The sequence below is a fragment of the Labrus mixtus genome, chromosome 16, assembly GCF_963584025.1.
Source record: "Labrus mixtus chromosome 16, fLabMix1.1, whole genome shotgun sequence".
NCBI classification, from domain to species: domain Eukaryota; kingdom Metazoa; phylum Chordata; class Actinopteri; order Labriformes; family Labridae; genus Labrus; species Labrus mixtus.
In genome coordinates this window covers 21,566,233-21,693,704 of record NC_083627.1, presented here as the reverse complement: position 1 = coordinate 21,693,704, position 127,472 = coordinate 21,566,233, and the positions used below count along the sequence as shown (strand labels likewise).

At 39.7% G+C, this 127,472-nt stretch overlaps 10 protein-coding genes and 1 non-coding gene across 25 annotated transcripts in view; 6 read left to right on the top strand and 5 right to left on the bottom strand.

Moving 5' to 3' along the window:
• Positions 1-10,372: 10,372 nt before the first annotated feature.
• ecm1a (extracellular matrix protein 1a) lies at positions 10,373-12,774 on the top strand. Its single transcript, XM_061059309.1, has 3 exons — positions 10,373-10,526; positions 10,628-10,872; positions 11,724-12,774. Exons 1-3 carry the CDS (start codon positions 10,454-10,456, stop codon positions 11,925-11,927), a joined length of 522 nt encoding a protein of 173 aa, XP_060915292.1. The 5' UTR covers positions 10,373-10,453; the 3' UTR covers positions 11,928-12,774.
• Positions 12,775-14,077: 1,303 nt separating this feature from the next.
• Positions 14,078-27,002, top strand: LOC132990825 (phosphatidylinositol 4-phosphate 5-kinase type-1 alpha-like). Of its 2 annotated transcripts, XM_061059302.1 has the most exons (16): positions 14,078-14,216; positions 14,603-14,744; positions 16,617-16,651; positions 16,875-16,961; positions 17,920-18,050; positions 18,208-18,325; positions 18,538-18,690; positions 19,344-19,643; positions 19,739-19,947; positions 20,034-20,117; positions 20,610-20,658; positions 20,751-20,835; positions 21,423-21,590; positions 21,751-21,973; positions 23,139-23,226; positions 23,311-27,002. In XM_061059302.1, the coding sequence occupies exons 2-16, from the start codon at positions 14,696-14,698 to the stop codon at positions 23,314-23,316; spliced, it is 1,785 nt and encodes a 594-aa protein (XP_060915285.1). In that variant the 5' UTR covers positions 14,078-14,216; positions 14,603-14,695; the 3' UTR covers positions 23,317-27,002. The 2 variants fall into 2 exon arrangements, with proteins under 2 accessions (XP_060915285.1, XP_060915284.1); XM_061059301.1 differs by having other exon boundaries at positions 23,139-27,002.
• A 1,259-nt stretch (positions 27,003-28,261) lies between these two features.
• Positions 28,262-32,622, top strand: LOC132990828 (26S proteasome non-ATPase regulatory subunit 4). Its single transcript, XM_061059305.1, has 10 exons — positions 28,262-28,366; positions 28,921-29,061; positions 29,178-29,292; positions 29,441-29,527; positions 30,111-30,179; positions 30,317-30,532; positions 31,305-31,413; positions 31,530-31,661; positions 31,779-31,831; positions 32,105-32,622. The coding sequence occupies exons 1-10, from the start codon at positions 28,341-28,343 to the stop codon at positions 32,273-32,275; spliced, it is 1,119 nt and encodes a 372-aa protein (XP_060915288.1). The 5' UTR covers positions 28,262-28,340; the 3' UTR covers positions 32,276-32,622.
• Positions 32,623-32,793: 171 nt separating this feature from the next.
• On the top strand, positions 32,794-43,332 carry znf687b (zinc finger protein 687b). 4 transcript variants are annotated; one of them, XM_061059299.1, is made up of 10 exons: positions 32,794-32,932; positions 33,682-36,027; positions 36,951-37,249; positions 37,347-37,531; positions 38,275-38,451; positions 38,553-38,715; positions 39,029-39,358; positions 39,632-39,732; positions 39,884-39,971; positions 41,381-43,332. In XM_061059299.1, the coding sequence occupies exons 2-10, from the start codon at positions 33,696-33,698 to the stop codon at positions 42,005-42,007; spliced, it is 4,302 nt and encodes a 1,433-aa protein (XP_060915282.1). In that variant the 5' UTR covers positions 32,794-32,932; positions 33,682-33,695; the 3' UTR covers positions 42,008-43,332. The 4 variants fall into 4 exon arrangements, with proteins under 4 accessions (XP_060915282.1, XP_060915283.1, XP_060915281.1 ...); XM_061059300.1 differs by lacking the exon at positions 32,794-32,932 and adding an exon at positions 33,184-33,455; XM_061059298.1 differs by lacking the exon at positions 32,794-32,932 and adding an exon at positions 33,184-33,540.
• On the top strand, positions 38,787-38,922 carry LOC132991728 (small nucleolar RNA SNORA13). The gene has a single exon (XR_009676241.1). It is a non-coding gene; the product is annotated as a small nucleolar RNA SNORA13 (small nucleolar RNA).
• Positions 43,333-44,937: 1,605 nt separating the features above from the next.
• aqp10b (aquaporin 10b) lies at positions 44,938-48,964 on the bottom strand. The gene is made up of 6 exons (XM_061059859.1): positions 48,624-48,964; positions 47,305-47,431; positions 46,611-46,748; positions 45,978-46,096; positions 45,401-45,618; positions 44,938-45,310 (listed from the first exon to the last, which is right to left on the bottom strand). The coding sequence occupies exons 1-6, from the start codon at positions 48,936-48,938 to the stop codon at positions 45,091-45,093; spliced, it is 1,137 nt and encodes a 378-aa protein (XP_060915842.1). The 5' UTR covers positions 48,939-48,964; the 3' UTR covers positions 44,938-45,090.
• Positions 48,965-50,838: 1,874 nt separating this feature from the next.
• On the bottom strand, positions 50,839-53,381 carry hax1 (HCLS1 associated protein X-1). The gene is made up of 7 exons (XM_061059935.1): positions 53,200-53,381; positions 52,661-52,911; positions 52,062-52,264; positions 51,891-51,951; positions 51,672-51,805; positions 51,405-51,525; positions 50,839-51,304 (listed from the first exon to the last, which is right to left on the bottom strand). The coding sequence occupies exons 1-7, from the start codon at positions 53,262-53,264 to the stop codon at positions 51,231-51,233; spliced, it is 909 nt and encodes a 302-aa protein (XP_060915918.1). The 5' UTR covers positions 53,265-53,381; the 3' UTR covers positions 50,839-51,230.
• A 1,461-nt stretch (positions 53,382-54,842) lies between these two features.
• ubap2l (ubiquitin associated protein 2-like) lies at positions 54,843-80,533 on the bottom strand. 7 transcript variants are annotated; one of them, XM_061060358.1, is made up of 30 exons: positions 80,463-80,533; positions 79,001-79,138; positions 78,373-78,450; positions 77,498-77,608; positions 76,501-76,675; positions 75,524-75,625; positions 75,321-75,366; positions 69,973-70,017; positions 68,672-68,778; positions 68,319-68,378; positions 68,133-68,185; positions 67,867-67,952; positions 67,096-67,276; positions 66,702-66,900; positions 66,037-66,362; positions 65,527-65,699; positions 64,916-65,036; positions 64,344-64,383; positions 63,989-64,181; positions 63,819-63,885; positions 63,221-63,539; positions 62,638-62,726; positions 62,461-62,514; positions 62,277-62,358; positions 61,093-61,310; positions 60,298-60,403; positions 59,001-59,126; positions 57,010-57,077; positions 56,620-56,814; positions 54,843-56,112 (listed from the first exon to the last, which is right to left on the bottom strand). In XM_061060358.1, the coding sequence occupies exons 2-30, from the start codon at positions 79,094-79,096 to the stop codon at positions 56,017-56,019; spliced, it is 3,612 nt and encodes a 1,203-aa protein (XP_060916341.1). In that variant the 5' UTR covers positions 79,097-79,138; positions 80,463-80,533; the 3' UTR covers positions 54,843-56,016. The 7 variants fall into 7 exon arrangements, with proteins under 7 accessions (XP_060916341.1, XP_060916343.1, XP_060916340.1 ...); XM_061060360.1 differs by lacking the exon at positions 80,463-80,533 and adding an exon at positions 80,285-80,451 and having other exon boundaries at positions 64,916-65,006; XM_061060357.1 differs by lacking the exon at positions 80,463-80,533 and adding an exon at positions 80,285-80,450.
• A 3,354-nt stretch (positions 80,534-83,887) lies between these two features.
• On the top strand, positions 83,888-86,767 carry LOC132990625 (protein C1orf43 homolog). Its single transcript, XM_061058971.1, has 7 exons — positions 83,888-84,241; positions 84,338-84,439; positions 84,528-84,636; positions 84,720-84,773; positions 85,102-85,268; positions 85,362-85,420; positions 86,060-86,767. Exons 1-7 carry the CDS (start codon positions 84,179-84,181, stop codon positions 86,265-86,267), a joined length of 762 nt encoding a protein of 253 aa, XP_060914954.1. The 5' UTR covers positions 83,888-84,178; the 3' UTR covers positions 86,268-86,767.
• Position 86,768: 1 nt separating this feature from the next.
• On the bottom strand, positions 86,769-108,155 carry tuft1b (tuftelin 1b). 2 transcript variants are annotated; one of them, XM_061058969.1, is made up of 12 exons: positions 107,922-108,155; positions 94,214-94,291; positions 94,015-94,119; positions 93,658-93,732; positions 93,476-93,541; positions 92,244-92,327; positions 91,025-91,135; positions 89,162-89,385; positions 88,734-88,839; positions 88,413-88,496; positions 88,124-88,218; positions 86,769-87,952 (listed from the first exon to the last, which is right to left on the bottom strand). In XM_061058969.1, exons 1-12 carry the CDS (start codon positions 107,970-107,972, stop codon positions 87,880-87,882), a joined length of 1,152 nt encoding a protein of 383 aa, XP_060914952.1. In that variant the 5' UTR covers positions 107,973-108,155; the 3' UTR covers positions 86,769-87,879. The 2 variants fall into 2 exon arrangements, with proteins under 2 accessions (XP_060914952.1, XP_060914953.1); XM_061058970.1 differs by lacking the exon at positions 107,922-108,155 and adding an exon at positions 102,182-102,344.
• Positions 108,156-113,534: 5,379 nt separating this feature from the next.
• Positions 113,535-127,472, bottom strand: part of cgnb (cingulin b) — a 20,749-nt gene continuing 6,811 nt past the window's right edge. For 2 of the 4 annotated variants that reach the window (XM_061059817.1, XM_061059818.1), the window contains exons 5-21: positions 124,269-124,366; positions 123,752-123,884; positions 123,432-123,644; positions 121,568-121,695; positions 120,738-120,764; positions 120,090-120,210; positions 119,644-119,856; positions 119,181-119,276; positions 118,445-118,702; positions 118,183-118,353; positions 117,797-117,958; positions 117,493-117,582; positions 117,285-117,368; positions 117,054-117,175; positions 116,796-116,904; positions 115,704-115,867; positions 113,535-114,802 (exon numbers count right to left, since the gene is read on the bottom strand). In XM_061059817.1, coding sequence (XP_060915800.1) covers positions 114,667-114,802; positions 115,704-115,867; positions 116,796-116,904; positions 117,054-117,175; positions 117,285-117,368; positions 117,493-117,582; positions 117,797-117,958; positions 118,183-118,353; positions 118,445-118,702; positions 119,181-119,276; positions 119,644-119,856; positions 120,090-120,210; positions 120,738-120,764; positions 121,568-121,695; positions 123,432-123,644; positions 123,752-123,884; positions 124,269-124,366 — 2,325 coding nt within the window. In that variant the 3' untranslated portion in view covers positions 113,535-114,666. The remainder of the gene's footprint in view (positions 114,803-115,703; positions 115,868-116,795; positions 116,905-117,053; positions 117,176-117,284; positions 117,369-117,492; positions 117,583-117,796; positions 117,959-118,182; positions 118,354-118,444; positions 118,703-119,180; positions 119,277-119,643; positions 119,857-120,089; positions 120,211-120,737; positions 120,765-121,567; positions 121,696-123,431; positions 123,645-123,751; positions 123,885-124,268; positions 124,367-127,472) is intronic. The other 2 variants (XM_061059819.1, XM_061059821.1) reach the window with 2 other exon arrangements.

Sequence of the window (127,472 nt, the reverse complement as noted above, 5' to 3'; positions counted from 1 at the left end):
CAGATGGATAACCTTCTGGAGTTTAATGAACACTATGAAGAAAATGTCTCTGTGGAGAGATGGATACAACAAACGCTGTTTTTTTTAACACCTAAAGTATGCTGTGTGCTGTTTATCCCTTTACATCTGGAGTTGTAGATATTCAATCCTTCATACAGCTTGTAATCCTGTTCCGTGCTGCCCACAACATGTGTTCTCTCCTGATACCTTCCTGTCAGCGACCAGGTCAGTCTTCATGATATAGACCCCTGAAGTGGATCACATTTCCCCTTGTCCGCCACGTACTTAGAAGTGGCAGGAGTCATGTTCGCATTCACACCAGTGACTCAGGGCAATCTGAACAGGCACATTTGAGAAGACACAGTCACAGTCATCGGGGTCACTCTTTAAGTGTGCAATTAGGTTTAGAGTTTCACATATCAAGTTTATCAGAAAACTAAACATTTAAAGGTAGGAGCTCTTAAGAACTTCATGAAGTTTTATCCCCTGACATGTGGAGCAAATGAGGAGAAACGACATTAAGAATGAGTGAAATCATCATTCAATAAGTATCAATAAGTTTTATTAGCAAATGTTGTACGTTCCTATTAAACTTACTTTACATTACATTGACTAACTAATGTATGAGGTATCGCTTCCTTATTTTCAACCAATAGACTTTACAATCAAGCAGAGACATGCTCACACTGAACTGATTAGTGTAACACAACAAACTATGTGCAAACTATTCGCCTGATGTAGAACAAACATGTCAGCCGTAGATAACACAGAATGTGAAATGAAGGCATTCTGATTTGACACAAATCCTACAGTGTGCCTTGAGTTCCTTTTTTTTAAAGGAGACTTTCCAGTACACATTCGAGTGTGTTGACATTTTTTGCATTGCAAAGTCATGACATGACAGCATTTGCATTTTTTACGCCAAGAAACCAGATAAGGCAAGGGAACTTATTAGCTTAAAGGGATCCAAGTATGTCCTGTTTCAAGTTTGACAGGGTGCTTTTCTGTGCTTTCTTTGCCTTCCATTTGTGTCTTTTCTCTGTCTTACAAAAGCAGGAAAAGAAAGTATCGAACGACGGTCCCCACTTGCCTGAAATGATAAATGATCTGCAGTAAAAAAAAAAAAAAACAGCATGAACATGAACACATCACCACCAACTGGCAATTATTTTGGGTACAAATTCATTCTTACTTATATTGTAGCTCAGAAACAAAGCAAGAACATTTCAAACACCACTCAGTCCTGAAAAATGACACAAACATAAAAAATCAATCCGGCTCTTAGAATAAATATTAACTTCAGGGAGTTTTGTTTTGGATCATGGAGATTGTTTTTCCGCTGGGTTTAGGGCCGCACAGCTTCCTAGAAAACACAATCGTGCAATTATTATTCCACTTTGTACTTTATAATTTGATTTTTTTGTTTGTGATTAAAAGCATCTGTTTGACTTACAAAGCCAGTGAGCTGTTCTTCACATGATCACATATCGAGTTGTATCCCGTCAGCTGTTCTTTCAACATATTTATCTCCTGATTCCAGGCATTAGACGTTGCATTTAAGGAAGCTTAGAAAAAAAGGAGAAAGGACTCAGACCTAAACATTCATTCTTGTTTTACACCACATGATGGCAGCAGCAGACATGTATGACTTATGTGTTCAAGTTTACCTGAAATCTCGTTTTGTTCCTTCTTAATGCCGGTCAAATCATCCGTTCTCTTGTTCTGTGATAATGGGGGAGAATTGTCAGTCATCTGGTTCTCATGTGACAAAAGCACTGAATACCTGTTTCTTTAACCCTATGACATCCAACCTGTAAAACTAAACTGCAGGGTCTGACAGGAGGGGATTTTTACCCTCTCAGGGCTGTTAAAATACTGTTAAATAAACTTCAATCTTAATCAACACAACTGACTTTTAACACCAGATGTAGAAGTAATCTCTCTGAAGAAAAATACTCCCTGTGCCAATATGCATTCTCACATCAATGGATTGTAGGAACTGATGTGTAAATGAGTTAACAAGCTGTAGTTCAGTGGTTGCAAACCTATGGGTCTGACCCCTCTGCTGGGTCACAAAGATACATTTCAAGGGTCATGCTGTATTTTTTCTTCTTTTTCTTCAGACCATGAACAGCCCACAGGCATCTGTAATGTGAGTAGAAACCAGACAGGCACTACTTTTCTTTTAAAAAGGAGCCTCTTTTTTTTAAAGGGTATAGGACATATTGGTGTAATCTTCACACTGGGTTTTGTAGACTCTTTAGGATTTTTAAAATCTAGAATCTTATTCATAAAGTAACTTCTAACTTTAGGTTTAAGAGAGGTACAGGGGTTAAACTGTAATATTTTGTGGTAATATTTGGAGGAGTAGAAGAGGTCAAAATGCTCCAGCAACACTTGTAGTAAGAAGATCGACTTTATTAACAATTTAGACCGACGCGTTTCGGCTCGTGGCCTTCATCAGGGTCATCAAGAAACAGATTAACAAACATCATTTAAATAGGGTGGGTACACAATTAAAGGAAAGGTAAAAAAAAATAATTCAAAAAGGTAGGGACAACCAATCAGATGCCTCCACATATGTGTGTATCAGCCAATAGGGCACATGCAAGGTGGGCTGCTTTGTTGGCCAGGTAACATGGTGGTGAAGGGCGTGTCTAACAAAAACAAGGCTGACATCACAACTGGTCAACAGGTAGGGGTATAGGGGATGGTGAAAGGGGGGGGGGGGGGGGGTAAAAGCCTGCACAAGAGTCATTTAGAATCCTTCTAACAAAAAGAGTAAGAAGAGGTGAAGAACACTAAGCAAATACAACAAGGGATTTAAAAAAATAAATTCAAAGAATCTTACAATATGTTTAAAAATGTATATACCAAACAATGCAAAATATTAGATGATGAAGGCCACGAGTTGAAACGCGTCGGTCTAACTTGTTAATAAAGTTGATCTTCTTACTACAAGTGTTGCTGGAGCTGTTTGACCTCTTCTAAGCCTTTCAATCTTGTTTGTTTGAAGTTTGTGCCAGAAAATCCTCTTTTTCTCCAATATTTGGAGGAGTAGAAATAAAGTTGTAGAAAATAAAGTTGGTACAGTTAGGCAAAACTTAACTGAGGTTGAAAAGGTACGTCACACATCTATTTCATAAGACAGGTGCCAAGGAGAGAAATGAGTGCATGCAGGAGTTACCTTGCAAAAATTAATAAATTCCACTGGAGAGTTAAGTTAATATACTTATTTCATTTCCATCACTGACAAAAGCTTCATGAACATTATGTGCTCAGAAAACCCTTTCTAAGCTTTAATATTCACAATATTACGTTATTTAAAAAAAATTTTTTTAAAGGGTTCACAGCATCATAACTCTGCCCAAATCAGAGCCAGCGGGATCAAATCTGACCTCTTCAGTTTGCTGCATGTCATCCCCAAACTCTCTCCTCCTACTATTCACTCTCTTCAGCTGCCTAATCACCAGTATCATTCAAATGCATAAAGTGAAGAAATAGATAATATAACAGGAGAGCCACACTCTCTGGTCACATTGGATTGCAATTGCTTCTTTGTGTGTGTGTTAAAAAAAAAAGAAGAAAAAAGGCACCTTCTCTTTTTCACAGGTGGCAATCTCTGTTTTCTTCTTCTCCAACTCCGGGCCGAGTTTGGCCACCACAGCCTCCAGGTCCCCCAGCTCTTTGCTCCTCTGAGTCAGCCGCTTCTCCATTGTCATTTTAATTAAGTCTAAATTTATGTATTGATTATCAACTCTCTGTTTGTACATTTTCAGATTTTCCTGCTCCTTGTCCATGATTTTCATCACTTGTTGTTGTCCAAAAACAATCACCAGGATACTCATGGCTACCAGGGAGAACAAAATGACAACAATCCACGGACACCGCATGGATGCTGATTGGAGGCTGTAATGCAGAAAGACTGAAAGAATGAGAGGATGCTGACAAATGTGCAGTCAACATGATGTGCACAGTCAAAGCTCTTATATTAACAAAAACATCTTCTTACCTTTTTCGTAATAACTTCAGCTTTAGTGTCTGCTTTCTTCTGTTCACTTGTTTTTTCTCTCTCTAGCTGCAGGATTTTCAGCTTGGCTCTTCCTCTTCACACTTTTCAAACTGTTGCCCCTTCCCCTTTCTTTACAGGATGTTGGTGTGAGTTTCACAATGCAAACAGGTTGAGCAGCTCATTTTACAATTACAATACAACTAGACTCTGGCCAAAATATAAGCGGGTGAACGGGTTATCTATGAAAGGAAGTTTACAAAATGAACTCATGAGAACACACAAAAAAAACTTTTAGTATGAATGAGCAGTGTGCACCAGTTTACAACCACAACATCGGAAATAGGATCAAAATGCTGATTTTGCATGTTCTGATTTATCTTGATTAAAAAAAAATTTGAAATCTTTTATATATATTGCTAGCAACAGAGTTTGATTGGTTCGTCGTCGTCGTCCCCCCCCCCCAGCATTCAAGTGTAACCTCTCCATCAGGAAATATTGACTGCTTCCATCGTAATTATTTTTTAAAAACATGCAAAAAGCAGATTGATGCACCTGTTGTGTAAAAGGTGTGTCGCGTCGAGAAGATTTTGGGAGTCATGTTCTGAACATATGAACATCATGGAGCATTTAGCAGCTTCAGATAGCATTTTAATTAACATATTTGGCTGGATCTAAAGTAAAACATTGAAGAATAAAATAAAAGGTTAGTGAGAAAAAATCTGTACCATTTCAAATATTTTGTTGCAATTGGGAAATATCATGTGACGTCCTGAGTCTAAATCAGAAACCCCTTTAAATGATCACTGTGTAGAATAACTTTTCACTCACATTACTGTGCTGCTAGACCTCTTATCTCTTACAGATAATGCACACATCCCTGCCCCGCATGCATCAGGATCTTGTTTTGGCTTTTCTGGTCTGACCGGCCTCACTTGACTTTGCAAGACAATGTGGCTGTGTTACAAGGCAAAGGCCCTTTCAACTCTGTTAAGTCAAGATGACTGCAGTGAAAAAGTATTTTCTAAGTTTTATACATTTATTTTTAAAAGTGGGTTCCTATAGGGAGAGCTCAGTGTGTTGATCTGTGTGTTTGGCTAAGCCTGGACTGAGGAACTAGAGTCTTAAGTACTGTAAAGGACAGATGTGATATTTTCCTGGGATGCTTACAAACTGAGTTGCAGCCAAGCAGTTACAAGCCAATGTGGTCAATGATCAAAGTTACAATGTTACAATTCACTTAGCAGATGCTTTTATCCAAAGCGACGTACATCAGAGAGTAAGCACAGTACTAATCCATTCATACACCACTACCGAGGCAGCGGGAGCAATGCAGGGTTAAGTGTCTTGCCCAAGGACACATCGAACATGTTGCTCAGCTGGGGATCAAACCCTCGACCTTCCGGATGAACGCCCGGGACTTGACTTACCTGTAGATAGACTTTTATTTTATTTTTTTTGGGGGGGGGGGGGGTTAGTTTGAACACCTGTCTGTTTGTGCCTTTTTTGATAATCTTGATATCCACGATTTTGATGTGCAGCTTTTGTTTAGTCGGGAATCCGTTGCAATCACAGTACACGCTCTTTGAAAATGAACACAATCAAGTCGGCGGGTATATCCTTATCTTTCAGTTATTGTACATTTTAAAGAGATTTGTTGCCACAGCTGTGTGATTTGTGATTGTACTGAAAAGATGAAAAGCAAACATTTATATTTTTTGCAGTTATCCTTTTTTCCTTGAGCGGCTGTGCAGCTGTGGTCCCAACTGAGCCACAGAAAGGTTTCAAGAAATCAATTTCTGAAAGTTACAGATTAAATTAAGTGGATTTGTATTTATTTATTTAACCGTTATTTAACCAGGAAAGAAACTCGTTGAGATTTTTTTTTTTTTTTTTTTACTTCTCTTTATTGGGTTTTTTTCTTTTTTCAAATACAGATAAAAAAACTAAAAAAACAATCTGACACATGTTTATTCATACCTCAAACCAACACAAAAAAACTCAATGATAATAAATAAATAAAAAGATAAGATATAAAAAACATAAGTAAAAAACAAGTATAATACCAAAATAATAAGATAAAAAGATTTAAATAGTAATAATAATACAACTTGGAGGATGTCTAGTGCTCTGGATTTTACTAAATTATCATTTTTTCATGGTGTTGTTTTTGTTATAGTAGTCTATAAATGGCTGCCATATTGAGTAAAACATATTTATCTTTCCTCTCAGGGTAAATTTTATTTTTTCTAACTGCAAATGCTTCATTACATCATTCATTAAAGCTTGATAAACTAGAGGATTTTTTTGTTTCCAGTTCAGCAGAATTCTTCTTGCTAACAGCGTCACAAAGCATATCACATTCTTCTGGTTGTTTGATAAAGAGAGCTCCATAGCAGCTGACCCAACCCCAAACATTGCAAGAACTGGGTCTGGACTGATGTAAGATGTTTCTGGAAAATCTCAGACAAACTCTGGAATATCTTGATCCAGTAGTTGGCGATGCTTGGACAAGTCCAGAACATATGTGCCAGTGAGGCCGGTACCTGTCCACAACGATCACAGAGCAGGGAACATTTTCAAAAGTTTCAACTTTGATAGATGAAGCCTGTGTAAAATTTTGAATTGTATCAGTCCATGTCTGGTACATACAGATGAAGAGTGCACACCATCCTGAGGCTTTGTCCATTGGTTTCCTGAGATTTCCACTTCAAGGTCCTCCTGCCAAGCCTCTTTTAGATGTTCAAGTGTGGCTGTACAGTCCATTTGTGACAGAATGTTATAAATCTTAGATATAGACCCTTTTTTTAATGGATCAGGTAGGAGCACTGAGTTCATGATACATTCGGGGGGCTGATCCGGGAAGGACGGGAACCTTTCCTTAACAAAACTTCGGATTTGCAAATATTTGAAGAAGTCTCTATTATGTATGCTGAATTTTACCTGTAACTGACGAAATTATGAAAAGATCTTATCAGTAAACAGATCTTGTATGGATTGTATTCCTTTCAGGTGCCATTTGTTAAATGTAGACTCTAAAAGTGAAGGAGTGAATGTATGATTGTAAGTCAGTGGCGTGTGCACTGAACATTCTTTCCAATGAAAGTGTTTCCTTATCTGGGTCCAGATTTTCACTGAATGGGAAACAACTGGATTTTTAAGCTTAATTTTAAGAGTAGGTAATGCCGAATATATCAGAGTCTTCAGTGAAGTGGGGGAACAACTTTGATTTTCCATCCATGCCCAGCCATTATGGACATTATGATTGGTAATGATATTGCAGGTTTGGAGATATATAGTAATAAATCGTCCGCGTATAGCAACACTTTGTATTCAGTCCCTTCTCTTTTTATTCCTATATATTCCTTTGCTGTGCGTAGTGAAACAGCAAGAGGTTCGATGGCTAAGGCAAATAATAATGGTGATAAGGGACATCCCTGTCTTGTAGAGCGGCTCAGTGGAAAGTAACTGGACCTAATATTGTTTGTCTGTACGGAGGCCTAGGGTTTTGCATATAACAATCTAATTAGGGAAATAAATCTGGTGCCGAATCTGAACCTTGACAAGGCCGAGAAGAGGTAGTCCCACTCGACCCTGTCGAAGGCCTTCTCCGCATCCAAAGATATTAGTATCTCGGGAAGCTGGTTGTTTTCTTTCCTGGGTGTAAATTATATTAAATAACCTTCTGATATTGAAAAACAGCTGTCTATCTTTTATGAATCCAGTTTGATCATGAGAAATTATTGTTGGAAGGATATCTTCCAAACGTGTAGCTCAAATTTTAGCAAGAATCTTATTATGAACGTCCAGTAAGCTCACTGGTCTGTATGAACCTGGTTCTAGCAGATCTTTATCTTTCTTATAAATTAAGGAGATGCTGGCATGATAGAAAGTAGGTGGTAGACAGCCTTTGATCAGTGCTTCATTAAATACTTCTAACAGTATCGGTGATAATTGTTTTTTAAATGCTTTATAAAATTCTGTAGTGTAGACGTCTGGAGCTTTGGAGCTTTGCATGTTTTGTATTGCTTTTTCTATTTCATCTTTTGTTATGGGTTTTTCTAACTGTTGTTCGTTTTCTGATCTTATTGTTGGGATGTTAAATTTATCAAAGAAGTTATCAATTAATGTTGAGTCTTCTTTAGATTCTGAAGAGTATAATTTTATATAACATTCTTTAAAGGTATTATTAATCTCTACAGGATCTATTGTAGTTTGTCCTGACTCTGTTCTTATTTCCGTAATGAATCTTGTTGCCGCTTGTTCTCTTATTTGATGTGCTAATATCTTTCCAGCATTTTCTCCCTATTCATAATGTTTATGTCTTATTTGGGTAAGGAGTTTCGTTGTTTCTGTTGTATACAGTAAGTTGAGTTCTGTTTGAAGATATAATTTTCGTTTATGCAAGTCTGGTGAAGGGGAGATTGAATATTTTTTATCTATTTCTGCTATTTCCTTTGTAAGTTTGTTTTCCTTGTCTCTACGTTGTTTATTAATTAAGCTGCTCCATGAAATTATCTGTCCTCTCATGTATGCTTTTAGAGCCTCCCACAGTGTAGATCTTGATATTTCTGGTGTATCATTAGTAAATAAATACAGATCCATTTGTTTTTTTATTTCCTCTACAGATTTTTTATACGACAACAAGCAATTATCAAACCGCCATACTCTAGATGTATGTTTGTGTCCAAGAGCTCAATGGAGAGCTACAGGACTATGATCAGAGAGTACTATTGTTTCATATTCACAGCTTTTAACTGATGATAACAGTTTGGAGTCTATCAAGAAAAAATCTATTCTGGAGTAGGAATGGTGGACTGGAGAGCTCTCCATGGATCTGTAAACTCGTTGAGATTTTAAAACTATTTTCTCAAGAGTGTCCTGTAGCCAAGACAGAGAGCAGCACAGTTGACATAGTTTCACACAAACAACGAGCAGCCACACTTACAAATGATGACACGCTCTGTACCAGCACATTGCAGACAGCAGGACTAACTGGTTGAGTTAAGTGCATCCTTCATTCCTCTCCTTCATTCCTTTTGTAGATAACAACTTAATACAAAATGTTCAGCAGTTTTGGTGGTGACTTCAAACCATGCTTTGATAACAGACGGCTCACTCAGACAGTTTCTGAAAAACAGAGGGGATGTAAGACTGAGTTTGGGAAAAGATTGTTTTGTGCCTTGATCCTCCCACACTTTATCCAGTGCCATGATCCTCCCACACTTTATCCAGTCAGCAAAACAAACGTCACAGTTTTGTTTTGCTTTATTTCATTTTTTTTATTTAACCTTTATTTAACCAGGAAAAAGTCTCATTGAGATTAAAAATCCCTTTTACAAGAGCGTCCTGACCAAGACAGGCAGCAGCACAATTACAGGGTTTCAGACATAAAACACTGAACAACAATGAACATAAATACAGGAATCACAAAAAGAACCATTCATCAGAATCTGTCAATAAGTGGTGGTTAGTGCGCGCGCCCCATGTATGGAGGCTGATCACACCTGTGTTTTTCTTCTGATTGTCGAGGAAATTATGAAGACTTGACTTCACACAATAAGACTCAGTTGACTCAGATGGCTTACGTTGATGAAAGTTGAAACATAGAATACTCATGAGGAGACATGATTCAACATCACACTTCTGTACTCGTGTCTTGCTCAATCACATCTGCAGAACTTCTCGAAAGGCATCGCATGTATCCAAAAAGACATTATTATTATCAGGGTGACATTGACCCACCTAGACTAATCTGTGACGTCTATAACACTGGAGCAGACAATAAGTCTACCAAACATCCTTACAGATATCAGGAAGAACAGTTGACACTCTCTAAGCTGTACTTGGTGTTTTAATAACAACTGAACTCTGTCAGGTCTGACTGACATTAGAGAACAGTGAATAATCCTAATGACATCTGTACATTATAATCTAAATAACTACAGAAATTCCACCACAATGTGGTTTAGCATTAAAAAAAAAGGGAAATACAAGAAAGTAACAAGCACCTGAACAATCTTATTTTTAGTAGTGGAGAAAATTCACAAATGTACTCATTTACATTTCAACACAACACATCTGCAATTATTAAAAAATAAGAAAAGTATTTAGTATTTCTATGTAGTCTTGCTATTGTTCATCCAACATCACTGTCATGGCTTACAGGGACATTTTAAAACAATGGCTCCATCATCAATGTGTCTGATCACACCTGTGTTTTTCTTCTGATGACAACTCATAAAAAGGCCTGTCAGAACCTGTATCATCACTTCTCCCACGATGTGCTATCCACCCACTCCCCCCTTTTCCATCTTCATGTGCCCTCATCCTTTCCTCCCCAACTTCCAGGCATGTCACGCCCACAGTCTCCATCCCCTCGTACATAATAAAAGCCGGTCGCTCTCACTGAGAAAACACCAGTTTGTTGGAGAGAATGCAGCGATGATTTCAATGGGACGCCTCACAGGATTTTGGATAATTGCACTGCTGACTCTTTATGGATCAGATGTGGGAGGTAATTTCTTACAGATTCTGATAACACTTACACTTCATTTTCGATAAATAATATTGCATTGTTGTTAACTATGTTGCTGCTTGATTTTTCTATCTCCATAGAGTCCAAAGGAAACTCTCTCAATGAGCCTGACATCCCCTTCCCGCCTGCTCGTCCTACCCCTCAGAACCTCGCTGCCATCTGCCATCAGGGTCAGGGTCGTCCCAGGTACCCGGCCAGCTTCTTCTCACGCTCCGGTGGCAGCCGTTACCGTCGCCTTGGAAACGCCATCAACCGTCTGGAGTCCTGGTACAGTTCATGCTGCAGCGGAGAGGAGAGCCAGATCCTCTGCTGCACCACACAGGCGGTGAGTCTCTGCATGAGATTCTGAGTGTTTGAGGAGAAAAAGAAAACACAGATTCAGACAAAAGGATCATTTTATTATTATTATTATTATTTATAAATATCACAGTTAGCATTAAAGATGAGAAAACTGTACTGTGCCGGATTGATGCAGCAGTTTTTGGATCAAGTATAAACATATATATAGGCTACTATTAAATTTTCCCATTATGTACAAGAATACTGTTATTTCTTACGACAATCTCACTCAATAGTTCAACAACTGCTGGGACCATTCATAAAAAAACACACTTTGTTTTATATTTTAAAGTGCTACATAAAGCACAAACACAAAAAGAGCTGGCAGGCCGATATATTTCATGTTGTTTTGGTTCTCCTCTGCTTTTTTTGTTTTTGTTTTTCAGTTTGCTCCTCTACACAAAAATAATTGTTTAAATGTGTTTTTGTTCTCATGAACTTACTTTTCCTTTTTCATCTTTTCTTTTAAATATGTATTGAACCTGTCATTTTGTTGGGGAAATATAAGATTAACAAAAAATAAATAAAAACAAGATGAAATACTACAAAAATGTTGTAATATATATTATAGTTAGAAAAAAAAAAGTTTATTTGTGGCCTTTTTCTTGTTGGAATATAAAAATAGTGAAAATAAAAGTGACTCTCCCTGCAGCAATTTAACTTACCGCTACACATAAAGTAACTGACCCTGAAAATAACTCATAAATAAAGATAAAGATAATAAATAAATAAGTAAATAAATAAATAAAGATGCTGTATCCTTTTCTCTGACACTTTATCTCACGTTAAAAAGAAGTGAAATGTTTGAATATAAGCAGCCTTTCTCTTCTCTTACAGTGGAAACAGACCCTGTCTCAGTTCTGTGTGGAGGAATACTCGACGAAGACTCTTGCGTATGAGTGCTGTGAGGACAGAGGAGACGCACGCTGGATCTGCTTCAACAGCGAGCTCCCAAACCCAGACTACAACCCAACACCAGGGTACACTGCACCTGCAGTCCCCCCACAGCCAGAATTCACTTTCAATGCAAGTGCTTGCTAAAGGTTCAAAGAGGGTGCAGTTTGATAGAGACATCATAAGAGTAAAAGTATATGGTGGTACAACAAAGATTTTTGGAGACCATTTTGGAATGAGATTAGTTTAATATACTCAGATGTAGACACAAAGAAAGAACAATAAATGCTGATTTTTTTTTTTTTTTTTTAATACTCTAGCTGATAACTGAATGTCCTGCAGATTACAGATGTTAAGAGGAGGACAGGACATGCTTGTTGTGTTAATAAAGCATTAAGAGCACAAGAGCTGAAGTTGATTATTTTGACCCGTTCTAGGCTATGGGAAAAAACCTTATTAAGTTGCATGTGTTACCTGTTATAACCCAAAAACATTTTGGCCTGAGTGGCTTTCATGGTTTCTGATGTAGAATTCTTAGTTAGAAAAATAAAGATGGAATAAAGACATGAAAGTTTCCATGTTTTTTTTCTGTACAATGATAGGCCATTTTCCAAGTTGATAACAAATTTTGTTTCAAATAGTAAAAAAAAAAAAAGTGTGAGTTTATGGTTTTAGTCTTGAAGTGATGTGATTAAAAACATTCAGACAGCTAATAACACAAGTGTCCACCAGGGGTCACTGTTGGGTACCATGGTTGGAGGTGGGACATTCACACATTAGCGATGATTGAGAAAACTTTAAGAGGGAACGTGTAGTGTTTATTAATTCAAATATTTGATCAATAACTGGTAAATGTCTTATATCGTTCAGACTGGTACGTTTATAGACTTTAAATAGTGGGTACGCACCTGTGAGTGAACTGGGATGGTCACGTGATCCAGATCCACAGCAACCAAAAAATGACAAACAGTTCCTGCCTGCAGGGCTTCAAAATAAAAGTACAACAATCTCAATTAGAAATATAATATACATATCTTGAAAGGTGGCATTTGTACTGATGGACAAATGTTCTGGCCCTGTAACACTTTGACCAGCCTGATAAGTTTGTTAACATGTTTCTTTATTATAAGCGATAACACAATATTAAAAGGCTATCATATTATACGATACAGCGAATCAAAGAAGGGAGACACGCTTTTATCAAATGGACTCATAACAGTGTATACTTTAATTGTTATTATTTCAGTATTTCGACTGACTTGAATATTTACCTTACCATTTAAGGCTGTACTTTAGTATTAAAAAGCAACATTTTTTTTAATTTTTTTTCCGTTTATTTTAAGGTCTTCAATCTAAAGTTGTGGGTTACTATTACTTTTCAGTTTAGATAACAATCTGTTGACATATTTTGCACTGTGTAAGATTGGACCATTATCACTGCTGTGGCTTTTCAATGGACAATTCAGGGGGAAATCCTGGAATCTATTTAGATACAGCTATTCGATGTAGTAGTAAATATTTATTTCGGTCCATGACCACAAAGCATAGAACATACACGAACAATAATAATAATAAAGAAATTAAAAACAATGGCCGAAAAGGTGTAGGATGAAGCCGAGGCTTATTATGCCTACCCTTTGACATTTCATTTATACAGTATATCAAAACAAGAATAGCTGCAAAAAAACAAACAAACAAAGTAACCTGATTTCACAAAACAGAAAACTGTTGTCAGTTAACCAAATCAAAACAATAAAAGGAAAAAAATAAAATAAATGAAAAGCTTTCATAAATGATTAATTATAGTCTAATTAATTATTATTATACATTATGAATTATTATTATACATTATCAATTATTATTATTATTATACATTATCAATTATTATTCTAAATTCTTATTATTATACATTATCAATTATTATTATAAATTATAAATTATTATTATTATTATTATACATTATCAATTATTATTATACATTATCAATTATTATTATAAATTATAAATTATTATTATTATTATACATTATCAATTATTATTATAAATTATAAATTATTATTATTATTATTATTATTATTATTATTATTATACATTATCAATTATTATAATACATTATCAATGTTATCTTCTATATCAATCATAAGGACGCATTTTTGTTTTCAGTCTGGACTTATGCACTTATCTGTTGTATATGTTCTTATCAGTGTATATTTTAAGGCACTGATGGTTTGAAGAACATTTTTGTTTTATTCTGAAAAACATTTCTCCGGATGCTCTGTTCTTGCCATAGAGTTCTATGGTCTGAACACAAAACTGCTGCTTCCGCACTGCTTCCTTGTTCATAAGTTTTAGGGAAAACAAGTGCCTTAAGAAGAGGAAACAAAGTCTGTTTTCTTTTTTTTCCAAACGATTGAAGCTAATCCGAAACGCTTTGAAGTGAGTTCACAGTTTGTTTGTGTTATTGTTTGTTTGTTTGTTATCGGGCATAGCACCGAGACAAGTTAGAAAAGTTTAACCAGAGTTAGCAGCTAGTTAGCATTCTGTTTCCTTAACTGTCGCAATTCAAGCATGTCGGTAACGTATCATGTTAGCCTCTTCCAACATGAACTTCTATTAACTTTATTTTACTCTGCTTACTTAATACAACAGATAATAAAAAGCTAGTTTCTGTTGAAGTCCACCGTCAGTCTCTTTCTCTCTCTGTGTGTTTCAGCAGAGCCAGTCGACGTGGCTGCTGTCAATATTTGTAGCATGAAGTCATCTGTGCTGCTTTGCTGAAACCTTTGAAGATACTGATTTTTAGATACCGTTTGTGTTCACAGACCCTCCATGACGGCATTTGAGCTCCAGCACTGAATCCAGGATCTAACATTTGTTTACACTACAAGAAAGTCTGAGTTCGGGTTCAGTTCTGAATGGCCACAGCTGCAGAGGAACCTCCAGGGCTGCAGGGCACCTCTGGATGTAAGTAGTCATTGTATTATTATTATATTTTCACACCGGATTTCCCTGGGAGTAATACACCAGATGTGTTTTAACAACGTTGTTAGCCACAGAGTTGACAGCGATCCTGACATTTTGGTCCTTAGGTCACACATGTCTTGGCATGTCAGCAGCTAACGAGACACTGTCAGTTGTTTTCTTTACTTAAATGGTAAATACAAACATCTATCTTTACGGTTTGATAATAATTCAACACGTGTGACCCTTATAAATGTCATCCTCTAATGGTCTTCAGTAAACACTGAATGTTCTTGCACATCAGTTCATTCCCTCCAAAGGTTTCTCTTTGTATTCTTTTCCTGTCAGTTTGTTGGATTTTCACACAATATAAAACAGTAACAATGACATGAAGCACAACATAACTGAATGGAAAAGATAGGCACAATGGAAAACGAAAAAGGAAGGAAACACCTCATTTCTGTTTCATAGTTCATCAGTGTGCCTCCCATGTTTACATTATTATTTCCAACTGGGAGTGACCCGTGCTTGTATTCAGTCCTAAAGGGTTTCCAGGCCAAGTATGGAAAATCTTTTTGACAGCATATTTTAATTTTTATTATGGAGATTGGTGGTTTTCAGATGTTCATGAATACTTATTCAATACTTTTCAGAACAGCGCTGATCCTGTCACAGAGAAGTACAGTACATATATTTTTGTAAAAACAGAGAGAGGGTTATCTTGAATCCTTTTCACAGAACACATTTTTCTTGCAGTTTATCCAACAGTTAAAATGTAAGAGAGGGAGAGATGACACATTGTTAGAAGTGTAGAATCAAGGTTTCACAGTTTTTATTAAAAGTTTGAGAGAAGTGTTGACTTACCTTGATAGTCTTATTTTTAAGTGGTGCTGTTGACCTTTGTGGAGTTATACTATGAGATGTTTCAACATTGATTCTCCCCTCAATAGTATTGATAATGAGTAGCAGAGAGGTCAGGCACATCAGCTTATAGAAATGTGGCCGTGTAACTTCAACGTTTTAAAAGCTAAATACTGCAAGTTTATATTGTTAGCAAAAAGGTCCAAATTTTGGTGCAACTTGTGAGCAGATATCCCGGCTTTTTAGTCCTGAATTTAGGTCAAGTTTTGGAAATTCTGAATCCTACATTTCCCAAATCGCAAACCCATATTTGTCAGCGTCGTATTCTCCTTTGTCTTTGTTTTGAAGACTGGGTGACATCACAATGACATCATCAGAGTTACTACCTCAGACTTAACCAAGCTTTTCACTGTTGTATAACTGATACTTTGAAATGTGATTTAGGTAAAGGTCACCAAATGTTCTTCTGTTTTCTGATATCAAATTCATTTTGAATCTCTGGTCTGGTGGTACTTGTGTTTTATTGATTTCCATTCAGCTCTTGTTAATTTAACATGAACGTAAACAGATTCCTGGATGGTCATCAAACATTAATCTGCTGTTTCTTGATGAAGATTGTCTGTTTAAGAATCTATGAGGTCCATTGTAGACTTAAGGCTTCATGAAATCCAGTTTTCTTTTACATATATGGAGGCATTCATTGGCCCTGTCTGAACTCTCTTTAATAGTAATAGCATACTTATCTAATTCCTCCCACTGCCCACAAAGACCTGCAGAGTCAGTTGTGGAGGCGACTCTCTTCTCTCAGAGGTAATGATCGAGGTGCGTCTGCATGTTTGTTTTAAAGCTGAGCTGCACTCTTTGTTTTAGGGAGTGGTAGAGGCTGCTTCAGGCTGTGCTGTCTGAAAATTCATGCACCCAGTGTTCAAATTTAATTTCTTGAATTAACTCACATCTGTTCCTCTTGTTGTCTTCCAACACAAACCTCTTTGTTTTCTTATTCTCTCACTCCAGATTCGAGTGGGGTGAGGAAAAATGCTTCCCCCGAGGTAAGAAAGAAGTGATTTTATTTCTAAGGAAATGCCAGTAATTTAAGATGCACATCATTACATTTTTCTCACACGGTGAAGAATTCACCAGTATTTAGCTGACACAAACTCTACTCCTTCCTCTTTTAAGACATTAGCAAATACATGTTGCTGCACACTTGCAATTCCGTTCCTTTTCCTGCACTGTGTGTAATTCTCCGTCTCACCTCGTTTACACCGACAGGGACCGAGCACAACAATGTCTCCCAACATGAAGAAAACCATCGGCCATCGGGGAATTGATCCAACTGGTGAGACTACTTACAAGAAGGTAGGAGAAAAGCTCTCATTGTAGATTGCATGTAGATTTACACACTTCAAAATGCAAATAATACTATAAAATATTCAACCACATATAAAAGATTTTTGATCCTCTTCTTAAAAGTCTTTTTTATAGGGATTGCCTAACATTTTTGGATTTGGATTTGGAAAATCTTTATTGTCCCAGAGGGGCAATTTGGTTTGCAATAGAGGTCCATACAGTCAATACATCCATAAAAAACAGCACAATGACATAAATACATACATATAAAACATAACTACCATGGATATCACCATGATGGGTGTGAGTGAGTTAAGGGACAAAGGACCAACAGTCCATAGTAAAAGTGTCCAGGCAACAATACCTACAGCTTATTTAAAAACCCAACAGCTGATGGAACAAACAACCTCAGGTATCTATTTGATTTCGACCTCCTTACACAAGTGAACCGCCGGGCGGAGGTCCCTGTCTAAACTCTGCATGCAGGGGATGCTGAGGGTCTTCCATTCTTTGTTAATGAATATAAATGGATCTGATGTACCAGTGTGTCAGAAATCACGTTTAAAGCTCATCTACATAAGGCAGCAAACTTACACTTGTAAAACCTGTTTTTTCACATTGTAAATCAGAATCAGTATCAGTATCAGGGTGTAAGTACATTTACACATACAAGGAATTTGATCTGTATTGGTGCTAAACAATTAACAAGGAAATAAAGCAGAACTAGCAACAACTTAAATAATACAGTATAAGAAGATATTACAATATATAAAATTGAATTTAAAAATATAAAATATTAAAAACACAAAATGAACAAAAGGTGCAATGTAGGAGCTGTGCAGTGGACTATGAGAACAAATTAAATGTGAGATTGTGATGATCTGCAGACATTAACAGGCAGTCCAGCACGTGACAATAAATAAGTGATCTACCAAACACAGACTGCATTTGATACTCTCTCTTCCAGACGACCTCGTCGGCCCTGAAAGGAGCCATCCAGCTAGGCATCACGCACACTGTTGGCAGCCTGAGCCAGAAACCTGAACGAGACGTGCTGCTGCAGGACTTTGAAGTAGTGGAAAGCTTCTTCTTCCCCAGGTGAGTCTTTTGAATAATGAAGTAAGGATTGTGTTGTTAAGATGATGAAAATGAGTGCATGATTTTCTGAATCAGGATGTTGTTGTCTGCATGATGTTAACCTCCTTGTTGTAGTGCTGTAAGTAATCCTCTTGCCATGTCCGTCTTTTATCGTCAGCGAGGGCAGTAACTTGACGCCCGCCCACCACTATGGAGACTTCCGGTTCAAGACGTACGCCCCAATCGCCTTTCGCTACTTCAGGGAGATGTTCGGCATCCGGCCTGACGATTACATGGTATTCTCGCTCGCTCAGCATCTTTAATTCTGCAGAACATGGAAGTGGTGTGAACTGTGAAAGAGAAACTTGGGGGAACTGCAAAGAATGAAAGTGCTGACTCACTTGAGGTGGAGCAGGAGAAGCTGACTGCTTTGAAACTCTCTTGTGTGAGTTGATTATTTTGTTTTCTTATCACATGTCTTGACCTCTGTGCTCTGTTCTGGTTTCAGTACTCTCTGTGTAACGAGCCCTTGATTGAGCTGTCCAACTCTGGAGCCAGTGGATCTCTCTTCTACCTCTCCATTGACGATGAGTACATCATTAAGACGGTGCAGCACAAAGAGGCTGAATTTCTGCAGAAACTACTTCCGGGATACTTTATGGTACGATTTGATGTGAGGGCTTTAGGTGTAAGAGAATGCATCATGTTAACAATCAATTGCACTTACCACTTTCATTACCCATGTAAGAAAAGTCTCTCTTTTCTAAGATCAGATAGATAGATACTTTATTGATCCCAAGGGAAATTCAAAGCATCCAGTAGCAGGTTACAAAGACGTACATGACATGAAACATTTGTTACAAATTAACCACAAAACCGACCCCCCCCTCCCTCCCATACATATATAATAACCAGAAAAAAAGATTTAAAGAATACCCCTAGATGAATCTAATTTTTTAGCACTGTTTAAAAAGAATAAAAATATAAAAAAACAGACATTAAATAACAGTCAGTGCAAACATGGTGCGATTTAAATTTAAATAATTGAGGTCAGACACACATTTAAAAAATGTGATTGTTTGGGGATCTTACCTCTGCATAATTACACTTTACAAAACTAATTTGATGTCTTTGCAATTAAATACCGCTATAAGGTGTACTCTGTGTCATTCAAGGCATCATTAGTGAGGGCTAATATTCATACTCTTTCTTCATCATTTTATTTTAATTTTTCAGTTACATCAGTCACTTTTTGGCCGCTACATTTCCGTTCAATATTTAACTTTCCTTCCGCCCTCTCCTCTGCTCCTTCAGAACCTGAACCAGAACAAGCGGACCTTATTGCCGAAGTTTTACGGACTCTACTGTGTCCAAGCTGCGGGAAAGAACATTCGCATCGTAGTCATGAACAATCTGCTCCCGAGCACTGTACGGATGCACCTCAAGTACGATCTAAAGGGCTCCACCTACAAGCGACGGGCCTCGGCTAAAGAGCGAGAGAAGGCCGTGCCCACGTACAAAGACCTGGATTTCATGCAGTACATGCAAGAAGGGCTGATAATGGAAGTGGACAAGTACAGTGCGGTTTGCAAGACCATCCAGAGAGACTGCCTGGTAAAAAAAAAACAGTGCAAAACATGTCAGCATTTGATCTTCTTCCTTTGTTATCTCTGGTCTCACTTCTCTTGTTTTCTTTGATTTCCATTCAGCTGTTGCAAAGTTTTAAGATCATGGATTACAGCCTTTTGGTTGGAATCCACAATTTAGAACAGGCTTGTCGAGAGCAGGCCAGTGAAGAGGCGGGGGCCGCAGCCGCAGACCAAAGGAGACCCCAAGGCCAGAAGTCCCTCTACAGCACCGCCATCGAGGCCATCCAGGCTGAGGCAGGAGGAATGGGATCAACGGGTTCAGAGGACCAGTGAGTGACAATGTTTATGTCTCTCATAAAGTTTCTGCTTTGAAGAATGGAGCAATAAATGAATTTCTTCACGTTTTGTTGCACAGAACTGGAGGAATCCCAGCACGAAATGCAAAAGGCGAGAGGCTGCTGGTGTATATTGGTATTATTGACATTCTGCAGTCCTACAGGTAAACGGATAAGTTTGTGTGCATTTGCTGCTCATTCAGTCAGTGACTCTTAAATGTCTACACAGTCAGTGTCTAGAACTCGTCAATGAAACTCTCATTCATAGAAAATGCTTGGGATGTAGTATTTATAGAAAAAGTTGTACTTTTTAAGGATTGTTCCAAGAATCCTGGGAGTGATATCTTCCAAGATTTGACTAAAGAGCTGAATCTGTCCAGTTAACATGCACCAATATGTGTTTTTTTTAAATAAGCCGTGCCTAATAGAAAGCAGACTCTAAGGAGGCTATGGTGGCAGCTGGTGTAGTTTTAAAGGCTGCGTCATACACCTGCATGACGCTGATAGAATTAAGTGCTTAGCATGATCCAAAAGCTAAGCGCCATCATGATGAACTTTAAAGACGATCATTAAAGTGAAATGTTCCTGCTGTGAACATGTCATGTTGGTTCTGTAACTCCCTTAAACAGTCCACTTTTTAATGTGTGTTTCTACAGATTGGTAAAGAAGCTTGAACACTCGTGGAAAGCTCTGGTTCATGATGGGGTAAGGTACTCTTTGTGTCCTCGGTACATTGTGTTTTAAACTATAAAAAAGAGATTGTAATTGTAACCTGTGTGCCTCTTCCCTTTGTTTAGGACACTGTGTCAGTACACAGACCAAGTTTCTATGCAGATCGCTTCCAGAAGTTCATGTGCAACACAGTCTTCAGGAAGCTCTCATGTGAGTTTTTAAAAAATAGTTTTTGTATGTGTGAATAAGCTTTAAACATCCGGCAAAGCAGCGCAGATCACAGTGAAGTGAAGTTCTCTCAGTGTATCAGGGCGTTTCTAACACTCTTGGTATTTTCCTGGCTAGGCCTGCCTGCCTGAGGCACTTGGATAAAGGCCATGGCCAAAACCATTAGCTACTTTCACTCCCTGTCATGACACTTCAACAGTTTTGGGAACTGATGGCATGTTTTCCTCAATGAAAAAGTATCATTGTCTTTAACGTTCTGAAATTTAAATATGAGTACAGCAACTTAAATGTTTCCAAGTGCTCTTAGCCTATTATCATTTTAATATAATGTGTGAATTTCACTGTGGACTAGTGTAATGCCATTGTTCAGTGGTTGTGTACTGTCTTACTGTTGTGATGATGTTGTTAGTGTATGTTTTGTTTCTTCACAGAGACATTGTCTTTGTCTCCTGCCCAGGGACTACAGATGTAAATTAGCTTATACCTAACTCTGGTACAGCTAATTGGCGGTACACTGTCCCTGTCAAAATAAACAAATAAAAAAATAACACTCTTTCTCTTGTATGTAGTAAAGTCCTCCCCATCTAAGAAGCGTCGTGCGCTGACACAGGGTCCTCTGAGGAAGTCAGCCGGCTCTGGGCCTTCTCTGTCGACACAAACAAGCACCAACAGCCAGCATGCTTTCCTCCAACATCAACTCAGCTCAGACACCAAAGAAGATGCTGAAGTAGACAACGGTAAGCCCTGGAAAAAGGATTTCAGCTTTCAGCTGGAGTGCTGAAAACAACTTTTGTTTACTGAAGCTGGCAGAGATTCAGACCTCATGCATGTACCAGCGTGCAGTGTTTCTTTCCCAACACAGTATTAAACGTTTTTCCTCCCTCCCTTCCTCCACAGGCATGCAGCCAGGTCGTCCTGACCTCCTCCCTAACACCTCACTGCCAAGCGAAGGTGTTGGCAACGCTTCTGAAACCACAAACTCCTTCTCCTCCTCTTTGGAAAACTCTGAATTTGCTCCCTCTAGTCAGCCTTCGCCTCGCTCTCAGAACAGCAGCCGGTCGGCGGGAGTGGATTTAAACAACATGTTGAGCAAAGCCCAGGAGCACAGCACCCCCAAGAGGTAAGAGAGAAAAATACACGTAGATCAGTTTTTTTTTATATTAGAGATATTTCTTCAAGGGTATTTTTCTTACATTATGCCAGAATTATCACACCACAAGGGATTCTATCGTTTCTAATGTGAGATCTACAACAAATCAATAAACCCGAACACTTAACATAATGTGCTGCTAGACAGGCAATACAGGTTGGCGAAAAAATCGATAGAGAATAGTATCGCAATATTTTGCGAGGCGATATATCGATTCATGGCCTCCAAGTATCAATATTTTTATTATATTATTAGCATATCATTGCGATATTCAATTTCAACAAGTTGCATTGTTAAAAATTCCTGCAATTGTACAGTCGTCCATACATGTTTGTGTTCAGTTTGATTAGACTGAAATACTAACAGATTGTGAGATACATGCTGCCTTTTACAGGGTTTCACTTTGATCACAGTCAGTCTGTGGGCTTGACTCCCATTGTGTAGAAATATATCATATCGTATCGCTATTATATCGTATCGTGATGATATCACATCGTGATGATATCGTATCGTGATGATATCACATCATGATGTTATCGTATCGTGATGATATCACATCATGATGTTATCGTATCGTGATGATATCGTATCGTGATGATATAGTATTGTGATGATATCGTATCGTGATGATATCGTATCGTGATGATATCGTATCGTGGGGCTTCTGGGGATTCCCACCCTTATTATCATATTTAGCTCTGGAAAATGATAAGGGGAAATTTGCATCTTTTTAAATACATCTTAGAAATTAAATAATGATTGTATTTAGATAAGGATCTACAAATGAGTTCTTAACAACTGATAGTTTCTGCCAAAATAAATGTAAAAATATAGTTTTTCACGTTTCTAAGAGATTTTTGGTTTGGTTCTCAGCCTGTTTGCCTTCTATTAGCTGGATCCAAAACAACCCATTTACAACATGAGAGTCTGAACTAACTGTGGGAACTAAGGCAGAAATATCACTTAACCAGAACTTCAAGAAAGTCAGCATGTTTTAAAGCAGCAAAATACCACAAATAGGTCAAACTAATCTGAAGTAAATCTGAGTTCCTCTTACAGGAAAACAACACAAAGCCAGTGTTTAATGTTGTATGAGGGTTCAGATGTCTTACTCTGCCCCTGGTTTTATCTGCAGCTCTCAGGTTGGGCCCCTTGAAGACAGCATTGGTTCTGTGGATGTGATCTCTCTCAGTGACATTGTTCCTAACGCAGGCAAATGCTCAGTAAGTAGACAAAAAATTATCTCTCCGGTTTACACTTTTTTTTACTTTTGTTGGGTAACCAGTTTTATTTCTTTTGCTTTACAGGTATAGATGTGGTAAAGAATTATGGAACCAAACTAATGGAATAAAACTTTGAGGGCGTTATGAGCATGGATCTAATGTTACAGCCACCCACTCCCATCCCCCACCCATTTGTAGAGGTACCACGAATGAAAATCTGTGTAGCAGAATGACCAAGTGGGATGTTGTTTTCTTTTTTGTTCTTGTCATTGTTTTTGCACTTTGATTCCAAATATGAACTTGTTTGTGTGTGGTTATGTTCTGACACTAGTAATTGTGGGTACATTAATGCTGCGTGGTTATCGAACACTATTACTCATCTCAGAGGAACACTAGGATGCACAACCAAAGATTGTTCTTGGCACTGATGTGCACAATGTGAGGACGTATTCCTGAACAAAAGTTCTTTACAGAAGCCTAGTTGTTCAAAATATATTGTCTGAATTTTTTTTGGTATAAATTTCTGTTTTATGAGTACGAAATTGCTGTAGCACGTCTTAACATGTTCTGCTCGACTCTGTTAATGTCTCTTTCACCACCCAAAAACCCAAATGTTTAGAGTATCTGCCAAATCTTGCACTCACATGCTTTAACACAAAACCATTTGACTTGTATTGGATATACAGGTTAAAATAAAAGGATATATTTTAAAAGATATTACCGTATTCATAAAGGGTAAATGGACAAATTTCAAACTTACTCTGAATGCAAATTATGCTGGAAAAAGCGTTGATTCTCTTTAACCAGGTGTTGTAACCTGTTGTTGGGCCTGAAAGACTGGCAGGCTGTCATCTTCCATGTTTAGGTCAAAGGGTTATTTAAGAAGGAGGTAGTGTATTTCAAAACGTACACACTGTAGAATTTAGCATCAGTCTATTATTGATCTAATACTAAGATGTTTGTGGACAGGGCAGTGAAAAGACAGGGACCCAGAGGTCTGTCTCATGAAGCAGGACGAGTGTGTTGGAGTGTAAAGTCTTAAGTGCACCTTGTTGTTCTTGGTGTCAGAAATCCTGCTGAGCTATGTTAACCAACAGAGCAGAGCAAACCCTCACCGACATAGTGTGCGGAGTCATGTGTGCTTACAGGGTCTCTATTAACAATTACACAACATTACATAAAAGTGTCATGTAGCAAAGAGCTCAAAATGACAATATTACAAACTTGGTACAATCACTGTTTTTCATTAAGATGTTAGTAGTTGGAGTTAGCTTATGGTTAATATTTGTATTATTAAGCAGATGTCCCACAAAGACTGTAAACCTGTCTCCAAAAGAGCACAGTGTAGATAATTGTTAGGTACTTCCTGTTGTAAATAAAATGTGCTTTTTCCTAGAATTTGTATGTGCGTACACTAAACACTGCAGCCTTGTTCAGTTTGGACCTGAGGATAGAGAGATTCAAAGTATCAGCCTCACCTTTATCAACCCATTGGTTATTTTTACAGCCGGTGAGTGTTGGCACTGTGAATGTTATAACTGTGAGGTTTTTGTGTGTGTGTGTGTTAACAAAGCCTTAGTAGTATTACATCTTTGTAATTTCAAACATCTCATAAATGTTGTGGAAAGAGATGCACCGATCCAATTTTTTTCTGTTCCGATCCGATACATATGAACTGATACAGATTCAGATATTTTTATTATCATAACTAAAAGTGTTATTGTAAGGGTTGTTGTTGGTATTATGAGTAAGGCTACACAAAGCTGTAGTAAAACCAGCATTGCATTGTGCTAGCTTCAGTGTAAGAACTGTACTTTTGATCACATAGAAGGAGCTGTTCGGTCGTCATGGAGACGATTTGTGGACACTTCCTACAGTTCAGTCTGAACGGCTTCAAAGTGAGACTGTGCAAGTTGAGAATGTTTTAAGTGTCCAACTTCTTAATCAGTGACATGGATTGGCGACTTAAGTCTGACATCCGATCTGTAAATAACGTCTATATCGGACCCAATACCGATATTAGATCTGATCGGTCCCATCTCTAGTGGAAAGGCATAGAAAGACCAGGCTGCTTTTACAGAAATTAGGGTTGTAACCCCAAGCATTTGTTTCTTCTTGTGTAAAGAAGCAAATTTTTTTTTGAAAAAGAAAAATTAACAATTTAGATTAGAGGGATATTTGACTTTGCTGCTTAATATTTGGACATAACAAAACTGGCAGGTACTGCATTTTCTTAATTTTTTTTTTTTTTACTCTTTAACTTTTCGCAGTAGTTTGCTGCTCATAATATGGACTGCTCAAACTTTAGTTTTCTATTACCTTAACTTTCATTATGTCAATCACATATTAGAGCCTACTAATGATGAATCAGATTCATCATGTATTGGTTGTTCATCGTTAAGATTCTTGTTTCTACTTTTTACATGTCAGTGATTATTCATATTATTTGTTATTTTCTCATAATATATACATTTTTTGAGTCACTAGCTAAAAGAAGTGATGGCTGCCTGATAAAAGCATAAAAGACCAAATGTTTTTTTTTTAGAATCAAACTGGTAGATATAGTAGTAGGAGTTGTTCAAATGCAGTTGTTTTTGACACTCAAAATGAGTGTGCACTGTTCAAACTTGGATATTTTGATTGGGTCAAGATTTATCAAATTGTTCAACTTTGGAGAATGCAAAAAAGATAAGCTAGAAGTGATATTTTGTTTAACAGTGCAAAACAAATGATCTGAAAATGTTTCAGCTATGCAACACAATTATTTGTGTACTCCATTTTTGACGAAAGTGCAATAAGTAAGATGAATTGACTTATTCTTATAAAGATGAAATTAACGAGGCTCATTTAAGAATTTTTTTAAAGATTTATTTTTGAGCTTTTATGCCTTTATTTTGAGAGGACAAGTGGATAGAGTAGAAAATTAGGGGGAGAGATTGGGGAACGATATGCCGGAAAGGAGCCACGAGTTGGACTGGACTTGAACCCATGGCCGCATGCTTGGAGGACCATTTCTTTTGTACATGGGGGGGCGACCTTACCTCTAGGCCAGTGCTGCCCCATCATTTTAGCATTTTGATTAATATTTTCATTGGTAGGTGGAAATAATTTTATTATGTTGGCTGTTAAATCAAACTGTTCCAATATTGAAAGTGAAAGTCCTCCTATTTACACACACACACACACACACACACACACAGCCTATGAACCAAACATGTAAATAGTTGTATGTATTATAGTATTTATAACTGTAAGTAAAACTCTGGTTTCCAAAATGTTTATAAATGTTGATGATTTGAAATGTGCCTTTCTTTGGCACAACAAACCTGCGTCTATGGGTTGTAAAAGTATTTTGTTCTTTGCAATGATTTTTTGTATCACCTTGTGTACTTTAATCTACCTTCTCTTGCCTTTAAATGATATACAGTTAATATGTGCACCTCTGTATACAAGAATCATAACAATGCCTTTTCACTGAAGATGTATTTTACCTGTGTTCTCTTTGTTGCTCTGTTTGGAAAATGTTGTTTTCTTTACACTTGTGCCTACAGTCTTAGATACAAAAGACTAATTGATTTTGTTTATATTGCATTATTCCGATTGTTGAGTATCTCATAGAGTTATGCAATGTAAATGCAAAGCACAGTGTCGGACAAATCTTAAGTTATCAACTGTTGGATAATTGTACTGTTGATAATAAGGTATCCCTTTGTATTTATTGGTGTTTTTCTCCCTTGCATTGTTGCAAACCAATAAACATGACTGGGTTATGAAAATGTTGTATTCTTTTATAATTTTTGCATTAATAAGAGACTGCACTGGATAAAGTACAGGCTCCATCATATCTTAAAAAGCTCATAGTGCCGTATTACCCTTAAAGAAAATTACGCTCCTAGAATGCAGGCCTGTTCATGGTACCTACAGTCTCTAAAAGTAGTATGGGAGGTAGAGCTGTTATCAGGCCCCTCTCCTTTGTAATCCTCTACTAGTTAGGGACCGGGAAGCAGAACCCTCTTGACTTTTAAGAGTAGGGTTAAAATCTTTTTTGATAAAGTTTATGGCTGGCTCAAATTTGGACCAGCTCCTAGTTATAATGCTATAGCTAGACTAGACCTGTGTTTTTTTCTTAGATAACACTTGTTATGTATTGGCACTATACAAATAAACATAAGTACAAGTTAGAAAAAAAGAATAAAAACCAAAAACTGTCAATTTTAAATTTTTGAATTGTCAAATTCATTGTCAGCTTTTCTTGTCAAAGGACTGTCATATGCTGTGTTTTATTACATGACAAATAAGCAGATGTAGAAAAAACTGTTGAAAGTTCATAAAGCGGAAAAAAGACTTGGAAGTAGAAGTCATTAGACATTTTATTCTAGGTCTGTCATAAAAATGCAGACCTGCTTGTAGTACCTACAGTCTGCATCTGTAGATATGTCATATGCTGTGTTTTATTACATGACAACTAAGCAGATGTTAAATTATAAAAAAAAATCATAGTATATCAAGTTGTATATATGTATGGAAAATCATTGGATTGTAAATATCAAATATAGTATCATAAATATAGTATAGCAAATTGTATATAGATAGATTGTATATATAGAGAGATTATAAGGAACACAGGAAGTTAATTTAATTTAATAAATATTAATTATTGAGCTGTGGAAAAGGATTAAATAAGTTTTATACTTCCTACTCCTTTTCAGGCATATCAGTTGAATATATGTAATTTGCTTTTTTTTTTTGTGAAATAATTTGAACATTGTTTTTTGTTTATTGTATTTTCGTGCTTTTCATTTTGTTTTGTATTTTTGATATGTTTGATTTTATTTGATATGTCTGAAATAAATTTAATCAATCAATCAAAAAAAAAAAGTTTAAAAAACAGTTAAAAGTTCATAAAGGGGAAAAAAGACTCGGAAGTCATTAGAGATTTTATTATATTTGTCATGATTTATTTTGGTATTAAAACTATTCTACTCTTTTCTACCACATTCGTTTTTTTGTCCTTTACGGTTCCCTTGGCCAATCAGATTTCTCTTAGTTTAGTCGTTGTCCAATCACCGCTGAGCTTGTTAGATTGTTACAGAGAGCAACAAGAAGTTTTCAAAATGGGGCTTGAAAGTACTATGGTTTGGTAAGTACTCAATTAAATGCATTTTATAGTTTTTATTTCTTGAGTAGCCATTCATACGAAGAGGTGAAATATTAATTCCTTTAGGTGGACTTGAGAATAGAATTTATAAATGTGATCTGGGATCATAAATTACCTTTTTACGGTTAGCGTGCTAACGTAGTGTCAACCAGGCTGAGTCATTGTAGCCACTGTTAGCTCACATTTACGGTCTAAATAAAGTCATTATTTCGCTTTTGCGTATTCGTCCGTATTCATTAATGTTGTTATTGGTGACGTGATGCCTTGAAATAAAATAAACAACTGACATCACTGTTAATTGGATTGTTTCGTCTTGCGACCAAACGCTTGCTAATGTTAGCAACCATGCTAATGTTGTTTTAATGTTGTAACCCTCAACATCTGTTGACGACACAGACTGTTCCAGGTGTTGTTGGTTGTGAATGTGAACTGAGACGTCGTACTAACATGAACTATTTGCTATATTGTTATTGTGTTTTGTTTGATATGTGAATGACATGTCAGCTGGATAGATAAGTGTAATATTTCCCCCTCAGTGTGGACAATAGTGAATACATGAGAAATGGAGATTTTCTACCAACGAGGCTACAGGCTCAACAAGATGCTGTCAACATCGTTTGCCACTCCAAAACAAGAAGCAACCCTGAAAACAATGTGGGCCTCATCACAATGGCAAAGTAATATCAACACCTCTCTTAGTTGTAGTTATCCTCTTCACACATAATAACACCAACAAGTAGATTTGTTTTTCATAGTTGGAAATGATGGATGATTCTGGATGTTTGTCTTGCAGTAATTGCGAGGTCCTGACCACACTGACTCCAGATTCTGGGCGCATACTGTCCAAACTCCATGCTGTCCAGCCCAAAGGAAAGATTTGCTTCTGCACAGGCATCAGAGTGGCTCATGTAAGCATACAGGAGGTTTCTTGCTGTAATTATTAATTCCAAACTTTACAGAAGGGCTCTACCTGACAAGAACTTGATTTGTACACCTGGCTCTCCTAGGCTGCCGTCTTTAAATTCATATATTTGTGTTGTGTTTTGTTCTGGTTAGCTGGCCCTAAAACACAGACAAGGAAAGAACCACAAGATGAGGATCATCGCTTTTGTTGGGAGTCCTGTGGAAGATAATGAAAAAGATGTAAGTTTAAAGTTTTTTTTGCCAATCCTAAAAATAGATAAGCGTACATTACAACCAATTTATAGGATAATACTTTATTGATCCCCAGAGGGGAAATTCGGGCGTTGCAGCAGCACAGACAAGAAAGCTCAAAATACACATTAAACAGAATAGATAAGATAAATAAAAATAAAAACAGGTGGTATATACAGTACAAAATGAATGATGAATTTAACTATGCAGGGAATTGAGAATTGAGACAGTATTTGCAGAGAATGACAAGATAAAGTGACAAGTGATGATTAAAGTGACTTTATGATGATAAATAGCAGCAAGTAATGTAAACAGCAGAGAAGAGTTGCAGTGTTGTACCACAGTAATGCAGAGTGCAGTTATATAATATAATGTAATATAATATAATATAGTGCAATATGAACAATATAGTGTAATATAATGAAATATTATATAATATAGACTAATATAATACAAATATATAGAATGTACAGTATATATGTATATATATATTGATGCTAATGTTTAAAACAACTTTTTAAAAATCACTTTATTTGTGTGCATGTCCTTTCCTTCATCTTTTTTCATGCAGCTTGTTAAGTTGGCAAAGCGTTTGAAAAAAGAGAAAGTGAATGTGGATATTATCAACTTTGGAGAGGAGGTAAGAAGTTCTCGGATTTTCTTTCAAAAAAATTGTCTTAAGGCAGAATCATTTGGAGTATTATTATTGTGTTCTCTTGATTTCCATGTATCCATTCATAGATTGAGTTTTGAACAACTTTTGTCACAATTTTTCAGGAGGTGAACACAGAGAAGCTGACTGCATTTATAAACACTCTAAATGGGAAAGAGGGGACTGGCTCCCACCTGGTCACAGTCCCTCCGGGGCCCAGTCTGGCTGATGCACTGCTCTCCTCTCCCATCCTGGCTGGTGAAGGAGGCTCTATGATGGGTCTTGGTGCTAGTGACTTTGAGTTTGGTGTAGATCCCAGTGCTGATCCAGAGCTTGCCCTGGTAAGAATTATATAGACGAGCTTCCCATCAGAAATATTGTCTATGATAACACATACTTATAGTGAAGCATCTTATATTAAAAAAAGCTACTTTATAATTATCAGCTGATTTAAAAAAATAGCCAATGTTTACACTAATACACGTATATGTGTTGCTGTTTGCACAACGTATTTAACTGGATAGTTTCCTTGGAACCAGTCTGAGGTTAGAAACCACGAATCCTTATGCAGAAAGCCTATGTGATGCTGGATTGTGGAATATAAAAAAAAAACAGCAGTAAAGTATTTGTATTGTAAAGAAAACATTAATAGGCAATGGGCTTCCTTAAAACAGGCCAGTATGTATAACGGTTTTTTAAGGATTATGTTATGGAGTACATTTTCAGAAATATATCTTATGTTTGCATCTTATCCTAGGATTAGGATTCTACAGAATTTCCCTCCCGTCATGCTCCCACATTTTGGTAAACAGCAAAAAGTGTTAATAGTCAAGGATTTAAAAACTGAGATTTCAGGGTTTTTATTGGTACTTTATTTTTATGATTTATTTAGAGGCTTTTTCCTTTATTTGATAGGACACTGGGTAAGTAAGAAATTGGGAGAGAGTGGGGAATGACTTTCAGGAAAGGTCGGACTTGAACCCAGGCAGTCTGCTTGGTGGCTCCTTACATGGGGCGGGACCTAACTGCTAGGCCACCTGCGCCCACTCATTTTCCCTATTTGCTTTTTTATTCTCGCTCTCTCTCTCTAAAGTCTCTGTTTGTGTTTTTTAGGCCCTGCGTGTATCAATGGAGGAGCAGCGACAGAGGCAGGAAGAGGAAGCTCGCAGAGCTGCTGCTGCTTCTGCAGCTGAAGCAGGCGTGCCCACACCCAGCGCTGATGGTAAATGAAGTAGCTGCTTGCACTTAAGAGAATGCACTTATTATCAAATAAATATTAGGATTATATGGGATTATACATTTTAGTCCTTCTCAAAGTTTGGCTTGATTTCTGCACAGAATCAGAGGAGGCCTTGTTGAAGATGTCGGTATCCCAGCCTGAGAGCGGTGCAGCAGTGCTTCCTGACTTCAGCAGCATGACAGAGGAGGAGCAGATAGCTTATGCCATGCAGATGTCTCTTGCTGGAGGAGGTGAGTTCCATTTGATTGTTTTATCATTTTTAGCTATTGTTATTTCTAATAGTCACACTCGTATTTGTTGGAATTACTGACATAATGCCTTAATTTCTCCCTTTGCTTTGTAAACAGAGTATGGAGAAATGGACACAGGAGCTCCCATGGATACAGCAGATTCAGCAAAGGTGAGTCAACATACAATGTTTAAAACTGTATAACAGTCTTTAAACGGAGCTCAGCTGGCACTAGTGTATTCTCAGTAGAAAAGGAGGGGATGGAAGTAAAAGACGGGTTCACTTTTTGCATTGGCAGTGTTTGGTTAGGGATGAGGTAATGAGCTTTTATTGTGTATACAAGCTCAACATTATTTACAGTATAAAATCAAAACTATTTGTACTGCTTTGTAGAACAAAGACTAATCAATCCTTATCAATTGTCTCCCTCTTGTGATCTGTCAGGAGGAAGATGATTATGATGTGATGCAAGACCCAGAGTTTCTTCAGAGCGTCTTGGAGAACCTGCCCGGTGTCGACCCAAACAACGAGGCCATCCGCAACGCCATGGGCTCCCTGGCCTCCCAGACAGGAAACAAGCCAGATGGTAAAAAGGATGAAGAGAAGAAGAAATGAGGAGCAAGTCGGCTTCAAATATCCACTGAACAATTGCTGACTAACGCAGGATTTAAATATACAAAGAAGATGGTCCAAGCACGAGACATCACACTGACATTTAATATTGTTTTCTGTCAGATAAAAGCACCAACTTAAGGATTATTTAGTGTAAAAATCTGAATGCCAAGTAACATTTATTGATATCCTCTTTAAAATATAGCCCCCCCCCATTTTCTCTACCTGGTGTAATTTGCTGATGAATGAACAAAGGAGAAACGATTTGTGATGACAGGCTCCTAAACAGTTAGCCACACACCTGTCATGTCTTTGTGTGTTTTTGCAATAAAAGCTATGTATAAATACGATGTCTTTGGTTTAGTCCTTTTCTCCAGATTCTAGTGTTGACATTGGTGTGAGCATGAAGAAAACATGCAAACAACTTGTGTAGTGACCTTTGACTGACCTGGAAATGGCTTTGCATGATAATTCAAAATAGTCTAAAATGAAAGCTGTGTGTTTTTTAAACCGTGCAGAGTTGAAAGAAATAACCGTGTTTGCAGCATCCTCCATGCATTTTTTTTTTCCAGAGCTTCATAGGATGTACCTGGTCATGTGACGGGAAGACATCATTTTCAGCTGCAAACGAGCTAGGATAGTCGGGAATCGCATATCCAGGTAAACAACCAAAGATACATGAAATATTAAAACGTATATCCCCATCCAAACCATCCTCTTCTGTGACATCGTCGACCCCTACGACCACCGAGGTGTTACCGCTGTCAAACCATACCTCAGAAAACAGATCCAGTTGCTTTTTAATGGCGAACGCTGCTAGCCTGTTAGCTAAATGACCCCTCTCTCTCTCTCTCTCTCGCTCTCTCTCTGTCTGTCTCTCTCTCTCTCTCTCTCTCTCTCTATCCCTCCCTCTCTCTCTCTCTGTGGCTGGAGCTCAGCGGCCACAGCTAGCCAGCCTCAGCCGGGGAGGAACAGAGGTTTCTAACCCTGCCTGAACGGTTTCTTAAACAACTATAACGCCGAGCATGCAACAAAAACAAAGCACTAATGAAATATTTTTTCCCATTCATTGAAAACGAGTGCTTTATCCTGTTTCCAGAGGAGGGGTTTGGATGCAGAATCGCCGTTAGCTAGCGGGCTAGCAGGCTAGCAGAAATGCTACAGTAGGATCCTTGTTGTTTAGGTAGCTTTCCTGAAAACAACAGAGATGCAGCTTTCTGTCAAATAACGGTGCAGGATATTCTCTGTGAGGAATTTACTTATAAAAGGTCAACATATAAACGCCTGTTAACGAATGATATATATTTTCATGATCATGGTTTTAGTAGGCAGAGTCAGAGATGATGGATTCATGCTTTGTGTGTTGTGTTTGCCTCCTGATACTATATCTTTGACTTTATGTTTTACAGGAGTTAATCCCGGTATGGGGGACATGAAGACCCCAGATTTCGATGACCTGTTGGCAGCATTTGACATACCTGACATAGATGCCAAAGAGGCCATCCAGTCTGCCCCGGATGAGGCAGAGGGACCCCATGGAGCGGCAGGGCCACCTCTGGGAAAGACAGACAGCGTGGTGGGATCATCCTTGAGACCACCGAGCCCGTCAGACCCCCAGTCTGACACCTCCATTGTTAGTGTGATTGTGAAAAATAAAGTCCGCCTCGAGCCTTCAGATGGAGGAGAGGGAGACGCGGACCAGGACCCTATTGATGTAATCACAGGGGTCGACGTGGGTCCTAGACTGGGTGCATGTGCCCCTGGGATTGCTGAATCTGAGGCTCTCAACCACAACGGTTTTGGGGCATCTGGTGCCTCCACACCCCTTCCCCTCAGCCAGACCCAGTCTAACGGGGCACCCTGGTCAATGAACACCCCTAAAGTTTCTTCAGAGGCAGCAGGTTCTGGTGCAGCAAAGTCTCACAAACAGGGTGGAAACATTTTCAACAGACTTAAACCGCTTGTAGCACAGGGGTCAGGAGATCCAGTGGGCCGGGCCAGGAAGATGCAGCTTCTCCAGCAGCAACACCAGCAACAGCAGGATTCAGGCCAGGAGAGGGCCGACGGGGTCAATGCATCGTTACCTTCATCGTCTTCTCTCTCAGCTGGCTCGTCTCCTCTGGCTGCAGGTGGACCCGTTGGACTAGCCTCGCCTTTCTTTCCACCTTCCAAGCCTCTGCTTCCAACTCCACCGTCTGCACCTGCAGCACACCCGCTGCACTCGTCTCAGCCGTTTAACGGAGCCTCTAAAAGCGGCCCTGGCGGGTTCCAGCATCAGCAGATGGAGGAGGAGGATTCTGACCCTGACTTGGGGAGTCCACTGGTGATCCAAGAGAACCCAGACTCCCCGACTTGCACTCAGCTGAGCCGACGTTACAAGTCCGACTCCGTCTCAGCCCAGCCCACGTCCTCGACTGCATCTCACCCCAAACTTGGGGACACTCCTTCAGGGGCGTCTCAGACGTCATCAACACCCCAGTCGAGCTCAATAGAGAATCCCCAGCTGGAGGACCGGCATCCAGAACATGTCATCGAGGAGAGAGACTCACCAGAGAGTCCTGAACCAGAGATGCCAAAATCAACTGCTCAAGTTGCTTCTAAGAGGTCCTCCAGCCCTGCAGTGGCCTCCACTCCACCTCCGGCTGAACTTCGGGAGCCCAAAGAGGAGGAGGAGGAGATGGAGGTTGGGAATGGGATTGAGAAGGTGGCTGATGGCAAATCTGACAAGGGAGAAAATGCAAAAACAAGTGAGGAGAAGATGGAAGTAGATAATGGAAAGCAAAAAGCACCGGTGACTGATGGAGGAGAAACAGGTGGTGCTGCGCCTGCTGCTGCCGGAGCTCCATCCCGACCCCTAAAAGTCAGAATCAAAACAATAAAAACCTCCACAGGCGGAATCACCAGAACTGTCACAAGAGTAGCACCTAAAGGTGGTGCAGCAGGGAAAGGTTTGGACTCTAAATCTCAAACTGGGGAGCGTAAGGTTTTAGGAAACAAGGCCCAAAAAGCCGACTCTTCCTCTGGTTTGACAACAACTTCCCAGAAAGTAAGTGCTCTCAACGCTCTGCCCGTGTCTACACTCGCAGCCAGCAGCGTCATGCTAGCTGCCGCCACAAAGGTCCAGAACAAGATGGCTGCATCAGACAAGACCAAGGTTTCTGCCACTGCCGTCAGCATCACTAAGTCTGCCGCCCTGCCTGCAACTCCCACTGTGTCATCCTCTCCCAAGTTCTCTGTCGCTGCCGGTGGGATCAGTGTACGTACAGCCACTAATAAGACGGCTAACGGAGGAAGCAGCACCATCATAGGCGGCGCCCTCCAGCAAAACAAACCGGCCTCCATCGTCAACAGCACAGGCGCCGTCATCTCCCGCAGTCAGTCCAGCCTTGTCGAGGCTTTTAACAAAATCCTGAACAGTAAAAACCTTCTACCGAGCTACAAGCCGGACCTCTCGGCTCCTCCGCCTCCTGAGTGGGGCCTCCCGCTCCCATCCACAGGGTACCGCTGCCTGGAGTGCGGAGATGCCTTCGCTCTCGAGCGCAGCCTGGCTCGACACTACGACAGACGATCACTCCGCATCGAAGTCACCTGCAACCACTGTGCTAAGAGGCTGGCCTTCTTTAACAAGTGTAGCCTGCTGCTGCACGCCCGGGAACACAAGGAGCGCGGGCTGGTCATGCAGTGCTCACACCTGGTCATGAGGCCTGTGACAGTGGAGCAGATGATTGGACAGCAGGACATTACACCCATCGGTGGTGAGTGAACTGTGGCTATTAGTTTAAACAGCTGTATATTTTTAAGATAATTCAACCAGTCTTTCCAAAAAGAAAATGGCATTTATCATAAAACAACTCACCTCAATCGCCTGAGGTCCAATGGGATGTCCTTGAAAAACCTTGTTCTGTGTGACCTAAAGATATTCAAGTAAAAGTATATAAAGGAAGTGAAAGAAATAGGGTGTGAGTTGTAGTTTCATCATGATAAGATGCATGAGATCTATGAATTTCTTATTACAACAATACGATGTTTGCTGATTCTGTTCCATTCAGAGCTTCAGTATATTTCCATGTTTCACATTCACTTACATTTATAATACCACTCAAAATAATAAAAAAGTACAGTAATGATAAAAGTAGTCACATGATGGAATTCGAAAACAGTTAACTCTTCAAGAAAGTTTAATGGAAAAAAACTATGAGGATCATTTCACTTTGTATCTTAACTTTGTAGTTAAGTTCTGCAGAATCTGTTTGAGGCCTTGGAGTCAACATCGAGTGAACGTTCATACAAGTGCTGCCATCCGTCAACTATTTCATCAATTCACTTTTTCGTTGTGAAAGGTGGTCAGAGAACAGTGAGAATACTTCCAACGCAGTTACTCATGAAGGGGCCTCTCAATGGCAACATCCTGAAATTTTACATAAATACACAACCCCCCAGAAATAATTGAAAAGTGATGACTCAGATCTTTTTCTCTTTAAAACATATTACTCAAAATAGTTGAGTGTATTATGTGTTGATGATTTGTTCTATATCTAAAATTCACACATTTATTATTAGCATAGAAAGCAGTGAGAGCCCCCCCCCCCCCCCCAAAGAAATGTACTCTGATCATGTTTCATCATCTTCATTGACCACGTCCCATTTGTCTCTTCTGTTCCCACCTATGGCTGACCAGGCTTGCTCTCCTCTTCGTCCTCCTCTCCTCCAGTCTCCTCTCCCTCCACCACGACCGGAGGCTCTGCAGCCTCCGCTAACTCCAGCCCCATGAAGGACGCTTCAGCTCCCGCTGCCTCAGCTCAGCCTCGACAGGTCCGCCGCGCGCCTCAGGGCCCCCAAGCCCTCATGCCTCTTCCCTGCAAGAAGGCAGAAGGGCTGCAGTACAACAACTTCAAATGTCCAGAGTGCCAAACACAATTCAACAGCAAGGCTGAACTGGTCACTCACTTCCAGCAGATCAGAGCTGCTCCTAACTCTGTGAGTCTTTGTTTCTCTCATGCAACAGTTTCCTGATCTTTCAAAATGCTGGCGATTAATGAGCGCTTTGTTTTATTTTATTTCCCTCTTTTTTCAGACATGTACGCAGTGCTCGCCTCCTATGATGCTGCCCAACTCGTGTGCCGTATCCGCCCACCAGAGGATCCATAAACACAGAGCGCCTCATGTCTGTCCGGAGTGTGGTGGGACTGCCAGACAGGCCAGCTTCCAGACTCACCTGGAGGAGGCCTGCCTGCACTTTGCCAGGCGCATCGGGTACAGGTGTGGAGACACTTTCCTTAAGAAGACCTATTATTATGTCAATGATAATTACAATGGGGGCGCTGGTAACACAGTGGTTATAGTGCGCACCCCATGTGTGGAGGCTGTAGTCCTCCAGGCGGGCGGCCCAGGTTCCGGTCCGGCCTGTGGCTCCTTTCCCGCATGTCATTCTCCACTCTCTCTCTCTCCCTGATTTCAGACTCTATCCACTGTCCTATCTCTGCAATAAAGGCACAAAAAGCCCCAAAATAAATCTTAAAAAATAATAATAATTATAATTTCCGTTTATAGAGCTTCCACTAATATATGTATATATATTTTAAGATTTATTTTTGGGCTTTTTGTGCCTTAATGTAGAGATAAGACAGTGGATAGAGTCGGAAATCAGAGAGAGAGAGAGAGAGTGGAGAATGACATGCAGGAAAGGAGCCACACACTGGATTTGAACCTGGGCCGCCCGCTTCCCACTAACCACTGAGCCACCAGCATCCCCACTAATATACATATATATATATATATATATATATATATATAAATCTGATTGGTTGAAAAAAATCAGACATTTGGGTTGCAGTGTTGTTTTATGCTCAAAAAAGCACCTTTAAAGCATCATTCATGTGTGTGAAATGAACTGCTCTACATGTAATATTTAGACTGCCAAGGCAGTTTTAAATATGTTGAAATGTGTTATCTTGATTTTTTGAGCCATAACACATTAAACTATGTTTGACAACTTCTTGAAGGTGCTCAAGCTGCCAGGTCGTTTTTGGAGGTTTGAACTCCATCAAGTCCCACATTCAGACTGCTCACTGCGAGGTCTTCCATAAGTGCCCAAGCTGCCCCATGGCCTTCAAATCCTCCCCCAGCGCCCAGAGCCACATCAGCACCCTGCACCCGTCACTTGTCGGAGGACAGGCCAAGTACGAGTTACTTCTATCCAAAATACACATTGGACATTTGTACCGTATGATTGGTGATACATCCCTAATTTTGTGTGTGTGTTTTTTTCTATTTCTGGCAGAATGATCTACAAGTGTGTGATGTGTGACACGGTTTTTACCCAGAAGCCCTTGCTGTACATGCACTTTGACACTCATTTAGCCAAGCAGAAAGTGCATGTGTTTAAGTGTCCTGACTGCACGAAGCTCTACGCTCAGAAAGGATCTATGATGGAGCATATAAAGGTTTGTTCTGTGATTATTAAATACCAATCAAGTATTTTCAAAATAAAAGCTTATCATGAACCTGCCCCCCTTGCCTTTATGTGTTGCCCGTTCATTGCTTTCCACGGCGAATGTGGCGTCAACAAAGGCATACAGCAAATTCTTGTATCGGCCTTAGCAAGGTTCCTCCCTAGTGACCTTGTCCTAAGTTCTATACCAAGTACAGATATAATTTTGGTCACATGAATGTGTGTTTTTAGGTTGTCTTTCTGTGTCCCAGTTGGAGTGATTGGTTTTGCTAATAGCTGCCTGTTCTGTAACGCCCCTCTCTCAGACCGCTCACAGAGGACCTGCAGCCAAACAAACAGACTCTCAGACCGATTCCTCAAACGCCACCTCGGCCCCCACGACGACGTCCGGCCCCTCAGGCCTCAAATCCAAATCCTCCGGAAAACCTGACAACTCGGACGGAGAGGACTGGGGCCGGGATCAGGAGGAGGAAGAGGAGGAGGAGGAGGAGGAGGAGGACGATGACGAGGACTATGAGGCCCCGGGGAGCAGCAGTCAACCCCCGTCCCAGACAGAGTGGACCTGCCCGCAGTGTCAGACCACCTTCACTGACAACGATGACTACCTGAGTCACGTGAAGATGGAGCACGGCAAGGTGAGGCGCACGTTCTCTTTTTTGATTTGATCTGATTAGTACTGAAACTAATGTAGTACAGAAGGGCGCTTCATTTTCTCAGCACCAAATATGAATCAAAGCACCTTGGTTTTTTTTTTGTAGGTGGAAACTATTTCTGACAATGTGGTCGGTAAAGAACAAAACAAAAAACGGAGCCTGTAGTTAATTTCCTGCCTGTCGTGTCCATCAGACTGAAACATATCTTTTTTTTAATCTTATCTCTATCTGCCTGTCTTATGTGTTTGTCCAAAGTTCCCCTGTCGTATTTGTGGAGGCACATTCAGCACGTCTTCCAGCCTGAGACGTCACGAGCGAGTCATTCACGAGGGCAACAAGAGAGTGTTCCACTGCCAGTGAGTCACCTGAGATTTCAAGCTAATGTGTATTTTAAATCTTTCATTTTCAGTGTTTTGCTAAAACTGTACTATCGAGCGATGGTCAGTCTGTGTTTATAAGGCCTGGAGCTGACACAATCTTGCATTCTGTTGTGCATCATTTTTTCAGATATTGCACAGAAGGGAAGCGCACCTTTGGCAGTCGGTTCTTACTGGACAAACATGTCCGGCTCCATCACAGAACCACAGACGGACAGGTGAGTTCAGACACTTCTCTCTGTGTATTTACAGACGTTTGTCTAAAGCTGTCTCCTGACTCCAGTTGTTCTGAGCAGATTTGTATTTTTATTTTGTTTAGGGTAAGTTTAACAAATTGACCAATTTATGTTTCTCTAAAAAGCCAGGGAGTTTGAGTTGACTTATTTAGTTAGTATTATTTGAGATGTGTTCTGAAACAAGGACCAGGTCTCCCCTTCTAATGGATAAACGTAGAGGAAACACTGTTTCCCATACTATGGGAATTTTACGTTTCCACTGAATGAAGCCGTAGCTTGACGCTCCCAAAACTCCTCTCTTACGTAATTTTCATCCAAAAAATCCACAGGACCAAATGATCAAAGTTTAAATGTTTACTTAAACAAAAATAAACAAAAAACAGATACACGTTAATCCAAAACTATACAAAAAGAGAGGTCAAAAGACTGTGTGGCTCCACGCTCTACTAGTCTGAACTAAGCCCAATTAAGTCCACAAGCCCCTCCCCCTCCCAGATCCAAAGAACAAAATTATTTGTCACAGTTCTGATGGCAGAGTACTTCAAACTGCAACGAATGCATTATTTTCTATAGTCAATTGAATGTTGTGTCATAAATGTATATTATACAGTAATAAGCACTGTACAGAGGATGAGGAGGGATGTACGAGCCTCTGTTGCTTTCTTACGCTTGTTTCTTTGTTTTTTTAAGCAGTGTGTTTTGTATGTGGGGTCAGTGTTAGGTATTTAGGTTGTATATTGACCTTCATAATATGTATCTTGTTTTATTTATTTATTTGTTTATTTAACAGGGACACATGCAGTAAACATTGCTTCATATATTATTAAAGTAGATGCCATGCAGAAAAGTTTCTAGCCTTGGCTAATTTGCAACCCCTGTCCCTGGCTAGGACTTTAGGATTAAAACTGAATTATAAGACTAAAAGAAATTCAATTCAATTCAATTCAAATTCAGAAAACTTAATTTGTCCCCGGGGGGGCAATTCAAAGGCACACAGAGCAGTACATTAACAACAGAGCAAGTAGAAGAAACATTTTAAACTAAAATATAAAGTGTCAATTTAAATACAACTTAAAGCTTAGACTTAAAATACAAAATATAAAAAGAGTAGATATAAGTGGACAGATGTAAACAGAACTATGTGCAGTAAACGAGAAATAAATATATAAATAAAGAAACAGTTATGCTATACAAATACAGAACTTATAAACTCACTACAAACAAGAGACTCAATAAGACCAAACAGTAAAATGATTATTCTAAGAGGAGATATTCAATGCTCACAAACCTGCTTCAGTTTCAGCCACTGCCTTAATAAGTGTGGAAGTTGGACACATTGTTTTTAAACTATTCTGAAAATATTCAGTCTCTCTCCCTTTCTGTGTCCTCAGGGTCCCCCAATGACCCGGAAGCGCGCGGCCACAGGTGGAGAAGGACCAGGCAGCTCCTCAGAACAAGATGGGGAGGTGGGACCTCCTGGAGGCCGGGGAGGAGGAGGAGGAGGAGGAGAAGAAGATGAGAACGCCACAGAGGACGGGGAGGAGGGTACAGGTCCCGCTAAGAGAACCAGGGCGTCTGTAGCTTCGACATCATTGGCCCCGAATGAGCTGGAGGAGGAAGACAACATTTTCCGCTGCATCCCCTGCGGCTTCTCCACAGAGGACGGGGCGGAGTTCCAGCGCCACATCCCGCAGCATCGCGGCGACACCGTCTCCTTCCAGTGCCTGCAGTGCGGCGTCTGCTTCGCGTCGGCCGGCTCTCTCGGCAGACACAGATTCATCACGCACCGCGTCCGCGACACCCAGAGCGACGCCGACCGCGGCACCCCCCGCGCCCACCACGGCTCTCCCGATGGCTCGCCCGCCGGCTCCCCGGGGGCGCAGGGCGAGGACGGAGACGGGAACCTGGGCTGCAAGGTGTGCGGACGGCGTTTCGACAAGGCCTCAGACCTCAACACCCACTTCAGGACCCACGGCATGGCCTTCCTCACCGCACACAAAACGGACAAGCCTCAGTAGAGGGTGGGCGGGTCCTCTGAGACTGACGGGTCATCTTCAGCCGGGAGACGAGAGGCTGAAAAAAAATATGAATGTTGATCCTGAGATGAAGCACGTGCTTCCTGCGCAGTTTGTTTTTAGCCCCCACAAACAGTTTTACTTGATCTATGGCACCTCCTCTGTGCAATTAATTATTGCATGTTTGATCATGTTACTAACTGAACACACCTGTGAGAGACTCTTTGAGGGAAAAGGCTCTCAAAATGACCCCGCCCCCCACCCCGCTCCCAGAGTAAAGCATTTATATATCAGCCATACTGTGTCATAAAGGTCATGTCCCTTCACTTCAGTCACTCTGCACCGCCTGCAGCCACCTGCCTGTTTATCATGTTACACACCTTACCCACCGTACTCCAGACCGCTGTAGTGCCGATATTTTTCTACTTCACGTCTTCTCAATATTCATACTCGTTTGCCTCATCCTACTTTTTCCCAGCATGAGATCAGTTCTAACAGCTCCAGAGGCGGTTAAAACTGACCTCGAGCTAATATCACAAGACGTCTAAAGCATGAAGGGGGAGTGTGTAGAGAATTTGACACTGATTTTTTATGTTGCTATAATATTTATTTATACGAAACACATCACTGCTGTTGGTATTTTTTGGACAATGTGGCTGCAACAGAGACGTGAGATTAGAATCTCTGAAGGCAAAGAGGAGGTTACTGGAGGTGTGTAACCTGTGTTGTGTGTGAAAAAAAAGTGTGATGTTGTTAATCGTTAAGCTAGAAGAAGAAGAAGAGAGGTCAGGTTTCCTGCCAGTAGTAAATGTGTACGAGTCTTGCCTTGTAAATACATATAATGACACTAAAGGAAAGCGTTCTGGTTTTAGTATCTTGCTATGATAATGTGAATACGTAAAGTATTTGTACTTGTACTGTTCCCCTTTTTTTCCCCAGACAATTTGAGGTTAAAAAGAAAAAAGGTCCACCCCCCCCCAAAGAGGTAGCTATACATTGTAATTACACAGCAGAGTGTGGGGGTCGTGTTGTCTTAATGTGTATGAATACAAATGTTTTATCTCTTTGAGACGGTTCTTTTTTTATCGACAGAATCAGTGCTTGCTGTTCTCACATTTCTTATCTATGTTTCAAAAAGCAGCCTTCAAGGTCACGTGATGGAGGTCTGAGTGGATTCTGTTTGTTTGTATCTTTTATATGTCATGATATCATATTTATATAGCTCAATAGTTGAAGATTTCACGTCATTTTCTTTTCCATGGTTGTGGTCTGCTTGCTGAAATGCCATACACTTTTGTGCTGTTTCGAAAATAAATGTGTAAAAAAGAGAGACGGATGACTCGTGCAGCTGACTCGTTGAAGCATACAGAGCTGTGTTTACAGAAGTTCACTAGATTTAATGAACTGGAAATGTCCTACAGTCTTGCCAGCAGATTGTCAGAATCAGAATCAGAAATGACTTATTAATTCCAGGGGGAAATTGGTTTGCTACAGTTGCTCATAACACCAACAATCAGTAGGAAGTACAGATAAGTTCAGAATATAAAATCAAATCAAAATAGTATAACAATATAATAAGCATAAGTACCAAGTGAAAGCAATAATAAAGTAGTAATAAGCTGTAATGTTCAAGTGCAGGTCATTGAGAATATAAACAATATTTACAAATATACACTGATGGATTAACAGCGTAGATATTGCATGGTTCATGTATAAATATTGTCCAGTTTTCAACAGATTGCACAGTTTTAGTAGAGAAATATTCAAGGTAATAGTCCAGGAAAATTGCAGACTCAGTGTCTGACTCTCAAATGGAAGAGTAAAATCATTTAGGCTGCATTAACCCCTCGTGGTACCATGTTTTATAAACAATAATCCCAACAGCAACTCAGAAAATGAGCATCTAAGTGACTATATTAAAGAGAACAATGGAAGATGTGAGTAACAATTAAGTTCAATATAATTCATGTGACAAAGCAGTTTCTGCAACATGTCATTTGTGGATATACATAGATTAGGCTTAAATAAATATTGTAGTGTTTTTGATTAAAGGCAGGGTTGGTCATTTTCAAAAACTAGCATGATTTTGAAAACAGCATTCCCTCAGTGCTTCGTCTACTCCCGCCCCCCTCCCCTCTGTGATCCCTCAGAAGCCACGCCCCCTCACTTACATGCTCTCCGAGTGTGGGCTTGTGCATGCATGGAGCAGGGAGACAGGGAGGCGTGTGATTGGTTCATCAGATTGGTACCTCGTGGCAGACATTGGTCGAAGTTTTTACAGACTTACAACTGTTACAGATGACTGATTTTCTAGGTTCCTTTTTCAGAGAACATGAGTTTTATTAATTTCTGTCAGGACCTAAAGACAATTTCAAACAAAATCTCAAAAAGTATATCTGGAGAAAATGACCCATCCCGCCTTAAATGCACTGAAAGCAAGAAGGCTTGGACAAAATCACAAATACCAGAAACAGCTGCAGTGCTGTCGTCTTTGTAGCGTCCATGTTTATGAATTCACCAAAGTATGACTCAGCAAAATGCTAAAAATGCTCGGATGCTGATGTAAGGTACGTATATAAGTACTAGATGAATTTAAACTGATCAGAAAATAAGGATCATCAAAAACCTCAGAAGCATCCATCCAATGTGAGAAATTTAACTCAAAACCACAAATAGAAACCCCCTGGAGCTGAAGAGAGGAGCACAGGAGTCGTTCAGGCTCACTTTGTGGGGACTATGAGTTTCTGTGCAACATTTATTCCAATCTATCTTGTGAATTTTTTTTGGCATGTTTTCTTTACTAGGATAAGATAACTTCTCTTTTCTGCTGGTGGTGTTGGAGAAATGGTGAAGGGGTCCCGTTATGATCTTGCTGTAGGGACTATTATAACAGTTTCAAACCAATCCCTAGTTGTTGATTGAAGTAGTGGAAACTGGATTTAGTTGTTTATTATATGTTCTGATTATTCTACCCAACAATCAGACACATTTGTTCCAGTAAATCAATCACACATATTTACAAAGATCTTTAGTTATTTTTATTTTTTTTAACGTCAGAATACACAGCAGATTTTTCCTTTTTTAAACTAAGCTAAATTGGAGTTCTTGGTGGGTTTATCACAGCCTGGCTCCACCCCCTTCAGCTCCACACCCATCTTGCTTTCAGTGGCCTCCTGACATGAACTGGGTAGCTCAGGCTGATGGATTGGATGGTGGACTTCAATCATCAGCTGGTAGATCAGAGTCCCCAGCAGAGCACCGACACAAGGAGCCACTATGGGCACCCACCACCAACCGTCTCCAGCCCTGAAGAGATACAAGTGTCACACACAATCAGACTTTCTGTGAAAGGTGTTCATGTGGAGAAAGAGATACGTGTCTTCATACTGTCCCGACCTGAAAACATCCACTCCCCAGCCGGCGATGTACGTGAACAACCGAGGTCCAAAATCCCTGGCTGGGTTAAGAGCGTAGCCGCTGTTGGAGCCCATAGAGATGCCGATAACCAGCACCACTGCACCCACCAGTACAGGCTGAAAGCTGTCAGGGAGGGAGGTGTTCCTCTGGTCCCCGAGTGCCAGGACACACAGCAGGAGGGCAGCGGTGCCTATCACCTGGACAACAGAAAGCAGTATTATCATCAATCAATTTAATCAATTTTTATTTGTATAGCGGCAACTCATAACAAGTGTTATCTGGAGACACTTACTCATTGTTATGTTACAAAAAGCAGGTAAAAGACCTTACTTATTGTTATGTTACAAAGACCCGGTCTATCCATCATGAGCACTTTAGCAAAGCAGCAAAAGTCACAGTGGTAAGAAACAACTGACTTATTAAAAGCCAGAAATCTTCGGCCGGATCTAGGTCTAGACTGCGCCACATCGTGTCTTTATTTCGGCAGACGACAGATTTGATTTCTTTTTTGTGGTTTTAATTCAGCCTGATGGAGTGTGAAGTGATGATATCTGACCTGGTCCACGACTCCTCCCCACACACTCAGGTAGTCAGATGGGTAGGTGGAGAATATGCCCGCTGTGGCTGTTGGCCCTGTGACTGTAAGCTGTCCACCACCATACGCCCTGATGGCATCTGTAAACAGCTCACCAAAACACACACAAAATACATATAAATAACACGTACCGATACCAGTCTTTTAAAATAAAAAAAAGAGTAAGGAAGGTGATGAACACCAAATACAAGCACTTGTATTTGGTGTTTATCACATCATAGACGATTAATTTATTTTAAAGAAAACCAATATTAAAAATCCCACAACGATCCTCAAAGTGGCTTTGGTTGATACGTGTCTTCTCCAGGATAAATAATGGAAAATGGGTCAATCATTCAAAACAAAAATCCTTATGCCAAAAATATGAAGTGAAACCGTATGTGTAATAATTCACTGATGTTTTTAGATTAGCAGAATATGAAGTAACTAACTGTTTTTGGACATTATCCTGTGAGATAACACATCTGTGCCTGTGCCCTGATTTTCTATATGAATTATTGGGCTTAGTGCTGAATCCCATTCTTCGGTTTAATCTGCAACAAAAAACATTTACTCAGTCCGTGTCTTAGCCTGATCCCTTTTTTAGAAACTCACCGTGGTACTGCAGTGCAACTGTGGCTGCAGCTAGAAAAGCTCCGAACAGCTGGAAGAAGACGTAGAAAGGCAGCTTCATCCAGGGATGTCTCCCCAGAACACACAAACTCAGAGACACCGCCGGGTTCAGATGGGCACCTCAGGAGGGATTGAGTCAAATGTAGGCTCAGGTTTAAAATTCAAATGATACATTTTGTAGTCTCCTGAAATCGTCACATACTTTAATGTTAAAATAACCTGCGGTTGTGCACAGCTTAGGGTCTGTTTCAAAATGACAAGGAGTGGAAAAAATAGGTGGGATAAGAAGGGTTTGGTCACTTTAACTCTGGTAGAAGGAAGAGTAGTTTAAAACTTTTGGAAGGGAAAGTGTCAAATCTCTTTTTTATCCTTATTTTACAAAGTCTTCATTTGCAACTTACCATTAAAGCTCAAATAAAAACTTTGATCTAAAATAATTCATTCACTCGTGCCATGATTCTTCAAGCTGTCATAAAGTACGAAGCTCCTTTAAAAGAGAACACCCACAATTTAGTATTTCACTGTCAGATCATGCTACCTTTATGTAGCATAAACTATGATACTGTCCCTTTTTTTCACACTACCCCGACTGAAAACATATTTATTTCAAACTTTTCTGTAAACAGACGTTAATGTGTGAATCTGTTCTGCAGTGTTATATTAAATCTCATCTTACCTGAAACTCCTCGTGACACAAAGATCCCAAATGTTACTCCAAGTGCAAAACCCAGGTTTATGGATAGGTACTGTCCCTTCTTCTCTTCTGTTGTGGTCACCTGGGCAACAGAGCCACATCCAAACAGCTGCAATAACAAGAGACGAGGAGCCGCATGAGCTGAATATTCAAAAATGCAACAAAAAAAAAAAAATCTGAGTACCAGATGTGAAAAAACTTCAATTTAGGGACTGGAATCTCAAACAGTACGGCGAAAGTTTCCAACTTTTTAAAAGTTTGCTTCCGACAAAAAAATAAAAATTAAATGACAGTTTCCTGTCTAAAAATATGAGACTGAAATTTAGGAATAAAATGTCCAAAACATTTCGGACTAAATTATTTTACCCTCAAATTTGGCCAAAATGATCAGACAAAAAAAACAAACGTATATTTCTGACAGAAGTTTGAAAAAAGTTCAATGAAATGGCAGATGAGAAATTAAAAAAAAAAAATTCTGAGTAAAATGTAAATTTAGGGACTGGAATCTCAAACAATACGGTTAAAGTTTCCAATTTTTTTTTAAGTTTACGTCAGAGAAAAATTAATGAATAATAGTAATATTAATATTAATGATTAAAAACTACAGTTTCCACCTCAAGTCTCAAAACACGAGACTTATATTTAGGAAGAACATTTCAAAAACATTTCAGACTACAAAACCCACAAAACTGGCCAAAATGATCAGACAAAAAAAACAAACAAAAGTTTCCAAAAATGTTCAATGAGACTGCAGATGAGAAATTCTTAAAAAAAAAAAAAAAAAAAAAGAAATCTGATGAAACATATATATTCATATAAAAGTTTATTGTGTCCCGGCACAGGTGTATGAGCAGCTTTAGATAAACATCTTTTTTTTTACGACCATCATCGCTAAGGAACCGCTTTTATGATTTCAGCTGTAAACGATAATTAACCTGACAGATAGACAGACGGATTCAGAACACACAAACACAACCAGCAGACAAATAAACAACACAGGTTATTCCAAAATCAATGATGAGGGCAGGACCCTCACTTTTTGTACCCTCCCATTTTAACCTCACCCATCCTCACCCATCCGTGACCCTCTCTCACCCTCCCACTTGAACTCTATTTCTACAGTCTGTCTCCGTTTTAGGCCAAAGTCCTCAGTTATCCATTGAGTGGAGGCACTAGCTGCTTTGAAATAAGAGCAAAACATGAAATGAATAAGCAGCTTCAGGTAAACCAACTTTAAAGTGTGAAAGCTTGTTCTTGATGTGTAAGAAAAAAGAAGCCTCAAAATGCATCATAACACTCACAATCAAGATGTAGACCCCGAGACACTCAGCCAAACACTCCCTGACCAGTCTGTTTCTGATCCGACATTTCTTCAGCAGCCTCTCCATTCCCGTCGTTTCCTCCTCTCCGTCGGGCCAAAGCTGAACTTTCAGAGCCGGGACGCTGTCATCCGTCAGATCCTCTGACCCCCACAGCACTGCACTGTCTGCCTTACGGAGCAGAGTTTGCCCTTTCATACTGGAGCAGTTGTCTACGTCATGCACTTTATGGCCCGGCTGAGGAGGTGTAGATGTGTTTGAGTGCAGGAGAGGAGAGTGTTTCATCTTTTGGTACATGTTGATGTCTGAACCTCGGGAGCACTCCACTGCACAAGAGGTTGTTTTGACACTGCCCGGTCTGCTTTGGTTAGTCTGTGACCTCACCTGGTTGGAATTGGCTCTGATTAATCCCTCCGTTTGATTGGTTATCATCACATGTCTTCTCCTCTCAATGCAAACATGAGCAGGCACTTTTGTCTCTCTTACTCTTGCTTGGCATTCTTGGCCAAAAATCAATGAAAGAGTGCAAGTAAAGTTCAAGAAAATGTACAATTCCTTTTTCCAAAAAGCCTTTAAAGTGCCTGAATACCTTAGATTTCATACTGCATGACCAGGGTTGTGTGACATGATCAGTCTGTTTCTTTGGTTTTGAAACATGTAAATCAGTACTGATGACTTTAAATGTATAACAAAAGACCATCAGTGTCGAGATTGATTGTTCCATCGAGATTTTTTCGATGCCTGTAATCAATGCTGCCACTGAAGAGATAAAGAAATGTTAAGTCAGGGGGCAAGATTAATACACAATGAAGACTCCTCACAGTGACCCTAAAGTCTGAAACGCACCCACAGTACATTCCCTTTGGTGCTTTCTCTTTTTTTTTTACAAACATTAAAACCTCAAATTTTTCCTTATTTGTCATCATGTTGTTTCAATCTGGACCTTTTGGAAAGTTTTTTTTCTGCAACCTTAAAGAGTGAGAAGGTCGTGACACCTTCTTTGAGGTTCAATTTAAACATTTTAGACCCTGTGAATAAATATTTTCCAGAGCAGCTCGATTGAAATGGTCTTGTAGACTCCCTTGTGTTCTTGCCAATTTGTCCTCAGGAGGGGAGTGGAGCTAATGTTCCCTTTAGAGATTTACTTTGAAGACGAGCGCTACACCTGACTTCAGAGGGAACACCTCGCCAACTCTTTTGATATTTACAGCATGAAAGAGCTTTTAGAATGTTTTTAATGTAGAGTTGAGCATTACCAATCATTCTTTATCAAGTAAGCCGAGGAGGCTAAACTACTGAAGCTGATGAACTACAAATGTGCTGGAGGTCACACTGACACAGTCAGAGAGGCTGTTTGTGAAGACCAGAGGATGGAATGTAGAAAACATGAAAACAGTGTTATGTTTACGTACCAACTCTTTTTGTAAAGTGTCTGGAGGTAACGACCAACAGGGAACTCCATGCACAGCCTATACTTTGAGGTGTGCACGGTTGCAGGAACATATCATATCTTGAGAAGCTTTAATAAGGATTGATTGAATAAAAAGAAGATAGGCCTGCACACTTGCTCAATTGCCGCAAAAAAAGGTGTTTTGATTAATAAAACCCTTTTTTTTGCGGCAATTGAGCGGGCCTATCTTCTTTCTTAGTTTTATTTTTTCAACTTATTTTTTATTTCAATTTTTGGCAGAAATAGCATTAAAAAAAACCCCGGACAACTACAAAGAAAAAAAAGCAGAAAAAACACCCTGCCCTAGGTAAGGTTAAGATAAAGGTTTTTTTTATTATTATTTATTTTTTATTGGATTAGCAACGTCATGGCTGGACTCCATCTCTCAGTGAATTTGGGTTTTTGAAGCCAATTCTCAGTTTTGCTATTTTTTTCACTGCCCTGCACCTACGTGATATGCGTGTAACTACTTCTTCTTCATGATTGAAAAAAAAAAGACACAAATACTCCATTACCACATAATCAGCTTTCCATAACTATTTTCAGTGCAGTGGATTTTGATCTTCAAAAATCTAAATATGTTGCGTTAACGCTAATGACGTTTAGATGTGACTGGTGCTAAAAGAAAACTCTTTAAAGTCACACAATCAGGAAGCTGAATCAGAAAATATTGCCATGATTCAGCCCCCCCCCCTTCCCCCCAAAGTATCTCTTAAAGTGGTCAAAAACAACAAGAGCAAAAAAACATTTTGTAAATATATTAGGACTTTTTATTGGACATACCACACACTCACATCCATACAGGCTTAGGCTACAAAAAAGAATCCAAAAATAAAATATTTGACAGTGAATTATTCAGTCCCTGATGTGTCTCAGTTCAATAGAATCACCAGTCTTCAGAATTGGCAGCTTCTATTCTGCGTGCTCTGTAGCAGATCAAGTTGTCATCTTTTTTTTTTTACCAGGCCCAGAGATCCTTTACAAACACTTTCATTTTTGGCAGCTCAAGGTCATGCAAGTGTTTTGTTTAAAAAATTCAGATACAGGCTACAAAAACTGAAAGCTCTACGGCAGAACGCATAGACTGAAACAGCAGAGAAGGGTTTTTTTTTTCTTCACATTTTACTCCACTTCACATTTTATTTAAAGCCTCGAAAGAACTTAGAGAATAACGAGTCGTCATCACGCAGGTCTGAAAATGGATGTTGGACACCTGGAATAAAAACAAGAATGCATTAGAGCTCGATCAAACAACAACAGGCTAAAGACTCAAAATGAGCATAAAAGTAATCAGTCGTTTGACACAGGCTGACCTGGTGTGAGGGGCACAGTGTGATGGTCTGCATCCTCCTGGGTACCCACACCTCCTGAGCGGGTCACTGTGGTCTCTTCATTACCATGTCCATCTCTAACAGTCCGCCTCTCCTCAACGCTCTGACAGAAAATAACACTAACCTTTAGCCTACTTGTTTCCTGAAATTCTTTTGAGATGTGTTTAAAATATAAAAAAAAACAAAAAATCTTCAGTTCATCTTTAACATTTGATAAATAAATAAATCCGGATTCACTGTTTCTCTCACCCCGTCAGGTTTCAACACCTTGGTGACCATGACTGACTGAAAGAAGGATCTGCTCCTGGGTTGGTTTGGAGTCTGACCAGCAGGTGGTGTCAGAATCTGATCCAGGCCCCCAGAGGACACTGCAGAGTCCAGGTCTGGGGGAGAAGCCAGTAAGTTGGGACATTGGGCAAATATCACATCCTTCATTTCTCTAACTTAGTGATCAAAAATGCAACTGACCTCCATCTTGTTTTCGCTCATCTGGAGCTTTCCGTGGCCCTTGTTTCCAAAAATCATTGAACTGTCAATAAACACGACACAGTTGTGACACATGAACAATCATTGGTTACAGAGGAATAATCAATAGCAATGTTGCTGCAGAGAGAAAAAAAAACAAAAAAGGACGTTCACCTTTGCAAAAGGAGTCCAGCCAGGAAGCTCTGGTGACTCATAAGAAGGGTGGCTGTCATTCCTGGGCTCTCTGGGTGGCCCTGGTCTGGGTCCCTGTGTGTTGCTGTCAGGGGATTTGAGCATAAAGTCTCTCAGGGGGTTACCACTGGACCCCCCTTCACCCCTCTTGTCTCCATCCTGAGGTGGTGGCAGCATAGGAACACCTACAACAGAAGATAAACATGTGTAGGTCTAGTAAGGGGGTGATAAAGTTCTAAGATTTAAGATTTTAAGATTTTAAGATTTTACTTTTATTGATTCCTGCAAGGGGAAATTTCAGTTTTTACACTCTGTAAGTCATGAACACACACATGCACAAACAGGATCCTGTGAACATGCACTAATGGAGAGATGTCAGAGTGATGGAGCGGCCCACAGCGGGCGCTCCTGAGCTGATGGAGGGGAGGGGGTTTGGTGCCTTGCTCAAGGGCACCTCGGCAGTGCTCAGGAGGTGATCTGGTACCTGGGACTTGAACCTGAACCGGCGACCCTCCGGTTCCCAACCCAGGTCCCTACAGACTGAGCTACTGCCGCCCTGGATCAGGGCTTAGTTTTCATACCAAAGTGTCTTGACTCTGACTGCCCATCCATCCGGCCCAGCTGGGAGAAGATCTCCTCCATCTCCCTGAGGACGTGGCCAAAGACTGGAGGCTCCTGGATCCTCATCCCGTCTGGACCAAAGCTGAAGCCAAACCTCCAGTCCCCATCAAAGGGGTCCTGCTGGTCCCCTCGGAACCCGTCAGAGTAGAATCCGTCCTCCTCCTCATCATCTTCATCTTCATCATGAGTCATTGTATCGAAGAAGGGGTCCCTGACACAAAAACAGTAAATATTTGATTATTCATAAAGAAGGACCTTTACATCTTGTTAGAGTGTTACATTAATAGACTTCAAAGTACACAATCGTATTACTCTAAAAGTCACCCTCAGCCTAAATAGAGCAGTAACTACTCTATGTGAGGGGCCCCATGTGGTCATCCTGGCACAGAAAACCCTAATCTTCTAACCAAAGCTGTTTAAGTAACCAAACAGAGTACAAGCACCTACAAACTTCTGTTAGCTTAGCCGAGTGAAACATGTGAAGCTTCACTAAACTTACCTTCGGCCGCGATAATGGCCTCCAGGTACCCCGAAGAACCCGCGAAATAAATCAAAAACACTCATTTAATTAATTAACAGGTTATTGCCAAAAACTAAACCATAGCGAAAACAACTCCTGAGGCAGATACGCACCGGACCAAACGAATGTCAACAGTGTCGTAAAGCGTTCTAGTAACTTCAGAATGACGCAATTCGTCGTCATGCTAGTTACCGTAAATATCAGAGTGTACGCGCAAAAATAAAATACCAGTGCACTGTAATTAAAACACAGAGAGACATAGACAAATAAAATACAGCTGGGCTATTACCTCCAGTTAAAAAAATGTACATTTAAACAACATTGATAGGCAACTGTGCTTTGAACATCACATTTTCTTTTTTTTAAATCTATTTTTAGTATCTATTTTTTGTACATTCTTAATTTTTCTTTTTTTAAATTGTATTGTGTTCACTTTCTGTTTGCAATCTTTGCTCTTTGCTGCTGTAACACTGTAAATTTCCCCGTTGTGGGATAATTAAAGGATTATTTTATTTTGATTTACTTTGCCGTCAAACATTAAACAAACAAAACGTGATCCTATAAAACACATCATAGTAAGGACTTTTAGTACTGGACTGTATCGATGTCGTTCCTGCTTGTATCTAAAACAAAAAGGAAGTAAAGCAGACAGCGGTTCCTTAGCAACGGCGTTCCATTGAACAGCAACTCTTCACGTTCCTTCAAAGACATTCTAACACGCATCATGACGTCATCGGTCACCAAGGCAACAGGATACTTTACTGAAGGTTAGTTTATGCTTAACAGAATACAAATGAAAATTATTTAATAGTTCCGCATTCAATAATTATGTTTATCTAGAATTAAGTTGGTTAATGTTTGTTAAAACTACTGGGGTATTTCAGTGAATTCTACCTCTGAAAAGTTGCGTAAAGACGTGTAATGGATAAAAAAAATAATAATCAGAATTTAGTTAACGTACCTGATTTGCCAACAGTGCTTCCTTTCTTTGATAAATTAGGTTACAGGTTAAACGTGTTACAGACATATTAGTCTTAGGAATTGCCGTGAATGTGAAGATAAAGGCTACATTAGGCAGTCAAAAAGTCCACAGTCACAGAAAATAGATACTTACATGGTCGCACCTTTTATCAAGTCAATAAAAGCAGGTATTTAGATGCACGTCTTGTAAACAACTAGAAACAATGTGTGCATATAAGGTCTGTGTTAGCTAGTTAACTTAATGCCTAGTGTCAGATGGTTATAGTTGTGACTAACACTTGGGACATATGCTTCTCTTACAGTGTTTGTCAATTCATTGTTTTGCTGATATCAAGTAGACCTATCAGTGAAGGCTTCAAGTTGAGTACACACAACACACTCTCACACACACAACACACACACTTGGCATCAGTGTCAAAATGTTGGAAGAAATGATTTTGTATTTAAAAGCCACATGAGAAACAAATATAGTTTCTTAAAAGACATTCACATCCAAAATGATGAAAAATGTCTTTTTTTTGTTTATTTACTTAATATTTATAGATTTTTACAAAAAAAAAAAAAAAAATTTGAAACAAAAAGCTAACAAGTCTGCAAGGATTTGAGCAGGAAAAGGAGAAAGCCATCGAACAAACAGGGACTACAGTACTTGTGTTTTTTTTTATATATGTACAAGACAAGTTTATCCATTTAAATTTTTTTAAAACGCACAGTACAAAAAGAAAAATAAATCACTGACAAAAAACCCAAAGTACAATTCTGTCCATCAGTATTTCAATGTTGCAGGTTTCCTTACAATAGGGGACAGGTGGTGGAGCGGGGAGGAGGCGGGGGGGCCTCAGAAACAAACAAAAATAAAACACACTGGAAGGCAGACTGGGTGTGTATTGGCCTTAGAAATCATTCTCAACATCTCGCAGAATGGGTGGGACCTTGATGCAACATATTTATAATTCATGGGAACAGTTACTGTACATACGTTGGATAATGAAAAACCCTGTGCTAGGAAGAAAACAAAGCACAGTACACAACCCGCGGCCCCCGTGTGTACAAACATGCACGCAGTCACATGACAAACACACTTTCCTCACAGTCAAAGCCAGTGAGCTCACTTATATGTCTTTATATATATATTTGGTAAAAAATAAACTTCACAACTCTACCTATTTTAGAGAATTGTTTCTTCAAAACTTAAAATGACATAAAAATGAAAAGAAACAAAAACGGCAATTAAGCTAATTATTGTGTTTGGGTATTTTGTGTCGGAGGGAAGAGCTACCTCCAAAATTAAGGAATGGGGAGCTGAGGGTGAGAAATACAAAACCAGCCTGTCCCCCCACCTTCAGATAGTACTTCATTCCTCCCCATCAGCAAGAACAAAAAAGGGGGAGAGACAGAAAAAGAGCAACCATACAGGAAACGTTCATTCTTTTAGAAAACAGTTCTATGTTACATACAAGTGAAAGAAAATAAGGGGTTGGGGTGGGGTTGTTAACACGATACAAATTCCCAACACTCAATATATCACCTCTTTTCGGTGTGTTTCTATAACCATTATACTCCTGTCTCCCCTCTTTTCTAAGACCCCCCCCCCCCCACATCCATGCATCATTACAGTGCTGGATCTCTGGGCACAGCACCTCCTCTGACCGCAGTCAGAGCTGCAGGAGTGCTGGGCTAAGAGACTGGGGAGGGAATCTCTGCAGGAGGAAGAGGGGGTTTATAAGTGGAGACTGTTTGCAGAAGGAGTGACGAGCCCCCTTCTTTGCTTCTGTTAACGTTGTGGGTGGGGTTGGTGGGGCCCGACAGCAGATGTTAGTTTGCCCCCCAGTTGTAGCTGTTGTATGCCGACTTGTTGATCTGAGACTTCTGTTGAATGGAGGCGTTCTGGCTGCGCTGTCCAGTGCCGCTCTGCGAGACAGGACAGAGAGCAATGTGAGCTGGTCATTCATAACATGTGTTTACTCATTGTGTAGCTCAGTGACATTATGAAGCGACAAATACACATCTTGTGGCTCATTTGGCAAGGACAGATTTTAATGCAATTACAGGAGTGCTGAAAGGATTTACTTTTGACATTTACAACTACCATATCTACTCACACCTTAAATCAAAGCATTCATCACCAATTATACTAGATCTTCATTAAATAAAATTCATGTTTAATTTTCATGTTAGGAATGCTTGGTGGGCATTATACTTGGATCCTTAACGATCTCAGGCAACGATGGAACGTTTCCTGCCATTGAAAATTCTCAATCAGAGCCCTCATGCATCGCACCTGAAAGTTTGGAGTTTTTCCAGTTACTAGTTCACAGGAATCTGAACTGTGCAAACTGGACCAACTGAACTGAACTCAGAAATGACACCCTGCACTGACTGAAGGAGACAAAACAACAACCAGAGCATGCACACTACCTGTCCGTCCTGCTGCAGGTGGTGGTGCAGAATCTGAGAGTGGGGCTGTTGGTGCGGTGCAAGGATGTGCATGAAGGGGGCAGGGGCGTAGCCAGCCGCAGCAGGTGGGTTGATTGGTCCTCCACTCCCCAGAGCCGATGGCAGGCTGAATGAACCTGCTGGTGTACCAGCATGGAAACCCTGCTTATCAAACGACTGTGGGAACAAGCGAGACAAAGAACAGACGAGTAATTTTTCACCAACTCTTCCTGTGTTTGGTCAGAATCTGTCCTAGTGAAACAGACATCTAATTTTAGAACAATGTGTCTGAATGCAGGGATGTCTCGGCACCCTCCATGAGCTATGGCTTGATATTCAGTAGTTAAGTTAACATTTCTGATCTGTAATTACCTGCGTCTTTGTGTAAACAGACCCTGAAATATCTGGCACCCCTGTGTTGCTCGACGTCACAGAGACACCTGCAAAGACAGAGAAGACAAAGTGAGTCCAAAACCTGGTAAAATGGAGCATGTAAAGGGACTTTAGGATCACCTACATGTACCTAAAAACCCATGCCCCGTGACATGGTAGGAGCACGATTCTAACCCGCATTATTACTCTTTATTGCACTAAAAACAAGGACTTCTAACTGTGGTTGTATGAGAACATGTTTAATTAAAGCATCTGAGAAAAGACTTCTCAGAAATTTCACACGTGATCATCTATGTCAGTATACGTCCACACATGATCTCTGTAGGATTTCCCCTTAAGTGACGACAGCACAGAAAGACAGAGTGAGGAAATGAAGAGATGAAGAGGGATGAGATGAGGAGAAAAAGAGAGAGAGTGTGTGTTGGGGAAGATGGTGTCGCAGTGTATCAGTTCCAGTCGGCCACAGTGTCTGACTGTATCTGGTGGTTACCACGCTGGTGGTTCTGGCATGCACTGACACCCTGGATTGCCATGGAGACGCAAAACGCTGTCAGCTGGTGTGCAGAGCAAGTCGGACACTGAACAACACATATTCATGCTATCAAGTATTAGTTCTCGTGTCAACCACATGGCAAAATGTTGGTGCCTTAAAGATCTTGAACTTTGGAGCAAAAATCTGTGAGCAAAGGAATCGATCACATGATGAAATCTTCTTGATGCTGGTGCAGCGACACATCTAGCATGACATTCAACTTCTTCCTGCTCCATATTTTATCTAGCACAAATCTGTTTAAGGGAGTAAAACTCAAAAGGCTGAGCAGCAGAAAGATATGATGTAAAGTGAGCATTGTTATATAAATAGAATGCTGTCATGGTGAGACAAGTCCTACATCACAATGTTTTATCCCCGTTTTTCTTTTTTAACCATAGCTAGTTGGCTGATGTTTGCTTTATCCTCCAGAGTCACTGATCTAATCTAAGTCCAAACCATCAGTTTGTCCTTTATAGAAGCAGCCTGCTATTCAAAAACAGCAGACCACATATTCAAAAGAGCCGTGTAATCATTTCTTTATAAATGCTCGGCATAATTCACAGTGGTCAACGCTAGCTTCTGTCATGTCAACATGTGAAGCTGCTTCTTCTCGTATCAGGTAAAGTGAACTTATAAAACATTGTGTCAGTTGAGTGGATGTACTTCATACCTTTTGAGGAAATGTTAGGGAGGAAAAAACCCAATGGTAGAGTGACAATCTTTGATTTGTATTTTTTGTTCAGTAAGTGAAGGACTGAACCATTAGTATCAGACTCATGCCGTGTAGGAAGTGTTAGAGAAATGCTTCTACATCCACTTTAGTGGGACTTTTGCTGCAACAATGTCCCAAAAGATTAATGAGACAGGAGACCAGCATTTTAAATTGCCATCACAATTATCAAACAAGGTGCATGTCTGAAAAAAATAAATCTTTAAAAATGAATCCATTTAGTTAACAAGTGATAGTCTGCCACCCAGCAGGCTGCAAACTCGATACTCTGGAGAAAGACGGGTCAGCAATGACAACATGGATGAAGAGCAAGCTACACAGAGGGGAACTAGGACAGCATCAACCAGAGAAACTCATCAGTTTACAAAAGCCACATTCTTTGTGACCTAACACATTTAGACTCTTAACATGATACTTATGCAATGTCACTTTCTAGAAAATGTAAAAACCAGATTGGACTGATGATGAGTTGCCCTGGAGGAGAACAAGTTACAGACAGAATGGCAGACAAGGCTTGTATAGAGAAGCAAGCTGCATTGGGCTGTCTCAAAGCAGATGTAATATGACGGTCAGCTCATCAGCGATGAGGCGAAGGAACGAGAGCAAAGAGGGGGGAGAATGATGATTGGTGACACAAGGAGGAAGACGGGAGGGACAGGATTTTTTCTCTCCTTTTTGGTTTTTAATCTGGCATGTGGCGGCACTCACCGACTCCAGGCCCGCTGACAGAGCTGGCTGGCTTGTTTTGTGCAGAAGCGGCAGCGGCCACGGCAGTGCCGTATCCGCCCTTACAGAAATCCCCACTCCCTGAAGCCTGGCCCACATCCTCATAGCCTGCAACAGTCAGACACACAGCCGCAGCCCACAGCATTAGACACACCAGGCAGGGGAAGCAGACCGGCCTCAGATAGTGTTTGCAAATACTGCACGGCGTTTGGTTTGAAAACTAATCACCACATGGACAGGTTTTACCACATTGTGATAATACAGATAGTGCAGAGTTTTCTACTCTACTGCGATTATCTGAACTCTGACACCAAATGCATTGTCCTGTGTGGAAAGCCTGCCAATGCAGTACAACAAGCAGGTCAGAATCAACGCCAACGTCATTTGCAAGTACCATTTGAGCCAGGTCTGGGGGGGGGGGGGGGGGGGGAGTGAGGGGGCAGGCAGGTTGTGTGTGTGGGAGGGGAGGGGTTGGAGGGTGAGCTTGAGTCGGGTGATGGCAGAAAGCAGCAGATGGGTCCAGCTTAGAACAAATAGGTGTTGCACATGGGTGGATGTTGAGTGATGAATGGAGTATGAAAATAAACAAAACAGCATCCCCTTGTAAATTAAATCTAGAATATAAAGTGATCAAGTGAGTAGAGACTAGAAGGCCACTGGGAAACATGAAAACTGCTGGAAGAAAAATGTGCTCAGAGGGGGGGTCCCTTTAAGACATATGGCCAGATGATAGGTGCTCCATTTGTTGATGTGATTAAGGTTAATGTGTGTGCAGGAGACGTGGACTCGCTTTCGGAAATGAGCAAAGCAAGATATGGAAGACAGCAGGAGACTGATAATCTAACCCCTCTAGTATCATAACAGGTAGAGCCAGGTGCTGCGGTGCAGGCCCATCATCCCTTTTCCATTTCGTTCAAAAAGCAGTCCCTTTTATTTGAACATCAGAAGCCATTCAATAAGAAGTGATACCTTTTGACCATTTACCACCTCTCCAATATTGGAGGCATGTTCCTTGAAAACTGAGTACTAAATGCAGATGCTATTCAAATACTCAGAAAACCTTACTATTTCTTAAGCTGATTCTTAACATCGAGGTCAACAGTTCAAGTGAGAACAAGCAAATCAAATGTTTTATCGACAGCCATTGACGACTGCCTCGACACAAGCGTCGTGTTTATGTTTGCCGAGAACCAGCGCTGAGTTATTGCCATGTAAGTATGCCGGGCAGGATCTGTATGACCCCTCTATCGTGCCATTTCAATGTGCTTTAGTGCCTCACCAGTGCTGTATCCATGGGAACCGTAGCCACTAGCCTGCTGAAAGGGTGTGGCTGATGCATTCACACCGACATTCACTCCGTGCTGTTTTGACGAGGTAGGAGCCACCTGGAGGTAAAGAAAAAGAGACAATGTCATGTTATCAAGTCAGGAGAAAATTGCTAAAAAAATTCTATTTAAATTCTAATGAAAATGTGTAATAGTAAAAAATGAACCCTCAGGCATCAGTTTAATCTACTACCCTCTTAGGTCACTAAGGACAAAAATCTCCACTTCCAAAAAAACTGCTATAAAAAAAAGAAAAGAACAGAATAATATATTTTTCTACATACATCTCTTAAACAACTTCAGCCCTGCTCAAAACTACCAAACATTCAATCATTTTTAGGAATTTAACCCTTTAAATGCCAGTTTGATTACTTGATGTCACTGTTGTTATTTATGAGAAAAAAACACAAAAACAAGTTATTTTCCATATAACAAATATTTGGTGGCTGGGGGATTTTTTTTTTTTTTAAATCAGTCTTGGATATGTCAAAGATTATCCAAAATATGTTCTATTTTTATAGCAGTTTTTTGGAAGTGGACATTTTTGTCCTTAATGTCTTAAGAGGGTACAAAAATGTCCATACTGACGCATGAGGGTTAAAGATTTGTCTGTCTGCAAAAGGAAAAAATACTTTTATAAATGCTTGTTCTTCAAATGGAGGTTGGATCAATGATTTCTGATTACAAGGTGGGAGCAGGACTGTCATTTAAGACATTTCTGTAGCTTCTGCAGGTTTCAATGTCCTCACCGGAAACACAGCAGGTCCATACTGGAAGGTACTGGGCAGACCCGGCATGCCAGTGTAGTATGGGAGGCTCGTGTAGCTATAGCCAGGCGGTAGCGCTGGGTTGAGGAAGGGCTGCTGTGTGGTGTGATGCGTCTGGGTCTGGTTCTGCTGTGTCTGAGCTAACGTGGTGGCTGGAGCCGGAGACGACGCATCACCTCGACCAAACTTCGATAAATCGCCTGCAGATATGCAGGGGGGGGGGGAGAAGAGTTTAAAAACATTTTACTGTTTGAAAAAAATATAAAAAGTTACAAACAAGAAGAATGGATTTTTTTTCTTTAAGCACAAGATAAAAAAAAATAATGTAGGCATATCATCAGTGTTGGCAGGTAGCTTTGAAAAAAAGATATCAGATTAGCCTCAAAATTAACAAGTATGTCAGAGTGACAGGCAGAGTCTTTGAAGGTGAGAACACACTAAACAAAAGTTCAGAGGGACCGACACGTTGTGGGTTTTCACCCCCAATAACTGGTGATACTTCATGATATAGTTGGATGTGTGAAAACCTCCTTTAGAAGAGTTCTTAAAGCTCTAATGACAGCAGCAGTGAAATTCCTGAAGGATCTGGCAAAGATGTCACCTTGTTTATTTGTTCTTTAGAAAGCAACTGCTGTGAAACATTTTTAAAAATTAATGTTTTTTTTCTGAATTGCTGCTTTCTTCTTGATAATGAGACGCCCTTTCTTTTCTCTATTCACTATCTAGGTCGCTCAATCACTGCAATCAAAATTCATCTTATCATTTTCTCAAGACACATTACAAATAAATCGGTTTCTGGACTGTACTCTGACAACAGAGGCAAAGAAAACTTTTCAAAAGGCAGAAACTTCTGATACTATGGAATCTAAACTTTAATGGGAATTCTTTCAAATTGACATTTCACATACTGGAAGTGCTGTTTTTAAATGTCCAGTTATTCATTGATGCAACACCCAGTTATATTTGTTAATTTAATGGCATGAGGGCAATCTATCCTGCCAGTTTCCTTCAACAACCACCAAATACTAATAGTAAGCTCAGCACCTAATACTTCTTCATGTGTGGCTCATCGTTTCAAATCTGGTCCATTCCTTCATCAGGTAACACAAAGCTTCTTCAACATGAAGCTACCTCCTGAAAGAACTACTTTTAATGACGTCGCTCACCGGAATAAGGGTTGCTCGTCAGGCTGCCCTCTCTGCCGGTCAGTGCTGTTGTTGGAGTTGCAAAAGGGATGCTGTAATAATCCTGGAGAGGGGAAAAAAACATGATTCAATTACAGTTCAAATACAGGCCATGAAGCAGTGGAAGTATTGTTTTTTTACTGTAGCAGGTGAAGACAAAACTCACCAGCGGTATTCTTGTCTGCAGCATCTGTAGGTCATCATAGCCGTACACCTGAGGCTGACACGAAGCAGGAAATGTGTCAGAAAATCACGACACTAGATCTACACAACATGTAATCTGGTAAACTCAGGTAAAGCTCAGAATGTTCAAAGACTGACTGAACCATTGGCAGAAACCTACAGGGTAGGCGTGCAGTAGTCCTGGGGCCATGATGTATGGGTTGGGCAGTAGAGGGGGCACTCCAGGTGGCAGGTTTGGAGGTGCTTTCCCTGTATACACAAAACAATGAAAAACATTAAAATAGAGGCAAAGAAGGAATGGAAACCCCACCCATTTTAGCAACCACCAGAAAAATCTCTCAAATTACAACATGATGGAGCCACAAAAAAAAACTGTGTCCCACATATTTTGAAAGGCTGTAACAACAGGCAGTAGCAGAGATAATCAAATTGCCAAACAGAAAGTTTTGAAAATACATATTCCTGCAACTGTATTTAAATCTACCTCATCTATATACTCAGTGGTAAACAAAAGAAAGAAAGAAGATAAACCAGATTCTGACTTCAAAAAGAATTCATCTTACCAGCAACAGTGACAATAAAACTGAAAAATCATCTAGCCTACTGTATAATCACTGGGAGTGCTACCTGCAAAAACACATACCGGTACATACAAACAAGCTACTTTTTTTTTGGTAGAATTTAAAATTTTCCTGAAGTCAACCAATTGTACTTTCACTGATTTGTTTGTGCTTGTGTTTCACCTGAGGATGCTGCAGAGCCGCGTGACGAGGAAGCAGCAGAAGAAATAAGCGAGGCCGCCGTGGAGACTGAAATGGTAGCAGCTGCTGCAGCCGGGGCGCCCATGGAGGCAGCGTTGAGACCCATTGCCAAACTGCTGACAGGGCCGAGGCCAGAGGGGGCTGAGACTGTGCCAGAGCCCATGGAGGGGGGCTGAGGGGCTCCTAGTGACACCTGCGCCGCAACCGAGGAAGAGGAGGGGACCGATGAAGACTGCACGGCTGAGACGGAGGAAGGGAAGGAGGAAGAGTGCAGACTCGAGTCGCCGTCTACGCTCTGATGCTGCAGATGAATGGGAAAAGATAAAAGACGCGGTTAGGATTGATCGGATTAGATTTCCATTAGCGGGACATCTAATGTGTTTGTCTGCTGTGACAGGAAGGGCAGCTTAAAACGTCTCAGAGAAATGAGGGAGGAACACTGTGCAGTATTAGCAAGAATAGATCACTTATATTTTCTGCCTGGTTAAGTGTCTTTCATTAAAAAAAAAGGAAAGACGATAAATCACTCACATATGTTGAATTCTCATAAATACAGAAAAAAAACCCACAAAGAGCTCACCATTAAGCTTGAGTTTGACGTCCGGACTGAAGATGGAGCTAGGCTGTTCTGTTGTGATGGGTGTGAACTGTAAAAAATGACATAATTATGAGCATGTCTCACTACTCGCCACATCTGTTGACCTCTACAGATACAAGGTTACAAAGAGAGATCATTTAGCTTCAACTCACTTGTTGTGCTGAGGAGGGGGCATGGTGGTTGGAGGCATGTCTTCACTGTGCCCCATAGCGCTTAGGGATGTCTGATTGGATGTGGTCAACAAGGAGGCAGGGCCTGGGCCACTGTCAGTCAAAGTGCCCATGCTGGAGACAGAGGCCTGTGTGACCGAATCAGAGGCCAGCTTGACTGCAGAGCCTGCTGCAGCTGTGGAGAGACAGGGAGAGAGATTTGTAGGATACATTTTAAAACCAGGGGGCTCTAGACTAGAGTGTGTGTGTGTGTGTGTGTGTGTGTGTGTGTGTGTTGCCAATGCCAATTTCAACCATGCTTTAAGGAAAAAAAAAAAGGTGTTAAATAGTCACTTACCATCCACGGCTTGCGTCGCTTGCATTGAACTGTAGCCATTCTGTAAAACCAACAATGAGGGTAAGCTCAGAGGTTTCCATGGAAACAGGCTACTGATAAGTTGAAATGTGTTGGGCTCTTCAGTTATCGGAGTAACGGTTAAGTTCATAAAGTTCATCAGCTCCCATTAAAATTTAAATATTTGAGTTCAGATTAATGGATCTCTACACGAGTTCAGGAGCTGACATGGATTTAACGGCAGAGCCGTTAAACAAACATTTTACAAAAAAGGGCTCTGAAATCTAGCATTGAGGACGTCCTCATATTTTAATATTCAGTTCACATAGTTGGGTAATACAACATACACAGAACTAGAGTTTTGTTTGTTTTAAGTACTTTGACTCGGATTGACACAAGTCTGTATTTAACCATGATTCTATTACTAGTTTTGAAATGGGTACAGGATAATGAGAGGGTCAAGCATGTTGTTCACATGGGCCACTCCTCAAAGCACAATAATACAACAGGCACAACCTAAAATGATGAAAGTAAAATGAAAAGTTTCAGAGAAAGAGAGAGAGGCTGGTGCTGACCTTTGGCTGCATATCCTTCTGAGGGGAGGAGGAGACGGAGGGAGGGTAACGCCGTGTCTGGGCTGCTCTCTGATCGTACATGTCCATCTGGCTGGAGGTGGAGAGAGCTGCAGCTGATTCACTGTGGATTGTTAAGTTATCAGCAAGACAAGTTTGACTTGACTTGAAATTCCCTGACCTGAAGCTACATTTTAAAACACTCTACACAATAAAACCGGCTTAAATCAACTGACCCCCTTCTGATAAATGATGCTGAAAAACAGCTCTAGTACTAGGCCTTTATATGAATGATAAATATTAAAATATGACATTTTACTACTGATACATAAAAAACAAATGCATAGCCTTGTTATAAATATCATGCAGATCTACTTCAATAGGAAAGCACAATGTCTGTATTCTTTGTAATCAAGTCATAAGAAATTATTCTCCCACAATATATTTCATGTAGCTTTAATAAAAACTCTTTAACATCCAACCACTATTTTGTATTGTAAGTGCTACCTTTAAACTTTAAAGAAATATATTTTGATGTGGGAAGTGTTTATGAAACGGTTTCTTCACTTCCTAAATATTGACTCTCTGCAGGGTTGTGTTGTGAACGTACTAACCTGCTGGGGCTCGTGTAGAGACTGTTCTGAACCTGGTTGGCCGGGCTCGAGGATGTGGGGGCCGACTCGTACTCCGGTAGAACTGGCTCTGACCCAAACTGCAGCGCTCCAAATTGAAGATTGAGGCCTGACATGTCCGTGGAGCCAGGCATCTCCACTGCCATCGCGGGAATCTGAGAGGGATTAAAAAGGCATTTATAGACTTGGCATGAATAGAATCTGAGTCTGTTAGGCTTGAAGACTCAATCCTGAGTCAAGTCGATACATCTACACAAAATCGGACCTTTTCAAAACAGACTTTTGATCAACTCATTTATTATCTAAAATTATAGTTTTTATGTTTATTTAGGCATGACAGTCAAACAAAAAAAAATCTACAAAGAATGAATGATGTTCAGAGTATTAGCGTTCTGTGTTAAATGGTTATTATAGCAGTATGTGTGCATTTTTAGGGACAACTGAGACCTTGAATGTTTAAATTATAACATGTTAAAACATATATAATATCACCTTTGTTGAAATAGAGGTCCTTTTTTTCTGCTGTTTGAGTTTGTGTTGCTGCAGAGGAAGAGGACTCTGGGCATCTGAGGAACTCGGGGAAACTTGTTGACCTAGAGAGGGAACTGCTGCCATTTTGGGGAGGGCGGAAGCAGGCGGAGGCACCGCGTGGGGCGAGGATGTTGTTCGTTGGGGTAAGGAAGAAGATGCAGAGGAAGGAGGCAGGCCTTTGTCCTGCAGGAAAACATCCAACATGGACGAGGTCGAGGTGGCGGCCTGGTACGGCTGCCGCTTTGCAAAGGGCGAATGGACCGAAGACTCTGGCTGAGACTTCATGTCTGGAAAAAGGACGGGCAAAAATGTAATCTCCTTAGATTACTTAATTAATTGTGTTGTTGTAGCAACAATAACTAGAAATTACATGAATAGACAATAAGAGGAAATAGCACACAAAAGTACACTTTAGGCTGAAAGATACTTAACAAATATGAGAGTGGCAAGTTGCAGAAAGTAAAGTTAATACAATTAACATCAAACAAGAGTGCATGGTAAAAATAGTAAGGTAAAGATAATAGGGAACATCCACAGTAATTGTATGTTCAGAAATGTACAGGTTAGATACAAGTAGTTTAAGTGTACTTAAATCATAAACGTTAAAACATATTACGTCATCTTACCATACTGTCCCAGTGAGGCGGCACTGGTGTCCCAGGATGAAGGCGCTGTGTTTGGAGGTCCTGTCTGGGAGTGCTGGGCAGCCAGCTGAGCGAGTGCCTGAGCTGTTTTATACTGCTCCAGGAACTGAGAGCCAGTGGTCCCCGTGCTCGCTGCTTTGGGGTCCCCCACATCCCCGAAACCCTTGCTCAGCATGCTGACCTGCAATTATTGTGAAAACAGAGTCACAACCTGCAAATATTGATGCTGCACTCAGAATTATGACATGATATTAATTTTCACATCATATTTACAGTGATTAGGAAGTGGTTGAGTTTCAAAAATTAAGACATGTATCAGGACATAACATGCTGAACAAATGTGTAAAAATGCATTCATGTTTGGAGTGAGTCTCACCATGCTGTGCTGGGTGTACGGGGTGCTGGAGGGTGTTTGAGACAGTGGCACCCCTTGCTTGGAGTTGCTGAAAACCAGTGACTGAGACAAGGAGGGGGGCTGGGTGGCCTCCATGGGGGGATTTTCTGTCTCTGAGGACGAGGATGGGGGAGTCTTCCCCAGAAGCACCGCAAGGTCAATCCTAAAACAAAGAGTAAATATTTATTACTGTTAATTAGAATAGAGAACTGAACCGTGCTTTTTGTGCTGTAAGCGCTCACAACCTTTGATTCAGAGTGCTTCTCACTTTCGCTCATTGTTGCTAGGCTACGAAAAATTTACTTCCCTCGATAATGTGAGTTAGGTGCGTTTTAAATAGCTCTGTGTACTTCTCCAAGAAGTCTTGAAAACAATGTAAAGGTCTTGTGTCCTGGTATCAGTAGCAGCTCTACAACGGGAAAATGTTCTCTCTGAAAGACGTGTCAGACTAGCATCTCCTCCGCCATTGTTGTTTACAAAGCTGCTGTTGTAAGTCCCTCCCTGTCTTGATTTTGATAGGTTGGTAAGGGAGAAGTGCCACTGATGAGCGCAGCGCTGTTCCAAAAGTTGAACTGTTTTTAACAGAGCGCTGCGACGCTGAGTGTTTTTGCACTGAGCACTTAAAATGATGAACTACACTGGTTTTGTATTGAAAATGAGTGCTGCCTCCTCAGTTCACCGTCGATGAACTGCTCCCTGAAACATTTTTACAGAATACACTGCCTTAGTCACATTAATAAAGGAGAAGCCCACCTTTGTCCTTTGGTGATGGTAACATTCTCTTGAGGCATAGGAATGGACGCAACACTGGAAGCTGTGAATATCTTGGTCTCTGAAAGCTGCACGGGTAATAAGAGGACATTTTAGTCAGATGGAGGAAAATAAACATGAAGCTTTAAAAAGAGATCCAGTGAAACTTTGATTTCTACTTTAACTTCAGATTTTCTTTAGAGGTGCTCCTACAATGTTACATTTAGAGCTACAGTAGTTGAATGAGGTGAAGTCCAGACAACACTCACATCCTCATTCCAGTCCTCAGTGCCCCACTCCTCTGTGGCAGTCCTCCAGGCACCTGCAATCAAAGAGAAACTGTTCAATACAATGGAGATGGGCAGTGAGAGCTTCAAACAGAATACAGTATGTTTAAAAAATAAAAAAAATAAAAAAAAAATAAAAAAATAGCAGAGAAGTGGAGGTAGACTGACCAGGAGCAGAGTCAAACTTGGGCGGGTAATTTGTTCCCTCTCCGGCAGAATACTCCAACCCTGGAGACAAAGAGAGAGGTGAGGAGATCAAACGTAAACCAAATGAAAAGGAGGTGTTTAATCTTTTGTCAATCTTTTTGGACGCACAGACACCAGTTAGGGAAAAAAAGTAGCTGTGAATTGGCTATTTGTAAAAAACATGCATGGTTTATGAGTTTCTGCAGGGTCGTCTTCTCATCTTTACAGACGATGCTGAACATGATTTTAAAACAGTTTGGATGTGAAACAGATGTCTCTTTAATAAGATTAACGTCTTTTATTGGAGGGAAACCTTTGTTAATAAATTCACTTACTTGCTCCCTCCTCCATCTCCACGCTTCCTGTGTTGTTCCAGGTGCTGCCTCCACCGTAGTTTTCCTCTGTCTGAGCCGGCTCCGCATAGTCAGCAGGGTTGAATGTTCTGGGAAAGAGAACAAAAGATGGTTGAGATGAGAATGAAGTTGATATACTGACACTACAGTTATGTACCTGCACACCCCCTGGTTTCTAAACTATCCTACTAAAAAGGCCAAAAGACCCTGGTTTGATTTCTTAAATTTGATTGTCAATGTATTTGTGCAATTTAGACTGTGTCTCCTCATCTGCTCTCAGTCCACTTTTAAAGAGACACAAATGTAACTTTTGCATCTTTATGAGACACAGTAAGGACTTGAGAAACAGGGTTTGCTGAGCTGTGAAATTGAATGGACCACTGCTGCGCTCTCTTTTGCTCGCAGCAGCTTAACATCTTTAGTTTAGCGCTTTAATTTTTTTATACTGATGATCACTGAGATAATGGAGACTGTGTTATTTTACAACACATGGTAATGGGAATTATCTAAATATCAAACCTTTGGAGAATACATGAAACCGCAAGAGATGTGGTTGGTTAAGTGCCTGTATATATTGAGCTATCAGTACTGTTGGAATAAACTTGAGCACTACTGTTATCATCAATATGCTTTCATATAAATACACCCATCAGTGACACACACAAGAGTGAAGTGAATGAGGTTGAAGGAGGAAGACATGAAGAGGAAATGAATTTGAAAAGACATGCAAACACAAAGGTTGAAGCTTCTAATACTGTTTTTGTTGCCTGTCAACAACTACTTCCTGGGACTGCAAGCCTTTCGTTAACCTGACACTTCAGCGTATGCTGGGAAAATAAAAGCTGCAACCTAGCAACATGAAGTACAACACTTTTCTGTGAAGTCAAGCGAAGCCAAGCTGCTTTCTTTATTTGTCTCGGTTGAGCATTTAAAGTGAGTCTCATGTTGGAGTTGGTAATATTTGAAATTCTACATTTGACAGAACCTTTTTCTTTTTTTATGTTAATGCATATTGGTTATCTGTCTTGTGAACTACTAATATTCAGTATCGGTCCTTTTAGTCGACCCCTAAAATCTATGAACATTTAAGGCATGCGTGAACTGATTTTACATCAAATTTCAGGAGGCTTGTATCTCTTTCTGATCCTATTAATAGATTGATAAGTAAAGTAATACAGTCTGTTATAATAATGTCTTGAGTTACATCATCCTGTTTTATGGCATTAAAAAGCTCCCTACAAAAGGCAAGAATAACACACACACAACAGAGGCGATGCACTCACCTCTCACCATCTGCAATATCAAATCTGGGCCCCTTATCAATCTGGCTTCAGAGGAAAAATAATGGCAACAATTACAAGAAGCACATCAAAGTTTCAGCATGATATAAAGTTTTTTTTTTTTTTTCAAACCACAATCCAGAGCAAAAGCTTAAGCATAATGCCTTCAATCTGCCTGTGCCAGTTCTGTAACAAACACTAATACCTGTCAAGTCATTCTGCAAATCAAGGCAAGCCAGTGTGCAGGGTAAACAAACAGTCACATAAACCCACCTCATCAAAACACAATGCAGCCCAAAACACAATCACTGTTGCCTAGATTAGCAGTATGCAACAGTTAAGACAGTCATGTTTTCATTAATACTGTCCAGGAACTAACCAGTCATCATTACTGCCTCATCCACTAAAAGAAATCATTGCTATGTTCTAGGCCTGGGCGATATGACAAATTGTTATCACAACACAAATTTTCATATCAATAATTATCATGACAGAAGTTCAATCATTTTTGTCTTTTAAATTAAAAGATTTTTGCTTCTGAGTGAAAGCTGAAGAAACCAGAAGGTTCATTATGGTTTAATTATTCTTTATTGTCAGAACATGAGAAACTATAATAAAACAGAGGAACATTTCACCATCGTAAGCCCAGTGCACGGAGCTGGAAAACACTGATGTGACAGTTTGCTGCTGAGGGTCTACACTATAGGCTGTTTATATTATTATTTACAATACGGTTCACACCAACACTGGTTTGTGACGTCTTGTCTTTTTCTTCGGCACAGTTTACAAAGCACGTTACAATTTTTTATGTCGGACTGTAAATAGCCAAAATGCCTCTAAACCCTGGAAGATGAGTGGCTTTTCTTGTCGACCTGTTGACGATGTTTTCTCCTAATTCGGCTGCTGGTACATTCAGTGTTTTTTTCAGTGTCGCTATCGCTCATTTAAGCCGTGTTTCCATACCTCTCCAAACGTCTGTAAGCCCGCCCACATTCCTGCGACATGATTGGCTGTTCGTCGTCTTTTTCTTCTCTGTAGTGTCGAGTGGCAACTAGCGTTTAAGGTGCAGTAGCGTGTAGTAGTGTTTGGGCGATGTAATTTTTAAATCTATCAAACATTTTTTATATTTATATTGAGAAAAATTATATCGTGATAATTCTTGGTATCGTTTTATCGCCCAGGCCTACTATGTTCACACAAACACAAAATGAAGATAGCAAACTAATTCTTCAGATTAACAGCCAAAAACTCACAATTTATTCTACTGGATTTATTCTGCAAACTCCACAACAGGATTTTAATATCAAACACAAACATATGCTCAAAAGGAGGCAGAACTGTCAATGAGCCAAACAATACTTTGTTACAAGTTTATACAATTGGCTGTATGATAAATGCATCTATTTTACACCAGGCACCATCAGCGAAGGACGGTATACACACACACTGCAGTAAAGGCCACACTGGTCTGGATGCATTATCCAAAATACTGCATGTGTCACAGACGGCAAGGATTCAAGATCAGAACATTACAGTTTTAAATCCATGCTGTGATACAGCCAAGAAAAGAAAATGCTATAAATATCAATCTAAAGGAGAATCCATCTGCACTTTCCTTTAAGGAGAAAAATAGGAGATTTTAGCACTTCATTAGACTAAGAAGAAAATGGAAAGTTTGAATTACTTTGAAACGTAAAAGGGACAAACCTTACACTAAAGCCATTCAACAGTTCTGTCAGACTGGGGATGGATACGTTTAAATCGTCTATATGAGGTTAAAAATAAAAATGTGTCTGAGATGATTGAAAACATGTAAATAAATTCTGAAGGGGCCAAAAATCAGATGTGAAAAATCTGTGTTGTTGCAGTGGAGTAGTAATTTCGCTACGAGGGTGTAGCTGTAGATTTGGGTTTGATGCAGCCTCCATTTCCTGCCTAGGTTACATATAATAACAGTTTCTTTCCTATTTCTCCTTCTCTTGGCCACTCTAAAAATGAAGTCTGAGTACATTTTTCTGAAATATTTGGCAAAAAGACATTTACTGCATCAATGAGCTTCTTTCTCTTTGAAAATATAAATATCTGCTTTTGTTGGCTAAAACACAGTGTTTGTGAAAACAGTTATTTTAAATCAATATTCTTCCACCTCCTCCAAGTTTAAAAACACTTCTCTTTGATCAGTCAATTCATCTCTAATGAAGCGTGGGACTCATTTCCCTCGTGAGCTCACATTTTGAATCAGTGCATGTTAAAATGTTTGTGCAGAATATGTGTATGAAAGGTAAACGGTGCACGGCCCCTTAGTACCATCTTTAATGTAGTAGTATGTAGGGGTGTTGGTACAACTTGTGTTGTATCAAGACAAAAACAGTGTTTTTATCAAAAAAATTAAAAAATACAATATGATACAAAATAAAAAACAAACAGATTAATAACATCTCCTTACTTTAAAATATAAAATAAATTCACTGCCAAATATAAGAAAATGAAAAAGAGTCATTAGGAGCAATTTTTCATGTGTATGATTACCTTTTGAATCTGGGAGCTTATCATACACCTCTTAAATGTGCATAATGATCACTGAGTTTATTAAGTGTGCCACTGTGAGATAGCTTTAAAAAGGAGCAATATGTAAGATGTCTGCTGAATTCAATCATAAAATGACCTTACTATATCAGACAAAAAAAACACAACATGCTATGTTAAAGTTCTGGTTTCTCTGACAACAAAGCAGCAACATGTCCTCCTAAGTTTAGATTCTGGTGCAGAAGGAGTGTTTTTAATTTGACCAGAGAAGGTAGGCGATATTAAGGCCCCCCAACTCAGCTGTTGGTATGGTTAGGGATGAGTACACACACATACCATTATGCCCCCAGTAGCATGAGATACACACCTCTGAATGCAAACCTTCCCATTAATCACCTGAAGCCAAGCTGATAACTTGAATGCTAGCAGCAAGGTGCAAACGGGATCACAGAGCTGATGTGTTGGTTGAGATGGAGGGGTTAGGTAACAAGGAAGCACTGCATGTTATTAAAAGGTGAGAAGCCCTCGCATTCAGCTCAACAAATACAAGCCCATCATAAGCAATAGGAAACTAATCATATTGTAGTGTTCCTTCAAGTCAATATCTGGGTCCTGGCAAGGGGTAGGAATCAAGAGTAACTCAAGATACGATATGCAATGCATGGCACGCGATACTATCACGATTCTACGATGATCCATACAAAGCAAGACAGTTTTATAACAATATATTAGCGATATCTGATAAACTAAGGAATAAAAAATGCCCCCAAAATTTGTAAAGTGCAGGATTCATGTATTTATTCACTGCAATTTTGCATCAGTTTCACAGAATTTGACAAAAACTGAGATGAAGCCAATTTCATGTTCTCAGTCTGTAAAAATTATATTTACAGAACTATAGATCTGTAAAAACATTTTTAAACTCAGCTCGTATGTATGACTACCTTTAACAACTACTGCTACCAATCGAGCCATAATCTTGTTGCTTGTCATTGTGCCAATAACGTAATGTGACTATAAATTAATTACATGCTTCCCCTGTCCTTGCAGTGCAAATAGTTGATAGTGGTGTAATGTGATTCTGTAATGGGAGCATTATTTGACAGGCGATATTGATAGCTTCTACAATCGATTTACGCTACGCTAATATTTTTTGACAAAGCAGCAGACCTCAGTGGAACGGCGTCTTTTTCTGTCAGCTTCAGTAGCCTTAAAATTCCTGCCACATGTCTCGTTCATCACCCCAGTTTGTAGCATCGAGGGATGCATTTCCTTCTGGTTGTCATTAAAATGATTAAAATGGGCAGTGAATGTCACATAGAACACTATGGACCGGACCAGACCTTTCCTCGCATAGCAGCATATAGAGCTGGAATTAACTTTTTGTTTTTTAGCTTCTTTAGGATTTGAAAGCGGCAAATCCATCTCTTAACTGCTTTTCACCGCTTTCAAGGATGGCTGGTAAACTAGTATCAATACCAGCACGGGTATTCTGTTCTACCACAACATGGATTTTTGCCACAAAACACACTTTGGTTGTTTTCCACACACAGGACAACAGTAAATAAAAGTAACATTAAATAGTGACTTGTGAAAGACAATGGCTCTGATTGTGTCCCACAGTTTTCTACATGTTTCGCTCTGACACTCAAAGCACAACCAGTGGTTTTGCTCTCTCTCTCTCTCTCTCTCTCAGCAGGTTTGTTTGAAGGGGATAAGGTGGGTCTTGAATATGCATTTAAATCCGCAATCCCTTTTATTACTGTAAAAAAAAAATACTGTTATTTGCACCACTGTAAGGAGTCAAGAAGTATTGATGCTGGTCAAATTGGCAGGGAAATCTGTTTAAAGCACCATATTGTTTTTTATTAAATTCTTGATAATTGGAGCCACGAGCCAGCGCAGTGATAGTTGAATTGCACATGTCAGGACTACGATTTATTGCTGTATTGATATTTGTTCCCACCCCTAGTCCACTCTACAAATATAGTTCAAATTAAAGGACATCTGCTAAGCATCAGAAAAACACAGGCCAGGTTTTATAGCCTTAAAGCGAATGTGTGCACCAACACCTGTGCTTTACACAATAACTCGTATACATTGTTTAATTCATGTCATGCCTTCACCTCATGAGATTTCTTTTCTCAATTATTGATTTATGGCACTGTTACAGAAGCTTTGAAGTGCACATTTGATTCTGTGTTCTAGCAAGAGCGGAAACAACATGGACGCCTGGCTCGGGAGGAAGCAACTTAGCACTTAACTTCACAAGAGAAAGCCGCATCATGTCACATGGGCTACTTCAGATTTAAAGATCTATAGCTGCAGGGTAACTTCAAATCTGGCTGCTCATCATCAGAGGTCTCACATTTCTTACGACAACTGAAGCTCTATTAAGATGTCTTACATTAAAATATGTGAATGAGTTAAGCATGTCATTACAGTTGGGAGAAGTGATTCCTCTGATATGACACCTACCAGTCAAGATGCTAACTCATCAACTGCCATAAACAAATTATTGACTGCACACACAGAACAAGCCAAATACAACTGAATTATCATGAAGCCTAGGGCCAGAGAGCACAGGGTGTTGTTAACCAAATGTGTCCCTTCTAAGTGGATTTATCCAAATTTCACTCTAAATAAACTCTCTGAAGAGGGATATTCTGCCCACACTGTTCCATCCCATTGGCTCACATATGTCCTCCCTCCTTTTGGATTAAGGCTAAACAATAGGCTGGGGTCCTGCTCTCTGGTGACCATGGCAACAGGTAAAAGTGGAACAAAAGGGACTCTGATTTTAAGCAACGCAGGTGTTCCCTTACCCCATTCCCTGCGCCGAAAATCTGCCTCCTCGCCGTGCAGACACAGCTGTGGAGACAAGGAGAGAATGCTTCCGTTTATATTTTGACAACTTTTTTCCCAGAATTAAGAATGATGGGGACACATTAGAAGCAAATAAAAAGGGTTCCAAGTTTTGTTTTGTTTTGATCTGATAAATTTCCTAAAAGATATTACGGCCACTTACCAACAGTCCCTCTTCCTCTGCCTCTTCCCCTTCGGCCTCGCTCTGCACCTCTTCCAGCTATTCCAACCTTTCCTCCATCCAGGCCGTTCTCCTGACCACGAACTTAGGTTGAGAAGCAAAGAATGACATTACATTAATAGATGGAATGGAGCTACAATGTGTTCGAGAAGCTGGGTGAAAACCACTTGAATATAAAGTTTTGACAACTCCTGCTGCATTGCAGAGACGGGACAGAAGTCCAACCTTTAAGCAGCACATGAATTGCTCACTTCAGCTCCATCAAGGCATTAGATGATGCATCAAGACCATTTTAATTTTTTTGGACTGCACTTTTCTTTCTGCAAGTTTGGAACATACATTTTGTTAACATTTACTTACAGATTGTAGCCACCGTGTTCATACAAGTTCACCAGTAACTGTTCATAAAAAGCCAAACCCTTTCTACAGCCGCTTTATTTTAAATGGCTCCCATTGACTTACCGAGGTAGTTTCATTTCAGACGCACTACCGATACTAACTGACAATCTTTTATCACTCAGAGACTGCAAAGATAAAGTCGAGCTGTACAGGGTTTGTTTTTGATGAACAAGATGTGCCAGAATTCAGATGAGAGGAAATTATTTCATGTTGTAAATCAAGCATGCAAGTTAGCTCATTATGCAGGTAGACACACCAGTTCTCAGAGACACAAAGCAGAAGGTACAAAGAACAGCCAGAGCAGTAAGCATACAACGCTGGTGGCACAATGGTTAGGGCGCGCGCCCCGTGTATTGAGGCTGTCATCTCAAGCAGGCGGCCTGGGTTCGCATCCCGCCTGTGGCCTCCTTCCCACATGTCGTTCCCCACTCTCTCTCCCTGGTTTCCGACTCTATCCACTGTCCTATCTCTCCATTAAAGGCATAAAAAGCCCCAAAATAAATCTTTAAAAAAATAATAATAATAAAAGGAAACACGGTGAGGTAATAGTTAACACTCACACTCTCGTCCCCTGCTGGCTCCACGGCCCTTGCGCGGCGCTCCACCTCGACGACGTGCGACATCTTTATCTCCTCCTTTCTCCCTGTTCTCCTTTCCTTCGTCTCCGGTCTCGCCCTGGCTCGTCTCCTTCTGGCCTGACACCCCTTTCTTCTTTCCCACCATTTCCCAAGAGTCCTAAAGAAGAAATGAAGACAAATGTTACCCTTTTGTTTCTACCTTAATATGATCAAACTGAAAAGAACTATATGCACACATGAGAAGGGTTGATGGTGGATTGTAACCTACTGGTTTCTGGAAATGTATTGGTCGGTCAAAATACTGGTTCCATTTTCTCATCATGTGACTAGTCTGCACTCCTTTTCTGGTCTGATTAATTTTTCTGGTACTCTTCCTGGTGTCAACGTTCCACTAGTTACATTTCTATCAAATCATTTTTTCAACCATGAGAGCTTATTTAGTTGTCTCGAGTCCAATTCATACATTTAAAGTTTTATTGACCCTTCACTCTGTTGTTGAGACATGCCTCACATACATAGGCTGAAATACACACACACACACAGAGAGATGTCATAGAGAGAGTGCACACCCCGGAGGTGCCCTTGCCTAGCTCAAGGGCACGTCGGCAGTGCTCAGGAAGTGAACTGGCTGCTCTCCAGCTACAAGCCTAATTCCTTAACTCTGTCTTTAACGGTCTCCACAGACAGAGCCTCAGCTGCCCCCTTTTTAACAGGTTAGTGCCAACAAACTAGAGGCATGCAGAAGTAACAAACTGGCCAACGGAGGAAGTACAGAGCATGTATTCAGTGAACTTCTCTGTGCATCTGCAGGTTTCTTTATACGAGAAAAACACAGCCTCTGTCCATGTTCACATCATCCAAACAGCATGACAATGGCCAGCACTGAACCAATACCACAGTTATCTAATGCATTGTTGCACTGATTTCTCCAGAATATGCCCCCTGCAGTGCTAAGCCCTCACACAAAGCCGATACTCACAGTGTCTGGGCTACCCTCCAGCAACACGTTAATGGCTCTGTTGACATCCCCGTTGCAGTCGTGCAGTGCGATCATAGACTCATCCTGATCCTTGCCTGTAATGTCAATCAGCTGGAAAAAGAAGAGAGGGACAATGAGACACAGAGGCAAACACTGGTTGAAACTTTCAGTCATCAAATAATGTTTTTCTAGATGTATGCAGAATGTTTTTAAAGCATAAATTAATGAGAGCACAGTGTTAGACAACATCACACCTGCTGCCAGCAGGGATTCAGCATCTTGGCGGCTTGAATACAAGGTAAGTTTACTATAAAAACTGTGACACTGTGTCCTGTCTCTGATATCACCAGACATTATAATTAAATATTTAAAAAATGAAGTCTACTCTGATGACCTGTGTACACAACTTTCTTACCTTGGACAATATTTAAGGGCCTTGCTTTAACACCGACTTTATCATTAATGTTGACAGATCATGTTGATTTAAAGCTAGGTCCTGCATGACAACACTGGGAATAAATTCAACCACCTATGTTAGTAAGTAAAAGAGATGTGTTAAGAAGTACACAAGATTATAAACTGAATGAACTGCAGAGATTCAATCAATAACAGCATGCTGTTATATTCAGCGAGGCAACTCCAATTTTGAACCTCTCAACACAAGGAGGAAATGGACCAAAACATCACCGCATCTACAAAATGTACTGAATTATGCATCACTACCTTTTTGTGCTTTGTGACCAATAAAATCTTGAAAACATATCAAAAGATACGTGCAGACATACAAAATACACAACTGACATGTACATACATACCAAGACTAGAAACACAGGGAAGTTTAAGTAGGGCAATAGGATGTGCATCTCAAATCTCACCTGTTTGACCTTCTCTTCAAAGTCTGCATCATTGTGGTCTGAAATCATCTGCGCGAGTCGGATCTGCTCCGCAGTAGCCTGCCCAAAGAGGAGAGAAACGTCCAATGATTGCAAAAACAGAAGCAGAATATAGAGATCCTGATTAAGCCTACAATCACAGACTTGCCCAAACTCTACATTTTAACTATCAATCTTGTTTGTTATTTTTCTAGTTAACTTTGATCAGAGAATGAGTTTTCAGTGTGCTTCAGACTGGAGCTGTAATCCCTTAGAGTCTACATTCAGGGAGTCCATTTCTGATGGGCAAAATATGGATAAAATAACCAGACTAAGTTTAACAGACTTTAGTTTGAGTCTGCTTATACCTTATTCAAAGTCTTAACCTCAGAGTTATAATAAACATGCCATATCCTAACAAGTATGTTAGAATAGGGCGTATAACAGCTGTATGGTGATTTACATTTAATAGTAAAGTCCCAATTTGTGGTGTACACCATAAAACTAGTAGCCAGAAACTGTCCCTCTAAATGGTTTAGTAACATCAAGTACATTGTGTTTGCCTTAAATGAACCCCAGTGCAGTAAATTATGCATTTGGGCAAAATGACAGGTGTAGAGGGTGAGGGTACCTGAGGCCTCTGCTTGTGCTGTGTCTGGCTCTGTGTCTGGCCCTGTGTCTGCTCCCAGCTGCCCCGGGCTTTGTTTCCGCCCATGGACGTCATCATTTACAGTATATACAAATAACAGTATTTACAAAGGAATCAGACCTGAGAAGAGAATGAGAAGAAATGTGTTACAGAGCTGTGACAAAGACATATATTTCTGCTATGCACATGTCTGGTACTAAACTTGAAGACTACTTCCTCAAACTGCCTGACAAACATCTAAGTGTGGAGAAGCTAGAAGTGTTATAAAGAATACACCATCAGCTGTGTTGCTAGCAACGCCTGGGCAAAGACAAAGGGCCTTTTTGGACAGTTTCTCAGGCAAAAACAAGCTAACCGCGGGGTTGACCCGGGAAGTAAGAGTGGCATGGTGTTGCTACATTCAGAGCTTACAAGTGCATAACATTACCCAACTTATTTATCTCAAGACATTATGCAATGCTTTCTATTCTGAACAGCCTCTTAGGTGTTTAAATAACTTATACCATGAAACGCCGATGTACAATCATATAGTCAGTGATTGACAGATGTGGACTGTGTTGACCATCAAATGACAGGGACAAGACAAAACACTGATTAGACAGCCAGCTAAGGTAACATCACTTTCCGATGGTAAACTGTTAACCTTGCTTTAAACTTGCACACGTTACGTAAAACCCTGCTTGGACTAGCTCACAAACAAGCCTAAAGCCAAGGCCTGGGGAACATACTCAGTTCTATTAGCCAGCCACATGGTCAAAATGCTAGCCAACTAAGCTAATAGGTGAGGGGGAAAGCATCCAGCGATGAAGACTCGGTGGGGCTTCCGCTTCTCATCGCTTCACCTCATGGCGTCAGCGAGGCTAACTTTGACTAGCAAACCAGCTAACCAAGTGCAGAAAAACAGAAATAAAACACAGAAGTTGGTAGCGTTAGCTGGTTTGGCTTGATAGCCATCAAGTGAATTAGCTAATCAGCTACAGGCAAGCAGTAGAGCATTGATGTTCGACCAAACCAAAACGCCCATGCCACTAGATTGACACTGCTAGTTAGCCATGCTAAGCTAACGAACGCATAGCTAGGCAACATTAGCCGGTTAACGCTAACAACGTTAGCGGCTCAAAAAACTGCAACGCCACTTCACATTATTCACAACCATTGTGGCCGCAGTTATGATCTAAAAGCGGGGGTCTCCTAACACACATAACCGAGGCTGAGGGTAAGGCCTGCAGGCCCCTAAAATGAAAATAAATAACAGGCGATACTGACCAGAAACCCGGCTCAATATGAGACACTGCTACACAACCGACCGACAAGTGGTCTCGGTGTCGACTTGAGAGTCGGATTTATGACAGTATACAATAACTGAACCCCAACTTGATACAACTAAATTGGGAAAAAATAACGAACCGACTCGCTCACACAATAAGCGAGAGACTGAATTTACCTGTTTCTTTTTTCTTTTCCACTCTGACACCACGGAGAGCTGCGTCACGTGGTTTACAGACCCACGACATGTGACCACTCACTAATATACTTTATATAGAACTTAATATAATATATATTATATAAGTTAATAGTTTATATATAAGTTAATAATTAATATAGTTTATATATAAGTTGATATAATATATATATAAGTTAATAATTAATATAGTTTATATATAAGTTGATATAATATATATATAAGTTAATAATTAATATAGTTTATATATAAGTTGATATAATATATATATATAAGTTAATAATTAATATAGTTTATATATAAGTTGATATAATATATATATAAGTTAATAGTTAATATAGTTTATATATAAGTTAATAATTAATATAGTTTATATATAAGTTAATATAATATATATAAGTTAATAGTTAATATAGTTTATATATAAGTTAATATAATATATATATATAAGTTAATAGTTAATATATATATAAGTTAATAGTTTATATATAAGTTAATATAGTTTATATATAAGTTAATATAATATATATATAAGTTAATATAATATATATATAAGTTAATAGTTAATATAGTTTATATATAAGTTAATATAATATATATATATAAGTTAATAGTTAATATATATATAAGTTAATAGTTAATATAGTTTATATATAAGTTAATATAGTTTATATATAAGTTAATATAATATATATATAAGTTAATAGTTAATATAGTTTATATATAAGTTAATATAATATAATAATATAAGTTAATAATAAGTTAATAGTTAATATGGTTTGATATATAAGTTAATATAATATAATAATGTAAGTTAATAATAAGTTAATAGTTAATATAGTTTATATATAAGTTAATATAATTTAATAATATAAGTTAATAATAAGTTAATAGTTAATATAGTTTATATATAAGTTAATATAATATAATAATGTAAGTTAATAATAGTTAATATATAAGTTAATATAATTTAATAATATAAGTTAATAATAAGTTAATAGTTAATATAGTTTATATATAAGTTAATATAATTTAATAATATAAGTTAATAATAAGTTAATAATTGATATAGTTTATATATAAGTTAATTATTACAGCTATTCACTATTCCTAAATTAAGTGAAAGTCTATATTCTTATTTTGGGATATTTTGGGGATACATTTGAATATTAGATTATGTTCGGGGTATTTTGATTATTATTGTTTACATTCATATGAGTTATATCCATTCGTTTATTTTGCTACTTGGGGCATAAGGGTGGAGTCTGTACATGGGTGTGTCTATATAGCCACGTAGCCAGGTGAGACTCAGGTAGGCACCTAATGGGTTAATGTTTTTTTACTAGGATGCAATGGCAGGATGACAGGGCAAGAGAGACAGCAGCGTTTTTTGTTGTTTGTTGCCTGCTTGATGTCTCTGGATAAAATAAACCACCCTAAAACCTTCATTCATCATCTGGACAATGGACATATTAATATATCCTGCATAAGATTCGCCCTCTAGGTGCCTCAGTGTCTTTATTATGAGTTTGTGTTAAATTTATAATTTGTTTGGAATTTTTGTTATTTATAGACTATAGATATCGCCACTAATAATAAGTTAATAGTTAATATAGTTTTATATTAGAAACTTAATTATGACATGTGAGGGACTGGGATGCATAAACACAGATAATAAACATTGGCACATAGTGATGGAAGACCTACAGCAGGGCTATTCAATTACAAATTCAGTTGGGCCAGATTTTAAAACCAAGAAATTTAGCTGGGCCAGACTTTTTCAGTGGCTGGTAAGCAGCAGTTAATGATCAATTTTAAACCAACACAAATTAATGTAATTATTTTTTTATTCATTGCTTCCCTTTTAAATGTGGTTACATCTGACACAAGCATATCAAAAAATGCCTAAAAACAAAAGAGGTGTAATTTAACAGAACCTGAGGTAGCAACAGTTTTTTTTTTGCAAAAAAACTAAACAAAAAAACATGTTGGTCACATCTGACCCAGGCACATCTCAAAGTGCACATGCACAAGTCCTACCTTGCATTTATCTAAAAGAAACACATTTACATAATTACTGTGGTGGAAGTATGTATTCATTGGAAAGATGTAAAAAGACACGAGACAAGTTCAGAATAAAAACAAATAATATATTAAATATTTAGAACAATAGACGAAAACCGTTACAGATATAACTATCAAATTCTACTGTTGATTATACTCTCATAGAATATTTAAAAAAAGATTAGCATTTAGTTTTAAGAATGAATACAATAAGCCAAACTAACACAAGAAAAAAAAGAAAGAACCTAGAGGAGTTTAATGTAATATACACGATCCAGGCATTCTACATTAAATTGAAAATAGATCTAATATCCATATATTTAACTTAAGTATTGCGATTATTAATTTGATCAAATAATAAGAAGAAAAAATAAGATATTAATAAGAAAACGGGCATGATCAAGTCACATAAATACTGTTATTCCATTTAATGTCGTGATAAATGTATTTACTCATTTTACTACAGCTGCTTTTTACTTCTTTTACAACTTCAACAAACAAATACAACTATTAGTATAATAATAAGGTAATTTAAATATAATTCCACACAAGGTGTAGTTGTATTTTTATTAAGTTCTTTCAAATTATTTAGGCAGTTCAGTATGTTGAATACAGTATATCTACATACAAAATAGTCTATGAATGGTATCATAAGAACAAATAATTGTGTTACTTGTAGCACAGGACATTAAGATGGGAAGGAAGTACTTCACCCCACACTTCACAGACTAAATGGACAGTTGACCACCTCACAGTGCAATACAAGTGCGCAATATTAACCTTAAAAACAAAAAACAGTGTAATTATATAATGTGAAAAATATGTGTGCAATAACCTCAGGTGCAATAAGAGACAAGAAAACATATTTATATTTTCATTTCATTGTACAGTGTTCCCCTTTGTTATTTTTTTGTATTATATCTTTGCTTTAATACAGTGTATAACTTCTGTACAGTTTATTTTAAATCACTTAGCTGTTTACTTTTACTTTTTTTGTACTCTTTTTTTCTTATAATGTTATTCTATTTTATATATAATTTTAACTTTTTTTTGTAGAAGCTGACTCAGGGAGAAACACACAAGAATTCCAATGTACCTGTACTGTCCTGTACTTGTGCAGATGGCAATAAACATCTATTTTATTCTTTTGTTAAATTGGACCTTATACAAAATATATATAGGACTTTAATAAACATAAAGCAGCAAGTTTGATGATGTTAAAACAAAAGGGCCAAAACAGAGATAATATTATGTTGATTAAACTGGAAATTTAACTTCATGGGGTGGTTTCGCCTGTCTGGGTCTGGTCCCTCTTCCAGAGTTATTACGGTAATTTCCAGCGTCGTAAATGAGTTGTCGCTGTCGTCGTCCGCGCTTCTAGCAAACACAAGCCAGACTGCGTACTTCATACATGATGTCGCTAAGCATCTTGAAGAGCATCGTATGATATCTTTACTGTGTCTTTATCTAAAAATGTAAATTTGAAGCCGCAACCAAATAATTAACACATTATCTGTGCTTTAAAGGCGTCTGTTAGCTAACAAGCTAATACAGCATCATGATGTTTACGTGTTGCTAGCTTAGCTTCCTGTCGACCTGTGGATAAACAGTTAGCTCACACACTGACAGATAACATGGCAGACTCATCGCCGTTATCGGGGGTTAACGTGGTGCTGGTTATGGCCTATGGGAGCTTGGTATGTAGACACACTGTGATGGTTTTTACCTGCTATGCCCTCATGTGATGATGTCCTGAATGTAATATCCTGTCCTGTTCACGTTTCTGTGCGCAGGTGTTTGTGTTGCTGTTTATCTTCGTCAAAAGGCAAATCATGCGTTTCGCTATGAGATCTCGCAGAGGACCACATGCACCTATTGGCCACAATGCACCTAAGGTAAAGTGGATCTCCCTCTTCGTGAGATCGGTCATTTGTGTGTTCTCAAAGAAAGGTGGAAGAGTTAGTGTTTTTTTTAAATGTGCAGGGTCTGAGGGAGAAGATTGATTCCAGACTGTCAAAGGTCCAGGAGATCCGTTTTGAACCTCGCCTCCTATCAGAAGAAGATGACAGGCTGCAGCACGGATCACAGATTAGTCAGTCACTTTATCTCCTCTCTTAGAGGTGACTTACGTTGTCCTTTTGCGAATTTTAACAAAAACATGTTTGCATTTTAAAGGTTGCTACAATTACCTGTACAGGATGAAAGCCCTGGATGCCATCCGTGACTCGGGTAAGAGTTCAAATATGATGCTGAAACTGATTGATGCATCAGGTGCATGCAGTAATTACTCATTGTCACATCAAACCAGTGAAACCAGTGGAACCAGTGGAACTGTTACCTCTTATGAAGTAGCAGTACATCAAACAGCCTTTGTTCTGCAGATCTATAAAAAACATGTTTTATTTCTTTTTATCTTAAGTCTACTCTCCTATTCTTATAACTCTGTCTGAGTTGACTGAATAATGTTCTTTATAGAGTTCCAATTTCCCCATTGAGAGAATTGAAGTTTCATCTTTTGTAATCTGCGTTACTTATTTTCTTCATGTGTTGACTTCAGGTATTCCCCTGCAGGAGATCAGCCGCTGTCCCAGTGCGTTTACCGGACGGAATTTCCGGAGCTGGCTGTTGGAGTTGCGTAACTCCCACTCGCTGATCAAGAGCAGCCGCAGCGCTCTAATCGACCGTTTGCTCGAAGGCTACGACAGCGCTCGACACGGGACCGGGGTGCGTTTAAAGTGTTGTTTCTCAAAGAGATAATAAGAGTTTCAGCGTTATGTTGTCTCATGTTACAGATCTAACGTGACCTCTTTGTTTCAGGTGTTTGGAGAAGCTGAGTTTCTTGAATATGAACAGGCTCTCAGTGAACTGGCTGATGTGTAAGTGCTCTCTTACTGGTCTGGACTTGAAATTGTTAAGTCTTGTAGATATTGTTGGGGATAAAGTGTGCTGCATTGCAATCTGCACTGCTCACATCAACAGGACAAGATTTAGTGAATGCAACATTCTTAAGAACTACAAATCAAATGATGAGAACTACAAATCAAAAGATGAGACAAGTCCTGACTTCATGCATTTTATTTAGAGAACCAGCCTGGCTGCAACAAACATTCCTGTTTCTTAATTATGTCCAACTGATGATTTTTAGTCCAGTTTTACAAATGTAAAGGCTGTGAACTCCACAATCAGCTGAATGGCTTTAATGAGGAATGCAAATGAAACAAAAGAAATGGTGTTGTATCCTCCCTCCCCTTTAGTGCTCACCTTTTCATTTATTATATATATATATATTTATAAGCACTATGGGTCTGCATTTCCCACATAATCATATTCTTGCACTTCTTGCTTTAATTAGCAGATGGTGGCCTATTTTAGAAAAGTATTTTTATTACCGATATCTACAAATAATGTGATGTACGACAATAAGTTGTTTATTTTCTGTTCACCTTCTGTAATCAAGTTGTTTTTGCATACTAACGCTCTATTACTCTTATTTGCCCTCATCTCTCCCCCTGCAGGGTCAAGGCCTATTCCAGCACCACCAGTCTGGACCAGCATCACCAGTCCGCAGCCAAGGACCTGACGGGCTCCCCTGTCCGCAGCACCCCTTCAACCATCCAGGTCACCTACCTGCCCTCCACAGGCCAGCGCAGCAAGAGGCCCAAACACTTCCTGGAGCTGAAAAGTTTTAAAGACAACTACAACACACTGGAGAGCACCCTGTGAGGGAGTGACAGTGTGTGCGTGTGGTTACACAAAGGGAATCAAAAGTTGTTCTATTTGAGCGTTAAAATTCACCTTCAAGGTGAGAGAACGCTTAAGCTCTGATAAATTCATACACTGGATTTTTCAGGGCATTAGAAATGTTACACGGACAAAGACATGATGTGCAAAGTCTTGCACTCATCAAATCTTTGGTCTCCTTACAAGAAAGACTTTCTGTTTTTGTGTTGAACTCATGACTTTCTCCTGATTTAGGATCCGAACCAGTTCACAGGAACATGATTGTTGTAAACCTGGCAGGGTTTTCATTGTAGAAACAGGAAATGTAAGTCATATTTGTGTTTCTCATATGTAAATACCACAGTAAAACCTTTTGGTTTGTACAGATTTAAGATGTTTATATGGACAATAAGTTATTTTCTTGACAATGTTTGATTTGTATTTAAATGAGGTTATATGCTTGTGTGGTTGAAGATTAAAAAAACAACAAACCTTACAACCCACTTCTTCATATTCAGTGTTTTTATTTTGTCCACTAGGGGGCAGAACAAGATAATTTAGGGCAACAGGAGAGAAGACGAGTTAGGTTTAGGCTTCACGTGCACAACAGATAAAGCAGACATCTTTATTATGACGTCAGAAATGTTTACAAAGGGAACAGAAACTTCAATGCATCTATCTACAATGTTCACAGTCAAATGTAACACATGTACAGTTTTATGGCCATCCATAAAGTATACAACTGAAAAAAAGATAAAGGTCTGTACAAACAATGAATAGATGTGTGAAAAAGTAAGTTTAGCAGTTTATGAAGAGTTTTTAAATATGTAACGTTTTATTAAAAAGCATGACGTAACAGAAAGATGTTTAAGGAAAGACTTGGCAGCAAACTAACCTCTAGCTTTACAAGAAACCTGGATTATTGAGAAAATAAAACAGTTCATTATGTTAATAATAAAAATCACATGATCACTCTTACAATATTCAACCCAGTCTCATGTCAGAGAAATGTATTGAAGTTAAATATAAATCATATCTCAAAGTCAGCGACGTCCTGCCTGCCATTGGCAATGTGGTGTGAAGCACTGAGGAATGTGACCTGAGCCCGGCCCCCGCCAGGCAGCAGCCTGTACGACCAACAAGTGATTAACACACACAACATGATGCATCTATTGGTACATTTCTTTTTTCTGTGTGGATGTGTAACAGAGACTTTCACAATTTACTCATGAGGCTTTACTCATTCCTGATCCTGCAGAGGGAAACGTGTCGACACAGAGAACTTTACTGAAGTCCTGCATCTTTAAGAAGTGCTGACAAAGCGCATAAGGAGTTTGGTAAAAACATTTCTTTGCATTGCTAAGCTCCTTCCTTGTTTCCTTTTTTTTTAGGATACTTTGAATTCCTTTTTTAACTTTCCACTTTTAGATTCTGTTTGAAACTGCAACAGTCGGTGAAGGCGTGCAGAGCAGCCTCAAACTGAAGAGCAGCGTGCTTTGTCACCATGAGGTCTGCTAACATCAGCCTCTTTGAATCACTGCTGACCTGTGCTTTATGTATAGGTAGATGGTTACATATCTATTTACAACGATCTTTTCTATGGGTGACTGCTCATTCAGGACATGATCTCAATGACTTTGATGAACGGGAGGACCTTGTTGCTCGATGTCGTCGGTGTGAGTGGTCTACTGTACAGAGGGGGGAACATAAGAAATACAAGATTAGAGTTCTGAAGTTTACTTTACAATCAAACCGCAGCACCACTAGCAGAATACATTCCTTAGTAAATCACATTGAGGATTAGAAAATGGGAAAAAAATGAAAAAGTTAGGTGTGATAAGTGATAAGTGATTGCTTACCTGTAGACAACCTCTGGCTTGTTCTCTGAGGACGTGAGGGGGGGAGGGTCCTGACCTGCCAGGAAGTACTCCATGTGGTCATGCATTTCTCGGTTCTGCAGGCAGAAAGGGGTAAAAATGTGTAAAAAAAAAAAAAAAATTGAAGTAGAACAATGTTGCGGTTGTTCTTTGGAAAAAAGAGTTGAATCTTTTGGAAATAATGATACGACACACTTTAATGCAACATAAAACATATTAGAACAAATCTGTCTCCATTTCAAATCAGGTCCGACCCGGCTGAGCTTCTCACCTCAGCTTCCAGGAAAGCCACCTTCTCCTCCAGATCGTTGATGACTCGATCTCTCTCTTGGATCACCGTTCGGGAGTTCTGCAGCTGTGTCATAAACAAAACAAACAAACATATAAGCCTTCAGCAGCATCACTTATTCACGACGAGCGAGCCTTGTGTGTCATCACAATGTTCCGCTTGGCTCCACTCCCTCGAATCAATTACACTTTTATCAGTCCTCCTCCTCCAAGTCTAATTTCCCTCTTAACGGCTTCCTGCACATGAACGGGCTCGTATGCTGTGTTTGTGTGTGTACTCCCTGCCGGTGTGTTTTTTAAATACCTGTTCGATCATCTGGCGGAGTTTCCTCTGCTGACTCTTCAACATGTCGTCGAGGTGATGAATCTTTTCCTTCAGGATGGCCACCTTCTTCTCCAGCTCTTCACATCTGTACACCAAATAAACAAGAAAAATATTTCAAACTGTCCCTGAGACACAAAGTATACAGCCTATCACTGAGAGAATTGAATGAACAGGTTATTTAGTTTTATTATATTATTATTACATAACTTATCTACCAAGTTATGTAATTTGACTATAATCCGTAATCACTTTATTTCAAACCCTGGGAAGAAAGTTTTTGAAGATAATCTAATAATCTAACTCAAATTCTAAATGGATCTATTGTTGCATAAAAGTGCAGGAAGTTAACCTTATTTGCAGGGCAGTTAATATTATTACAGTGTTTCCACATGACTCGTGTTTTGTACCTCTGCTCCTTCTCCTCCCCTCCCTCTCTGTCCGCATGAAGCTGCAGCAGCTCTGCCTCCCCGGCGGCCATCTTGTCTTTCAGGATGTTGCCCTCGATCTCCATGCTTCCCAGCAGCCTCTGCAGCTCCTCCACCTGCTGCCCCCGCTCCTCCGCCAGCTCGTCCGCCTTCTGTAGGCGCTCGGTCTGCTCGGCCAGACGGATGCGATACTCTTCTGACTCGGCCTGTGAGGAAACAAGAACGGAGTCTCTTTGTTACAAGAGGATGGATTTGTTATTGAACTAGTCTGGGTTAGGATGATTAGACCTCGCTCAGGTTTAAGACGCATGGGGCACTGCTGGAAGTTGATGGCATGCTCTAATAGGTGCAACAGTACAAACAGAAGGTTGAGGGAGATGAGTGCATTTTGAAGACGCCCACACTGCCCTGAGAACAGGCCGGATTAGACAAAACACACTCGTGTAGGTGGACCGCTGGGCTTTCAAGGATTAAGCAACTTTTACTACAGTTTGACAAGTCTAGCAGACGCTTTTGTCCAAAGCGACATACATCAGGGAGAAAGAACAACACAAGCAAGGATCTAAAGAGGAGGAAACAATGTCAGTAAGTGTAAACAATCAGCTTCTTTTAAAGATTTATTTTTGGGGCTTTTTGGGCTTTTTAATGGAGAGACAGGACAGTGGATAGGGTTGTGAATCAGGGGGAGAGAGAGAGAGTGGGGAGTGGCATGCGGGAAGGGAGCCACAGGCTGGATTTGAGCCTGGGCCGCCCGCTTGGAAGACTGCAGCTTCCATGCATGGGTCGCGCGCGCTGACCACTGTGCCACCAGCGCCCCACAGCTTTAGGGTCGGACACACAGGTGATGACAGGCAGTGCACGGAGACAGAGAGCACTGGTTTTTCTTTCTTTAAATTAAAAGTTAATATATCATCATTAACAACAACATGGACAGCTTCTCTGACTGCTGAATAGTGACAGGAACAGAGAGTGAGGGATGACATGCAACAAGTAGAGACAGAACCGGGAGTTAATCCTTCCGACCAGTGCGACGAGGAATGTTGCGTTTGGTACTTTCCTGTTCTACCAACTGAGCTAAACTAGCACAACAATCACATGAGAGTTTTTTAAAGCCGTATTCCATATGTTGGGAGTAAGGTTATCTTTTTAGAGAGATTCATCTTTCCCCTCCGTCGTTATGCATTTAGATTTCCTGAGCAGCGTCACTCCTTCAAGTGGAGGTGCTGGTGGTGCAGTGGTTAGTGCGCGTGTCCCATGTACGGAGGCTGTAGTCCTCAACGCGAATCCGACCTGTGGCTCCCTTCCTGCATGTCATTCCCCACTCTCTCTCTCTCTCCCTGCTTTCCGACTCTATCCACTATCCTATCTCTCGAATAAAGGCACAGAAAGCCAAAAAACTAATCTGAAAAAAAAAAAAACTCCTTCAAGTGAGTAGGGAACGTAAGAGATCATGTGCTGGTGTTGTTATGTAATGATGGCTGTGTTTGTTGTTGTTGTTGTCTGAAAGACTAAATCTATTATGGCTGTTCACTTTGAATTTAATAAAATGAAGACAGGTTCAGGTTTAAACTCAGTAAATGGTTCTATATTTGTGTCAATGATCAGTGATTGTGTTTGTGCCTCTCTAACCCAATCAAGAGGTGAGAGCAGTAGCAGCAGAGTACAAAGGGATCAGGCGATGATACAAAGTAAGTCTGTGTGCGGTGTCCCTACATGACCTGCAGCTGAACGAACCCAGTGTGAGGGGAAGAGAGCCACAGCGCTGAGCGGTAACGAGGATCATTAGAGGAAGGAGTGAGTCAGAGCTACAGACAGGAGCTACAGTGTCATGTTTCACATCTCTACCTGCAGCGCCGCCTTCTCCTCCTGGTGCCTGTTCTCCATCTCCTTCAGCTGCGTGTACAGACGGCGGGTTGCCTCCCTAAGCCTCACGCTCTCCTCCTGATTATCCTCGACCTGAGAGTGAAGTGCAGACACAAGGTGACACGCTCAATTAGGCCTAATCTGGCAGAACACTTGAACCTGAGGTCACGGCGGGAGCTAACAGAACACATCAGAGAGGCTGCTGACAGGACGTTAGCTACGCAGTTTAGTGAAGCCTGAGGTAACACAGACAGAGAGGAGAGAAGCTGGACATTTTGTGAAACTGTGCACAGATTATCTTTCATCTCTGGGCTGTCCTTTAGGTAAGATAAATACTTTTACCGGACCAACAATGCCCTTTCAAAGGTCTAAGGTCAAAGGTATCTTTATTGTCCCCACAGGGAAATTTGTTTGCAGCTGGAGACATACAAATACATAAACAACACTAATAAATCATCCAAACCTCAAGTGCATAGGTACATACAACATGAAACATGAAGCCCAGCAGAGATGCTCCAGCATCACCATAAAAATGATAAAAATGATAAAGTGCAGCGTGCAATGAGCAAGGAATTAGAATTCAACAGACAAATAACAGCAGGTACAAATGAGACCCGACGCCTTTGAACAAACAACTGCTGTACAATCTGACACGTATAGCTCACCTATATGCCACATACATGTACACAGGTCAGTGTGTATAGAGAGCCACAAAACACACACACACACACACACACACACACACACACACACACACACACACACACATACACACACACACACACACACACATACCCTCTCTGCTCTCACACTACTTCTCTGGGTGTTGTGTTACAGGAGATGAGGTTTGGTGCAGAGTCTAGTATAATGCACTGGAAATATGATACTGTGTGTGTGTGTGTGTGTGTGTGTGTGTGTGTGTGTGTGTGTGCGCTAAGCTTTGTCATCAGCTTCAGGGAGCCTGGCACCCTGTTCCTCACAGCAGAAGGCAGTTTGCCAGTGTAAGTTGGAAACAGCTGGAGGGCCAGGTGTCATTTAAAATACAAATTAGAATTCATTTAAACTAGCTTCAGCTGACATCGGTTTCTGTTACTCCCCACGGCTCCTTTTTTATTAAGAAGAGGAACATTCAGATTCCTAAAAGCGACAGTGACAATACTTCTGGAGACATTAAAAGAAGGCTGAATTGGGATGAACTTGCCTCGGTGTCTGAGTCAATGAGAATTGTGTTGCCGTTAGTGATGACTGGTAGGTTTCCGGGCACGTTGAAGCCGTTAGCTGGAAACTGAAGAAAAGAGAAGCTTCTAGTTAGTGGTGCTGGTGGTTTATTGTGCACTCATTAAAATGGCACTGCAGCTTTAAGAACATGAAAACATAAAGAAGTGCTTTTTTACTTTTTGCATTGCAATACAAGCAAAGGCGGGACTAGAAATATCCTGAAGTGAAATGAAATAAAAGGTGCTGGTGGCAGAAAACCAGGAGACTTTGCAGATACCCCCGCTGTGGCCCACAGACACAGAGAACATCTGCACCAACTACTTTTCTTCAATTTTGAATAGAAAAGGACAAGATTGAGATGAATTAAATTTAATGCCACAAGAAATGTAATCAATGTCTCCTTAACCCAATAAGTTGTTGAACTATAACAAGGTTTGCATGTCTCTCATTTTGATCTAATCTAAAAACCTTCCAAAAGTGTTACATAAAAACTCCTGTGAGGAACTTTAAGGTTGTGCTGATTTTGGCAACCTCTGCGAACAATTTGTATCTTTTCTGATCTTTTCCCTTTACATTTGTATGTATTGTATTTGTATATTTATACTGCTTTTTATATAATTATAATCTGTTTTTGTATTTTCAATGTCTAATATTGAAAATATTAGACAATATAAGAAAATACAAGTGATATATTGAATATCACTTTGAATCTTTAGAGTGGAAAAAAGGCTTTTTCTGCTGCATGCTGTTAAATGCCCAAGCTGACACCTACCCCACCACAGCAGTGACGTCATAATCACATTTACTACATAGATATAGGCAGCCTTTTCTCTGGTGGTCTTGTTTTGCTTTTGTAGTTCATAAAGAGTTAGCAGTTTCCATTTCAGACTGTTTCATTACCAACCAAACACTCCTCACAGGAACCTTAATTCATTCATTTAAATAAAGTGTTTATGAATCACAGCTGCTCACTAAACACAGCCGAGTTACAGCACACAAAAAAACTGATGACCAAGAGAGTAAGAAATTAAATGCTAACACTGGGTGTGACATCAGTATCTTGAACAATATGGAAAACGCTAAATAAAAACATTACAACTGGAATCAATGTCATCAAATACTGACGTCAAGAAGGTTTCTGCTGATTTCATTTGGTTTGTGTGTTTCAGTTAAAGTCAGAGAGAAGGTGTTCATCCTGATGGAGAGGGTGTGTACCTTGTTGTTGTTACTGTTCTGCCTGGCTGCCATCTGCTCCCTCAGAGTCTTCAGACAGTACCTCACCTATCAACAAAAGCACATCACATGTTTTTAAATAAGTGTGTGTTACAGAGAAACACACTCCAATGTTCTCCACTAGCATCTGAACGTTGACTCGTCGTCTTTTTAAAAACACCGACCTCCTGAATCTGCGACACCTCGTCTGTCAGCATCCTGACGCTCTCTGCTGTCTCTGGACGGGCTTCCAGGTAAACCTGGGTAACACAGCGTTTAATGAGTGTGTGTGTGAGGCGACACACACATAAGCAGACATATTCCTCAGATAGACACGAAGGCTGGACTTGACTCTTTAAAACAAATAATAATAATAATAATAATAATAAATTAGATTAATATAGCGCTTTTCTAAATACTCAAAGATGCTTTGACAGGAAACAACAAAAAACAAAGCAAAAACTAAGATGTATGAAACTAAAACGAAAACTAAACTAAAATGTATTAACAAACACAACTAGAGCGAAAACAAGCTCACATACCTTGATGATTTCAACTTCAACTTTTTCTTCAGTGGGAATGATGCGTTCAAGTGTTTTTTCCTGCTCCTCTTGTTTATGTGGCAGAACTACTGCTATGCTGCTCTCCTATATCCAGAAACAACACGTTCAGTAAATGATCATCCTGTAAACTGAAAAAAAAAAAAAAAAAGTAAACTCTTTTCCTCTTTTATTTGGTTACCTTTCTGTCGTAGTGCTCTGAGTTGTAGCCTGACCGGTCTCGAGCTTGCAGAGTGAGTCTAAGCCGCCTGCATGGGTCCTGAAATGAAAGATGAGAGGATAAGAGCTGAGTGAAAGGAGCAGAGTGGGGAGTGTGAGAAAACTAACCAACCAAGAGTAAAGGAGAAGGGCTCAATATGAAAGTCATCAGAGAGAACGAGGGTGGAGCAAAAGACAAGCGAGGGCTACACTTTTAGCCATTAAACTTCCCCACAGTGAAGTTCCTCTGTGGATGCCTCACTGTTACGCAGTGTAACCGTGGCAACCACCGCAGAGGAGACGTTTCCACTCTGAATCCTCCGGGCAGAGTCTGGTGATCATGACCAAACAACTCTACTACACTCACTGAAAGAAGAAAGAAACCAGACCAGTCCAGAGAGGGACAAAAGGGGACAAAAACATCAACACTAAAAGATGAAGTTGTTGCCTCAGCAACAAAAACAGAGACATGGGATTTTTGAATTTTTCATGTTTGCTTTGGCAACCTCAATAAAACGAATCAGAGTGTCTCCAGAGAGCAGTTTGGTTAACATACTCAGACTGGACATTTATGCAGAATACAGACGACCGTTTTATGTTTGACATGTTGGTATATCTCATTTAAAAAGAAGGTAGTTGTGGTCTTGATCCAGCTAAAACAGCCGATTAAATTTAAATTCTATTCTGTATCCGATCATTTGACTGAATTCAATGTCTTTCTTTTGTTGTTTTCTGCATTGTGTTCCCGTCTGTAGTCTAGTGAATTCTCTTCCACTATGTTTCATAAGTTCTTTTACTGTTCTTTCTTATCTTCTGATTTCTTTATGACATTCTGTTGGTGTATGATGAGCTGTGATTTATGGGTTATTGCTCAGTTACACTTTGGTTTTTCCTGATATCATGATAATGACAGCACGCCTCACAGGAAGTCCCCTGCTGCTTCATGTTGATTCTAATAGTTTCACATTATATTAGCTCACATCATAATGCAGTACATGTCATTGTCTGTCTGTTGTAGATCTCCATCCACAGGCAGCTTGGAAGATCATCCACTGAAAATGTTCTGCTCTTTACTGAATAACCAGCTGAAAACCTAAAACCAACGTCTCTCACTTAGAGGGATTCTTTTAAACGATAAGACCTAACACTGCAGTTACCTAAACTCCATTTCAGAGGCACATAGCTTATTTGTTAGAACTTGAGAAAAAAAAGAGACTGAAGGTTAAAACAGTCTGGCCCTTAAACTGAGCTAACCTTTTGACCCCCCAAAAAAAGCACAACCTTTCCCGAAAGCAAAAAACACTCAAGCTGACATAGCACATAATCCTCTTTAGCGGCACACCCGTCTAAATATGTTGAGGAACGTCTCCAAACAAATCATTTAGCTTTGTCTCTGAATGTGCAAAGACAACAAACCATTTGGCTCTCTGACAAAGAAACACATTTCAGGTGCAGGATTAAAGTCCAGGTACAGGCGAGTTATGTAAGAATGTGATTTTTATCTTATCACAAACGTCAACTATGCTTAATCCCAGCATGTAAGAGGGGGGTCAGTGTTGTTATGAGTCTCGTTTGTGTACGTGACAGTATGGTCAGTACTGTAGCATGCATCGTGTCTCCACCCTACAAAAAAAAAACGACATAAAGACTGAGCTGATAAAAACCCATTAGTCAGGGCGGATGTTGCTTTCAGACTTTTTCATTAGCACTGCTGCTGTGGAAGCCGTCATCTGTGACCCTAAACTGACACTGGGTGGGCATCAGTTAGATAGTAAATTAGAACAATCAGGCTTTAAGTCAAGCCGTGCAAATGGCACATCATGTGAAATCCAATCCCTAACATTCACGAGTTCTGTGATGATGTAAGGAGCTCGTCTGCAGAGCTCAGTGAAAACATCAAACTTGCTAAAGGATGAGTGACAGTTTGAGGCAGTGGCGGCCTAGTGGCTATATCGCACGCACCGTGTACAAAGGCTATAGTCCTGGTCCTAGTGGTCGTGGGTTCAAATCCCACCTCAGCCTTTTGCTGCTAGTCATCCCCCACTCTCAACTCCCAACACTTCCTGTCTCTCTTCAGCTGTCCAATCTGATAAAGGCCAAAGCAATACAAAAATAAAAAATAAAAAGGATGTGTCAAAGTGTTGTATCATTTTTGATTTATTTTGTTCTGTATAAATTTACAAAAATGTGAAAAGAGGAATCACTCTGTTGTCTAACCACAAATGTCTGTGAATGTGTGATTCTAAATAAATAAATAAAACAAAAATAAATAAATAAAACAAAGTGTTGTATCAACGTACTGATTAATATTCAGTTAGTTACAAAAAGGGCGATCAGAGGCCCCCAAAAAAGTGCACTATGGTTAGTTTTTCCTTCTTTGTGCTGCAGTTTACAGTCGATGCACACAGGTGTGACACAGGTGGAGCTGAACTGTTGCTCATAAAAACGTGTTTTTTTGGTTTTGCAGTCAGAGAGGTATTTTTTTTTACTAGTTTCAGGGGTAGGTTTGACTGTGACATGGTATATAAAACGTAAGAGAAACAGGTGTTCATGCTTCTTTGAAAATTCTGAAGTAAAAAAACAATAATCTTCTTAGTCTCATGATGTGTGTGTTTGTTTATTTCAATTGCATCTGAGTGAAATAGATCTGAAGAAGTTAACTTTGTAAAAGTTAAAATGGTTTGATCTGGTGTATTTTCCCCCCATCTTGTTTTGGTTAGTCTGTAAGATTGTGAGTTTTGGTTTGGAAATTGTATCTTAAAAAATCTGATCTTTTTCATTCTTTTCACCTGAATTAAACACTCACAGCCTTTGAGACATACAGTACGTGCGTGTTTGAATGTCCCCAGAGTAAAGTGCACAAACCCTCACACAGAACATTGAGTTATGAGCTTTACACTTACCAAAGCCACTTCTTCACACACCTTTAATAGCTCCCTGTCAGAATGACACCTGTGGTTACAGAGCAGGAATGATAAAGAGGCGATGACACCTTCCCTGAATTCCACACTCTGTTGTTAGCGCCAAGTATGACAACAATGCTGAAATAACGACCCGTGAATCAGTGCCACAACAAGGTATTAAGGTAACATGTCACCTTTAGATTAAAGCAAGACAATTATTAAATACTTTATAAAGCTTCCCAACCACAATAATAAGTTTAGATTATTATTCTCATTTTGGGACCCGATAGCTCCGACTGGAAAACTTTATTAATTCAACCCTTCTTTCTTCTTTCCTGAGAAAATTCTCTTCACTGAACCTGACTTCCAAGTAATACCACTTCAGAGCAGTCATCAGGACACATCGTGATTCCAGTCATTAGAAAGTGGTCTGGAAGTGCAGATGAATATCTCAGATCTATGTGACAATCTACAGCACTTCACATATACCGCAGAGGCTGCACTCAGCTGCACTTCTACTTCCAAGTACAGCTTAGAGAGTGTCAACTGTTCTTCCTGATGTCTGTAAGGATGTTTGGTAGACTTGTTGTCTGCTCCAGTGTTATAGACGTCACAGTTTAGTCTAGGTGGGTCAATGTCACCCTGATAATGATAATGTCTTTTTGGATACATGCGATGCCTTTCGAAAAGTTCTGCAGATGTGATTGAGCAAGACACGAGTACAGAAGTGTGATGTTGAATCATGTCTCCTCATGAGTATTCTTCTTATGTTTAAACTTTCATCAACGTAAGCCATCTGAGTCAACTGAGTCTTAATGTGTGAAGTCAAGTCTTCATAATTTCCTCGACAACGTGGAGCCTGGTACCTGCTACCAGTGACACATAATGAAACATGAGCAAAGGGTTATTAAGTGTCATCATCTCTGTTTAACAAAAAAAGCATGTCTTCTAATGTAGCAGAATCAGCTGTTCTATAGGCTCGACACTGAGCTAAAAGCTTTAAAGTCAACTACCACATGGTGAAAATCTATGTTTCTTTGTGTGTGTGTGTTGATACATAATATATTGTTAATGTCAGTTTTATAAGCCTGTGAAAATATATATCTTTTACAGTGCATTGTTATGTCCTCTAGATTCAAGATTTGTATTTGTCACATGCTCATACAGATGTGCAGTGAAATGGAAAGACTGTTCCACAAGGCCATGCAATAAACACTCAAATTACTAATACACATAAAATAGAAAGATAGAAATATAATGTAAAATTAAAAAAAGTAATATTTGAATAGAGAAAATATAGAATAATGTAAACAGTGTAAAGTGTCCAGGGTGTCAAAGTGCAATGTGCAGATTGTAATGTGTGGTGTGTGTGCGTCATGTAGTCACAGTTCTGTTCTGTTTTTATCTATTCATATAAAAAGGTCAAAGAAACTGAGACAAACACATGTTACATAATACACTCTGTTCTGTTTGAGAGTGTGTGTTTGTGCCACTGTGACACACACAGAGCAGATTTGCGTATTACAGGGTGGAAACAGTTAATGACTTCAGAGTGTGTGTGTGAACATGCCTGCCGTGAATCATGTCGACACATATACAGGTCAGTAATGTATGGCTTAAGAAAGAAAAAAAAAAAGGGAGGGCAACCCGGCATGTCACGCAAGTCAAACACAGATTTGGTGGTTTAGCGCGGGTGGCAGTTTTCTTTGTGTGTGTAATTGCAGCATCTGAAAAACCATCAGAGCCGAGGCAGTGACAGGCGGGCTGAGATTTCCCCCTCTGTGATCTGAGGGAGAAATCGGCTTGAGGGCTTTCTTCTTCTAGAGAATTGGATCGTGAGAAAGACACACCCTGCGAGGCGTTTACTGTACACAGAAACACATGTTCTGCACATCACCACACGTTATTCTGCTGCGTGCCTATGAAAGACTCCACGGACACGTTTACAGGTTCAGGCTCTCAAAACAAACAGAACACAACAAGAAAAAAGTTAGCTGCTTTCTTTTGATCATTTCAATTCTAAGTTGATTACAGATATGCTTTGGTACTCTGTGTCCTCAAATAAAAAAACTTAACAGTGCCAAAGCCAAATTGAACATTTTCATGTTATGTACTAGATGCCTGAAAAAGCTCCCTCTTGGTTTATCCACGTTATTCATTTTATGTGTGGAAATGTTGCAGATGCACTTTTTGGGTCAAAATACACAAACCAAAAAGGTAACGGCTGCCTATAATGTCGCCCTTGGTAGATCATATTATGTCAGTGCAGTCGATGTGCACTTTATACCAACACACACACAGTGGCCTCTGATCTCATGCCGGGGTTGGAAACTTGAATGATGAATTGATGTCATAATGCTGTCTTCAGGTTTTTGTTGTGACTCTGACCAATTGTTATAATTAACATCTTCTTCAGCTACTGGAAAGACAATTGAAATCTGAAGGGACATCAGGACATATCTCAAGGTAAAACAGCATATTTGTTTTTTTCTTTGCATGTTTTCTCTGCTGCACAGGCGTGTGCAAACTGGAACTTCTGACATAAATAATGTGGATGAGCCCTTTTATCTGCCCGGTGCATTTACAGTGTGACAACTATCTGCCTCCAGCGTTGAGGCACAGACAGGGAAACATCTCAGTGACGCTCCACAAGGCTTCGCCCCTGCAGCTCGGGGAACGTTCATTTCCATTTCTGTGAAATTTCCAGGAATAGTGACAGCAAATTTATAGAGCAAAACAACACCTGTAAGGTGAAGTGGTATCCAAGAGTTTTCAATATCTCTTAAATGAGATGGGTACCATGTTACCCATGAAATCATTTAATGAAGAAATCAGAATGCCTTAGAGATCGTTCAGTGTTTAGCTGTTGTTTTTCCATCACGTGACCGATGCTCCCTCAGAGGTTTGGAGCGACATGAATCAAATTCTCATGAGCTTGATAAGATCATAGACAAAACTAGGATTGAATACTCCACATTTCTTAGAAGACACTGAACAATCACGGCAAGCTTTCTACTTGAAAAGCCATGAAATGTAAAATGTTAAAGAAAGCAGTCCACCGGCTCAGTTTAAATCTTTTCGCAGGTTAGCTCTTTAGCTTAGCGTCATTAGATAAACCAAAGGGGAGAGTCTCTTTCCAATCTTGTGTGATTTGCTTTAGTCACATCAGGTAATGGATTAGGAGGACAGAGGAGAGATACAGCTTCTTTAAACAGTATCTGTATCTCTAACTACAACTCCACCATCTTTGTTAACCTTTTTCAATGTTGCGAGGAGGATTTGATTTGTTATAAATAACTCATTCTGCTAGCTTACCTGGCAGACAGGTATTTCAGGGTAGCTGACGCCCAGCTAGGGCTTCATCTGATTGGCCAAATGCGATTGATGTGAACACATGGTCCATGTTTGCTGGTCTATTTGATAAGTTGAATGTCTGCATACTGAGTGTAAACACATGGCAGCAATCATACATTGTTTTTCTTGATGACTGTGTGTCAGGCATTCTTGTGGGGTGTGTTGAATGTGACCACAATAAAGGAATTCAAAGTTCAATACAATAGACAAATCAATAGCAGACAATAAGGCTGCAATGCTATCTTTTTAACAATAACTTTGTTTGTAAAGTAAATGGCTTTATCTTTTTAATGGGGAAAAAATGTCAATGTGAAATCCCTAAAATCCAAATCTCTTATTTTTTCCAGCCCATAGTCAGACAAAGAGAAGCAGGGAGAAGAGACTACTTAACACCTTACTTAGAAACTGACTTCAAAAATTACATCTTGTATCAAACTTTACCAATTCATTTATTTAATTGATTTATTCCCCCCAAAAAACAAAGGGACTTAAAACTGAGTCAAGTATACCTGCTATAAAAGAAAGTGTTCAGCTCAAAGTACAGAACCACTCTGAACCACAGCCAGTCAGAAAACGCCTGAATGATATAATGAGGTAGAGGACATAATAGCTCAGGTACAAAAGAGAGCTCCAACACTGCGTATCACATAACCCATATCGGCTACTGGTTACAATTCTGATCAATGTGTATCATGTGTACGTGTTTGGAAATGACTTCACTCAACAGGAACAAGAACATCCTCATGCAGTCAGTCCTCTAACACATTCAACACACCAAGGGACCATCCAATCCCAGTGACCGATCTTCAAACTCCTCTGTGACTCTTGTTTACTGGTTTGAAGGTGATATCACTGCTGTAGTCAGCTGTACAGAATGTCTATCACTGATAAAGAACAATGACTTTAATCTATGTGCTACATTCCTCCAACAGCTGAGAAGTAATAAATGTACATCCAGAGGTAGAATATGACCTTTTGCACCAACACCAATATCTAAACTCCCAGTCTAGTGCCAACAGAGATCTCAGCAGAGTGTGAAATCCATCCATCTCCACGTGTAGATTTATTACCAAGCTGCGCGACTACACACTCTAAATGATAAGAAGCATCATAACACATTTAAAACACTGTTGTAACTTGCTGATAAAGTCCCATCCAACAGCGAACTGCAAACCATCACACGTCACACCTCTTAATTATGAACTCTTACCTACTCATTAAAGACAACAGTATGTGTTACCAACACAACAGACACACCGTCACTGAAGCAACCGCTCATATAGTACAAGAAGTAACTGATGGGACGTTACTGTAGGAAGTTTGAAAGTCATTTTTTTCTGACAAATTTGAAGGCAGTGTTTGCCTTCATGTTGTCTGTGTCAATCAAAATATATTAAAGGATAATCTCACAAACGCACATTGGACAAAATAGTGTTTTAGGATCTTGTCTAACGTAAATAAATGTTTACTTCTATATCAGAAATTCTGAAGAATCTGTCTTTGGACTGGTTTAATCTATGCCTTGGAGTTTAACGCTCAGTTTCAAATATAATCTGTTCACTATGAAGACATGCCCAATGAATCACAACACCCAGCACTCAGAAAACAAAACAAAACCACACAAGTACCATCATGCACTTCACCCTGTATAAACCAACATTTAAAGCCCTTATCTATCACTCTCTGATATCTACCTGGTCAGAAGAAGCTGTGCGGGACTCTTCTCTGTGATGTTCATGCAGCTGTGATCCAGACAGACTCTGCGTGTGTGTGTGTGTGTGTCTGACTAAGTGCGTGGGAAGCCTCGACTGTCTTGCCCTTACATGGCTGGGTGAGGCTTCACCGACTGCCCAACCCTTTTCTCCTCCAGTCACAGAGCTGCAGTGCCAGTCCAGGGAGGCACATAGCCCCCCCCCCCCCCCCCCGCAGGACCGCAACACCAAATACACAACGGAAAGAACATTTCTCTGGTTATCTCATATGTACTGTAGTCCTGCACAAAGACATAGCAAAGCATTAAAATGATTATTTCATAACCAAGATAGACAAAGTTAAAAATACAGCACAGCCACAGAACACTGACCTATCAAACAAATGAATAAATAAGATAATGGAAAGTAAAACATGCAGCTTTGAATTGAAGAATATCAGTGCTGCTAAAGTGGAATTACTTCTTATGAATTGTAAAAATAAACCACCAGGGGTTGACTATCTTGACAGCAAGCTGCTAAAACCTATAGCTTCAATAATTGCTCCTATGGTGGCACACATTACAAACAAGTGTTAAAATGAAAATGTATGTTTGCAATCTTGGAAAATGTCAAAAATTGTTCCAATACCTAAAAAAAAAGAAAGTCGTTATCTGGTTCCAATAGTCGACCAATAAGTTTATTACCAATTCTGGGTAAGATAATGGAAAGAATTGTCATGTCATGAACAAATTCAGGTTTCTTTTTCAAATAATAATTTAATAACACATTTTCAGCAGGCATACAGAGAAAAGTAGTCTACAGCCACTGCCCTGACTCAGATGGTTGATGACTGGTCTACGTAGTCCTGCACAAACAGGGTCTGTATGGTGAATCCAAACTGTACAACACTTTGTTGGTTGACTCACTTACAAATGTTTCCCCTTTTTCATTTGAATTCCCGGAAAGAAGAAAAAAAGATGTGTGTATTTATTCAGAAATCTTTAGTCGTAGATGAGTGACTTAGTGAAGTATTAACTTTTATAAAAAACGTATATAAACAAATGAGTGAATACCAGAAACAACTGGAATGAAGAAGGCTTTGTGTATGTGGCACTTGGTGACAGTTGTAGGTAGCAGCATGGTGAGGAATGTTTGGTGAGTTATATAACCGATGATTAATGAAGTGTCTTTATATAACAGTCTCTTTCTGGCCCATGCGTGTGTACAGTGTAAACAAAACTGTACAAACACAACACACATGCCACGCTCCAAATATGCTCATGTTATTGTGTCTTTGTCTATCTCAAACTGAAAGGGTTTACCTTTATAGGTTCCACTTCTGTCCCTGGTATGTGTTTTATTTTAACAGTCAATAACTCTTTATGTTTGTCATTGCTGTTTAAGTTCATGCTTTGTTTTGTATTTCTGGTTAATGATTCTTTGTTTGGAGCCACAATAAACATTGATAGAAACTATTTAACATGTATTTTGATAAAGGATGAATTTGTTGTAGGAATACATTTGAAACAAGGTAAGCCTAATAACTTTAATTTCTGTCTAGAAAAATATATTGTTCTGTAAAACACTACATTTGAGATGATCTGAATCCCAGACCAGAAGTCAGAAATTAGACATGGCCATGTTGGAAACTTAACGTGCTCAAAAATCCTGTGAAATGTTCAAAATACTCAGCTAATGTGAACTGCCATTCCTAACATTTTAGAAGCTTTTTATGTGTGTACATCAGAGATTTCTTAGGCCCCGTGTCCACCCAGCGTTTTTTTCTGAGTCTCTATTCGATTGTTTTCAATGAGGAGAGAGCGTTCGCAGCAGAAAGCGGCCGCCTTCTGAGCGCTCTGCCTTTTTTGTGCGGTCGCTCTGATTGTCAAGTTTAAAGTTGTTCAACTTTTCAGAAAGGAGCTGTTGATGTCACCTGCCGACACATCCTCTTTCTCTCCGTGTCTGACCTGGTAAAAAATTATGTCAAATACAAAAACATACAGTAAAAAGTAACAGAGCCGTGTCGGTCATACAGCGACCGTTGTCATAGAGACGGGCTTTTCTGCTCGCAAAAACTCTAGGTGGACACGGGTCAGAAAACAAGAAAACTGAACACATCATTTTTGGGCTTTTGGAAGGTTTTTTTTTTTTCGTTGAACAAATGACAAACATTTTATGGACCAGATAATAAATTAACTGAAAAAGAAGATAAATGGCAGATTCATTGATTAAAGTTTTTGTTATTGGTTGCAGACTTGTTTGGTCCAAGTCAAAAACGTGAGGAAAATTGCTTTTAAGTCACACCTCAGACCTCACCTTCAAATGCTTGTTGTCGGACAATCTGACGACAATAAGTAACAAACAAAGCAAAACCTTTCACTGACACTTTGGTAGTTGTAAAGATCGAATGTTTGACATGTTAACTTATAAAAAACTGAAATGTGAACATTGTACTTCAAGGAAGTTTTTATTTGGCAAAATAGAATTTATTATACTTTGTCTCTTTCCCATTGTCGTCACAGACCTAAATACCATACACATCATGTAGCTTATATATTATTATTAACAGAGCTACAGTGCTGCACTATGGAGGTGTCTTCATTTACTCATTTACTGTCTTAAAAGTGTCCTCTGACCTGCTTTTTCATATGTAGACCCCCCCCCCCCCCAATATAATCTCTTAAACAAACTGAAGATTTCCAATTTAATGCAGGTGTGTATACTAAACATCCTGTTATTTATACTTCTTATACCTGTATATATTTATATATAATTATCCTCTTGTTGACACGTCAGCAGAGCTAACATGACGTTGAAGAATGTATCTGACAAACAAAGGCTAGGAGTGGATCTCTCTTTGTAACCATGTAAGTATACTGTAGATCTGCCAAAAAAACACACAACCATCCAGCTAAGCTTTCTTAATGATATACCTGCCTGGACAATGTTTGCTCTTCTTGTTCTCATGAACACAACTGACCTACATATCGTTTGTCAAGTTCAGACAGAAGACAATTACACTTCTGAACGCACTTGAGGCAGAGGACATTAGTTTCAAAAGAGAGTTACAAGAGAGGTTAAAAAAAAAAAAACACGTTATGTTAACGTGTTGTTATGTTGTTCATAAAAGAAGAGAAGATTACCAAAAGAACAGCCAGCTAACTCCAAGAGAGTCAATACTGTGAAACAGAAGCAGAATTCAAAGTATTAATCTGATCATGTCCATTTGAACAGAGACTTTCTTCACTTTAACAGTCCAGAACAGAAAAGCTAATTCAACCTCCAAACTGTCCTGACACGACTCCTCTAATCATTTATTCTTTTTCTTTAATCACCGTTTCAAATGATCAAAGCAGCCGGCAGCTGCCAAAACTTCATTTGCAGAATTTGAGTCTAGGCATGACTTTATTACTCCTCTTCAAACACAACAGATGATCTGTTCATTCAGGCCATCATGTTGACGCACATCGGCCGTCCTGACAGGACATAACGCCTTCTCATCTCACTGGATAATGCCAATGACTTCCTTTAACCCTGGCTAAAAACATGATGCAATGTTGACCTTTCATTTGCCAAAGTCTTAATCGAGCCTCTTTGGTGAATAGTCAATGAACTTTGGTCTCTATCTACTAAGACTACGAGCATGTAATGACATCACAGCACCAAACTGTGATGGTGACAGAGCAGGTTTCACACAAACTGGATGACATGTTACATTTGGATAAAAAGTACTTCAAAAGAAAAACATTTTGACTGCAAGAGAAAAGAGGTAACTTCTATTTAACTACCCAACCCAACAAGTTTGAGCACTTTTTAATGATCCTCTGGAACTTCTTCAGTACATTGAGGAATGTCAATCAAACGTTTTCTCAATGAAGCCGTCACAGAAAATCAACTCAGAAAGTTCTAGGACTTAAAACGCTGCAATTAGTTTTGGAATAATCAAAACATGGCTTGAGGGTAGAATAACTGAACTGACTTTTCATGGCGTTTGTTGTTAAGCATCAGGACTCCACTTGTTCCAACATATCCATCTGTTCTTTTTCAAGTGGCAGATGTGTGCGCTGCTACAGTACACTGTTTAAGGGCAACCACCCTGCTTTTCATTCTGTGTTTACAATGAACACTCGATAATCAGGTTGAAATTCAAGGGAAAGTGCAATGTACACAGTGACACACAGAACTCTGGGGGAAAGTCAATGACAAACACACAAGTGGAATTCAATTTATGCAATCCACCAGTCACACCCGCAATTTGACAATTTTTTTTAGAATCTTTTTAATCCCTTTTAGCATGGTGTGTTCAATATTCAAATTTCCCATATGAATCATATATCTTTGATTACAGTCTTGTGGCTGATGGTGTATTTTGCCTTTGTAGGTCATATAGGGACATCAGTATTAATTTAATGTCAATTTCATAACCAGCTAAAATTCATCATAACTTCCTTAAACACAGAATATGTTTTTGAAATGTAGGCCATACGGGGACATCAGCCATGGCCTACATTTCATACCATCAGACTGACATACTGCAGCCCCAGGCTCCTACCAAACATTTGGTTAAGAGATAATGTTGGCTATGTGCTCTGATCAACACGCACATTAAATCTGCTTCGGGACAACACATGAGTTCAAACACATGCAGGAGTGTGTTGTGATGCATCTGCAAAAATATATTCTGTGTTTAAGGAAGTTATGATGAATTTTAGCTGGTTATGAAATTGACATTAAATTAATACTGATGTCCCTATATGACCTACAAAGGCAAAATACACCATCAGCCACAAGACTGATTATTTCTGTATAGTAGTTGTTTATGCATACAACTGCTGCCAGGGGGTAGGTGCTATTTGGCAGAAAAAAAAACATTCTTTTGCATATTCCATGGCAAAGTTTTTTGATGAGTGATATATTTGATTGTTCAAAGGTTCAGAGGTTGAGAACATGCCGTACGTACACATGTACAGGATACAATCAAATTTGTCCACAGGGGTTAACTAAACAAAGACAATCCAACAGGTCCTTTCAGGAACTTTAATGCAACACTAAGGTCTGATTTGCCAATGAAACAATAATGGTGGAAATGTCTAGTCAACATATTTTAAGTAGCCTACGCTGCTGTTAGGACAAATTTTGCTGTCATATGTGAAGAGCTTGTTTATTTCCCCTCATCGTTGTCTTACATTTTGATACAGGCTAAGCGAATTTTTGACTACAATGTCACATAATCATATTTCAAATAGGCCTACCAACAGTTTCTATTCAAGTTGTCTTTTTTTTTTTTTAACCCAGTATTCTGACTCAAAACTCTGCATTTGTTTTCCTTTCATTATTCCTTATTGTTGTTCATTGTTTGAAACAAGTAGGCCTACTAACTTTAATTGATGTCTAGAAAAATATATTGTTCTGTAAAACACGAAATTTGAGATGATCTGAATCCCAGACCCAGAAGTCAGAAATTAGACATGGCCATGTTGGGATCAGAAATCCTGTGAAATGTTCAAAATACTGAGCTAATGTGAACTGCTAACTTACGTTGTTTTAATTAATGTAGTGAAACACTATTGTAACAGAGTTCGTTCAGTGGTACCACAAGAACCACCAAGTGAGATTTAATCCCCAGAAGAAGAATAACCTACCACTGACACATTTACATTGACTTGCCGAAGCGGAATTGGACTTTTGAGTCTTTGCATTAAAAAGTGCAGTAGGGTATGTAGTCTGTGTATTCCTCACTCACCTGGTCGTCCTGCTCTCCTTTCTCCACAGTCCGCGTCACGTCGCCGCTCATCTTTTCACACAAAGTTTTCAGAGTTGTTCCGGCACATGAGAACAGAAATGTCAGCGGTTTAAAGTTTCACCGTGTGTGTTCAAACTTTAAACTCCTTCTCCTCGGAAAACAATCTGTGAGGTAGCTTACTAAAACTATACTCCAACAAATCCGCAGCGAGGAGACACCTGAGCCCTCTCCCTTTCTCTCTGTGTCTGCTCTGCACTGAGTGTCTGTCTGTCTGTCTGTCCAGGTGATAAAAATGAACCCTGCAGGTCTTCAACACGCCCGCACCTCATGGAATTCACTGAATCATAAATCAGACAGGAAATAGAAGTCAGTGTGGGATTTCAATATTGTTCTAGATTAAATCCAGATGAATTGTTATCTGATGGTACGGAAGAGGATTAGGGCCACTGAAAAAAAAATGTTTGGTTCTGATTTTTTTTTAAAATTCTGACTTTATTCTCAGAATTCTGACTTTAAATTCTGACTTTAATCTCAGAATTCTGAGAATAAAGTCAGAATTTAAAGTCAGAATTCTGAGATTAAAGTCAGAATTTAAAGTCAGAATTCTGAGATTAAAGTCAGAATTTAAAGTCAGAATTCTGAGATTAAAGTCAGAATTTAAAGTCAGAATTCTGAGAATAAAGTCAGAATTTAAAGTCAGAATTCTGAGATTAAAGTCAGAATTTAAAGTCAGAATTCTGAGATTAAAGTCAGAATTTAAAGTCAGAATTCTGAGATTAAAGTCAGAATTTAAAGTCAGAATTCTGAGAATAAAGTCAGAATTTAAAGTCAGAATTCTGAGATTAAAGTCAGAATTTAAAGTCAGAATTCTGAGATTAAAGTCAGAATTTTGAGAATAAAGTCAGAAACACACAGGCCAAATTAATATCACACATTTTACCTTAATATGTATTTTGTTTTGAAATATAAAGACCTCCCACAGAGGGATGTAGCCTGTAAAAGAACACTGCAGCACAACCCAGCATATAATCTAGCCTATCATTTACCTTTATTGAACATATTCATTTTTTTCCTTGGCATCGGTACAATAGGCTTTCCTCTTCCTTACACCCACTGCTCCTTTATAGTCAATTTAAGTATATTTATCTATATTGTTTTATTTTAGGCTGTCTGATCTTATTGTTTTTTTCGTGAACATTTGTAGTAAAAATATCTATCCAAAAACATTTTTTTTTTCATATTTGGACAAGACTGACCATTTCTAGTTATCTATAAGAAAACGGTTTCATATTCTTTCAGTCACAAGTGGCGGCTAAACTAAAAGAAGCTTACTAAATCTATATCTAAAATAAATAAAAAATCCTGCATGGGGATCTATAGGAATAATAAGGTATCAGGGACGGTGAGCACAAACGTCTGAAAATGAAACCTTGTCTGACCTCAGAGAACTTGACCACCCTTCCATCCGTCAGGCATTTGGTGTGAGAGCTGCTGAACCAGGGCATTTTGTCCTCTGTCACCTGCCTGATCTTCTTCCAGATTGATTCCATATGCTGCCTCTCCTCATCTGTCTTCCTTTGACAAAATGTTCTCCCTTTTCCCTTGCAACATGTCAGCAGCGCTGCAGCTCCAAGAACTTGCAGTCACCGTGATCTGCCTCAGCTAATTCTGTTTCAGACCTGCAAATAGGATGTACACCTGTTTGACAACTGTCCTGTCACATGGCTAACCCTAACCCTCTGATGCTACTGCTGGGCCCACGGCTGAACTCATTTACCTTTGGTTGTACAGCTTGAAACTTTCTTACATTAATTATGTCATACTATAAGAAAGCTTCCTACTTTCAGATTTCAACAATGTAGCTGTGGCAGTGTGAAAACAGATCTTTTCACTTGTTGAATGCATAAAAACTCTTGGAAATAGTGAGTATACAGAAAAGAAGTATAATAGTTTTATAGTACTTTTTAACTTTATATTAACAGATTGTATTAATCGCTTTTCATAAATATCTTTCAGGATAGACACTTCCTGTGTAGTCAGTTTACCTTAGAATATGACAGGCTGTATTTTCTTGTTGTTACTTGCTTTATATGTACAGTAGGTGTGGCAGACATTTCTGAAAGGCTGTTGCTATATATGATCTAATCCTCATATCAGGTAAACCATTTAAGTCTAGCCTATTATTTTTCTACAATGTTCTTCCGTTTGTGTAATTATGTTTCATTTCAATAACCTACCGTAAATATAGCACATCTGCTTTGTGTGAGGCATCTATGGGATAAACAGACTGCAGGTAAGAATGACAGAAATTCAAAAGGCAGTTTATTTTTAAAAAGCCCAGCCCAAAGTAAACATGCACTGGTTTGATTGATGGACCAGCCTTTAATAGTAGACACCTTTGTGAGCCCAACAATGTCAAGGGTTCATGTTATTTAAGACCGATTTATTTCATCAAATACAATGAAGTTGTATTGAATCATTCAAATTTCTTCCTTTTATAGTCAGTGGCAGTAATTGAATTGGTGTGGCTGGTGTATTTGTATGTTCTGGTCTTAGCTAACATGTAAATGTACTCTGTAAGATCAGTGCTGGTGTGACATGGAGTTCTCACAGTGGACATTTTCCTTGGAAAGCTCTTTACCTTCCATTGGAAGTACAAGAGTGATAATTGTTGAAACCAAGACAATGAAAAATCCTTATTATTCTCATGCTTTCAAAATCATCTGCAACTAAAAAAAAAACCACTGGATAAGTATCTAAAAGAGATGTCAGTCCAAATTTCTAATATATTTCTTGTTAGCCAATATTAGACAAAGGCTAGCATTGATCACTTCCAAGCTTAAATAATTTACATATTGCCAGGCTTAGGCTTACATTAAATTCAGTGTTTTAGCTACTATAGGCTTTGAAAAGATGTTGATACTTATTAGCTAATAGTTATATTAGCTATGACCTAGCTACAAGTACAAGCGTACAGTAATGTTAGCTAGAAAACAAAACTGTTAGCCACCATTAATTTTAGCCAGGAAACTAGTTAAGTGTAATTCTGGGGAACACTTTTTAGGCCTATATTGCTTTCATTTCATGAGTGTACTTTCAGAGGAAAAGAGCCACTTTGTGACTGTGAGAGAGATGAAAAATCCACTGAATATGTTCTCAGGCAGCAAAGATAATAGATCTACTTTATAGCAATTTTTCTGAGTGCTGCAAATTGTATGAAATCAGCAGTATTTTTTTTCTTTTTTAAAAAAAAAAGTAAGCAACAAGAAAGTTGAAGTAAGGTCCTAACCCTGCAGTGGTGAAGGTGACATAAGGAGAAAGACAGGGGGGCTGGATGAAGTGTTGTCATGACTACAGCTTTATGTCATCATTAATTACAGTGTACCAACCAAAGGATTACACACTGTGTCTCTGAGGGGGGAAACCAGCCACAGCTTAAAGAACATGAGTTTGAGAGAAAACAGATCTGAATCAAGAATACTGAGGAAGTATTTAAGTTAATAAAACTGAACTGTTTCGGGAGAGATATTTTAGATCTAATTACTGAATATGAAACTATAATCCCCTCAAGCTAATGTGACATAACTCCCATCTGACCCTCTCTGTTGATTTGTGACTGGAGGACTTCTCGAGGCTACACCAGTGCTTTGTATAGCATAATACTTCTGCTCAGTATAAAAATAACAGACTATAATTAGCCACCGAGAGCACACAATGGAGTGAAACAGAAAATAAACCATCATTTTCATTATTTGATTTAATGTGAACTCTGTTTATATTTATATGTTGTACTTTTGTTCTGTGACTTTAAGGTTCCTCATGGTTACAGTTGGTGGAGTGATATTGTTTAAGACAAGTGAAGTGATATTACTAATGTTCAGTCTGAGTTTATGTTGTGCCACAGTAGACATCCGATGTATTTAGTTTAGTTTAGTCCATGTTATAGTTAACGTCTATACAACCCAGAGCTAGACTGCTAATCAACATCACCCAAAATAAACGGCTACAATAGTTATCCCATTTGACATTTCACACGGTTATTTTTCTTTTACTCAAACTGCCTCAAAAATTCCTCTTGACGGTGAACCATCAGCCTGGCAGAGTTGGTTAGCAGTGATAACAGGACGTGGTATGAATCCTGCAGCACACACAACACAGATAGACTGCAACAGCAGGTCTTGATCTTGTATTCTCTGTTTTCTTGTAAAGGTGTGAACTCGCCTCAGGTTTATTGAAATGTTAAAAGGTTCTGTTGTACATGCAAAATCCCAGTAGGCTTTATAGGGTCAGCTGTGAATCCTTGTACCTTTTTAAACCCAACATCAAAATCAATATGCAATTTGATAACCCTGTCTCATCACTAGTAGGCGTACAGATTATTCACCCTTACTTTTCCAACAGTGGAGATCCCTAAAAGGTGGAAAAACTTGATGTGGTGGAAAAAGGTGGAAAAAACGATGTGGTGTCTCTATCAAATTCTGTTGCACCAGGTAGCTCCTGCAACAAGAAATTCAAAGAATCAGACCAAAGCCTTTGTTTACAATGCAGCTCCTTCTGGACTATCCAGTTACTCAGTGAGTCCTCTAATCCTGGAACAGCACTCGATATGCTGACAGATCAGATCAATGTGCTTTTTATGGCTGTCATTGCACATCAAAAAAACTTTCCTTTTGTTTTTGTTTTGGGGGATTTTTTCCAGGAAGACTTTACTAGTGGGGCATTTTACAAAATAATCTCAGTCTGTTTGAAGTCTTGTTTGGACACACACTGGTGGAAATGGTACGGTGAATGTATAATGAGGTGGGTGGTGTGGTGTGGTGTGTGTGGGGGGGTTTCTCTTTGAGACTGTGTTCAGACCTGCTGCTTCCTGGCACACCTCCTGCTGACACATGAACACAAAGCAGTCAGGTATGATGCCATGTCCACACCTCTGAGATAAGATGGTTCATGTGTCCAAAAACCCCTAGAGGGTAAGAATAAAAACACTTAACTGAATCATCCCAAGAAAATCTCTGTTTCAGAACAAATCCAATTTACTTTGAAGCCTTTGAAGAAGTTAGAAAAGTTTGACATTACCATTTCATTTACTCACAGCATACTAGATTACATTTTTAGAGTATTGTTGATTATTTGTTAAACTTAAGCGTTGTAAATATTCATGCACCGCACAGCAGTGACTAGGAGGGAGAAGCCACTTTTCCTCCTGTTTTTATGTTAGCACATTAGGAAAGACTAGGATGTTGCTAGTCGTTTTGTTTATTGTTTTCGGGTCATTTCTCTGCTTTAAAAATAAATAAATTGCTCTGTTAAGTCTAAAGTCGACCTGGGCTACTGGTTTTCTTGGGAGTGGGAAGAGTGGGGGTCACTTATCATGTTGTATCTTGGGTCCCCTAAACAGAGAATATAACACCTTGCCTAAAATTTAAAATACTGTTTATACGTTTATTCTATTGGGGTATTGGGTGGTCAGTCCCACTTGCCCCCAATACAACATGACGAGCTCAGACAGAAAAAATAATCTTAACCTTTTTCTTTTTTAAGTTTGGCCAAAGACTTTCGTTCCTAGTGTCTTATATCGAACATCAACAATAAATGCTTTAAGGCACAGACAAATACAATATACCTCTCTTTATTGTACATCAAAATGTGCGTAGAATATGTTTCATTATTGGAAATCTGCCAAAGATTTAACCGCTCTTCAATTTAAAAAGTGACGTGTTTCAAATGTTAAAATCATCAAAAGTCAACCAGGGATCATGATCAACATTCATCAAAGTGATCACTGCAACAAAGAGAAATGTGGAGCGCTTCCAAAGCTAAGCTAATGACTCTTTCCATAGGAATGTACAGGAGATACAGAGTGTATAAAATACCATGTTTAAACATTACAGCAGCAGCATTTAGTCAGAAGACATGCGGAGACAACATGAAGAGAAAATAAAGACAACTCTTATTATTAAGGCGTTTGGAGGGAAAACATGCACATGTATCAAGCTGAGTAAAGAGATTTAGCAAAGCACAGGAGAAAAAATTGGGGTTGGAGTAGAAAATGTTTGATGGGGAAGGTTCATGTCTGAGGATGCTCAGTGCTACCGTACACACATTTGATTGTCTCAAGTAGCTAGTATGCACAGCTAATACAGTGTTAGGCTCACTTTGAAAGGCCCACCGTTGTCATACTCAAAGATAAAAAACAAAAGATAACATCACTTCAATACACAAAGAAACACTTTGAGCTGCAAACGTCACTGACAGATTTAACTTATCATGCATGAGCAAACAGGTATAAGACTTTCATTTTTGGTTTGAAGTAGTTTGTATTTGTCTTCTGCATGACCCATAAACCATGCAACGGTAACCTGCTACCACAGTGGTGTATTGTTAATGTAGTATTTAATGCACAGAACACACAGCAACAAGCCTTTTTAAAAGGAGGATTCCAGTTCAAACGTGTGACTGTAAATGTTCTTTCAACAGAAGAAGAAAAACTGGAGATTTCAAGACTGATAACACATGTTGTAATCACAGCTGAAGGCTCAAAAATGCAAATTTCATCATCCTGACAACCTGTCTCTGTAGGACTGCTGTACTAAAAATAAAACCGGCAACAACTCCGAGGCAAACTTATAGTGCATGGCAACTGAGTTCTTCACGCAGGCGAGTCCATCCTGACGCCCTGAGTTCCTTTTCTAACCAAATCATTCGAACATTGGAGAGGAGATACATTCTTTTCATGGATCTTCCTTCAGCAGTTGCTGGTCTGTAGGTGGCTCTCGGTAAGGATGGAGGTGATGTTGGTGTCATAGAAACCTTCCTCATCCTCGGAGCTCAGAGTGATGGAGCCCAGAGCTGAGCGGTGTGGCTGGTGCTGAGACTTCCTCCTAAGATAAAAAAAAAAAATCAAAAATAACTCAGTTCCTCTATTTTAAAACATTGCTGCACAGTGAATGTTGCTTGTGTTCAGTTAGTTGCTATAGAGTGCCACCTAGTGTCAGAAAGACACATGGCGTTGGAAAGATAACAGTAAAATGCTCAAATATAAGAAGACTTTTGAGACATTCTTTTTTTAGATTTGGGGACAATTAACACTCTTCCAATCATTGTCATTATCCTCCAATGACATGCTTTGGGTGTGCTTAGCCTAAATGTTGTCATACTACTGTGTGTTTCTGCTCCATCATTGATCTGGAGGGAAATATTTAATGGTTAAACAACATATTGGAAAAGTCATTAGCTACCTAAAGACGACGCTAACATTAGCATTTAACCACTTGCTAGCTACACTCCGTGTAGTGTTTCACTATAAAGTAAGAAAATAAAGATTAATTGTGAAGGCGTGTCAGAAAAATACTTTTAGGAAGAATTTTTGGTTAACTCAATTGAATTGTTTTTGGAAGCATTACTGGAGCTTTCCTATTGTATCATATTAATCATATTAATAATATATTAATGTATATTATTATTAAACAATGGCATTAGTGAGGAAGTGGTTTAAATGCTAACATTAGATGTAGTGTTACTGTGTGTAAATGTGTTACTAACTATGCTATTTCATCTTGTAATAGGTAACTGTGTCCATCATAGTATAACTATCAGTTGTAGTTGTTTGTTGTTCATTAACATAGAAGGTTAAAATGTAAATGATTTGTTATATTACTGAAAATCATTCAACCTAAAAAACACAGCAGCACAATGTTATGATAGCATTGGGCTTCCCCCCCTAAGAGTGATGTCAAAACAAAATGGCCTCTGCATAAATGTGTTAGATAACTGAAGTCTTACCTTAGTTCGGTCTCCAGGGCTGTCACTTTGGCATGTAGTGCCTCCTGGAGCTCCTGCTGCTCCTCCAGGTCCCTGAGGACCTTCCGGCGCACTCCTTCCAGACGCTCCACCTCTCCCTCGCTCTCGTCCACCTGCCGCTTCAAGGCCTTCACGCGCAGAGACAGCTGGGGTCGGAGACAGGGAGAGGCAGGGGGTTAGAGGGGATCACAGGAGGTCAGACATAGGCCATGGGGGAACATGAAGCAGAAAGGACTTCTCAGGGGGTTGACTAGTGTGCAGGTTTTTTTTGGGTGGGGGGAGGATAGTTACAGCTACAATAAAAAAGGTTGAAGCAGAAGGAAGATGAGAGAGGAAGGCAGGTCAGGGTGTATTCTGATGAATAAGTAGGGTTGGGTCGGGAGCAGTTCAGATGATATTATTTATTCGCAGATCAAACCTTATCAATAAATAATTCTGTCTTTATAAATAGAAAACTATGTTGAGCAGGTACATTTTGTACAGTCAGGAAACATTAGCTAACTGTGGGAAAATATTCTATCAAATAGTTGTGTTTAACTGCTTTACAATCTAAATAATAGTTAAGAATAAAACATTTTTATAAATGAAGATTGAAAATGCTCATGTAAGTATGACAAGTAAGCAGCCACAGTCAACAGCTGGTTAGCTTAGCCTAGCTAAAAAACTAGCTAGAGTAGTATAACACAAGGTATAAAGTGTTTATAAGTGAGCTTTGAAGGTGTTATAAGGTGGATTTGTTGCCTTTGGACAGAACCAGGCTAACTGTTTACCCCTGTTTCAGTCTTTAAGTCTAGTTTAAGCTAACTGGCTGTTAGCTGTAGCATTGAATGTAAATCAAGTACTTTGTAGTGAATGAGTACATTTGCTTTCAACTGTTTTTTGTTTTTTTTAAGTACACACTTTACATGTGACATGAAACATACACAGAGGCTTATTGATCTTGTCATTTAACTCATCATGAAAGCAGATACAGGTTGAACTTTGCCTTTAATTGGAAAGATCCAGTTTGAGTGTTCGCAGAAAACAATACAACAAACCCATTAAGACAAATTGTATGCAAATCTGTATATTTACCTGATCTCTCTGTTCAACATGCTGGGTTCTCTCCTGGTCTAATGTGGCGTTAAGTTCTTTAAGTTTCCTCTCTGTTCGTCGCTGTGATGCCTGGATGCTGGCCTTCTCTCTGTATGGAAAAAAAACCTCAGCACTCAAACAACATAAAAGCACCTTTCAAAGTCTGTGAGTTAGTCTTAAGACTAGTTATGTTATGATTTGATAATGGCTGGGTCCTCCATGTGTTTTTTTTCTTTGACCTGTCAGGTGTGTTCTTACCTTTCCTCACTGCGTAGTCTCTCCTCCAACCCCTGAATTTTGCTTTCCAGCAGGGTTGTCGATCCTGCTGAGGGCCGAGTCTGTCCCTCCAAGTCTGCTACTCGAGACTTCAACTCTTTCAGCTAGGGATGGGAAATAGATTTAAATGAACTACTGACTGCAAAAAAACATATTATGACTTTATTTTTTAAATATGTGCACATGTGAAGGCACTGAATTAATGAACGGTACCTGTCTTTCAAGTGCACTCTTGTCCATTTCCAGATCATGCCTTGCTGAACGCTCTTGCATCAGCTCTGACCGCAGCTGGTCCACCTGACAGGTGGAAGTGAGAAAGGAGACAGGCGTTAAGAGGCAGTGTAAGTAGAGCTGTTATCAGATGTATGTAGAAATTCCTGCTGCTAATTTGCATGAGTATGCAAATATTTATATCTGGCACCTGATCTCTGCTACGTGTGATACGGTCATTCAGAAGCTCCACACTGCTCCTCTCTTCGTCTAGTTCAATCTCCAGCATCTTCATTTTATCCTTTAAAAAATATTCACACATAAATAGACAAATACACAGTGTAACATTTTCATTTTCTTAGCTCAGTCCATCTATACTCAAAGCAACTTGATCACCCCATTGCTAAAACATTAAGACTCCCGGACTCAATTTGCTGACACATCGCATATTCCCAGTTTACTCCCATGCAACTTAAGATTCCCCAGTTCATGAGCTTTGACCTCGCAGCCCTCACCTCCAGGCCTCTAATTTCTCGTGTGCGGTCAGTGTAGGTGCTCTTCTCTGATTCTAGTTCACTCTCAAAGTGTTTGAGACGGTTGTTGAGGAGGTCTCTCTCCAACTGCGCACTGTCTCTCTCCTCGCTGCAAACCAGCAGATCCTTCTTCAGGCGTGAAACCTGTAAACAAGATGGAAAAGACAAGATGGTCTGTAAAAAGAAAAGCATATTGGGCTAATATTTTTGTAAAATTTAGCCCTAATTATCCAGGATCCAGTCTTCCACATAACTTAAAAATGATAAATCAGATTCTTAAAGATGTTTAAGAACATCAGGTTTTGTTATGCTCTTGCCGGTTCCTTCTCTTTCTTATCCTTTTCTATTTTTAAGCCATTAGTCCTCACCTCCTCCTGCTGGGCCTTGAGGTTGCTCTGAGCTCTCTGCAGCTCAGCCAGTCTGTCCTTGCTGTTTCGCTGAGCTTCCAGCAGGTCCTTCCTCGAGCGCTCCCTGTAGTCATCAAGCTGTGTTTGCAGGGTGACTACAGACTGACGAGAATCTCCCATCATCACCTCCATCTGACAGTGGAGAGAAAGGGGGTTGTGGATTGGATGATCTCTATGAGTCAGCTAAGACAACGCTCTAACTTAAACACAGCCACACACACACCTCTTTGCTGATCTTCTCCAGCGCTCGGTCCAGCAGCCTCTTCTGCTCCTCCAGGTCGCTCTTCCCCCTCCTGAGGGCGTCCCTCTCCAGGTCTCTGTCCTCCAGCCTCCGGGTCAGCTCGTCCCTCTCTTTAGTCAGCCAGGTGGCTCCTCTCTTCGCCTCCTCCAGCTGAGTCTTCAGGGAGCGGTTCTCGTCCTCCAAAGCTTCGACCGCCTCCTCGGTGTCCGAGCTGTGGGGCACGCTGGGCTGAAGCCGTGTCTGGAGAACGAGAGCGTAACCAAAGATAAACATTGGTCACAAAGCAGCTTTTATACTCATCAAGCGTTTTACTTGGTACCATTGCCATATGTTTATTTCACAGCTTTGCATCTACACTGATGAGGCTTTTACTTTACATCAACAACAACAAGATTACAGCTCTTAAACCTTCTGGAAGATGTTGCTCTTCCAACACACGGAACAACAAATGCACATCGTATACAAATGTATCTCTCAGGGATTATTTCCTTGGGCTTACATGTTTGAGTTTTTCTTTTTAATTTACTTCCCATCTCTGGGGGTTTGAAATAGATTTTGTGTGGGAGGTTATTTTCTTTTGTTCTGATACAGTACGTCTGTTTTTCTAATTTTGCATGCATGCCAGTGTGTGTGTGTGTGTGTGTGTGTGTGTGTGTGTGTGTGTGTGTGTGTGTGTGTGTGTGTGTGCACATCTGTGTTTGTTGTTGTGATGTGGTACCATGCGAGCCAGCCTCTCTCTGAGTCGAGTGTTTGCTTCTTGCAGCTCCACGTTGGTGCCGTCCACCACGGTCTTTCCTGACGATGTAACTGATGACTATAGAGGGGAAGATTCAGAATTTATCAAGTGTGCCCCTTTTGTCTGCTGTTTTCATCTCTTCTTTTGAAATGTATTGTATAAGGAATTATGTATATGATATACTGTATATGATTCTCCTCTCCTGTATATTTGTGGGCTGTTGTTAAAACCACAACATCTTGTTTTTCCTTTATTGTAAGTGACAATATTTAAACATCAATAATAAAAAATTGATCACAAAAAAGAATGTATCAAGTGTGCAAACATCATCTCTCTAAAAGCTTTAATCCCTTAATATTATACATTTTATCCATTACAAATGGATTGTGTTTGGGCTTCATCTGCTTTTTTAAAAAAAAAACTGCTTTCAAGATGTCTGCCTCACCTCCTTCAACTTCTCGAGCGCCTTTTCCAGCTCATCTTTGTCTTTCTGCGACCGCTCCTTCAACGTGCTGATCTCAGACAGCAGCTCGGCCTCTTTCCCTTCGCTCGATCTCTTCAGGGCTTCAAGTGCCTCTCTCTTCTCCTCCAACTGGCTCTTTTGTTTGTCCAGATCGGTGCGAGCCCTCTTCAGATCATCATGGCAACGCCTGAGCTCCTAGGGATAAGTAATCAGCGATGAATATTGTGGGTGTGAGTAACGCATAACAATGTGTTGATAGGGAGTAGGGGGGTTTGTGAGGGTGCATTTGTTGTGTGCATGCAGGGGAAAAAATGAATGAAATTATCGGGACTTAAAAACACAAAACACTGTAAAACAGAGGAGATGAGCAGCTGCTTTTCACCCACACAAACCAGCTTAATCTGCCTCCTGCCTGACATGTGAATTACCTCGGCGAAAGAGCCGTTATCAGCAGACGCAGGCATCTGTTTCTTCATGCTGAGCAGTGAGTCCTGAAGATCCTTCAGCTCGCTCTCAAAATCGTCTTTCTCCAGACGGGATTTCAGCAGCCTGTGGACAGAGGGGCCACGTTAAAGAACACACAGTTGAAACAGAAAAGCTCTACAAGCTGCACACACACTCACTGCAAGGCCATCATAACACACCAAACACAGCACTAACACATCAAGCACAAGGGAGTCAAACTACTGCACTCAACCATTAAGAATCATCACCATCTGTCTGTTGTTAACAAGGACTTTCACAGTGGGAGTGTAGCTGTTAATATGTTTCAAGTTATGTTTATAGAATCAAAGACAATGATGCATCAACATAGTTCATTAAACACAATCAATGAAATCAAGTGAATTTTCTGATGGTTGATTGGCTTAGAGGACTGACATTATTGGGTTTGGATTTCCATAAGTAAGAGTTCACAGATCTAATGAACGAAAGAGAATTCATCAGATCCGAAATCCACTCTGACATTTGAGATTTCGGAGTGAATTTCAGGGAAAGTATCTGAGAGCTGCTGATTGAAAAACTAGTCTAAAGCTACTCAAACCCAAAAAAACAGTGAGATTGATTTTCTCCCTCACATTTGCCCGCCGACTCGCTTCCTGCTCCTGCCAAATGAGAGAGTCAAGTGAAAGAGTGCATGCATTAAAAATAACTCAAGAGAAATGTCATACTGCGTGTCTTAAAAAAAAAAAAAAAAACCCAGGAAGTTCAGGGAATCCACACAGATTCAAGTTAACAGACGTTACAGTTGTCGGCATGTAAATTCTTTGATCTGACTTTCCTACATGTAAAACATATTGAATATGACAGAGAGGGTTTGATGCTTTCTGAGGCTGATGTGTTACAACTGGAACATTCAAAAGAACAAAGAGAAGCTGTGAATATAAACCTGTTTCATGAGATACAGTAACCCTGCTGCCCCGTGTGTTCCTCTTTGACAGTTTTACAATAAATGGTCTCGAACCCTTTTTACTTAAATTCAGCTTTTTTTATTATTATTTTTTTTTTTTTCATGTGAGCTTAGAAACAAAGGCTTCTTTCAAAGAAACATTGATTTTCCCACGTAGTCATGGTCTTTGAACGTTGCTTCCTGCTTCAACTGTTTATAAACCTTTTGAAGTTCAACACTTAAATAATACGGTATGTGTTTCCCTGGCTAATAAATTATTTGTGTTTTTAGAGAAGCTTCTGATGTGAGAAGTAAAAATACAAAAACTCACAAAATGCAACAGAAATGTAGCTTTGTCTGCACAAAAACAAAAAATATTCGTCTTGTTATTTTGGGAGATATCATGTAATTAATCCGACAGAGCAGTCTAAAATGTTTGGCAGTAGTTGATATTCATTATTGGCCATCATCTGTCTTTGTTCTTTAGATGATAACAACATGTATAGTAATAGTACTGACTCCTTTGTGGTGGCTTCCAGCTGCGTCTTCCACTTCTCTCCCTGGTCTCTGCAGCTCTCCAGCTCCTCCTCCAGAGTAAAGATGGAGGCGTTCACCCTGTCCCTCTCTTCCTCTATCTGCTCCTGGGTCTGAAACACAAACACACAAGATACATATATTATACTGTATCATGAGAGTGAGCCGCTTTATTCCTCATACTCAATCACCTTGTCAATTTAACATGAAGGAGTTCACAAACCAAACTCTGCTCTATTTTACTTTGAGTTCAGTTACTTTATAATCAAAGGAGAACAGCAGATTTTGCTTATAACTTCATCTGCGGTTTTTTAGCCTCTAAAAAAATGATTCCATGTAAGAAATACCACCATATAATATAAGAAAGAGTAGAGCTAGATACAGTCACCCCAAAAAAGCGATTCTACTACTTTAATCCTCCTGCCGCCAAATAAATCACCACATCAAACGTAGCTGCCAACCTGTCTGCTTATCTCCTGCTCTCTGGCTGCATGATACTTTTATTCCTGACACCGCTGCTACTGTTTCCAAATTCTGCATAATGATCTATTCCTGTATATACCGATACGCTTCACAATTCCTCTACACCTCAATTTCCTTCAGACCACATCCTACCGTCTGCGCGAGTGGTGAAACTCTTCAATAGAGCCGAAAAAGTTTTTGCAATCACAAGAAGCAAAATTCTCTTTTTCTGAGTGTGCACACAGGAGCTTAGGCTGACCTGATGATACCCTGACTCAGTGTTTGAACACTCGCTGCATACGTACACATTAAACTGAATGACAAGACAAGGCCGGGGTGCATAATGGGGCGAGTGCAACATCAAAGCAAAATTAAATATCGCTTAATAAAGCATGCAGGGTGCACAAACTGCCTGACAGGTAGGACCTGACTGTTCCACTGCTACACTCGTACTGAGCATTTTATTTTGTTATCTTACCAATGACTTTGATGTCATTTAAAAAAAATATTAAAATTATAGCACCCAGAGTCTGAGAAACCACACTGTTATTGCTTCATTTCAGGTTTAAAAGCCTCACAGGAAAATGAAAAAAATGAAAATGTGTTTTACTTAAAAGTTTACTTTCAGCTAAAGTATTGAAGAGCAAATTGTTGAACAAACACATTCTCCAAACGGTCATTTGCTTGCATCCACCTTCTCCATTGATAAAGTGAGTTCATGCAGGTTCTCTTGGGGTTAATTCATGATCTGCAGCATCTGTTTATAAGACGTTCTGTAGTAAAAGTCTTGATAAAATGACAGAAAGGCGGGGATGGATTTTGTAAACATAACAGAGCTGTAAGGCTGTGTTAGCAGTGTTTGCGTTGCTCTTTGAATCGTTCTTTTTTGTATCTCCAGTGTTTGTTCAGTGACATCAGGGGCACTAAAGCAACATTTTTTTGTTTTATTGAACAGGCTGTGAATGGCGGGCTGCACAGTAGAGCTGTAGCCTCACAGTAGAAAGGTCCACATCGGATGTGGACTTTCTGTTTGTCTGTTCTCCCTGTGAACGCTTTGTTTCTCTCTGGGTATTCCGGCTTCCTCCAACAGTCCAAGGACATGCTCGTTAGGTTAACTGGTGACTCTAAACTGCCCGTAGTGTGAGACGTGCAAGCAAGCAAATCTGTCTATCTCTAAATATCAGCCCTGTGACTGGCTGGAGTCCAGTCCAGGGTGGGTCCTAGAGATTTAAATAGATGAATTCCTACTTTTTGTTTTATGTTCAATGGACTACTAATTGTCAAAAAAATGTTTAACTACTCCAAAACTTGAACTTGAACTTATAGGTTTCCACTCAAAGTAAAGTTTTGCACAGTTGCAGAAAATGGAAAGGATAGTTCCCGCCACCTGTGTGACCTGCTCCATGGTCGTCCTTAGGTCATCCATGTCGTGGCTGTACTGCTCCCTAAGAGCCTCCATCTCTTTGTCATGGCACTCCACCTCCTCCTTCAGCGCCCCTTTAAGAGCCGTGAGCTCCCGCTCGCGCTGCCGGAGAGTCTCCTCCTGACGCTGACGCAGCATGGCTGCTTCGGCCAGGTCGGCCTGCAGAGCCCTCACATCCTGCAGAAAAAGAAGACGTAAAGTCAGATATATAGACGAGGAGAAATGGGGGAATGTTTTTAATATATGTGTGGTGTGTGTGTGTGTGTGTGTGTGTGTGTGTGTACCGTCTTCAGCAAGTCTGAGTGAGGTGAGTTTTCTTCAACCCTCCTCAGCTCCTCCTGAAGCTCGGCAAGCTGATCTTCTTGTAGACGAAGGCGAGACTCCACAACCTCTCTGGCCATACGCTCCTCGGCCAGTCTACACACACACACACACACACACACACACACACACACACACACACACACACACACACACACACACACACACACACACACACACACACACACACACACACACACACACACACACACACACACACACACACACACACACACACACACACACACACACACACACACACACACACACACACACACACACACACACACACACACACACACACACACACACACACACACACGATCAATATTGCAAACTCATCAACAAGCCCATCAATCAAGTGATACTGAATGATCCTTTGACTGAAGCCACAGAAGAATTAACACAAAGATTATTGTTCCCTGTTAAGTGCGCACACTGTTCATGCTTAGACAAACACACACACACACACACACTTACTCATCATGGGCCAGCTGCAGATTTTTCTTGCAGCGACTCAGTTGTTCCTGAAGTTCCTCAAGGTTCCCCTTTTTAAAGCTCCCATCCGATCCTCCTTTCTGCACGAAAGACACGCGCACGTGCATGCGCGCACACACACACACACACAGAAATAAAGATGTGAGGGATTGAGGGTGAGACAGAGAGAAATAGGACACAATAAAGACATGGACAGGACGTCTGGAAACTTTTCCACAAAGTGTCAATGTCGACCTTGCAGAAACATTATTCGCTCTATCTTGTCTAAAACTTTAAAAGGAAAAAAAAAAATCCCTTACTTGGATTCCTTGCCCTACTTTCTGACAGTCAAAAAAATCTCGGGGAGAACAGGCCCCCCCTGCCAGTGAGCTCAGACATCGTCAGAAAAGACAATCTCCCCACGTTAACAAGTCCTCCTGACAGGCTGCAGGGGAGCAGAGCCGGAGCGACGTCGCCCACATCAGTGTGCCTTTTGACAAGCCTTTCTCTTACCCAAAAAGAAGCCATAAGAACAGTGTGCCCATGAATCTCCTCTCATCCTCCTACACAGTCATTAAAGGCACACGCACTCACACAAAAGGAGAGCGAGACAAAGCGAGGATCACGCACGCTTGTGATCCTTAGGGGACCTCATGTTTCTGTTTGTTATCAGTGATGGATTTTGAAGATGAATTTTGCACAAATTTGTTTCATTTTCCTCTTGTTCCCTGCAGGACAGTTTGTAGATAATCCCCATGTGGGACATTTCAGCTCCTTACAAAGAGATAATTAACAGATGACAACATCATTGAGAAGATGTATGAGTTCTTTTGAGCACTTTGAGTGCATTACATCAGCTTTATCGTTATGTGTATTAATCTTCTCCAATGAAAGACTCTCTGCTGCCCTACATTAGCAGTCTTAGCACAAATACTTGAGGATAAAGTAATTACATAATGCAAAGGAGATTCAATTAAAGCTTGATCTAAAAAAAACAGCTGATTTGGTCTTTATAGCCGCTAGTGTAGTAGTTCCCAACATGGGGGTTGGGACCCAAAAGGGGTCGCTAGATAAATATCCAAGGTCATGAGATGATTAAAGGAAAAGTCAAGAAAAAAAACACACGCCATGTTTTGGCAACTAACAGGTTAATTTTCAGGCATTTGTTTGTGCTTTTACCTTCAAGCACACAAAAGGAACGCAGTAAAGTGAGAGGAGAAGCTGGGTTGGGGATTTTCTACACTGCAAGCTACCTACCGCACGCTAGCACAAATTATCCAACGGTGTTTGGCAGCTACCTGTCCAACAGAGAGCAGACCATCTCTGCTTCTGTAGGTAAAAGCCAACACAAGGTTCAAGTTCTAATGTTAGAACAGGCTTTATCTGTATGGTGTTTCACTATGATTAAATATTTTCTCTTCTTTGTCGCTATCACAGAATTGAATCCACTCCATTGGCAGGGGGGAAGCACACCAGCTCCCCGCCCAGAAATGTCCCATGTCAACCAAAACAAACTAAAACATCAACATACAGGCTGATGACATGCTATCTGCAGACAGTGAAATAGTCTGGGTCTCCACACATGTAAGGAGACCCAGAAGTGATGATTGAGTGGCATTACTTTTGTATAAGTCTATATTTGATTTTTTAGGAGCTACTGACTATCTTTAATACAACATTGACTCAGAAGCCTAAAGTAGTTTTTCAAATCTAATTTCCGTTACATTTATAAGATAATTTGATGCATCTTGAAAACATTTGCATTTATTTAAATGTATCATTTAGCCTTGTCCAATAGCCATTTAAAACCAATCAAGTAAGACACTTGAAGATTTCTTTGTATAAATAATTTAATCCAACAAGTTTGATGATCCAAGTCGAAGAAAAGCTCCACCCCCTATGAAAAAAAAAATGAATGGGACCTTTACTATTTGTACTGGGAAAACCCAAAATAGCTATCCTTACTTGCAAATCTATGCAATCAGGCAACCTAAGAGGGAATAATCACTCTTTATATATGATGGTCACAGACAGTTAATGTGTTGGGCACAATAACTGCTTGTCAGAAGACATAGCAGTAGTTTAGTTTTGTTGTGCACAAAACAGTAAAATGTGTTTACTCTCTACACAAACCAGCATCTGATCCTCAATAAAGCAGAGGACAAACAGGTTGTCAGTGCATTAACTCAACAGTTCTCCCACTGACACATATTCAATGAAAAGCTGCGACACATGCACTTAGAAAGAGATATACACACTACTAGGGGAATTTGAATCCTGTATAACCCAGCACTCCCAAAATAACTGGGGAATAAAAGGCTAAGCATGTGTCAGTTGATTCATCAGGACATCGTTTTTTATCGCAAATGCCCCCAAAACAGTGTTTGGCAGAGCTGTTTACGACACACACTCCTCTGATACTTCCCTGATGTTGTGTTTTGGATCTAAATAGACAAAAAGAATGCTTTGGTTTGGAGCCAGAGTTGGAGAAGACATAGCCTCAAGCAAAATGAAAAAAAAATCTTGCAGTTTGATGTTGGCTGTGGATATTTAAGCAGCTTTTATCACTGCTGAAGAGCCTTAAATGACTTCTGTGAGAGAAATTGGCTGCTTCGTCTTTTAAAATGCACAGCATGGTAAACGCCTTGAAAAAAAAAAAAAAAAAAAAGGCAGAAATTTCAACAGGACCCGTCTAAGAAGGATCTGTCCCATCCGGCAAGACAACCCCCAGCTGGTGCAGGGTTCCAGTCCAACTCAATTATTGATGGTTCTCAATGACTGCACCCTCAACACACACTGAGCCCTCAACAGCCTTCCTCTGCAGGTGCATCGTTGCCAAGAGACAAGACGGGCAAATGATTCACAGGCTGCCGTAGTCACAAACACACTGCGGAGCGCATAACAAGGGGTCATACATAATAAAAATGCATGTAATATAAGGAGCTAATGACACGGAGGGATAACTTCTGTATGTAGATTTATGCAAAAGGTGCAAATGTAAAACAAGCGGTGTTCTCTTGCTCATAAAAAAACATTTTAATAAGGTGTCAAAGGGGGCAAAGATGGCACCACAAATGAAGGAGGCATACTCAGCAGGCTATGTAATACTGGCATGTTATGGTGCAGAAAGAGGCTCAAAGTGAATGAAAGAGAAACTTCATGTCCTCAGAAGAAGAGCACAGCCTGCCCACCATCTGTTAGCTCCAT

What these genes read in the sequence shown, in the direction of transcription:
- ecm1a (XM_061059309.1), top strand. Translation starts at nt 10,454, where the DNA reads ATGATTTCAATGGGACGCCTCACAGGATTTTGGATAATTGCACTGCTG. An exon ending in TTATGGATCAGATGTGGGAG is followed by an intron (nt 10,527 to 10,627) that starts GTAATTTCTTAC and finishes CTATCTCCATAG; the next exon opens with AGTCCAAAGGAAACTCTCTC. An exon ending in TCTGCTGCACCACACAGGCG is followed by an intron (nt 10,873 to 11,723) that starts GTGAGTCTCTGC and finishes CTTCTCTTACAG; the next exon opens with TGGAAACAGACCCTGTCTCA.
- LOC132990825 (XM_061059301.1), top strand. Translation starts at nt 14,696, where the DNA reads ATGGCCACAGCTGCAGAGGAACCTCCAGGGCTGCAGGGCACCTCTGGA. An exon ending in GCTGCAGGGCACCTCTGGAT is followed by an intron (nt 14,745 to 16,616) that starts GTAAGTAGTCAT and finishes CTCTCACTCCAG; the next exon opens with ATTCGAGTGGGGTGAGGAAA. An exon ending in GACATTCTGCAGTCCTACAG is followed by an intron (nt 20,118 to 20,609) that starts GTAAACGGATAA and finishes GTGTTTCTACAG; the next exon opens with ATTGGTAAAGAAGCTTGAAC.
- LOC132990828 (XM_061059305.1), top strand. Translation starts at nt 28,341, where the DNA reads ATGGGGCTTGAAAGTACTATGGTTTG. An exon ending in GGCCTCATCACAATGGCAAA is followed by an intron (nt 29,062 to 29,177) that starts GTAATATCAACA and finishes TTTGTCTTGCAG; the next exon opens with TAATTGCGAGGTCCTGACCA. An exon ending in GCCCACACCCAGCGCTGATG is followed by an intron (nt 31,414 to 31,529) that starts GTAAATGAAGTA and finishes ATTTCTGCACAG; the next exon opens with AATCAGAGGAGGCCTTGTTG.
- znf687b (XM_061059299.1), top strand. Translation starts at nt 33,696, where the DNA reads ATGGGGGACATGAAGACCCCAGATTTCGATGACCTGTTGGCAGCATTT. An exon ending in AAGAGAGTGTTCCACTGCCA is followed by an intron (nt 39,733 to 39,883) that starts GTGAGTCACCTG and finishes TCATTTTTTCAG; the next exon opens with ATATTGCACAGAAGGGAAGC. An exon ending in ACAGAACCACAGACGGACAG is followed by an intron (nt 39,972 to 41,380) that starts GTGAGTTCAGAC and finishes CTGTGTCCTCAG; the next exon opens with GGTCCCCCAATGACCCGGAA.
- aqp10b (XM_061059859.1), bottom strand. Translation starts at nt 48,938, where the DNA reads ATGTACCAAAAGATGAAACACTCTCCTCTCCTGCACTCAAACACATCT. An exon ending in TCGGGGTCTACATCTTGATT is followed by an intron (nt 47,432 to 48,623) that starts GTGAGTGTTATG and finishes TTGTTATTGCAG; the next exon opens with CTGTTTGGATGTGGCTCTGT. An exon ending in TGTGTCACGAGGAGTTTCAG is followed by an intron (nt 46,749 to 47,304) that starts GTAAGATGAGAT and finishes ATCCCTCCTGAG; the next exon opens with GTGCCCATCTGAACCCGGCG.
- hax1 (XM_061059935.1), bottom strand. Translation starts at nt 53,264, where the DNA reads ATGAGTGTTTTTGATTTATTTCGCGGGTTCTTCGGGGTACCTGGAGGC. An exon ending in TGAGCGAAAACAAGATGGAG is followed by an intron (nt 51,806 to 51,890) that starts GTCAGTTGCATT and finishes CTTCTCCCCCAG; the next exon opens with ACCTGGACTCTGCAGTGTCC. An exon ending in AGGTGTTGAAACCTGACGGG is followed by an intron (nt 51,526 to 51,671) that starts GTGAGAGAAACA and finishes ATTTTCTGTCAG; the next exon opens with AGCGTTGAGGAGAGGCGGAC.
- ubap2l (XM_061060358.1), bottom strand. Translation starts at nt 79,096, where the DNA reads ATGATGACGTCCATGGGCGGAAACAAAGCCCGGGGCAGCTGGGAGCAG. An exon ending in GATATTGCAGATGGTGAGAG is followed by an intron (nt 68,779 to 69,972) that starts GTGAGTGCATCG and finishes TCTCTTTCCCAG; the next exon opens with AACATTCAACCCTGCTGACT. An exon ending in GGAGATGGAGGAGGGAGCAA is followed by an intron (nt 68,379 to 68,671) that starts GTAAGTGAATTT and finishes CTTTGTCTCCAG; the next exon opens with GGTTGGAGTATTCTGCCGGA.
- LOC132990625 (XM_061058971.1), top strand. Translation starts at nt 84,179, where the DNA reads ATGGCAGACTCATCGCCGTTATCGGGGGTTAACGTGGTGCTGGTTATG. An exon ending in TTGGCCACAATGCACCTAAG is followed by an intron (nt 84,440 to 84,527) that starts GTAAAGTGGATC and finishes TTAAATGTGCAG; the next exon opens with GGTCTGAGGGAGAAGATTGA. An exon ending in GCAGCACGGATCACAGATTA is followed by an intron (nt 84,637 to 84,719) that starts GTCAGTCACTTT and finishes TGCATTTTAAAG; the next exon opens with GTTGCTACAATTACCTGTAC.
- tuft1b (XM_061058969.1), bottom strand. Translation starts at nt 107,972, where the DNA reads ATGAGCGGCGACGTGACGCGGACTGTGGAGAAAGGAGAGCAGGACGAC. An exon ending in AGGAGAAGGCGGCGCTGCAG is followed by an intron (nt 89,386 to 91,024) that starts GTAGAGATGTGA and finishes GTTTCCTCACAG; the next exon opens with GCCGAGTCAGAAGAGTATCG. An exon ending in GGGGAGGAGAAGGAGCAGAG is followed by an intron (nt 88,840 to 89,161) that starts GTACAAAACACG and finishes TTTGGTGTACAG; the next exon opens with ATGTGAAGAGCTGGAGAAGA.